The 144,179-nt window shown below is 46.7% G+C and overlaps 1 protein-coding gene across 9 annotated transcripts; it reads left to right on the top strand.

Moving 5' to 3' along the window:
- Positions 1-24,273: 24,273 nt before the first annotated feature.
- On the top strand, positions 24,274-142,312 carry rasgrp3 (RAS guanyl releasing protein 3 (calcium and DAG-regulated)). 9 transcript variants are annotated; one of them, XM_078229552.1, is made up of 17 exons: positions 24,277-24,444; positions 73,851-74,042; positions 92,168-92,270; positions 93,590-93,652; positions 95,537-95,668; positions 98,377-98,527; positions 100,676-100,849; positions 109,932-110,048; positions 112,568-112,843; positions 114,093-114,173; positions 116,614-116,727; positions 117,761-117,876; positions 120,674-120,821; positions 122,991-123,027; positions 126,025-126,177; positions 132,258-132,620; positions 139,656-142,312. In XM_078229552.1, exons 2-16 carry the CDS (start codon positions 73,973-73,975, stop codon positions 132,602-132,604), a joined length of 2,082 nt encoding a protein of 693 aa, XP_078085678.1. In that variant the 5' UTR covers positions 24,277-24,444; positions 73,851-73,972; the 3' UTR covers positions 132,605-132,620; positions 139,656-142,312. The 9 variants fall into 9 exon arrangements, with proteins under 9 accessions (XP_078085684.1, XP_078085678.1, XP_078085681.1 ...); XM_078229555.1 differs by lacking the exon at positions 24,277-24,444 and adding an exon at positions 46,781-46,872; XM_078229551.1 differs by lacking the exon at positions 24,277-24,444 and adding an exon at positions 64,903-65,155.
- Positions 142,313-144,179: the final 1,867 nt, after the last annotated feature.

Genomic DNA, 144,179 nt, shown 5'->3' with positions numbered 1-144,179 from the left:
TGTGTGGCTTGCTCAGCCATTTCAGTTGAATCAACCACATTGCTGTGGCTCTGGAGTTGCATGTAGGCCAGACCAGGTAAGGACGGCAGATTTCCTTCCCTAAAGGACATTAGTGAACCAGATGGGGTTTTTCCAACAATCGGCAATGGTTTAATGGTCATCGGTACATTATTTATTCCACAATCTGCTGCATTGGGATTCAAACCCAGGTCCCCAGAACATTAGCTGAGTTTCCAGATTAAAAGTCTAGTGATAATACCTCTAGGCCATTGCTGCCTCTCCTGGCATATTGTGATAGAGTTTCGCCTCTCTGGCCTGGGTCTTTCTCTGTATTATACCAGCACGGGGATACATGGGACTATTGAATGAGTAAGAGGCCTGTGGCCAGAGTTGAGGCTGAGACCACCCTGGTTCAAGTGGGGAATATATTCAGTTCTGATGCCGGGGTACAGAAAATGCACTAGAGAAGAAAAACAAGTGTGAAACAGATGAACTATGATGAAAGGTTATAAAAACTCAAGCAGTGTGGACAAAAGAAATCCTGCCCACAGACTCCAATCTCAAGAGAAATATCAGAATGAGCGATTGTATTAGAGCAAGGAGAGGATACAGTCTCAATCCAGATATGAGAACCTTCCTTCCATTATACATTTGGGGAGAGTCAAATGGACAATGCACCAGATGTTGCAGCTCTGATCAAAATCAACCAAGTCAAAAGCAAAGAGGACTGATCTCCCACACCTGACAGGGACATGATTGGGGAGAATCGTGAAACCTCCTGACTGTAATGGGGGGTGGGCAGGGAAGGGATATTATATCAATATAGCCAGCCACAGGAAGATGTGGAATTGGTGTTCAGGACTGAAAGGGTTAATGTGTGGGATTGGAGAAACAGTACCACCCACATGATGTAGGAGACACATGACTAGGCGTCAAGCAGAATGTTGTCCTGTAAATGGTTCGGTTCCTCCAGTAAACCAGGTACTGTTCAGACACATCTGTCTCTGCAATCGTTTCTCAGCCAATAACAACTAACCTATTGCACTTTCCACCACAACCAGACATCTGAAAACTCTTTGCAGCCAGTGAATTAAGTACGGTCACTGTTATAATGTAGGAAACAAGTGACTGATTTAAATGCACAGCTTGTCTTTCTTTAACATTTGGGAAAGTTATTCCAAAAATTTTCACATTAAGAACTTCCAAAGCATATCACATTTCTGTAAGGAATTTCGTAACGTAAGAAACACTGCCAATTCATCTCCACTGATTTTTCACAATCAAATGAGTAGAGAATCTTTTTTCAGGCTGTGTGTGTGTGTATATTGGCCTGGAGAGCAAAACAGCTGCTCTGCCGTGCTTCTTGAACGGTGCAACGGAATCTTTAAAGTCTACCTGAGGAGGAGGAGTAAGGCTGTGGTTTAATTCTCAGTTGAAAAGCAGCACTGTCCAACATTGTAGCACTCCCTCAGTATGGCACTGGAGCCTCCGCCCCAATTCAACTGCTCAAAACCCTGCCATGAGCCTTGAACCCACAGCTTTTACCTTAGCCGTACCACTCCCACACCTAAACGGACACATTTGGCAAATACAATCAAAGTTAATGGGGCTGACCATATGTCTCGAGCGTAATATTCGTGGAGTGATGCATATTGCCGGCAGCAATTTCACTTAGCAGCAGACCTCATTAAATATTGTCATGGAGTATCGCACGTAAGCTGAAATTCCTCTGTCACTGAATGAAAAGTGTCTCAACCGGGTTAAAGTCCAACAGGTTTATTTGGAATCATGAGCTTTTGGAGTACTGCTCCTTCATCAGATGAGTGGAGAGGTAGGTTCACAGAGTACGTTCTTTACATTGCAATCTGTAATTAGCTTGCAAATGTATCTTGGCATATATAGGCAGTGTTTGTGAACCTACCTCTCCACTCAACCTGATGAGCTTTCGGAGCGCTGCCCCTTCATGATTCCAAATAAACCTGTTGGACTTTAACCTGGTGTTGTGAGACTTCTTACTGTGCCCACCCCAGTCCAACGCCAGCATCTCCACATCACAGCATGAAAGACCATCATTTATATAACACCCATCATGATCTCCAGGCACCTTCCAACGCATCACAACCAACAAAGTTCCATTTTTACCACCAATTTGTGCAGAGTAAGCTCCCACAAACAATGTGATTAATCTGCCTTTAGTGAGGGGAGAATATTGACCAGGACAACGGGGCCCCCTTCAAAATAGTGCCATGGGACCTCTTGCACCATTCCGAGGAGGCAGACAAAGCCTTGGTTTAATGCCTCATTCAAAAGTAATAGAGCCGTGATGGATTCCTCCCCATCCCCAATTTCCCACAAAATCCCAAAAGGCAAATATGTGCTTGTATGCACGATTCCAATTTTGTCATCACTTGACAAAATCAGCTGATCTTGGGATCCATGTGTCATGGGAGACATGTGCTACATGTTATTTATCATGGGATGATCATAACACAGACCAATGGCATTCAGCCCATTGTGTTCTTGCTGGCTCTCTGCCGCTATTCCCATTCCATTACCCTGCAATTTATTTCTCTTCAACTACTTATCCAACTCTCTTTGAAATTTTTTTTAAAAAGGTCCTGATGGCATCTGCCGACACCATACTGCCAAGCAGAGCTTTCCAGATCCAAACCACTCATTCCATAAACATGCTTTTCCTCATGTCACCATTTGTCCTCTAATTCTTCACCCTTCAGCTAGTAAAATACCAAAACAATTTCTCCCCAGCAGAAACATAGTTTGATTGACACAGATTAAAACCTGAATTGTCAATCTCACTGTTTGTTGACATAAGTGGTTTCAAAGGGCCTGGATGATTGATCCTTTGTTTAGCTTGCCCAGAAGCATGGAAGGAAGGTATAATGGATTACAATTTTTCTTTTACATAAACCACTTTGCAGTGTGATGTTCATTGACTCATTGTACACTTTCTCTAACCAATGGGCACGGAAATTTGAGTGCAGGGGGCATGAAGGGCCTGAGGTGGAAGGTTCGAGATTGGTGAAGGGACATAGGGGCTGTGTTGGAGCACGGGGTGAAACATGTGAGGGGTGGAGGGTCTTTGTGTTTTGTTCTCACTGGGAGAGGGTCTAACGGCCATGTGGTGACTTTTTAAACAGCCCAGCTTGACACACTGATGCGCGATATAACACACGAGAGGCTAGATGTACTCGGGAAATAAAGGCTTTTATTGCCAACAATAACAGAGCTACCATATACAGTATACGATCCCAGACTAAAGGGTCACCAGGCAGAGCAGTGACCTTTATACCTCTCCCAGGAGGCGGAGCCAACTGGGGTGTACCATAGGACTATATTAACAGGTAGAACAGCCCAACCCTAACCCCAACAGTAACATATCTACAGACTCATAGTACTGGCCAGACCATGGCTCAGCACTACCTGGTGGGAACCAACAATGGTTCACCACACACACCAGCCATTGTGGCTGCCTCTGTATTTCTTCCCAGACCAGCTGGTCCAACTCCAGCCTGCATCTGGCCGACAGGAGTGAAGATCCTGCCTCCACCGGCACTTTCTCCCGAGGTAGACAGGCTGAGCCGGGAATTTTTCCATTTTTTTTTCCCCTACGCGCCTCAGATGAAAAATCCAGGCCTCAGTCTGGGTCAGGAGGAGGGAACCTTTGCGTTTTGGTCAATTCTCGTGTGGTCTCCCACTTTGAGTGGTCTTTCCGAGGAATGGTCTCCCACCCATGGGTGTTTACATTTTAATGACGTTCCAGAAACATGCTCCGAGATGAGGGCCAGGATTTCCCAGGCCTGTTTCTGATGGGTGGAGAATCCAACAGGAGTCCCAGACTGCTTCTACGCCGCTTTTCCTGCCTGACATCAGTCTTTGCTGATACCTGGGAAAATCTCTCCCCGTATCATGCAAGCTAGAAATATGATGTGTCTTTACTGGGAAGGGCACCACCCTTTTCCACCGATTTTTGAGGAGTTGCCTTTTTCGTCCTTTATCAACAGTCTGCAGGAGATCCTCAATCAGACAATTTACATAATCCAGGTGTGTGCCCTGGGCCGAAAATCTCCCGCCTGCCACGGGAAACATAGCGGGCGAGGCAGAAAATTCGATAGACCATCTAAAGGTCGGGTGTGAATTTCCAGTCTTGGGACATGCACAGCTGGAGAATCCTGCCCCTGGTGTTATGATGACAGAGAAAAATCCCACAAATTATACACAGAAATATTGAACTTTACAGGAGACCTGAATTTTATATTTTAAAATGGACCCTGAAGATGGCTGAGAATTTACAGCTGGCGCCCAACAGGAATGGCTGAAGGGTGTTTCACTAAGGAACACTGGAACCCCTCCCTGTTTCCAGATGAAGTGTTTGTAAAACCATCCAAAGAATGATTACCAACTCCAAGGACGGGGGACCATAACGACTATCTCATCTCAAAGACCCTGGGTATAATTGCCTAGACAATGGTTTGTATCCTGGGCCTCTAGCTGAAATGTACATAATGTGGAGATGCCAGCGTTGGACAGTGTGGGCACAGTAAGGAGTCTCACTACATCAAGTCCAACAAGCTTATTTGGAATCGTGAGCTTTCGAAACACTGCTCCATCAGGTGAGTCCTATACATAGGAAGAGATTAAAAGCCACTTGCTCATAGAATCATAGAAACCCTACAGTGCAGAAGGAGGCCATTCGGCCCATCGAGTCTGCACCGACCACAATCCCACCCAGGCCATACCCCCACATATTTACCCGCTAATCCCTCTAACCTACCCATCCCAGGACTCTAAGGGACAATTTTCTAACCTGGCCAATCAACCTAACCCGCACATCTTTGGACTGTGGGAGGAAACCGGAGCACCCGGAGGAAACCCACGCAGACACGAGGAGAATGTGCAAACTCCACACAGACAGTGACCCGAGCCGGGAATCGAACCCGGGACCCTGGAGCTGTGAAGCAGCAGTGCTAACCACTGTGCTACCGTGCCGCCCAGAGTGCTAACCACTGTGCTACTGTGCTACCGTGCCGTGCTACCAGAGTGTCTGTCCGCATGTGCTGTAAGCACAACAGCTGGATGTTTGCTTCACTGAAGGTGATGGGGTGTCTGAGGCAAGGCCCTTGCAAAAATAGCCAGCTTTTGCAGGAACGCCTAAAAGTCTGACCGTGAAAGTTGACGAGCCAGCAGCAAGGTTACAGCTGGGGGAGAAAAAACTGCAATCACTCTACCAAACTACCAGACACCTGAACCAGAATCAACTATTCGCCAGCAGAAGTCAACTACTGGAATCAACCTGTGTTGGCCACAATGCTCATCTGTTCCGGATAACTTTTTAAAATATTTACTTACTATTTGACTCAGTTCTTCCAATCCGTATGAATGTAAGTGATGGGCAGAATTTTTCAGCTGCACTCACCCTAAAACTGGAAAATCCTGCCCGAGGACCTTTGCGCCCCCTGCCTGCTATGGTTCCCATGGCGAATGGGACAAGACAATTCCGCCCCCCCCCCCCCCCTTACCATTTCTCCTGACACTTTTTTTTAGTAGTTAATAAACTTATCCTGTCTTAACTGGTGAAATTGGCTCCTTTTTTAATTAACACTATTGGGTCAGGAGACAAAGTATCCAAGGGAAAGGGAGCCCTGTTGGATTAACCCTTTGTTGCTACCAGCAGAAGGTGGGTTGAGTAAATACATGGGGCCAGTCATCCCTCTTCACCTGAGTTTGTACACTCAGGATATCCCAGTTAAATGGTGACAAATCTCGTTTGGATCAACAAGTTTTGGGAAACCTCACCTGGGGGCTGGTCATAACGCCTGGATATTCTAAATGGAAAGTGTAGGACTGACCAACCACTTGTGATCTAAGCTGATAAAGGTTGAAATTAACACCATTCCTCCCTCTCTTTAACTCCTGAAGAAGTCATACGGACTTAACATTAACGCTATTTTCTCTCTGCACATTTGCTGCGCGACCTGCTGAGTCTTTCCGGCATTTTCTGTTTCTATTACCATTTTAAGAGGACCAGTTCCACCAGGGGTGAAGCTTCTTCCCAGACCAGTTCAGACCACACACCCTTTGGCATGGGCCATACTTTCAATGTTACTTTGCACTGAGTGCTGGTGCCCAGTCAATATCCAATAAGTTCAAGCACATAAGCTTGGCCCGAGTAGGAATTTTGGTAGCTAATGTAACCTCCCCAGCCCTGGCTCCCTTTGATACGTCAGGATGTTGTAGTACTGCATTCCCAGCAGAAATGGCCAGGCCTTGGCTTTGGGATGGAATGGGTCCTGCCACATTTGGAGCCCTGCTTTCCCACTCCATCAATTGCCCTCCCTGCCCCCACCATTCATCCCAGGCCCCCAGTTGTGTTCCTATTTCACACAACTACAAACCTACAAAGTAAGGGTACAGTCTAGAGCACATAGAATGGGTACCAGAGCAACAAGGTAATAACTCCATTGGGAAGCCATGATGTGGAGATGCCTGCATTGGACACAGTAAGAAGTCTCTCAACACCAGGTTAAAGTCCAACAGGTTTATTTGGAGAGCTTTCGGAGCGCTGCTCCTTCGTCAGGTGAGTGGAGAGAGAGGTTTTTTGTGAAACTTACCTCTCCACTTGCCTGATAAAGGGGCAGCGCTCCGAAAGCTCGTGATTCCAAATAAACCTGTTGAACTTTAAGAAGTCTCACAACATCAGGTTACTGTGTCCGTTGGGAAGGATCAACGTTGATGAAAGCGAAGGTCAAGCAATTCAGAGGTCATTGGAAACTCGCATTACCAGGCATTCATTGGCTCTTAAGTAGATGGACGCGTCATTCAAAAGCTGGCATCTGATGAGAGATTGGACAAGTCGGGAGTTGCCTGAGAGGGGGAGAGAGTGCATACATTTGGTGGTTAGCACTGGAGACAGACGTGGACAAGAAAAGCATTTATTCAAACAAGTGACTTGAGGAATTTGGTCTTTCAAATGGTATTATAATTCTAGAGTAAAGCTTTCAGACAGAGGGTGAATGTCTGGCACAAGGTGCATCAGACAGTGTTTGCTGTGAATACACAGCCAGTTCCAGTAAGCTGAATATCAATGTAGTGACATGAGGAATTTCTCTACAAAGTTTGTTACAACATGTAGCACAGCCATTGTGATCAGCTCCAAAAGAAAGAAAAACATACTTCACTCTATATTAGCCGATGTCACTTGTTCTGGGAGGCATTGTCACTAGTCTAATTCAAAGGCTCCGCTAATGCTCTGAAGACATGGGTTCTGTTCCCACTGGGGCAGTTGATGGAAAGTTTTTTTAAAAAAGGTTTATTTAGTAGTCACAAGTAGGCTTACATTAACTCTGCAATGCAGTTATTGTGGAAAACCCCCTAGTCGTCACACTCTGGCACCTGTTCGGGTACGCGGAGGGAGAATTTAGCATAGCCAATGCACCTAACCAGCACGTCTTTCGGACTGTGGGAGGAAACCGGAACACCGGAAGAAACCCACACAGACACGGGGAGAATGTGCAAACTCTGCACAGACAGTGACCCAAGCTGGGAATCGAATCTGGGTCCCTGGTGCTGTGAGGCAGCAGTGCTAACCACTGTGCCATGACTGGAAGAGAGAGAGAACTGTGCTTCATTTCAACGCCTTCCCATTAAACAGAAGGGGTTTTTGAGGGAAGCAGAGTTTTTAGTGTGGAATCTAATAGAGATCAAACTCCTCTGCCTGTCTCCCCAACTCTGCATTCTACTCTTCAATTTCCACAAAGATAAAACCCAGAATCTGTTGTTTGTAGATAATGTAAAGGGATGCTTCCCCTGAGCACTCAAACCTGCAGGAAATCTTTATCTCCTTCCTGCCAGATTGGATACCATTGCAATGAAGGACAGGAGAAATAACAGCCTGCTGCAAAATATGCTGGACTGAGATGTTGACCCTACAGCAAGCTGATGGCCTGCGCTGCCTGACAGTGTTTGATTTGATTTATTGTCACATGTATTAGTATACAGTGAAAAGTATTGCTTCTTGCGCGCTATACAAAGTATACCATTCACAGTGAAGGTTCGGTGCACTGGCCGTGCTAAATTCTCCCTCCTGTGTACCCGAACTGGCGCCAGAGTGTGGCGACTCGGGGATTTTCACGAGCTTCATTGCAGGGTTAATGTAAGCGTACTTGTGACACTAATAAACTTAAAGGAAAGGAGAGAGTGCAGAATGTAGTTAGTTAGATAGTCAGAGCTAGGGTGTAGAGAAAGATCAACTTAGTGCGAGACAGGCCCAGTCAAATGTCTGATGACAGCAGGGAAGAAGCTGTTCTTGAGTCGGTCGGTATGTCTCCTCGGATTTGTATCTTTTCCCAACGGAAGAAGGCGGAAGAGAATATGTCCAAGGTGTATGGATGCTGGGTGCTTTTCCGAGACAACAGGAAGTGTAGACAGAATCAACGGATTGCAGGCCCACAAAGTTTCCCACAAGAAGCGACAGGTCTGGTGTGGTAACTAGATGTTCTATTTGACTCATTGTGTTAAAACCTATGGGATGTTGTTTTGGGAAGGTGTATTCTCAGTTTAGAAAAGTAGACGGGTTTGGAACATAAATAGATGCCTTTTTAATGCTGCTTAAATGATTTAAATTGGCTTGTGTTTATTTTTAATTTGGGTCTAATGCACTCTCTGGGAGTTTACAACCTATTTGAATTGTTGTGGGAAGATTGAGAAATCAGATGGAACATTTTTTTTTCTCTCCTAAGAGTTCTTCCACCTTCAGTTTTGGCTGCTGCTTAGTTAGAGGCTGTGAGAAATCTGGACTGACAAGTATGTTTCTGTCTCTCTTCCTGGTATGAGAAATTTAGCTCTTGGTGATTAGATGACTAGTAATGAGAGGCAAGGATTGCCTCTGTCTTTTGAAGTGGTTCGTTGGCTAAAGACCAGCAGTGGCTCTATCTCTACCTCAAGGTTGGCTGGAAGTTACAGGGCTGGGAAGTCAGAGTTTCAATTCTCTATCCAAAGGACTAATTTACAGAAGGTGTTGCAGAATTCAGAAATCCAGTACCACGTAAGCATCCTTGTTTTCTGTGCTAAACCTGGGATGGATGTATGTTTATAAGGAGGCTGGTTCAGTTGGAACAGTGCATTTAGCTGTAACGGTTTATACAATATCATGGTTGTTTTTCTTTGTAATTGGTAAAAGTTATTGCTTACTTTCTTTCCACATGTTAACTGTATTCTTAAATAAGTTTTTTTGATAAAAGCTCCCTAGTAGGTCATTTGAATCATACCTGAAGTGAAACATCTCATTCTTACTGTAGCCAAATTTCAAATTGCAAAACTTGTGATCCAGGCAAGTTTGGAGTTTCAGTCTGTTATCATCCAGGTCAATCTGGGCAATCTTTGTTGTAGATCATTGTAAATTGTTCTTTACTGTTGCCTTTCTTGAGTTTTAAAGTTTAATAAGCATTTTGTTATTTGAATAATTTATAACAAGACTGAAACCTTTCCTCACCGGATTTCATCTCTTTCCCATTTTTTCCAAAATCGCAAAATAGAAACTATTAAACGAGCATTTCAAGTTTCCCTCCTGGCATTGGGATGCCCTTGCATTGAACATCAGTGGGTTAGCACAGTGGTTAGCACCGCTGCCTCACAGCGCCAGGAACTCGGGTTCGATTCCCAGCTTGGGTCACTGTCCATGTGGAGTCTGCACGTTCTTCCCATGTCTGCGTTAGGTGCATTGACCATGCTAAATTCTCCCTCAGTGTACCTGAACAGGCGTCAGTGTGTGACTAGGGGATTTTCACAGTAACTTCATTGCAGTGTTAATGTAAGCCTACTTGTGACACTAATAAAATAAACTTTCTTTTCCTCCCTGCTACTAAGCTCCAACTGTTGGGGTCACCAAAGACCCCACAAGCTAGCAACTTGAAATCATAGAAACCCTACAGTACAGAAAGAGGCCATTCGGCCCATCGAGTCTGCACCGACCACAATCCTACCCAGGCCCTACCCCCATATCCCTACATATTTTACCCGCTAATCCCCGCATCCCAGGACATTAAGGGGCAATTTTAGCATGGCCAATCAACCTAACCCGCACATCTTTGAATCATAGAATCCTTGTAGTGCAGAAGGAGGCCATTTGGCCCATCGAATCTGCACTGACCAAAATCCAACCCGGACCCTGTCCCCATAGCCCCACATCTACCCTGCTAACCCCCCTGACACTAAGGGGAAATTTGCCATGGCCAATCAACCTAAACGGCACATCTTTGGAGTGTGAGCGGAAACCGGAGCACCCGGAGGAAACACACGGAGAGGACATACAAACTCCACACAGTCACCCAAGGCCAGAATTGAACCTGGGTCCCTGGCACGGAGGCAGCAGTTCTTGCCACAGTGCTGCCATTCACAGGTGATGGATTGCTGTGCCGACCCTACATTTGCTGCTGCTGATTTAATGCCATTTACGTCAAACTTGTTACTTGCACCAAAGCGACGGTTTCCTTTTGGCAATATCCAGACCCCATTCATCTCATGAGAGTTAACAGCTGACCTTACACGTTAAGTACTCTCGGAGAGCAGAGGGAGTCTGGTTGCTGCCTTGAGCTTCATTCAAAGTAGCAAGGCTAGGAATTTGGAAACATCAGTGACAGATGTACCCATGTCCCAGGGTGATTCCTATTCCTGGTTTAATCTGTGTATGTGCCAACTATCAGTGGCTGCTCTGCTCAGACTTTGCCCCAACTTGATGCTGCTCCACTTCTCTCACCAAATCTTCCTAATCTGTTTTAAGAAATGCGGAGCAGTGTCCATTGGAAAACGCTATTGGATCGTGACTGAGTCAGGGAAAGAGAGGGCACGTCCCCTTTTTACAGCACTAGCTGCAGTATGGTAAATTTTAAAGGTTGGGGTGGGTACAGTGGTAGGTGGATGAGGTGGCAGGTGGATGAAATGATAGGTAGGTAAGTCAAGGGGTGGCCAGTTAGGTAGTGGTAGTTAGGCTGCGGGTTGGTCAAGTCACGAGTTAGCATGGTCGGGGAGATAGTCGGGTTTTGGGTAGTCATCAGATATTGGGCTGTGTCGTGGGGAAGGGAATCGAATCGGGGGTTGTTGGGACCAGTCAAGTGGTCGGGGGTTGTTGGGAGGGGATCAGAGGGCATACTCATGGGGTCGATGGGGGAGGCTGGAGGGTCAGTGTGAGCAATTGGAGGGGAGTCAGTTCTGTTGTTACCCAGGAGTTAGACTAGATTATAATTTGAATAACATTTCCTGGGTAACTATCTTTTAATTTGATTTATTATTGTCACATGTATTCATAGAGTACATAGGAGAGAGGGAAAGGAGAGGGTGTAGATTGTTAGTCATAGCTAGGGTGTGGAGAAAGGTCAGCACTATGGAAATGTCTGAATTTTCCGACTCTAGCTCAGACTTGGAGACTATTCCGGAGGGTTCCAGGATAGAGGCATTGGCAGTTGGAATTCAAGCTTCCTGGGTGATTCCCATGGGTGTCAGCGTGTCAGGACTTACACAGGGTGCCAACGTGTCTTGGGTTGCATGTCGGGTCTCCCAACAAGACAGCCCGGAGAATCTGGGTCAATATGTGAAATTTGTGTCTAGGCTGTGGTTTGTTGACTTTGCCCGTTCACTTGCCTCTCGGTTGTTGATTTAAACACATCCATTTTCCCCGTCCCTGTCTGCCCGATAGGCTTTTTCAGTTGCCTTTTCCCTTTTAAACCTCTGGCCTGATTCCTCTCTTCCTTGTCATAGCTTCTGCAGCTGATCCTTCTCGGTCAGAATGACTGCGATTGGTGCTGAAGAAAAGTCACCTTGGCATCTTCACTCCAGTAGCCCTGACAACACTGGCAGGCTTCCAGAGTCACAGCCTCTGTATGGCCATTGGAGTGTGTAAGCCTGTCATCTTGCTGCACTGTAATCTCTGAATCAGCAACTGGAAGTCCAATCACCATTCCAGGACCTGAACACAAAACAGAAGTTGATGTTTAAGTGCAGAACTGATGACCTGCTGCAAAACAAGGTCTGAGAATAACTCTCTCTACTGACAGTAACTTCCTTGCTCTTCGGTGCAATGCCCCTTGCTTGAAGCCCTGCATCTCAGACTTGTTGGTTGCTTGTTGCAAGCTAGGTTTTAGTGGTATGTATATGGGTCTGGATTCCTCTGTTTATCTATCTCTTGTCCAATGCTCCCTTTATTATGACGGGAAGAATAATTTAATGAAATTGTATTGCTGAGAGTGACTCTGAGTTTTAGGGGATGCTCAAGTTTCTAGTGGGTGAGGATCTACACCAGAGAATTTTGGAAAATTACCTTATTTTTCTATTTGTCCACCTTGGCACAGTGGTTAGCACTGCTGCCTCACAGCACCAGGCACACTGGTTCGATCCCCGGCTTAGGTCACTGTGTGTGGAGTTTGCACATTCTCCCGTGTCTGCATGGTCCTTTGAGAAGCCCGCTTCTTTGCAGCTCCTGTCCTGTCCAATCTTTCTTCTGGCAGGGTTGAAAGATGTTCACTCCCTGATGTCTCCTTCAACTGCAAAATATCCAGCTAAAACTCAAACCAAAAAGCTTTTCTACCTTTATGGGGTCCCCAGTTGCTAAGCAACTGCTGCTAGTTTATTTACTCTTCTTGCCGTAACCCCCTCTAAGCACAATAGAATCACAGTTGGAACTTAACCAACCCCCACACATACAAACACTTTTGTCCGGCATGAATCTAACTGTAGATTCCAGGCATAGAACTCGCTTAAAACCATACCTGCTTTCTAATGTTTACCAATACAAACCCCTTAAAACTATCTTTTGTTTTTTTAACAAGTCACTGTTGTGATGTTGGAAACACAACAGCCAGTCTGTACAGCGGAAGCAGCAGTGTAATTGTGACTGAAGATTTTGTTTGTGTTGTCAATGGCGGATTGGTATCGACCAGGACACCAGGGATAACTCCCCTGCTGTTCTTCAAAAGTGCCACGGGATCTCTTGCATCCACTCGATCAACTAGATGGGGCCTTAGTTTAAGATCTCATTTGAAAGACATTGGGCAGGATGTTCCAGCCGCGCTTGCCCACAGAATGAAAAATCCTGCCCAAGGTTAATGGACCTTTGCATGGTCTGTCCCTTGCGTACCATGATTCCCGTGGCAGGCGGGATGGGAAAATTCCACCCATTATCTCTGAGCGGTGCTCCCTCAGTGCTGCCCTTAAGAATCAGTGTTGATTTTGGTCCTCAAATCTGGAAACAGGATTTGAACTTGGCACTCTACCAACTGAGCCGGTTGTGTATAGAAGGCTTAGCCACCCTGTCTTTCTTGTCCCGGTCTATGTTGACCCAGAATCGGTGCAGTATGGAAAACTTCTTGAACATGTCTGTGGAAGCTATAATCGTTTTTAAAGAATGTTTGTTTGAAAGGGACTTTTAAGAGTTTACATCAATTGTAAATTTCTTGGGAAATAAGAAATACAGGTCCATGTCCAGAAGAATACCAACAGGAAGAAAGTTGACGCAAGCCGTGTGAACAATGCGAAGGGGAGCCATAAGCAGGAGAGCTGGAGGCTGAAGGTGACTAACACATAGATGCAGATGGAAAGAGAAAGGAAAATAAAGAACAGAGAAGCCAGCAAAGCTCAACAGAAAGATCAGTTGTTTAGCAGTTAGAAGAAAAATAGAATGTTGGAAGCTCTTGGGGAAGTGATATGTGAGTGAGCTAAAAGGGACTGAATCCATGTTGGGCAGGTGGAAGAACTGAAAGGGTCTGTCAGAGGGCCAGGTCGTTCACAGGTTATTGTTCTGGAAAGTTCCACCATTAACATTGATGTGACTCAAGTGAGAGATGGTTGGAGGCCGTGTGTATTGTTCCTGCTAACCATAGCTGGGGAATTTGGATGGAATACAGCTAGAATCATAAATCCCACAGTGCAGAAGAAGGCCATTCGGCCCATTGAGGCAGCACCGACAACGATTCCACCCAGACCCTATCTCTGCAACTCCATGTGTTTTCCCTGCTAGTCCTCCTGATACTAAGGGTCAATTTAAGCATGGCCAATCCACCTAACCTGCACATCTTTGGAGTATGGGAGGAAACTGGAGCACCCGGAGGAAACGCACGCAGACAGCGGGAGAATGTGTGGAGTTTGCACAGACAGTGAGCCGAGGCCGGAATTGAACCCGGGTCCCTGGCGCAGTGAGGCAACGGTGCTAACCACTGTGCCACTATGCCACCTGTTTGTGCATGTGCCCCGAGGGCCAAATCAATGGATTTGGGAAGACTTTGAGATTGCGTGTGCTAGCAGAGCTTTGCAAGGACTGATGCAGGTGCTTGTTGGTTGTGTAAGAGGTATCTTTGTAAAGGCTACTTGAAATGAAATTTGCCTTTTTTATTTGTGTGTTAATTCACGTTTAATTCGCGTGATTCTGATTCACGTTAAAATTTACAAGAAGTCAAATCTTGTTGTAATTCATTTAGGATTGGGTGGTTGTGATTTATGCTATATATATTATGTTGGGGTGCGGGCTGCCCCTTTAAGAGTGCGGGTCAGGTGACTCCTGGGCAATTAGCTCCTCCCAGTATAGGACCCTGTTGACCTGACTGTGAATCAGTGCAGACCTTAAACAAAGGTCAGGTTACCAAGCCTACCTCATGATTCTTTCTGCACCCTTAGTCCGTAGAGGTATATTTAATAGTGGTCACTGTCATTCCCCACTGGGATCGTAACACTGTCACTATAAGACCGTTCCTTTTAGTCCCTCGCTACCATTTCCCAAGTAGTTTTAAACTTCAGATGTACCTCCTGTAGGTGCTCGATAATAAAACAGTGAGCTGTAGTCAGAGCAATTTTACCTCCCTGTTGTGGCAGGCGGTCTCTCAATCAGGCTGGGAGTCACATAGAGCATCTTGCGTCTGAGCTTCATGTCTCGAGCTGAGTCCATTGTTGGTTCCGTGAACAATTTTCAGCACAAAATCGGAAACACCCTGGGCTAGAATTCCACACTGTTTTCTCTGATCAGTTTGCCGTGAAGCAGGAATTCTGGGTAAACTCCATAAATCCCATTTTCAGCCCTTTACATTTGATTTATTATTGTCACATGTATTGGGATACAGTGAAAAGTATTGTTTCTTGCGCGCTATACAGACAAAGCATACCGTTCATAGGGGAGAAGGACAGGAGCGAGTGCAGAATGTAGTGTTACAGTCGTATCTAGGGTGTAGAGAAAGATCAACTTAATGCAAGGTAGGTCCATTCAAAAGTCTGATGTCAGCAGGGAAGAAGCTGTTCTTGAGTCGGTTGGTACGTGACCTCAGACTTCTGTATCCTTTTCCCGACGGAAGAAGGTGGAAGAGAGAATGTCCGGGGTGGGCGGGGTTCTTGATTATGCTGGCTGCTTTTCCGTGGCAGAGGTAAGACAGAGTCAACGGATGGGAGGCTGGTTTGCGTGATGGACTGGGCTACATTCATGACCCTTTGTAGTTCCTTGCGGTTTTGGTCAGAGCAGGAGCCATACCAAGCTGTGATACATCTGGAAAGGATGCTTTCTATGGTGCATCTGTAAAAATTGGTGAGAGTCTGTTACATGGCTGTTTTGCTATGGCTAGAATGCTGACATTAAACCACTGGTTGCATTCACACTGGAATCCGCTGATGTAGAGAGAGCTTATGCTGATAGTATGGCGGGGGGGGGATTGAATTCTGATATGCTGACATTTTGTCTGTGGAAGCTATATGACTTTGCCACGGATAGGAGGCTGATATTGAACAAAGTAACATCCGTCTCTTACGCCATGTCCCAACAAATAGAAACAGCTCAAAGTACATCACACAATAAATTACCCTCATAGAGCAGTCCACAACAATTAATGTCAGCAGGCAAATATATTGATTCAGAAAAAAACATGTTCTGCCTTCTGATCAGCCAGTGCTGTTAATAATATACATACCCATCAGGTTATTGCCTGCCACATTCATATATCTTCTGAAACTAAATCGCCACATTGCATTTGAAAGGAAGTGCAATTTATTTTGCTGTGTTCTGACTGTTCACTCCCTGAGGGAGGCTTAATAGAATGTGATTTCTCCTGCCTGATCGAGTCTTTATTCCAAGTGGGGCTACAGTGGAGCAGAAACCTCAGATCTCTGCTGTCTTAAAGGACAAGGCTGTCAGGTGCATGGGAACACCATTCCCATCAAGCCGTGTGTCCTTCCTGACTTGCATGTAGTCACAATCATAGGATCTCTCCTGTGTAGAAGGAGGTCATCCAGCCTGCAGGGACAACAATCCCGCCCCCCCCACCCGCCCCCGAGACCCTATCCCTGTAACCCCACGTATTTACCCTGCTTAATCCTCCTGTCACCTAATCTGCACATCTTTTGGAATGTGGGGGGAAACTGGAGCACCCCGGAGGAAACTCACGCAGTTTGGGGAGAACGTGCAGACAGTCACCCAAATTGAACCCGGGTCCCTGGCGCTGTGAGGCAGCAGTGACTGTGGTGACCGTGTCACTGTGCCACCCCCAACTTGGAAATATATCGCCCTTCCTTCATCTTCCCTAAGATCCAAAACCTGGGACTCCTGGCCTAACAGCACCATGGAACAATTTCATCACACTGGTTGCAGCATTTCAAAATGGCCTCTCATCACCGGCTTCTCTGGAGCAACTGGGGAATGGCCAATAAATCCCGGCTCACTGGTGATGCCCATTATTAAGAATGAGTGTATGTTTTAAGAAGCTCACAGGAAGGCCAGTTCATGCCGTGCTGGTGTTGCAACTCTTTACAATGGGTGTTGATTTGACCCTGCTACTTTAGCCAATGGTCGCATTTGACTCTAAAGCTGTCAACCTCTTTAGTCCTCAGTGTCAAGTTGTGGTATTAACCTTGGAGGGAGCCCCATCGATTTGCTATGCTCCGACTGGCTGAAATTACAGCTCACATTCACTAGGATGTTACCAGGGATGGAGAGAGTTGAGAAGTGTGAACTATCTTCATTGGAGCTTAAGACCATAAGACATAGGAGCAGAATTGGGCCACTCGGTCCATTGAGTCTGCTCTGTCATTCAATCACGGCTGATGTTTTTCCCATCCCCATTCTCCTGCCTTTCCCCCATAATCCCCTTATTAATCAAGAACCTATCTATCTCTGTCTTAAAGACACTCAATGACCTGGCCTCCACAGCCTTCTGCGGCAAAGAGTTCCACAGATTCACCACTCTCTCTGGCTGAAGAAATTCCTCCTCATCTCTGTTTTTAAAGGATCGTCCCTTTAGCCTGAGGTTGTGCCCTCTGGTTCTAGTTTTTCCAACTAGTGGAAACATTCTCTCCACATCCACTCTATCCAGGCCTTGCAGTATCCTGTAAGTTTCAATGAGATCCCCCCTCATCCTTCTAAACTCCAATGAGTACAGACCCAGAGTCCTCAACCTCTTCCAAGATCAGAAAGAATTTTGATTGTGGAAATGATGACAAACTCAATCAGATTTTCAATTTGTCATTTAGGCATAAAGCCTCTATTCACTCAACAATTTTTTCTATAAACATTTTAAAATTATTATAAACTTGAGTTTTGCTGAGAAAGGAAACATGGTGAATCTTTTTGTCCAGCACTCATCAGGAAATTTTGCAAGAATACCAATATTTTCATAAATGACCTGGATGAGGAAGTGGAGGGATGGGTTGGTAAGTTTGCTGACGACACCAAGGTAGGTGGTGTTGTGGATAGTTTGGAGGGATGTCAGAAGTTGCAGCGAGACATAGATAGAATGCAAGACTGGGCGGAGAAGTGGCAGATGGACTTCAACCCGGATAAGTGTGTAGTGATCCATTTTGGCAGATCCAATGGGATGAAGCAGCAGTATAATATGAAGGGTACCATTCTTAGCAGTGTAGAGGATCAGAAGGACCTTGGGGTCCGGGTCCATAGGACTCTTAAATCGGCCTCGCAGGTGGAGGATGCGGTCAAGAAGGCATACGGCGTACTAGCCTTCATTAATCGAGGGATTGAGTTTAGGAGTCGGGAGATAATGCTGCAGCTTTATAGGACCCTGGTTAGACCCCACTTGGAGTACTGCGCGCAGTTCTGGTCACCTCATTACAGGAAAGATGTTGAAGCCATTGAAAGGGTGCAGAGGAGATTTACAAGGATGTTGCCTGGATTGGGGGGCATGCCTTATGAGGATAGGTTGAGGGAGCTTGGTCTCTTCTCCCTGGAGAGACGAAGGATGAGAGATGACCTGATAGAGGTTTACAAGATGTTGAGAGGTCTGGATAGGGTAGACTCTCAGAGGCTATTTCCAAGGGCTGAAATGGTTGCTACGAGAGGACACAGGTTTAAGGTGCTGGGGGGTAGGTACAGAGGAGATGTCAGGGGTAAGTTTTTCACTCAGAGGGTGGTGGGTGAGTGGAATCGGCTGACGTCGGTGGTGGTGGAGGCAAACTCGTTGGGGTCTTTTAAGAGACTTCTGGATGAGTACATGGGATTTAATGGGCTATAGATAGGCCTAGAGGTAGGGATATGAGCAGCGCAACTTGTGGGCCGAAGGGCCTGTTTGTGCTGTGGCTTTCTATGTTCTATATAAAGGGTGAACAACAATTCATTTATGAGAAGAGAATGCTGATTCTTTGGCACATGGACTCCAATCGGTAGATGTCTTGACATGGAGAATGCACCAGTTGATGGTGACTGACAGTTAACTGCCAAATATTTTGAAATTTTAACCAGGTAGCTTGACCCTGATTGGCCAAGACAATGTCCTGAACCAGTGAATGGCTGTAACACTCAACTGGTGCATTCTCCATGGTAACACTGCCAATCAGAGCTCACTTCCCAACCAATCAGCATTCTCTTCTCATATATGATATAAATTGTTGTATTCCCTTTGTGTTGGTATTCTTATAAAGTGTCCTCATGAGTGCAAGATGAAAAGAATTGACTTCTTTTTTTCAGTGATATGCAGTGGGTATAGTTATCGAGTGGCCATAGAGTGGATTAGCAATGCAGAGATTTTGGGTTCTAATCTCACTGTGGAAAATTAGGAAATTAAGTCATTAAATCTGCTCATTTCTGAGCTGGTATCAGACAAAATATTTTGTAATCTGCAAGATTGTTCTTAAAACCTAACCGGTTTACCGATGACCTTCAGGGATATGGAACTGCCAATCCAATCCAGACTGATTTACATCTGAGGCCAAAAGGGCAGGAGCACAGGGTGCAATGTAGGAATGTGACCACAGGTGGCAGCAGTGGTTCGAGTCTGAGCAGGTTGTTGTGCAGAGTCTGGTTTCTAACAGAGGATGGAGCTGCTTGTACTGACTGAAGGAACAGAGAATGTGGGGGAACGCAAGCTAAGTTTCCACATAACCCTTAAGTATCACCTACGATGATGTGATGGTCGTAGAAATGAAGTTTATTTGTGTTACACCACACAGGCATACTCTCTTCCACCACCTTCTGTCGGGAAAAAGATACAAAGGTCTGAGGTCACGTACCAACCGACTCAAGAAGAGCTTCTTCCCTGCTGCCGTCAGACTTTTGAATGGACCTACCATATATTAAGCTGATCTTTCTCTCCACCCTAGCTATGAGTGTAACATTACATTCTGCACCCTCTCCTTCTCTATGAACGGTATGTTTTGTCTGTATAGCGCGCAAAAAAAACAATACTTTTCACTGTATCACGATGTGTTTTTTTTTAAAAATTGGTTCACGGGATGTGGGCGTCGCTGATTGGGCCTAGCATTTGTTGCCCATCCCTGAGGGCAGTTAAGAATGAACCACATTGCTGTGGGTCTGGAGTCACATATAGGCCAGTCCAGGTAAGGATGGCAGATTTCCTTCCCCAAAGGATGTTAGTGAACCAGATGGGGTTTTTTGACAATCGACAATGGTATTGTGGTCATTATTAGACTTTTAATTCCAGATTCCATGTGACAATAATAAATCAATTCAACAAAGCACTTTACAATAAAGGCAAAATACTGCAGATGCTGGAATCTGAAACTGAAGCAGAAAATACTGGAAAATTTCAGCAGGTCTGACAGCGTCTGTGGAGAGAGAATAAAGAACAAAGAAAATTACAGCACAGGACCAGGCCCTGCAGCTTCCAAGCCTGCACTGATCAAGTTGTCCGTCTGAACTAAACCCCCTACCCTTCCGGGGATCATATCTCTCTATTCCCGTGCTGTTCATGTGTTTGTCAAGATGCCCCTTAAAAGTCACTATCATATCTGCTTCCACGACCTCCCCCGGCAGCAAGCTTCAGGCACCCACCACCCTCAGTGTTAAAAAAAAAAGCTTGCCTCATACATCTCCTTTTAAACCTTGCCCCTCGCACCCTAAATGCCCTCTAGTAATTGACTCTTCCACCCTGGGAAAAAGCTTCTGACTATGCACTCTGTCCATGCCCCTCATAATCTTATAGGCTTCTATCAGGTCATCCCTCAACCTCCGTCATTCCAGTGAGAACAAACCAAGTTTCTCCTCATAGCTAATGCCCTCCATACCAGGCAATAGAGCCAATGTTTTGAGTCTCGATGTTGGTTCGATTCTCTCTCCACTTTAGTTCAGCAATTGCCAGAGCTCCCAAATATGATGATCCAGATGCATATTTCCACTTCAAAACATTTATGAGTTAAGAAGATCCTTGTCTGCTGGCATTTTGAGTTAGTGGATGATAAATGAAGTAAGAATAAAGTTATATCTGAGCCCGAGAGATAATGTCATGGACTTTGTGGGCTGAATAGCCTCACCCTGTGCTGTAATGATACTAGGAAGCTACCGTTTTGAAACACTTCCTAGGATTGCAATGACCACCCCCCCACCCCACCCCCAAGCTCTGCTCTTGAGGCAACTTTCAGTATAGGATACTCTGCGGTTGGTAATCTGACTAGCCAATCCCTCCTGCGCCTCTCAACTTTATTCGGAATCACTTGATTTGGGCCAGACCATTTCTTATGGACTTTAAGAGTGTACTGAGGCCAAAGTGGGAGTGGCTCCCTAAGATGATCGTTGCTAAGAGGACACCAAGTCAGGCCTCCACTGTCAATATGTCCACGGACTGAGTGACCTGCCTGGCTGCGATTTCCAAAAGGTGTTTCCGAAAGGAGAGGCTTTGCACTGGCTGAGGAATTTGTGGGATTTGGTGGGAGCAGCCACAGGGTTTTTGCTGGGCTTCTTGCTCCTTCAGGAGCACTCTGAGGAATTCCAAGTTCGTGCCATTATATTTTGGGAGTGGGGCTAGCGGGGCGCCAGGCCCAATTTGGCCTAGCTCACCGCCAATGGCGAATGTGCCTGAATGAACGTGCTGTACAATGGCAGTGAGTGAAATCCATCCATTGGCCTAGCCCAATGGCATGCAATCTCAGAAATCGATTGTTAGTGCAGTGGAAACACAGGGCGGCACGGTAGCACAGTGGTTAGCACTGCTGCTTCACAGCTCCAGGGTCCCAGGTTCGATTCCCGGCTCGGGTCACTGTCTGTGTGGAGTTTGCACATTCTCCTCATGTCTGCGTGGGTTTCCTCCGGGTGCTCCGGTTTCCTCCCACAGTCCAAAGATGTGCGGGTTAGGTTAATTGGCCAGGTTAAAAAAAAAATTGCTCCTCAGAGTCCTGGGATGCGTAGGTTAGAGGGATTAGTGGGTAAAATATGTGGAGGTAGGGCCTGGGTGGGATTGTGGTCGGTGCAGACTCGATGGGCCAAATGGCCTCCTTCTGCACTGTAGGGTTTCTATGATTCTATGATTTCTATAAAGAAGAAACCAGTGAGTTGGACTGCTCTGGCCTTCCATGACAAATGGAAGTCTGATGGAGTGGCAAGGAACCATCGGAAATTCTGGGGCCCTTGATAAATTTGTTTTGCCAATGGCTTGCTTAACCAATTTTCAAATTGTGCGGTATTTGGTGAAAGCAGCAGTTTCTGCTTGATCCATGCACCCCACACATTGTTAAGCAGTAATCCTGCCACTCAAAGCAGCATTCGAGTATGCCTTATGGAGGGTGCACACAGTGAGGTTCTATGTCTTGAGCATCATCTTCCATCTGGCCGGACTTGCTTATCTCACGCAGAGTCATTCAGAACATTTTAATTTGATTTAGTATTGTCACATGTATCAGTATACAGTGAAAAGTATTATTTCTTGCATGCTATACAGACAAAGCATACCGTTCATAGAGATGGAAAGGAGAGAGTGCAGAATGTAGTGTTACAGTCATAGCTAGGGTGTAGAGAAAGATCAACTTAGTGTGAGGTAGGTCCATTCAAAAGTCTGATGGCAGCAGGGAAGGAGCTGTTCTTGAGTTGGTCAGTACGTGATCTCAGACTTTTGTATCCTTTTCCTGATGGAAGAAGGTGGAAGAGATGTTTGGTGCGTAGGGTCTTTTGACTATGCTGGCTGCTTTTCTGAGGCAGCAGGAAGTGTAGATGGAGTCAATGGATGGGAGGCTGGTTTGTGTGATGGACTGGGCTTCGTTCACATTCCTTTGTAGTTTCTTGCGGTGTTGGCAGGCTTTCTTAATTACAATGTCAGCATGGAGGGACCAGGACAGGTTGTTGGTAATCTGGACACCTAAAAATTTGAAGTTCTCGACCATTTCCTCCTTCACCATTGCCTGTCCTCCACTACGCTTCCTGAAGTTGTATTGAGATAGCGCCTTTAACATAATAAAATGTCCCTGGAGCATTCAATAGTAGAGTTTGACATTGAGGCAATTGAGGAGATATTCGGGCAAGCAAACAAAAACTTGGTTAAAGTGATAGATTTTAAGGATGACAGGTTTGAGGTGAGTCTTCCAGAGCTTAGTATGAAGTCCGCTGACAGCATGGCTACCAATGGGTGGGCGCAAGGGGTGCTCAGAGGGATGGGGGGGGAGGAGAGGCGGTGACATAGTGGTATTGTCACTGGACTGGTAATCCAGAGACCCAGGGTAATGCTCTGGAGGCATGGGTTCAAATCACGCCATGGCAGATGGTGAAGTTTGAATTCAATAAAAAATCTGGAATTAGAAGTCTACTGATGGCCATGAAAACCCATCTGGTTCACTAATGTCCATCTGTCACTCCAGATAAATCTGTCACTCCAGATCATAGAATCCGACAATGCAGAAGGAGGCCATGCGGCCCATCGAGTCTGCACCGACTGCAATCCCACCCAGGCCCTATTCCCGTAACCCTACATAATTACCCTGCTAATCCCCCTGACAGCATGGCCAACCTAACCCGCACATCTTTGGACTGTGGGAGGAAACCCATGCAGATACAAGGAGAATGTGCAAACTCCACACAGACAGTGACCCGAGCCGGGAATCGAACCCGGGTCCCTGGTGCAGGGAGGAGGCAGCGGTGCTAACCACTGTGCTGTCCGTGGTTGACTCTTAACTGCCCTTTGAAATGGCCCTAGCAAGACACTCAATTGGAGGATAATTAGACATGGGCAATAACTGCTGGCCCAGCCAGTGACGCCCACATCCCAGGAAAGGATTTTTTAAAAAAGAGGCCAGAAATGGAGGAATGCCGATATCTCAGAAGGTGGTGGGCTAGGATGAGATTACAGATGTTGGGAGGGACGAGGCCCTGGAGAGATTTGAAAGCAAGGGTGAGAATTTCAAAATCAAGGCATTGCTTAACAGCAGTTGCCCCCTCGGGTGACATCTCTAGAGGCTTCCAATTGCCTTTGGATCTCTACTCATTACATCACGCTGAAGCTTAAATTGGACATCCTCTCAAACTAAAAACACAAGTTAAGCCCAGATTAACACTCCCCATCAGAGTAATAGCAGGGTTAAGATGACCAATGAAGCAAAATTGCACTGAGACTATAGTAAGAAACCACAGGGACGGGTAAATTTAGACCCAGCCTTTTAACAAGTACTCTAAGCATTTATAATAAGAAACACAGTGCAGGCAAATTTTCCATTCATATATTCCACATGGTGATGCTGGGCATGAACCAAAACTGGTTAACTTACTGAGGATTGAACTGAAGTTTTGACTCCTTGAAAATGATCAAACTTTAGTTCTGCTTTTTGTTTAATACATTTCCTGCCTGTGCATTTACCATTAGATCCAAGCAAAGGAAAATAAGAGAGAGAGAGAAATATTTTTTTTGTTGTGAGGCCGGTCCTATTTATAGTTAAGGAGAGGAAAAAGGCTGCAATGCCGGCAGGAAAAACTAAGTTAGGAAAGAATAGGAGGAAATGAGTGCCCACTAGGCTAAACAATCTGGAGCCGCCTGCAGCTCGCATCACAAGCCGCTGGAAACACTCCGGCACTGCGGTTCCCCTGCACAGATGTGGCAGAGGCAGCAGCACGCCGCTGACTGCTGAGGCTGGCCCCGGTAAGTCACAGCAAGGCTGGGCTTTGTACAGTGCGCTGTCTGCACAGGGCAATCGGATGACTGGACGCAAATTGCAGCAAGTGGATTTGAAATAAATAAAGCAGCGAGGGTAAGTCTCTGGTTTGATGTGTTATCTGCATGGGAATTTTATTCTGCGGGAGAAGGAGTCAACCTGGCCTCAATTTGTGTTTTGTTTTCGCTTTTAAAGGGTGTCCAATTAAAGCTTCAACGTGATGAGTAGAGGTCCAGGGGGCAATTGGAGGCAGGAGTGCTGATAAAAGGGGTAAAAATCTGTTACTGCATACAGGGGCAATCTGCTCCCACACTACCTAATGGTCTCACATTCTGCCTCCCCCCCCCCCCCCCAAAAAAAAGGGCAAAGCAATCCTATTGTAAAATCGAATTGATTTTTGAAATTGTCTTCAATGCTAATTTTTTAAAAACTCAACCTCCAGGTGGTGAGGAGGGACCTGTTACTGGGAGCTGCCTGCTGTATTTTGTTTTGTGGTTTGGGTCAATGGTTATCTTTACATCCCTGGGATGTGTTTGAAGGGTTTGAAATCAGCGAGGAGAGTGGGGTTTGAATTGCCTGCCGTGTTTACTGGCCCATGTCAGCAGGTGGAACTTTACTGGTGCAGAGAGGGAGGGGAGGAGAGGGGGCACCCTCTCCCCCTCCCCCTCCCTCTCCCTCTCCCCCTCCCCCTCCCTCTCCCTCTCCCTCTCCCTCTCCCCCTCCCTCTCCCTCTCCCTCTCCCGAATGGTATCTGTAACATTGGAGAACCAAAGAGGCACAGTTTGCCCATTTGGATGTGGACCATGTTGTTCGGCACAGTGGTTAGCATTGCTGCCTCACAGCGCCAGGGACCCTGGTTCGATTCCTGGCCTGGGTCACTGTCTGTGTGGAGTCTGTACATTCTCCCCATGTCTGCGTGGGTTTCCTCCGGGTGCTCCAGTTTCCTCCCACAGTCCAAAGATGTGCAGGTTAGGTGGATTGGCCGTGCTAACTTGGCCCTTCGTGTCAGGGGGACTAGCTAGGGTAAATGCATGGGGTTATGGGGATAGGGCCTGGGTGGGATTGTGGTCAGTGCAGACTCAATGGGCCGAATGGCCTGCACTGTAGGATTCTATGATTCTGACACAGGACTTTTAAAACACACACACATCTCCACTGCCTCTGTAGCGAAAAGCTACCAGGGTTATTCTCCTGAGATGTTTTTATTGGAAACAGCGTAGCTGTTAGTTTGCACTGCAGATCATGTCCATGTTGAAACCCAGGAACTGGCTGCTGTCTTTCCTCCAATCCAACAGTGACTACATTTCATTAGGGTTAGAGTTAGGCTCTAAAACAGTGTGGGACACCCTGAGAATGGAAAAAGCAATAAATGTGAGTTGCTTCTTGTCTTTAACTCTCGACAAAGCCTAAACCCCTTTTTTTTCAAGTTCCTCCATTTTCCAGCAGCATACCTATCCATGTGTTAATTAATCACAAACATATCATTTACAAATTCTACAGAATCCGAACAGGAACCTCTGCTGGTTTCAACTTGATAGGATATGTTCAGCCTGTGAGTGAGTCCGAGATAATTTCCCCCTGGGGTGAGAACCAGCCTCAACATGACGCCAATTCAGCCACTTCTGTTTACGAAGTTTCAGCTCATGGTTCATGTAAAATTGTATCGTGTCCTTCTGAACTCCAGTATGGTGACTTTGTCTATTTCCTCATTTCTGAAATGTCCTGGTGGCCTTTTGTCTGTGGCTACAGTGACAAAGATAGATGTTTCTATGATTCATATGGCTTAGTATGTGGGGAGGTGCCTGATCTCTGTTCAATCTGTGCTGGAAGGACCTGGGCCTGTTAGTCTGGTGCAGAGATGTGTTTGATAGGGAGAGGTTACTCCTGTTGAGCTGCTACTGGGGGAAAACTAATGCTTAAACCAGGAAACCAATACAGTAAAGTCAATCGAAAGGAGATAATTGGCCACCGTAGTGTTGTACTTACACAAAAAGGCATTGTGATCCACCATCTGGACATCGCTGCCTGCTTCTTCTGGGATTAACTGGCACCTCTGAACTCTGAAAACATTTGGGTCCGAACTGCAGCGTTTGATTAGGACTCTAAATATTCATCCAAAAGCTTTGGCTGATTAACGGTATGTAATTACTATTGTTAACTCATTTACACATACATAACCTCAGGGGGAACAGGTGGTGAGGTGGATTTGAGACCAGGGAGAGATCAGCCATGATCTAAATGGCAGAGCAGGCTCGAAGGGCTGAATTACCATACTTCTGCTCCTGATTCCTATGTTCCTAAATCTTGGTCAATGGCCTCATCAAGACCAGGAAAGCTCTGGAGTTGAAACTCATGGGATGAAGAGGAATAGACCCATGAACAGTGCAAACCGATTGGCACAGGAGCTGAGAATGAAGGGGGAAAGAATATTAGGGACAGTCGACAAAAAGGTGGTTAGGAATGCCTCAGGTTCTTTATACCCTCAACATTTAGGAGAATTATTAATCAGAAGGAGTATAAAAAGTGCAAGAAGCTACTTAAGAGGGAAATCAGGAGGGCTAAAAGAAGACATGAGGTTGCTTTGGCAGACAGAGTGAAGGAAAATCCAAAGAGCTTCTATAGGTATGTTAGGAGCAAAAGGATGGTGAGGGATAAAATTGGTCCTCTTGAAGACCAGAGTGGTAGACTGTGTATGGAACCAAAAGAGATGGGGGAGATACTAAATGGTTTTTTTGCATCCGTATTTACTGAGGAAACAGGCATGGAGTCTATGGAAATAAGGCAAACAAGTAGGGAGGTCATGGAACCTATACAGATTAAAGGGGAGGAGGTGCTTGCTGTTTTGAGGCAAAGAGTGGATAAATCCCCAGGACCGGACAGGGTATTCCCACGGACCTTGAGGGAAGCTAGTGTTGAACTTGCAGGGGCCCTGGCAGACATATTTAAAATGTCAGTATTCACGGGGGAGGTGCCGGATGATTGGAGGATGGCTCATGTTGTTCCGTTGTTTAAAAAAGGTTCCAAAAGAAATCCGGGAAATTATAGGCCAGTACATTTGACGTTGGTGGTGGGCAAGTTATTGGAAGGTGTGATAAGGGACAGGATCTACAAATATTTGGATAGACAGGGACTTATTAGGGAGAGTCAACATGGCTTTGTGCGTGGTAGGTCATGTTTGACCAATCTATTAGGGTTTTTCGAGGAGGTTACCAGGAAAGTGGATGAAGGGAAGGCGGTGGATGTTGTCTACCTGGATTTCAGCAAGGCCTTTGACAAGGTCCCTCATGGGAGGTTAGTTAGGAAGGTTCAGTCGCTGGGTATACATGGGGAGGTAGTAAATTGGATTAGACACTGGCTCAATGGAAGAAGCCAGAGAGTGGTTGTGGAGGATTGCTTCTCTGAGTGGAGGCCTGTGACTAGTGGTGTGCCGCAGGGATCGGTGTTGGGTTCATTGTTGTTTGCCATCTATATCAATGATCTGGATGATAATGTGGTAAATTGGATCAGCAAATTTGCTGATGATACAAAGGTAGGAGGTGTAGTGGACAGTGAGGAAGGTTTTCAAAGCTTGCAGAGGGATTTAGACCAACTAGAAAAATGGGCTGAAAAATGGCAAATGGAATTTAACGCAGACAAGTGTGAGATATTGCACTTTGGAAGGACTAACCAAAGTAGAACGTACAGGGTAAATGGTAGGACTCTGAAGAGTGCAGTTGAACAGAGGGATCTGGGAATACAAGTACAGAATTCCCTAAAAGTGATGTCACAGGTGGATAGGGTCGTAAAGAGTGCCTTTGGCACATTGGCCTTTATAAATCGGAGTATCGTGTATAAAAGTTGGAGTGTTATGGTAAGGTTATATAAGGTATTGGTGAGGCCGAATTTAGAGTATTGTGTACAGTTTTGGTCACCTAGTTACAGGAAGGATGTAAATAAGGTTGAAAGAGTGCAGAGAAGGTTCACAAGGATGTTGCCGGAATTTGAGAAGCTGAGTTACAGAGAGAGATTGAATAGGTTGGGACTTTATCCCCTGGAGCGTAGAAGAATGAGGGGAGATTTGATAGAGGTGTATAAGATTTTGATGGGTATAGATAGAGTGAATGCAAACAGGCTTTTTCCACTGAGGCTAGGGGAGAAAAAACCCAGAGGGCATGGGTTAAGGGTGAAAGGAGACAAGTTTTTAAAGGGAATATTAGGGGGGACTTCTTCACGCAGAGAGTGGTGGGAGTGTGGAATGAGCTGCCGGATAAAGTGGTAAATGCGGGGTCACTTTTAACATTTAAGAAAAACTTGGACAGGTTCATGGATGAGAGGGATGTGGAGGGATATGGTCCAGGTGCAGGTCAGTGGGCGAGGCAAAAAATGGTTCGGCACAGACAAGAAGGGCCAAAAGGCCTGTTTCTGAGCTGTAATTTTCTATGGTTCTAAGGCTCACTAGTGAAGTCTACACGCTTCTTTCCATTGGAGCTGTCTAACTGTGTAATGAAGGATGTCTTAAATTTAGACAGCCCAATCAGACAGCTGTTATTTTGGGTCCACTGATTGGATTATGGAGTATGAGATCATCAATCTGATTCCCAGATGTTGGCTGAGTTCTGAGCTAGCTGGTGGTGGAGGACACCCATGAAGATAGAATCTGTCGTTTCATATATAAACAGGATGTGTTCAGAACACAATGGGAAATGAATCACAGAGATCGAATATTGCTTCTGATGTACTGGGTGATTGGCTTTCCAGCAACATGTTCATAGCCTGCTTCTTGGCTGACTTTTCACACAGTGAACAGCAAAAATGCCAACTTTCATTTTATACATAGAATTGTGCCTGGCTTTGAACCTGGACATCTAACATGAGAAGCGGAACTCATATTTAATACTGGGTATTGAGTATTGGGGGTTGTGTGTGTGTTGGGGATGTTTAATACTGGGTATCGAGTATTAGCTTTTGTGTCACTTGTTGTTGTTTCTCTACCCATCCCTGGTGTTGCAAAATGCAACCTTTCATTTGTCCCTGTAGTGGGGTTTCTCCTGAACAGGTCTCCAGTGACTTATGGTTTGTGGGGCAGCACTCCACATCAATCATGGCTGATCAGGGATCTCTGTTGCTCTTACCGCCTGCCGTTGGTGTGTTGTATGAATGTGCAGTTTGATAGTCAACCTGTTTTGGCTGTGTTGTGAACTCCCCTTCCTTGGCCATCAAGTCCTGGGTGGGATTCTGGCTAAGAGGCAGGGACGCCATCCACTGCGCCAAAAGACTCACTTCTGTATAGGGTATTTCTTTTGATACTAATTATCGCTTGTTGAAATTTCTACACTGGCTATTGAAGGCTGGGGAAAAGAAATGTCAAATTAGACAAGAATGAAAGGATTGGCCACACACCCCCATTCTTGCTGAGTTTTACTGAATCCCGACATTAACAGATTGAATTTAAAATACTCACCCACTCCATGGTCTTATTCTACCCTATTTCTTCAATGTCTCAAGCTCCAGACCCTCTCCACCACTTTCCAAATACAATTTTGGCCATTTATGCATGTCATCATGCCATCATCTCTCTTATGATAGAGATCAAACAGTCAACCCCACTCTCTGCAACATTATCCTTATCTCCTGCCCCTCTCTGTTTAAAAAGCTTCTGAAAAGTCATCTTCTGACCATATCCACAGTCTTTTTTATAACTCAGGATCTATCTGTGCGCAGGCAATTTTAACATTGCTTATTACAGTCATAGAGGTTTACAGCATGGAAACAGCCCGTTTGGCCCAACTTGTCCATGCCACCCAGTTTTTAGCACCAAGCTATTTCTAATTGCCCCCTGTTTGGCCCATATCCCTCTATACCCATCTTACCCATTTAACTGTCTAAATGCTTTTTAAAAGACAAAATTGTACCTGCCTCTACTACTACCTCTGGCAGCTCGTTCCAGACACTCACCACCCTGTGTGAAAAAATTGCCCTTCTGGACTCTTTTGTAATCTCTCCCCTCATAGAAACCCTACAATGCAGAAGGTGGCCATTCGGCCCATCGAGTCTGCACCGACCACAATCCCACCCAGGCCCTACCCCCACATATTTACCCGCTAATCCACGCATCCCAGGACTCTAAGGGGCAATTTTTTTTTTTTAACCTGGCCAATCAACCTAACCCGCACATCTTTGGACTGTGGGAGGAAACCGGAGCACCCGGAGGAAACCCACGCAGACACGAGGAGAATGTGCAAACTCCACACAGACAGTGACCCGAGCCAGGAATCGAACCCGGGACCCTGGAGCTAAGCAGCAGTGCTAACCACTGTGCTACCGTGCCGCCCTCTTACCTTAAACTTATGCCCTCTAGTTTTAGACTCCCCTACCTTCAGGAAAATATGTTGACTCTCTACCTTATCTATGCCCCTTATTTTCTAGACCTCAATAAGATCATCCCTAAGCTTTCTACTCTCCAGGGAAAAAAGTCCCAGTCTATCCAGCCTCTCCTTATAACTCAAACCATCGGGTCCACCCTAGTACCCTAGTAAATCCTTTCTGCACTCTTTCTAGTTTAATAAACTTTCTATAATAAGGTGACCAGAATTATACACAGTATTCCAACTTCAAGATGCTCCAACTCCTGTATTCAATGTTCTGACGAATGAAACCAAGCATGCCGAATGCCGCCTTCACCATCTGTCCACCTGTAACTCCACTTTCAAGGAGCTATGAACCTGTACCCCTAGATCTCTTTGTTCTGTAACTCTTTCCAATGCCCTACCATTAACTGAGTAAGTCCTGCCCTAGTTCGATCTATCAAAATGCATTACCTTGCTTTTATCTAAACGAAACTCCATCTGTCACTGGCCCAATTGATCAAGATCCCATTGCAATCCTAGATAACCTCACTGTCCACTATGCCACCAATCTTGGTGTCATCTGCAAAATTACTAACCGTGCCTCCTAAATTCTCATCCAAATCATTAATATAAATGACAAATAACAGTGGGCCCAGCACTGATCCCTGAGGCACATCGCTGGTCACAGGCCTCCAGTTTGAAAAACAACCCTCTACAACCATCCTCTTTCTTCTGTCGTCGAGCTAATTTTGTATCCAATTGGCTACCTCACCCTGGATCCCGTGAGATTTAACCTTGTGTAACAACCTACCATGCGGTACCTTGTCAAAGGCCTTGCGAAAGTCCATGTAGACAACATCAACTGCAATGCCCTCACTTACCTTCTTGGTTACCCCTTCAAAAAACTCAATCAAATTCGTGAGACACAATTTTCCACTCACAAAGCCATGCTGACTGTCCCTAATCAGTCCTTGCCTCTCTAAATGCTTGTAAATCCTGTCTCTCAAAATACCTTCTAACAACTTACCCACTACTGACTTTAGGCTCACCGGTCTGTAGTTCCCACGCTTTTCCCTGCAGCCCTTCTTAAACAAAGGCACATTTACCGCCCTCCAATCTTCAGGCACCTCACCTGTAGCTATCGATGATTCAAATATCTCTGTTAGGGGACCCGCAATTTCCTCCACAATGTCCTGGGATACTCTTCAGGTCCCGGGGATTTATCTACCTATTGGGTCTACCTGTTGTGAGGAGCAGGTTGGGTATTTGCCAATGAATTATTACTGTTGGTGGGTGTTTGATATCTTGTCCTGGCTGCTGGTATCTGCTGTTTTGTACAATTATACCACTGTTGCTCATTTGGTTTTTGATTTTAGAAACTGGATAGAGTTATAGAGGTTTACAGCATGTAAACAGGCCCTTCAGCCCAACTTGTCTATGCCGCCCTTTTTTTTAAACCCCTAAACTAATCCCATTTGACCCATATCCCTCTATACCCATTATACCCATCTTACCCATGTAACTGTCTAAACGCCCTTTAAAAGACAAAATTGTACCTGCCTCTACTACTACCTCTGGCAGCTTGTTCCAGACACTCACCACCCTGTATGTGAAAACATTGTCCCTCTGGACCCTTTTGTATCTCTCTCCTCTCACCTTAAACCTATGCCCTCTAGTTTTAGACTCCCCTACCTTTGGGAAAAGCTATTGACTATCTACCTTGTCTATGCTCCACATTATTTTATAGACCTCTATAAGATCACCTCTCAGCCTCCTATGCTCCAGAGAAAAAGTCCCAATCTATCCAGCCTCTCCTTATAAATCAAACCAGCAAGTCCTGGTAGCATCCTAGTAAATCTTTTCTGCGCTCTTTCTCGTTTAATAATATCCTTTCTATAATAGGGTGACCAGGACTGTACACAGTATTCCACGTGTGGCCTTACCAATGTCTTGTATAATTTCAACAAGACGTTCCAACTCCTGTATTCAATGTTCTGACCAATGAAACCAAGCATGCCTAATGCCTTCTTCACCACTTTGTCCACCTGTGACTCCACTTTCAAGGAGCTATGAACCTGTACCCCTAGATCTCTTTGTTCTGTAACTCTCCCCAACAACCTACCATTAACTGAGTAAGCCCTGCCCTGGCTCAATCTACCAAAATGCATCACCTCTTTATAATACATTTTTTTATCGTACTTATTTGGGAGTTGACTGCGGCTTTTGACTTTATTTCCCTCGATTTATTCATCAGATGTGGGTGTCGCTGGCTGTGCCAGCAATTATTGCCCTTGAACTGAAATGCCATCTCAGAGGGCATTTAAGAGTCATATATAGGGCAGACCAGACAGGTATTTACAACAATGGTTTCATGGTCATCATTAGACTTTTAATGCCAAATTTTTATTGAATTCTACTGTTTGATGGATATTAATTAGATTTACGATGCTGTTGGCGAGGTGTTAGGTGTTTGATTCTGGATATTTGTGATTAAACACCAACACTGGAATTTTACAGCTCCATAGGGCTGGATTGCAGGTGAGTGGGGCTGGGTGTGTCTGTAAAATTGGGTGCCATGGTGCTTTCCAGGTGGTTCACCAGTAGCAATTTGCCTGCTCTGCTGCCACGTCCTGGGGTATTCTCTGTATCTTTAAGAACTGGTTGGCTGTAGAGATTTGCATTCTAATCAGTATTCTGTAACTTGATTTTGTGTCTCTGTGCCCTGTTTGAGAGCAAATTTCCACTCCATCTGACGAAGGAGCAGTGCTCCGAAAGCTAATGGTATTTGCTACCAAATAAACCTGTTGGACTTTAACCTGGTGTTGTTAAAACTGTTACTGTGTTTACCCCAGTCCAACGCCGGCATCTCCAGATACCATCAGAGACTTTGATTTGCACTGTTCATGGTCTTGGCTCCTTGATGCTAGGAATCATTAGTCTCCGATTACCAGTCCTGATCCTTACTACTGCTCCGCTCTCCAGTTCACGCTCTCCCTCTCTGAGGCCTCTGGCTTCCACTCCTTCCTCAACCTGCACTTGGGGCCTCAGACTCCACTCCCAGCCTGTCAAGGGATTCACTTCTCATCCTGAGGGGGGGATCCATGGGGCTGACCGAGTCCTCTACCCGGCATCCTCCCTAGCTGATGACCTCTGTTGGTAGGGAGTCAGGCTCCTGCAGGGAATTCCCTGCAGTAGGTAGGGCCAGAACCTAACCCCATGCCAACATCAGACATTGGGGAACTGAAGCTCCAATTGTATCCTCTGATACACTCTGATTGCCCTGTGAGAGGGAACACTGTCGCTCAGTAACACAGAATATCACTGCATCCTTCATTGTGATCTTGGACATCATTTGGGCTTGTGCCCACTGGCACACAGAGACTTCAGTCAAATGGCTCCTGATCTGCCCAAGACTGCAAGAAACTACAAAAAGATATGAACGAAGCCCAGTCCATCACATAGACCAGCCTCCCATCCATTGACTCTGTCTACACTTCCCACTGCCTTGGAAAAGCAGCCAGCATAATCAAGGACCCCACGCACCCCGGACATTCTCTCTTCCACCTTCTTCCATTGGGGAAAAAGACACAACAATCTGAGGTCACGTACAAACCGACTCAAAAACAGCTTCTTCCCTGCTGCCATCAGACCTTTGAATGGACCTACTATATATTAAGCTGATCTTTCTCTGCACCCTAGCTGTGACTGTAATACTATATTTTGCACCCTCTCTTTTCTTTCTCCCCTATGTACTCTATGAACAGTATGCTTTGTCTGTGCAAGAAACAATCCTTTTCACTATCGCAATACGTGTGACAACAACAAATCAAATAAACTAACATCTGTGTTGAAAAGTAGTGGGGTGCTTTGCACACCTTTGGTATTTGTGGCCATTGCTCTTGCTGGGCACTGTTGGAGCAACATAGCTGCTGGTCCTCCAATTTGCTGGCACCTCTCTGAAGCAGGATATCCTCCTTGATTAGAGGGTGAGTGTCCCACCTCAAGCCAATCAAAGGGCTGGTGGCCATTTAAAGGCCTTCGGGTTTGCCAGCCAATCCAGAGAAGGCTCGTCGGTGATGTTTACTTTGGGGGATGGTGAAACCTGCCCCCAGTGGAAAATTGACCCCTCTCCAAGTGGGAACGTTTCAATTACCTGGCACCACCTCAAGTGACACAACACAGAATGTGCTGATTTCCCAATGGGAGGCAATGCCAACTGGATCACTACCTGTACAGAATTCCTCCACGATATCAGTGAGGAAACTTGCACAGACTGCTTTGTTCCCAATGAATTGATGCACGTCTGCACAATGTTGGATCAAAGCAAAATATTGATTCTTCCTGTTTTCTCAGAGGCATTACAAAATTTACATCCAGCACAGTATATTATGAGTGTTATTTAGTACTAAAATTTAGATGAGGAGGGGGTCAGGTGAATTCATTTGAAAAGAACTCCATCAACCAAGAAAGTTTGAGAGCCACTGGACTAGAATGTAGAAGAGCAAATTGAAAAGCCTCCTGGCTTGGTTCTTTCCCCAGGGTTCTGTTATTACTCTGCCATGGCAGCGCTGACATGGAAGAGATGGTTGGACCAGTTTGGATGAATTATGTCAGAATTTTGCAATATCTTCCATTGACCAAGACCACAAGAAACTACAAAGGGTCTTGAATGAAGTCCAGCCCATCACACAAACCAGCCTCCTATCCATTGACTCTATCAACAATTCCCGCTGCCTCGGAAAAGTAGCCAGCATAATCAAGGACCCCACGCATCCCAGACATTCTCTCTTCCACCTTCTTCCATCGGGAAAAAGATACAAAATTCAGAGATCACTTACCAGCTGACTCAAGAACAGCTTTTTCCCTGCTACCATTAGACTTTTGAATGGTCCTACCTCGTATTAAGCTAATCTTTCTCTGCACCCTAGCCCTGACTGTAACACTATATTCTGAACCCTCTCCTTGCCTTCGCCCCTATGTACTCTATGAATGGTATGTTTTGTCTGTATAGCACGCAAGAGACAATACCTTTCACTGTATCCCAATACGTGGGTCAAAATCCTGGAATTCCCTCCCTAATGGCATTGTGGGTCAACCCACAGAACATTGGACTGCAGTGATTCAAGGCGGCAGCTCACTACCACCTTCTCGAGGGAAACTAGGGATGGCAATAAGTGCTGGCATAGCCAGCGACGCCCATTTCCCACAAATGAATAAAAAAAGTGACAAATCAAATCACCAGGCAGAACTCTCAACCCTACTGGATTGTCATTGCCTAATAGCTAAATCTTGTTCAGTTACACCGAGGTAGTTAGAATGCGGCCTAACAGCCACTTGCATCCCACTCCCCTCAATCCTGTGACCCTTGATTACAACCTGCGTATCCTCTGACCTCCATTCCCAGGAATGTTGGTTGTGGATAATTACTGGAGCGGAAATTTGACTCTTTGCTATCACCCAGAGAGAGGAAATAAAAAGAAAACGTTTGCTAAGGTAGGGTCATTCCAACAGAAAAGGCATTGTCCCTCACAATACTGTAAATGACCTACTTACCTTGTGAGATGCACTGGGTAAATCACACTCCATTGCAGCATATTGCTGCATCCTTCACTCTGGTCTTGAACATTTCCTTGGGTTTGTAACCCAGAAGGAAATGGCAGTAATACACTAATGTGCGTGCATTGAAGGACAGTAGTGTTTTCCATTCCCTTGCACCCCAACAGCTGCTTGTCAATCTGGTTTAAAGTTGAAACCTTTCATTAAAACTTATTTATTAATGTCACAAGTAGGTTTACATTAACACTGCAATGAAGTTACTGTGAAAATCCCCTAGTCGCCACACTCCGGCGCCTGTTTGGGTACACCTGAGGGAGAATTTAGCACGGCCAATACACCAGTCCGCAAATCTTTCAGGCTGTGGGAGCACCCGGAGGAAACACACAGGGAGAACGTACAGACTCTGCACAGACAGTGGCCCAAGCTGGTAATCGAACCCGGGTCCCTGGCGCTGTGTGGCAACAGTGCTAACCACTGTGCCAACATTAAGAGAATGAGGAAAGAGATTAAGGGAAATGCACTATCCATTCGGGTTAATCATTGGAGCAGTGAATCTTTACTCACCTCATTTATTCTACATTAACCCCTTATAATTTTGAGTTATAGCTGGGACCAGCAGTCTTGACACTTTCCTGGCTTTTATCAGGCCATTGCTTGCTGTGTTTTTCACCATTTTGTGGGATGTGTGTGTCACTTGCTAAGCATTTATTGCCCATCCCTAACTGCCCCTTGAGAGAGTAGTGGTGAGCCGCCACCTTGAACCACTGCAGTCCATGTGGTGTAGGTACACCCACAGTGCAGTTAGGGAGGGGGGTTCCTGGATTTTGACTCGGACAGCGTAGGAATGGAGATACAGTTCCACGTCATGATGGTGTGTGGCTTGGAGGGAAACTTGCAGGTTCTGATGTGTCTGCTGCCCTGGTTCTTATGGAGGGGAGAGGTGGCTGTTTTGGAAGGTGCTGTTGAAGGAATATTGGTGAGCTGCTGCAGTGCATCTTGCAGGTGGCGCACACTGCTGCCACTGTGTGCTGGTGGTGGAGGAAGTGAATGTTTAAGGTGATGGATAAGGTGTCAATGCAGCACACTGCTTTGTCCTGGATGGTGTTAAGCTTCTTGTGTTGTTGGAGCTGCTCTCATCCAGGTAAAGGAAGGGTATTCCATCACACTCCTGAATTGTGCTTTTAGATGGTGGACAGGCTTTGGAGGGTCAGGAGGTGAGTTGCTCAACGCAGAGTTCCCAGCCTCTGACAAAGATGGACAGGTTAGCAGGATTGGCCATGCTAAATTTTCCCTTAAGTGACCCAAGATGATTAGGTTAGGGAGATTAGCAGGGTTACTGGGATAGAGTAGAGGGGGTGGGATTGGGTAAAATGCTCTGGCAGAAAGCTGGTGCAGACTCCTTTTGCACTGTAGGGATTCTATGGGGTGGAATTTTCCCGTCCTGCCGGCCACTGGAATCATAGCGGACGAGGGGGTTGGGCAGACCATGCAAAGGTCTGTTGACATCGGGAGGGGCTTTGGGGGCAAGTGCAGCTGAAAAATCCCACCCCATGATTCTATGACCTGCCCTTGTAGCCACATTATTTATCTGGCTGGTGAAGTTCAGTTTCTGGTCCGTGATCATCCAGGGGTCAATGGTGGTGGATGAAGCAATGGTAATGCTGTTGAATGTCAAGGGGACATGCTTAGGTTCTGTCAGAGAGCAGAGGCCTGAGACATGTGTGGGACAGAGGTAGAATAGAAGAACGAGGAACAAGGGGAATTAGGGAGGAAGGTTCATCTCAGGCAGAGTGGAGGCAAGTGGCTGGCCATGACCAAAGCTCATTTGAGTGCGGGGGATGGAGTGATAGGGTTAGTGGCACAGAGAGGAGCAAGAACATGGGAAGTCCATGAGATATCAAAAGACCTGGGAAGTGAGTGGTCAAAGCTGCTATGAACACAGACGATTTATTGCCCTTTCTCCAGTCTCCAATCCTCCAATCATTAGAGGTGTTGAGGTTGCCAAGGTAACATTGTTTGATGTTGAGTTCTCCACACGACGTGGCTGGAGGAGCAATGGTTGTTTTTGGTTTGAAGGTTTAGTGTTATCTGAGGTAAGGGATAAACAAGGAACTGTTTGCGAAAAATGGCTTGGAATGGATATTATCTCATTGACTGAAAAATAACACCCGTTGCAAAAACAACAATGATAATGAATGAATCCTGTGATTACGAATGCTTGATTCTGCCACATGTCCTCTCTTTTGTCATGTTTTGAGGTCAAAGGAATGCTGGGTGAACCGGCACAGGAGATGTCATTCCCGACACTCAAACTACTGCAGTTTTACCATTGTCTGCTCCAGTGTTTATCACAATAGCTCCAAGAATCCTCTTCATCAGAACAATTTCGGAGGAATAATCCAAGGAGACCAATAGTGTGCTACATTTATCTCTGGATCAAACTGAACCACTTCTATGATCCTACAGTGGAAGAGTGGGACTAACTAAATTGCTCTTCCAGAGCACCAGCTTGTTGGGCTGAATGGCCTCCTTTGGTGCTGTAACCATTCTACCGTTCTATTCTTCACATGGTGAAATAACCTCTGAATAACTGTGAATGATGTTGTTGGATGGATACAAACAGCCATCAATCTACAACATGGGATGTGGGCTTCGCTAACTAGGCCAGCATTTGTTGCCCTTCTCTAATTGCCCCCAAAGTGTTGATGAGCTGCTGCCTTGAAGCACTCCATAACCTATGGTGTAGGTACGCCCACAGTGCTGTTAAGGAGGCAATTCCAGGATTTTGACCCAGCGACAGTGAAGGAACGGCGATATATTTCCAAGTCAGGATGGTGTGTCGCTAGGAGGGGAACTTGCAGGTGTTGGTGGTGGTCCCATGTATCTACCGTCCTTGTCCTTAATGTTAGTGGTTGTGGGTTTGGAAGATGCTGTCTAAGAGGCTTGGTGAGTTGATGCAGTGCATTGTGTAGGTGCTACTGAGCGTCGGTGATTAGAGGGAGTGGATGTTTGTGGATGGTGGGCCAATTAAGTGGGCTCCTTTGTCCTGGATGTTAAGTTTCTTGTGTGTTATTGGAGCTGCACCTATCCAGGCAAGTGGAGGGTATTTCATCACACTCCTGACTTGTGATTTATAGATGGTGGGCAGGCTTTGGGGAGTCAGGAGATGAGTTACGCACGCCTAGCCTCTGAGCTGCTCTTGTAGCCACAGAACCTATAAGGCTAATCCCAGTTCTCATAGAATCATAGAAACCCTACAGTACAGAAAGAGGCCATTCGGCCCATCGAGTCTGCAACGCCCACAATCCCACCCAGGCCCTACCCCCATATCCCTACATATTTTACCCGCTAATCCCTCTAATCTACGCATCCCAGGACACCTAAGGGGCAATTTTAGCACGGCCAATCAACCTAACCCGCACATCTTTGGACTGTGGGAAGAAACCGGAGCACCCGGAGGAAACCCACACAGACACGAGGAGAATGTGCAAACTCCACACAGATAGTGACCCAAGCCGGGAATGGAACCCAGGTCCCTGGAGCTGTGAAGCAGCAGTGCTAACCACTGTGCTACCGTGCCGTTTCTGATCGATGGTAACTCCTTGGCTGTCAAGGGAAGATAGTTGGATTCTCTCTTGTTGGAGATGGTCGTTGCCTGGTACTTGTGTGGCATGAATATTATTGAGGGTAGAACATAGAACATAGAACAGTACAGCACAGAACAGGCCCTTCGGCCCACGATGTTGTGCCGACCTTCATCTGAAACCAAGATCAAGCTATCCCACTCCCTACCATCCTGGTGTGCTCCATGTGCCTATCCAATAACCGCTTAAATGTTCCTAAAGTGTCTGACTCCACTATCACTGCAGGCAGTCCATTCCACACCCCAACCACTCTCTGCGTGAAGAACCTACCTCTGATATCCTTCCTATATCTCCCACCATGAACCCTATAGTTATGCCCCCTTGTAATAGCTCCATCCACCCGAGGAAATAGTCTTTGAACGTTCACTCGATCTATCCCCTTCATCATTTTATAAACCTCTATTAAGTCTCCCCTCAATCTCCTCCGCTCCAGAGAGAACAGCCCCAGCTCCCTCAACCTTTCCTCATAAGACCGACACTCCAAACCAGGCAGCATCCTGGTAAATCTCCTCTGCACTCTTTCCAGCGCTTCCACATCCTTCTTATAGTGAGGTGACCAGAACTGCACGCAATATTCCAAATGCGGTCTCACCAAGGTCCTGTACAGTTGCAGCATAACCCCACGGCTCTTAAACTCCAACCCCCTGTTAATAAAAGCTAACACACTATATGCCTTCTTCACAGCTCTATCCACTTGAGTGGCAACCTTTAGAGATCTGTGGATATGGACCCCAAGATCTCTCTGTTCCTCCACAGTCTTCAGAACCCTACCTTTGACCCTGTAATCCACATTTAAATTTGTCCTACCAAAATGAATCACCTCACATTTATCAGGGTTAAACTCCATTTGCCATTTTTCAGCCCAGCTTTGCATCCTATCTATGTCTCTTTGCAGCCTACAACAGCCCTCCACCTCATCCACTACTCCACCAATCTTGGTGTCATCAGCAAATTTACTGATCCACCCTTCAGCCCCCTCCTCTAAGTCATTAATAAAAATCACAAAGAGCAGAGGACCAAGCACCGATCCCTGCGGCACTCCGCTAGCAACCTGCCTCCAGTCCGAAAATTTTCCATCCACCACCACCCTCTGTCTTCGATCAGATAGCCAGTTACCTATCCAATCGGCCAACTTTCCCTCTATCCCACACCTCCTTACTTTCATCATAAGCCGACCATGGGGGACCTTATCAAAGGCCTTACTAAAATCCATGTATATGACATCAACCGCCCTACCTTCGTCAACACACCTAGTTACCTCCTCAAAAAATTCTATCAAATTTGTGAGGCACGATTTGCCCTTCACAAATCCGTGCTGACTATCCCGGATTAATCCGCATCTTTCTAAATGGTCGTAAATCCCATCCCTAAGGACCTTTTCCATCAATTTACCAACCACCGAAGTCAGACTAACCGGTCTATAATTACCAGGGTCATTTCTATTCCCTTTCTTAAACAGAGGAACAACATTTGCCACTCTCCAGTCCTCTGGCACCATCCCCGTGGACAGCGAGGACCCAAAGATCAAAGCCAAAGGCTCTGCAATCTCATCCCTCGCCTCCCAAAGAATCCTAGGATACATTTCATCAGGCCCAGGGTAGGATACATTTCATCAGGCCCAGGGTACATTGACCAGGACATTTTGGAGTGGCGAAGGTGATGTGGTAATGCAGGTGTTTAGGCTAATGCTGTGGGAGAATGGATTCAAATTCCACCAGGGCAGCAAGTTCAATTAGTTGAAATATATCTGGCATAAAAAGCTCGATTGGGTCATTGTGGCCACGACATTGCTGGATTCGTGTTAACAACTCCATCTGGTTCATTAATGCCCTTTATGGAAGGAAATTGTCTGTCCTGTAGGTGATTCTGGGCACACACCATTGTGGTTAACCTGACTCTGAAATGACCCAGCAAGTCACTCCCTTGTATTCCAGCCGCTGACTCGCCAACATCATCTCGAGATGCTGATGATGTCACTAATGTTTACATCTGAATAAAAACAGTTCCTATTTTAACGGAATCTTCAGGAATGAGTGGGCTGCCTGTTTCCTGATGGGACAGAGTGGGCAAATCATCTATCATATTAAAAATGAGGCCCAGAAGTTACAATGACTTCACACTGATAGTGTCCAATTTCTGTTTTATTTATTCATAGAATCCCTACAGAGCAGAAGGAGGCCATTCGGCCCATCGAGTCTCCACCGACCCTCCCTGTAGCTCCACATATTTACCCTGCTAAGTCACCGAACCTGCACATCTTTGGATTGTGGGAGGAAACCGGACCACCTGGAGGAAACCCACACGGACATGAGGAGAACGTGCAGGCTCCACACAGTGACCCAAGCCGGGAATTGGTCCCTGGTACTATGAGGCAACAGTACTAACCACTGTGGCGCTCCAATGGGATGTGGGCATTGCTGGCTAGGCCAGCATTTATTGCCCATCCCTAATTGCCCTTGAGAAGGTGGTGGTGAGCTGCCACCTTGAACCGCTGCAGCCCACAATGCTGTGAGGGAGGCAATTCCAGGATTTTTGGTGTTTGGAGATAGCATCACTGGATCTTTACCAGGCAAAATGTTGAGTCATAAATAAATGGGGTGGGGCTTCCACAACTTTGCATGTGATGTGATGGAGTTGGAGCTTTCTGGTCTGTCAGTGTCACTAAATAAAAAGAAACTTACATTTATATAGCGCCTTTCACAATCACTGGATATCTCAATCACTTTACAGTCAATGAAGTACTCGTGAAGCATAGTCACTGTTGCAACTTGGGATGTGTGCGCAGGCAGCTTACACAAGGGAGGCAGTGGCAGAGTGATATTGTCACTGGGCTAGTGATCCAGACACCCGGATATTGTCACTGGGCGAGTCATCCAGACACCTGGGTATTATCATTGGGCTAGTGATCCAGACACCCGAGTTCGAATCCCGTCACGGCAGATGGTGAAATTTGAATTCAGTAACAATCTGGAATCGGGGGGGGGGGGGGAACGGGATTTTATAGCCTCATTCGTCCCGAACTGTAAAATTCCGCCCAAGGTCAACGGACCTTCCCGTTGCCCGCTCCGATTCCTGTGCTGGGCGGGGCAGTAAGATTCCGGCCTAAAGGTCTAATGATGACAATGAAACCATTGTCACCCATCTGCTTCACTTAGGGAAAGAAATCTGTCGTCCTTACCTGTCAGGGAGATTAGCAGGGTAAATACATGGAGTTACAGGGGTAGGACCTGGGTGGGATTTTTGTTACTGCAAGTTCGATGGGCCGAATGGCCTCCTTCTGCACTGCAGGATTCTATGAGTTATTATGCATGTACTTCCACAGAGTAACATTCCTGTGAAGTGCCTTGGGGCATTTTGCCTCATTAAAGGTAAAGCTCAGTGCAGCTTGAGGTCGATAGTTCACACCAAAGCTTTTGTGTGTTTGTGTGTGTGAGAGAGTGAGTTTCATGAACACCCTGGGGCCAGAAATTGTGATGCTCTGGACAGAAGGTGGGAAGTCGGCAAGTTAATGAATACATTTTCCATTTCCGTCCAGTGATACACATTTTACTGTTCGGAACTCCTGTTCTAAATTTAGCTTTCTTATCTTCTGCTAGTTTTTGGACTTTTGCATAAGTTGATTGGGCAAAATGTAGCAAGGAGCGGAGCAAACACTGCGAGCAATGCTTCAGTCATTCCCAGTTCCCAATTCCAACTTTCTCCTGTCCATTGTTCCTCAGGTGTAAGTCATTTTCTGCGCTATTCTGTTTAATAGTCACAGGACCCTGGCGTGTTGGGAGTTCTAATGTTCACATCATCATGGGACGTTGCTGAGCGCTCATCTTCATATGAATCCAAAGGATTCTGTGCGCGATCTTACCAGCCGTTCACGCCGCGCTCCAGCTGCGGCGAGGTTGGAGAATTTGGTGTCCAGTCAAATCTCCGTTCGTTACATCGGGATGGGAAAATCCTGCCGATTGGGGATGTGAACGGCCGTAACGTTCCCGTGTCAGTCCCTCACAGCAGCTGCGTGGACCACAAAGCACAGCCACAATGAGCTACTCATGGTGGCTTCCCAATGGCGGCCGTTCTCCCCGTGTCTGCGTGGGTTTCCTTCGGGTTCTCCCGGTTTCCTCCCACAGTCCAAAGATGTGCAGGTGAGGTGGATCGGCCATGCTAAATTCTCCCTTAGTAGCCAAAGATGGGCCAGTTAGGTGGATTGGCCATGATAAATTGCCCCTTAGTGACCCAAGATGTGTAGGTTAGATGAATTAACCATGGTAAACGTGTGGCATCTGCACCAACTCTCTGACAGTGTCTTATCCAGGCCCTGTCCCCAGGGAGAGGGCCTGGGTAAGGCATTCTGTCAGAGTTGGTGCAGACTCAATGGGCCAAATGGCCTCCTTCTGCACTGTAGGGATTCTTTTTTATATTTGTTCTTGGGAGATGGGCGTCACTGGCTGGGCCAGCATTTACTGCCCCTCTCTAATTGCCCTGAAACTGAGTGGCTTGCTTGGCCATTTCAGAGGGCTGTTGAGAGTCAACCACATTGCTGTGGCTCTGGAGTAGGGATATGGGGGTAGGGCCTGGGAGGGATTGTGGTCGGTGCAGACTCGATGGGCCAAATGGCCTCTTTCTGTACTGTAGGGCTTCTATGATATGATTTCTATGATAGGCTGAATGACCTCCTACTGTACTATAGGGATTCTATGAAGCCTTTCTTTCTTTTTTTATTGGAGTCTTTTTTTGCCTGCTGGATGAGGAGATCCTCATCCTTATCTTCATTACCTTTTAGACTTGACGATTCCAATGCACCCCGGGTTAGGCTCCCTCATTCTACTATCCGTAAACTTGGGCTCATCCAAAGCTCCACTGTCCCTGTCCTTCCTCTCACCCTAGGTTATAGAACAGTACAGCACAGAACAGGCCCTTCGGCCCACGATGTTGTGCCGAGCTTTATCTGAAACCAAGATCAAGCTTTCCCACTCCCTATCATCCTGGTGTGTTCCATGTGCCTATCCAATAACCGCTTAAATGTTCCTAAAGTGTCTGACTCCACTATCACTGCAGGCAGTCCATTCCACACCCCAACCACTCTCTGCGTAAAGAACCTACCTCTGATATCCTTCCTGTATCTCCCACCACAAACCCTATAGTTATGCCCCCTTGTAATAGCTCCATCCACCCGAGGAAATAGTCTTTGAACGTTCACTCTATCTATCCCCTTCATCATTTTATAAACCTCTATTTCGTCTCCCCTCAGCCTCCTCCGCTCCAGAGAGAACAGCCCTAGCTCCCTCAACCTTTCCTCATAAGACCTACCCTCCAAACCAGGCAGCATCCTGGTAAATCTCCTCTGCACTCTTTCCAGCGCTTCCACATCCTTCTTATAGTGAGGTGACCAGATCTGCACACAATATTCCAAATGTGGTCTCACCAAGGTCTTGTACAGTTGCAGCATAACCCCACAGCTCTTAAACTCCAAACCCCTGTTAATAAAAGCTAACACACTACAGGCCTTCTTCACAGCTCTATCCACTTGACTGGCAACCTTTAGAGATCTTTGGATATGGACCCCAAGATCTCTCTGTTCCTCCACAGACTTCAGAACCCTACCTTTGACCCTGTAATCCACATTTAAATTAGTCCTACCAAAATGAATCACCTCACATTTATCAGGGTTAAACTCCATTTGCCATTTTTCAGCCCAGCTTTGCATCCTATCTATGTCTCTTTGCAGCCTACAACAGCCCTCCACCTCATCCACTACTCCACCAATCTTGGAGGAGCAAATTTACTGATCCACCCTTCAGCCCCCTCCTCTAAGTCATTAATAAAAATCACAAAGAGCAGAGGACCAAGCACCGATCCCTGTGGCACTCTGCTAGCAACCTGCCTCCAGTCCGAAAAAGGTTCTGTTCAGCTATCACTCAGCTATCACTCCTCTGCACGCTGGTCTACACTGGCTCCCAGGCAAGCGACGTCTTAGTTTTAAAATTTTCATCCCTGTTTTCACATCCCTTTTTATCGTGGCTAATCCCCCGAACCTACACATATTTGTTCACCTAAAGGGCAATTTAGCATGGCCAATCCACCTAACCAGCATGTCTTTGGACTGTGGGAGGAAACCCACGCAGACACACGGAGAACTTGCAGACTGCGCACAGACAGTGACCCAAGTCGGGAATTGAACCCGGATCCCTGGCGCTGTGAGGCAGCAGTGCTAACCACTGTGCCACCTTGACTTTAAAGTTTATTTATTAGTGTCACAAGAAGGCTTACATTAACACTGCATTGAAGTTACTGAGAAAATCCCTCTTGTCGCCACACTCCGGCGCCTGTTCGGGTACACTGAGGGAGATTTTAACATGGCCAATGCACCTAACCAGCACGTCTTTCAGACTGTGGGAGGAAACCGGAGCACCCGGAGGAAACCCACGCAGACATGAGGAGAATGTGCAAACTCCATGCAGACAGTGACCCGAGATGGGAATCAAACCCGCGTCCCTGGCGCTGTGAGGCAGCAGTGCTAACCACTGTGCCACCGTGCCTTGCCTGCACACTGCCCTCTTCTTACCCTGACTGATGGGGTGAATATTTTGCCCGCTTGTCTGCTGGATGTGCTGTTCTTACAAATGGCAGAGAAAAGTGGGATAGCAGGAATGCCAGCTGCGTGAAAATGATCCTTCGCTTGGAGACAGCGCGTCTCTGTTGCCAGTGCAACCTGAATAAACCATTAATGTTCTCGATTCTGACACACCGTCGCTGTTCTTCACTGCCTAACTGAAACATCAGAGCACTTTAAAGGGGCAGGTATTTCTCACAATTGCAACCCTGAATGAGATCCTGAGCAAACCCGCACAGATGGGCATTGTCTCTTTAAGACCATGCAGAGTTTTCGGAAACAGCTGTTGTTTGATTGTTGCTGTGCCTAAGCAGCCGGGTGAAGACTGGTGATGTGTGCAGCGAATTCTTCAGCGAAGCTAACTAGATTAGTGCTGCACTTCCTCTTACTGAGGGTAAGTAAGAATTAATATCTGCCAGACACAAACAAACTCTGACTTTATAAACAGGAGTGATGAGTAATAGTACAAAGGGAAGAATATTCACCGGGCATCGGGAAAAGTAACTGTCGAACATGATCATGAAGACAAAAACAGCTTGCATTTTTTATGGCGCCTGTCACCAGGACACTGAGGGGGCACTTCGCTTCTTTTTGAAGGGTAGCCAGTAATTTAATATTGGAAGCGCAGCAGCAGGTTTGCACATGGTAAGCTCTCTCAAACGGCAATGACGCAATACCACAGCAACGAGGCCAATAGGTCGCATTTATTTAAGGGTTTGTCTGCGGGGAAGGAAGAAATGTTGACAAAAGTGAGAGGGTGTAATGTGCAAGGAGGCTTCCGAGCACCGCAAACTCCAGTATAGGCTGGTTGGGCCAAATGGCCTGCTTGCGTTCCTGTGTAATGAGCAGATGATCTGTTTTAGTGATCTGGTTGAGGGACGAATATTGGCCAGGGCATTGGGGGAAATTCACTTCTCTGCGATTTGGGGTGTTTGACATTAACCTCGAAGGGTAGATGGACCTTGGTTTAAAGGTGGAGCTGGCAGCACAGTAATGTTAATGGACCAGTCATCCAGAGTCCTAGACTAGTCCTGCAGGCATGAATTCAAACTCCAATACAGCAGCTGCGGGTATTTGAATTCAATCAATAAATTTTTCATAAAAATCTACTCTCTTTAATAAGCGGTGACCAAATTGCCGCAAACACTCATCTGCTTCACTAATGTTGCTAAGGGAGGGAAATCTGCTGCCCTTACCTGATCTGGCTTACACGTGTTCCAGACCCACAACAATGTGGTTGACTCTTAACGACCCTCTGAAATGGCCCAACAAACCACTCAGTTGTATCAGACTGCTACAGAAAGTTTAAAGTTTATTTAAGAGTGTCACAAGTAGGGCTTACATTAACAATGATGTGGAGATGCCGGCATTGGACTGGGATGGGCACAGTAAGAAGTCTCACAACACCAGGTTAAAGTCCAGCAGGCTTATTTGGAATCACAAGGTTTCGGAGCACTGCCCCTTCATCAGGTGACTCACCGAGCCACCCAAAGAGCGCTGGCGGTGTATCTACACCACGTAGACTGGTTATTGAAGGTGATCAAGGGCAATTAGGGATGGTGTCCATATTCCAAATAAAAGACAGCGGCTGGAATTCTTCGGCCGTTCGTGCTGGCGGGATTCTCCGGTCCTGCCGGCAGCTCGCTACGGCCCGTGGATTTCCCACCGTCATGGGGTGACGTCAATGGGAATTCCCATTGACAGTGGTGGTACCAAGGAATCCTGCCGCTACCAAACAATGCGCCACCTCCCACTGGCGGGAAACACATATCTGGGAGGCCGGAAAACCTCACCCAGCATCTCTGACAGAGCAGCACTCCTTCAGTACGGCACTAAAGTACCATCAGCCTGGAATTTGGGATCAGATGTACCAATGTTGGGTAATTAGTTGCAAACCTATCCGTTGGCCACTAGGACATTTGGCTTGATTCGCTAACAAGATGATGTGACAACGATAGTGAATCACATTTAAAACAAAATATAAAAAATGGCTTTGTGTGCAAACAAGCTGGGCAATGAGGTAAAGTAGACTGTCTTAATCCAGAGCATGAATTTATATTAATTCAGTGCATTAAAACATGGCATAACATGTCAGGGCCCTTCAAAAGAAGGGGGAAACAGTTTGGGAGATGGTTTAGGAACGGAGACCAAAAGTAAAGTTGAACGTATCTTTCACGGTGGCACAGTGGGTTAGCACTGCTGCCTCACAGCGCCAGAGACCTGAGTTTGATTCCTGGCTTGGGTCGGTATCTGTGCAGTCTCTGCACGTTCTCCCCGTGTCTGCGTGGGTTTCCTCCAGGTGCTCCGGTTTCCTTCCACAGTCCGAAAGACGTGCTGGTTAGGTGGATTGGCCACGGTAAATTGCCCCTTAGTGCCCAAAGATGTGTTGGTCAGGGGGATTAACGGGGTAAGTAAGCGGCGTTACGGGGATAGGGGCTGGGAAGGATGCACTGTCAGAGAGTTGGTGCAGATGTAATAGGCCGCATTGGCCTCCTTCTGCACTGTATGGATTCTATGATTCGCTGATCTATTGAAAGAGGCTGAAAATGAAGCAAGGTGGAAGAATGTATAAGAAGAGTCTCTTCAGTGTCACCTTTCAGATGAGACATTAAACCAAGGCCCTGAATGGTCTCCCCGCTAGATGCTGATGTATTTGAAGAGGAGAGACATTCTCCCTGGCGACCTGACCAATATTTATCCTTTAACCAACAGATCATCTGGCCCATTATATAACTGCTTTTTCGGGGATTTTGCTGAGACTGTTCTATTTCCTACATGACAATCGTGACTTTCAAAAACCCAGTTCTTTGGCTGTAGGATGCTCTGGAACATCCTGTGATCATGAGACGTATCAATGCCTGTCCTCCTTGCTGGAAAAATAAAATGTGGGTTTATGTATGAAGAACAGCCTCTTTCTCAAAGGCCCGAGAGACCTCGTGTAAAATCACAGATGGCATATTGTACACTGACTGGGGTCAATTAGGATCCATGTGACTGCCCCACTGCACATACCTGTACCTTCAGACGAGAAGGAGGGTAATGACTGCTCTCTGTGGCATTGGTGGTAAAGGTGATCATGGCCTCCTAAATGGACAGCAAGGGTTTTTTTTATTCATAAGGAATTTTTAAAAATTGAATTCAAATTCCACCATCTGCTCTGGCGGGATTCGAACCTGGGCCCCCAGAACATTGGCTTAGCTTCTGGATTAATAGTCTAGTGACAATACCACTGGGCCATCGCCTCCCACCTCACTGCAACAAGGTTCTAAGTTCATATCCCAATTCAGCACTCGAGTACTAAAATCAGAACCGACAATCCGATGCAGTACTAGAGCAGTGCTGTATTGCTGGAGGTGCTGTCTTTCGGGTGACATTGAGCCGAAGCCCCATCATCCTGCCCTGTTGGGTACAAAAGATCCAATGCACAATTTTGAGGAAGAGTGGAGGAATTATCCCCAGTGTCCTGGTCAATATTTATCCTTCAATTAACCTCACAAAAAACAGACTATCTGGTCATTATTCCGTTGCTGTTTGTGGGAGTTTGTTGTGTGCATATTGGCTGCTGTGCTTATTTTTTTTGATGGTCAAGGGTCCCGGGAGGTCAGTCAGCAAAGTGGAGTTGAGACACAACCAGGTTGGTCATTAAATGGCGAAACAGTATTGAAGGGCTGAATGGCCTGCTCCTGCTACTAAGCTCCCGTGTTCCTATTACCTGGTTCCCTGGCACTGTGAAGCAGCAATGTTAACCACTGTGCCACACATCCATAATGTGTCCCAAATTGTCTTACGGTTATTAAGATATTTTGGAAGTATTGTCACTGTTGTATTGTGGTAAATGCAGCAACACTGCCAGTTCCTACAGACAGCAATGTGAGAATGGCCAAAATATCTGATTTTTGTGAAGTTGATTTTGAAGGGTTAATATTGATCAGACCATGGGGTATAGGGGGGAATAACTAACCTTTTTTTTTCAAAATAGGATTTGAGAATTGATGGGATGATGGTTTAATATCTCATTGAATTACAACACCTCCGATTGTGCAGCACCCCCTCATACTGACCCAAATTTTTAAATTCCTCTCTGGCCACCGGGGAGGTGCCAGAGGACTGGAGAACAGCTAATGTGGTCCCACTATTTAAGAAAGGTTGGAGAGACAAGCCAGAAAACTACAGAACAGTGAGTCTCATGTCTATCTCCATTTGGAGAGACAAGATTTGATCAGGGATGGTCAGCATGGTTTTGTCAGAGGGAGGTCATGCCTAACAAATTTGATTGAATATTTTTGAGCGTGTAACCAAGTGTGTGTGGATGAGGGTATTGCGGTTGATGTAGTTTACATGGATTTCAGCAAAGCCTTTGACAAAGTTCCACATGGGAGACTTATTAAGGAGACTAATGCACATGGGATACAGGGTGATCTAACAAGGTGGATTCATAATTGGCTTAGCGGCAGGAGACAAAGGTGGTGACAGAATCATAGAAACCCTACAGTGCAGAAGGAGGCCATTCGGCCCATCGAGTCTGCACCGACCACAATCCCACCCAGGCCCTACCCCCATACCCCTACATATTTTACCCACTAATCCCTCTAATCTACGCATCCCAGGACACTAAGGGGCAATTTTAGCATGGCCAATCAACCTAACCCGCACATCTTTGGACTGTGGGAGGAAACCGGAGCACCCAGAGGAAACCCACGCAGACACGAGGAGAATGTGCAAACTCCACACAGACAGTGACCCAAGCCGGGAATGGAACCCAGGTCCCTGGAGCTGTGAAGCAGCAGTGCTAACCACTGTGCTACCATGCCGCCCCATTCCCATTTCTCATCCCCATTCTCCTGCCTTTTCTCCATAAGCCCTGATTCTTTTATCAATCAAGAAGTTATCTATCTCTGTCTTAAGGACACTCAATGACCTGGACTCCACAGCCTTCTGCGGCAAAGAGTTCCACAGATTCACCACTCTCTGGCTGAAGAAATTCCTCCTCATCTCTGTTTTAAAGGATCGTCCCTTTAGCCTGAGGTTGTGCCCTCTGGTTCTAGTTTTTCCTACTAGTGGAAACATCCTCTCCACACCCACTCTATCCAGGCCTCGCAGTATCCTGGTTTGGCTATTAATCCAGAAACTCAGCTAATGTTCTGGGGACCCGGGTTCCAGTCCCGCCACGGCAGATGGTAGAATTTGCATTTGATTTAAAAAAACATACCTGGAATTAAGAATCTACTGATGCCCGTGAAACCATTGTCAGAAAACCCATCTGGTTCAGTAATGTTCTTTAGGGAAGGAAATCTGCCGTCCTTACCTGGTCTGGCCTACATGTGACTCCAGAGCCACAACAATGTGGCTGACTCTTAAATGCCCTCTGAAATGGACCAGCAAGCCACTCCGTTGTATCAATCACTCCGTCCCTAACGGCATTGTGGGTCAGCACTTGGACTGCAGCGTCTCTCACCTTCTCAAGGGCAACTAGGGATGGGCAATAAATGCTGGCCGAGCGAGTGATGCCCATATCCCACGAATGAATTTTTAAAAAATCCCTGGCCCTAATGCTCCCTTCAAGCAGGGATCTCCATTAGGAGTGTGTGATTGGTGAATTTATTTTTGCTTCAAGAAGAAATTAGATATCACTCTTGGGGCTAAAGGGACAAGGGATATGGGGGGGAAGGGGGGGATCAGGATATTGAATTCGATGATCAAGATGAATGCCGCAGCAGGCTCGAAGGGCCAAATGGCCTATTCCTGCTTCTAAGTTTAAGTTTTTTAAAAGTTTATTTATTAGTGTCACAAGTAGGCTTACATTAACACTGCAATGAAGTTACTGTGAAAATCCCCCAGTTACCACACTCTGGCGCCTGTTCGGGTTACACTGAGGGAGAATTTAGCACGGCCAATGCACCCTAACCAGCACGTCTTTCAGACTGTGGGAGGAAACCGGAGCACCCGGAGGAAACCCACGCAGACACGTGAAGAACTCCATACAGATAGCGACCCAAGCCAGGAATTGAATCCGGGTCCCTGGCGCTGTGAGGCAACGGTGCTGACCACTGTGCCATCCCGTTCTAGTTTCTATATTTTTATATTTTGGGGAGTCAGAAAAGCTATGGACTATCTGAAACCTGCAATTCACTTCTTATGAACCACTATTTGTTGCCTTTAGATAGTGTAAGTTGTATAAATAAATTCAGTTTCGACCAGCCGTTCTGATTTTCCATTATTATTCAAGGACAGAGCTTAATGCGAGAAGAATGTTACCCAAGTGTGGAGCATATGTGCAAAACGTCATAAGTAGCTCCCTCGTGGTTCCCAACCATAAATCACCGCTGGTAAAATCATATGTGCATTCATGATTGTGGAAGACCGCAAGCTTGTGATTTACACAGAGTGGCTTTTGTTAGTTTAGTGTTCTTCTGCTCAATCAAATCTTATTAAGTTCTTATTAAATTGTTGCAAGGTCCAGGACCTGGAACCAATGGATTCCTCCTCCCCGTGTAGGTAAGATTATACCAAAAGCTGAAAAATACTTTGAAGAGCACAAGGGTGCATTGTTTCTGTTCAGGCGGGCGGTATTTCTTTCTGACTGAGAGCACTGGCAAGGGGAAGTGAAAGATATCTCGACTCGTAACCCAGAAGAGGAAAATCACAGCAGCTACTCGGTGCTTACTGTGATGTTTAACCGAAGCTGTCTCTTGAACGGTTAGAATGGCTGATCCAGTGCCAGCGAGGTATAAAGAAGCCACATCGGCCAAGACATCTCCAGCTTGGATTCAGGATCCCTGTAACTGAGGTAGATAATCTCAACCAGTGTGGAAATACAAGTAATATCACCACTGGTGGCACGGTGGCCCAGTGGATAACACAGCGCCAGGCAACCGAGTTCGATTCCCAGCTTGGGTCACTGTCGGTGCGGAGTCTGCACATTCTCCCCATGTCTGCGTGGGTTTCCTCCGAGTTCTCCATTTTCTTCCATAGTCCAAAAGACGTGCTGGTTAGGTGCGTCAACCATGCTAAATTCTCCCTCAGTGTACCCGAACAGGTGCCGGAGTGTGGCAACTAGGGGATTTTCACAGTAACTTCATTGCAGTGTTAATGTAAGCCTACTTGTGACACTAATAAATAAACGTTAAAAACCTAGTGTTCAAAGAGGTGAATCTCGGTGGGATTCCTATTCCTGATAAAAGCAGGATCAGGCTATTGAGTTGGATGATCAGCCATGATCGTAATGAATGGCGGAGCAGGCTCGAAGGGCCAAATGGCCTCCTTCTGCTCCTATCTTCTATGTTTCTAGGATCACCTGGTTTCTGTTAGAAAGTAGCAAACAATGAGAGTTTGTTGCACTCCCATTGGTGGAATGCGACAAGTGGTGTGTCGATAAAAGTGGCAAAGGGACACAGGCTAAATGAGTGAATGGGCAAACTTGTGGCAGATACAGTTCAATATAGGGAAGTGTGACGTCTCCCACTTTAGGTCTAAGAAAGAGAAATTGGAATGTTCCCTTAATGAGAGACTCGAAACTGTGGAGGAGCATGGAAATTTGAGTGTTTGCGTACACAGATCACGGAAAGCTGGCGAACTGGCACATAATTTTTACCCAAGGCTAAAGGAATGTTGGCCTTTATCTTTAAGATGCTTCAGTTGTACAAAAAGTCACGATCCAAGTCATTTAGCATATTGGGTTCAGTTTTGGACCTAGACTTCAGGAAGAATATTCGGCCCTGGAGGAAGTACAGAGCGGATTCACTGGAATATATCAGGGTTTACATGTTTCAATGATGGAAACAGTACCACAAATGTGGCTTGTGTTTCTTGAGTTTAGATATATTGGAAAAGGAAAAGCACACACCTCACACTGACACACATACACACCTCACTCATACATACGCACACACATTCAGACACTGTCACACACTCTCACACTCACGTAGACGCACATGCGCGCACACACAAAAACACAGGGTGTGCTATCGGAATCAATGGGCACAGTAAGAAGTCTCGCAACACCAGGTTAAAGACCAACTGGTAGCTAAGTTCTGCACACATTAGGACGGCCTCAATCGGGATCTTGGGTTCATGTCACACTAAATGTAATCCCCACCATTTGGCCTGGGCTTGCAAAATCTTACAAACTGTCCGGGCTTGAAACAATTCACACCTCTTTAACCTGTGATCATCCCTCTCTCCTCTCATACTATCTGTACCTGCAAAGACTTGGTTACCTGTAAAGACTCGCTTTCCAACTATTCCTCACATTCCAAACTCTAATTATCTTGCAGTTGTGTCTTTGCCTATATATGCCGTGTTTGTGAACCTACCTCTACTCGCCTGATGAAGGAACTGATGCGCGTCAATAAGCACATGGAACCAAGGCTTCGGTATTGAAGGCTTTAATAAAGTAACAATGGAACTACTAACACGAATACACCAGTTCAGACTGAAGGGGTCCTGCCGGAGCAGGGGGTCTTATACCTCGCCACCGGAGGCGGGACCCCACTGGAATGTGCCATGATAACTCTTATAACAGGTAAACACCCTAACCCAACAACATAGTACAACCCCCACAGTAACAACACCCTAGCCCAACAGTAACATAGTAACAAACCCCAGTGGTGAACCAACGATGGTTCACCACATTCACCCCTCCTTTAAGAACAAAAGGTGGCGGGGTGGACGAAAAACAGGCCATATAAACAGACAATAACAGAAAAATCACAGGATTCACAAGTCCAGACGGTCTGGAGGACCGCACCGACGCTGCGATCTCCTCAACACCGGTTGCGAAACCGGAGCAGGTGCCGATCTCCTCAACACCGGTTGCGAAACCGGAGCAGGTGCTTGTGGTGGCGCTCTTTCCAAAGCAACGTCTGGCTGTCCCCTCAAGGACTCCCGGGCTGGCCGGCCCTGGTGAGGCGATGGTGCAGGGGATCCTGGAACGTTTGGTGGTAGTGGTGGTGGTGATGATGATGGTGGCGCCGATCTCCGAGTCTCAGGCAAGCTGTACATGGGAGTAAAAGTGTTATGCACTGGTCCCGGTGCTGACCGCGCCACGTCTGGGGAAGTAATGAGGAGTAGTGTTATGTAATGAGCCAGACGTGATAAAAGATCTTAAAGTAAGGGAACACTTAGGAAGCAGTGATCATAATATGGTAGAATTCAGTCTGCAATTTGAAAGAAGGAAGGCAGAATCAGATGTGAAGGTTCTACAGTTAAATAAAGGTAATTACAGGCGCATGAGGGAGGAACTGACAAAAATCGACTGGAAGCAGAGCCTAATGGGAAAGACAGTAGAACAGCAATGGCAGGAGTTTCTGGGAGTAATTGAGGACACAGTGCAGAGGTTCATCCCAAACAAAAGAAAGGTTATCAGAGGGGGGATTAGGCAGCCATGGCTGACAAAGGAAGTCAGGGAATGCATCAAGGCAAAAGAGAGAGCCTATAATGTGGCAAAGAGTAGTGGGAAGTCAGAAGATTGGGAAGGCTATAAAAACAAACAGAGGATAACAAAGAGAGAAATAAGGAAGGAGAGGATCAAATATGAAGGTAGGCTAGCCAGTAACATTAGGAATGATAGTAAAAGTTTCTTTAAATACATTAAAAACAAACGGGAGGCAAAAGTAGACATTGGGCCGCTCCAAAATGACGCTGGTAATCTAGTGATGGGAGACAAGGAAATAGCTGAGGAACTTAATAAGTACTTTGCGTCAGTCTTCACAGTAGAAGACATGAGTAATATCCCAACAATTCAGGAAAGTCAGGGGGCAGAGTTGAATATGGTTGCCATCACAAAGGAGAAAGTGCTAGAGAAACTAAAAGGTCTGAAAATTGATAAATCTCCGGGCCCAGATGGGCTACATCCTAGAGTTCTAAAGGAGATAGCTGAAGAAATAGTGGAGGCGTTAGTTATGATCTTTCAAAAGTCACTGGAGTCAGGGAAAGTCCCAGAGGATTGGAAAATCGCTGTTGTAACCCCACTGTTCAAGAAGGGAACAAGAAAAAAGATGGAAAATTATAGGCCAATTAGCCTAACCTCAGTTGTTGGCAAAATTCTAGAATCCATCGTTAAGGATGAGATTTCTAAATTCTTGGAAGTGCAGGGTCGGATTAAGACAAGTCAGCATGGATTTAGTAAGGGGAGGTCGTGCCTGACAAACCTGTTAGAGTTCTTTGAAGAGATAACAAATAGGTTAGACCAAGGAGAGCCAATGGATGTTATCTATCTTGACTTCCAAAAGGCCTTTGACAAGGTGCCTCACGGGAGACTGCTGAGTAAAATAAGGGCCCATGGTATTCGAGGCAAGGTACTAACATGGATTGACGATTGGCTGTCAGACAGAAGGCAGAGAGTTGGGATAAAAGGTTCTTTCTCAGAATGGCAACCGGTGACAAGTGGTGTCCCGCAGGGTTCAGTGTTGGGGCCACAGCTGTTCTCTTTATATATTAACGATCTAGATGACGGGACTGGGAGCATTCTGGCCAAGTTTGCCGATGATACAAAGATAGGTGGAGGGGCAGGTAGTATTGAGGAGGTGGGGAGGCTGCAGAAAGATTTAGACAGTTTAGGAGAGTGGTCCAAGAAGTGGCTGATGAAATTCAACGTGGGCAAGTGCGAGGTCGTACACTTTGGAAAAAAGAATAGAGGCATGGACTATTTTCTAAACGGTGACAAAATTCATAATGCTAAAGTGCAAAGGGACTTGGGAGTCCTAGTCCAGGATTCTCTAAAGGTAAACTTGCAGGTTGAGTCCGTAATTAAGAAAGCAAATGTAATGTTGTCATTTATCTCAAGAGGCTTGGAATACAAAAGCAGGGATGTACTTCTGAGGCTTTATAAAGCACTGGTTAGGCCCCATTTGGAGTACTGTGAGCAATTTTGGGCCCCACACCTCAGGAAGGACATACTGGCACTGGAGCGGGTCCAGCGGAGATTCACACGGATGATCCCAGGAATGGTAGGCCTGACATACGATGAACGTCTGAGGATCGTGGGATTATATTCATTGGAGTTTAGGAGGTTGAGGGGAGATCTGATAGAAACTTACAAGATAATGAACGGCTTAGATAGGATGGACGTAGGGAAGTTGTTTCCATTAACAGGGGAGACTAGGACGCGGGGGCACAGCCTTAGAATAAAAGGGAGTCACTTTAGAACAGAGATGAGGAGAAATTTCTTCAGCCAGAGAGTGGTGGGTCTGTGGAATTCATTGCCACAGAGGGCTGTGGAGGCCGAGACGTTGAGCGTCTTCAAGACAGAAATTGATAAATTCTTGATTTCTCGAGGAATTAAGGGCTATGGGGAGAGAGCGGGTAAATGGAGTTGAAATCAACCATGATTGAATGGTGGAGTGGACTCGATGGGCCGAATGGCCTTACTTCCGCTCCTATGTCTTATGGTCTTATGGTCTTATAGTAGTGGATTCGTGACTGGGGGAATAGGAGCGACAGGAGTTGCTACGTCCCCTGCGGGCGCCAGGTCTCTAATGGAGACAGTGTCCTCTCGCCCGTCAGGATATGCCACATAGGCATACTGAGGGTTGGCGTGGAGGAGTTGGACCGGTTCGACCAAGGGGTCGGACTTGCGAGCCCTCACATGGCGCCGCAGCAGGATGGGTCCTGGGTACGTCAACCAGGCTGGCAATGAGGTCCCCGAGGACGACCTCCGAGGGAATGAGAACATCCTCTCGTGGGGAGTAGCATTGGTTGCCGTACACAGGAGGGAGCGGATAGAATGGAGCGCATTTGGAAGGACCTCCTGCCAACGGGAGACTGGAAGGCCCCTGGATTTCAGTGCCAGTAGGACAGCCTTCCAGACTGTAGCATTCTCCCTTTCCACCTGTCCGTTACCCCTAGGGTTGTAGCTCGTGGTTCTACTAGAGGCAATCCCGAATGAGAGCAGGAATTGCCTCAAGTCGTTGCTCATGAACGACGAGCCCCTGTCGCTATGAATGTAGCAGGGGTACCCGAACAGGGTAAAAAGTTCACTGAAAACCTTAATGACGGTGGCAGTTGACGTGTCCGCACAGGGGAAAACAAACGGAAACCGGGAATACTCGTCTATTATGTTGAGAAAATAGACATTCCGGTCCGTTGAGGGAAGGGGGCCCTTAAAATCCACACTCAGCCTCTCAAAAGGGCGAGTGGCCTTGACCAATTGTGCCCGGTCTGGTCGATAAAAGTGTGGTTTGCATTCTGCGCAAATCCGACAGCTTCTAGTCACTGACCTGACATCCTCCACCGAGTAAGGCAGGTTGCGGGCTTTGATGAAGTGGTAGAGTCTGGTGACTCCAGGATGACACAGATCATTGTGGAGAGCCTTCAAGCGGTCCTCCTGCATGATGGCGCATGTTCCGCGCGAGAGGGCATCCGAGGGCTCATTGAGCTTCCCTGGACGATACATAATATCGTAATTATAGGTGGAGAGCTCAATTCTCCACCGCAAGATCTTATCGTTCTTGATCTTGCCCCTCTGCGTGTTACTGAACATAAACGCCACGGATCGTTGATCCGTGATCAGGGTGAACCGCTTACCTGTCAGGTAATGGCGCCAGTGTCTGACTGCCTCCACAATGGCCTGAGCCTCCTTTTCCACCGCTGAATGCCGAATTTCTGGGCCTTGAAGGGTGCGGGAAAAGAACGCGACGGGCCTGCCTGCCTGGTTTAGTGTGGCGGCTAGGGCGAAGTCAGATGCATCACTCTCCACCTGGAAAGGGATGGATTCATCCACCGCATGCATCGTGGCTTTCGAGATGTCGCTCTTCAAAACCTTGAAGGCCAATTGGGCCTCCGGCTTAAGTGGAAAGGTCGTGGACTTAATGAGCGGACGAGCTTTGTCCGCGTAGTTGGGGACCCACTGTGCATAATATGAAAAAAACCCGAGGCATCTCCTCAGTGCTTTCGTGCTAGCGGGCAAGGGAAGTTCAGTGAGTGGGCGCATACGGTCTGGATCAGGGCCAATGACCCCGTTTTCCACCACGTATCTGAGGATGGCTAACCTACGCGTACGGAATACGCACTTCTCCCTGTTATAGGTCAGATTCAGGCAAGATGCAGTGCGCAGAAAGTGTTGGAGATTCGTGTCGTGGTCCTGCTGGTCATGGCCGCAGATGGTGACGTTATCCAGGTACGGGAAGGTAGCCCGCAACCCGTTCTGGTCCACCATTCGATCCATAGCACGCTGGAAGACCGAGACCCCATTGGTGACACCAAATGGAACCCTGAGGAATTGGTATAGACGACCATCCGCCTCAAAAGCCGTATATTGTTGGTCCTCTGGGCGGATGGGGAGTTGATGGTAGGCGGACTTAAGGTCTATGGTAGAAAACACTCGGTACTGCGCAATCTGATTGACCATATCAGAAATGCGCGGGAGAGGATACGCATCCAGCTGCGTGTATCTATTAATGGTCTGACTATAGTCGATGACCATCCGAGGTTTGTTCCCGCTTTTGACTACCACGACCTGCGCTCTCCACGGACTAGCACTGGCCTGTATGATCCCTTCCTTGAGGAGCCGCTGAACCTCAGATCTAATAAAGATCCGGTCCTCAGCGCTGTAACGCCTACTTTTAGTAGCGATGGGCTTGCAGCCAGGTACCAGATTTTTAAAAAGGGATGGTGTCGTGATCTTCAGGGTGGATAAATTGCACGCGGGGCGCTTTGGGCAATTTGGAGGCTGCGGCTGATTCCCTACTGCCAGTGAAGGGAGTGGCCCACCGTACTGTAGGATCACACTCTTCATGTGGACCATAAAGTTTAGTCCGAGGAGAATTGGCGCGCAAAGGTGAGGTAGCACAAGGAGCCTGTATTGCTCGTAAATTGTGCCCTGTACCTCAAGAGTTACCATACATCGTCCTTGGATCGGTACAGACCGGGACCGTGATGCCATGGAAATTGTCTGTTTGGCAGGGAGAATCCGGAGTCCACACCTTTTAGCAGTTTCAGGGTGTATGAAACTTTCGGTGCTTCCACTGTCAAACAGACAATTCACAGTTCTGCCACTAACCTTTACCTCCATCATAGAATGTTCCAGTCTGTAATGCCTCGTCTGATCCAGGGAGATCGACGCCACCGTTGGCCCCTGGGCGTCACTGCATGCTGCCGATGTGGATGCTGAGGACCCCTGCTGGTCGCTCCTAGTCGTCGTGGACCATGATGGCCGCCCCCATGAATCGCACGTGGGCGAGGGCGCCAAGCGCAGCGACTCCTGGTGGTCTTCCTCCTCCTCTGTCTGCCACGATGGCGCCGTCCTGAGATCGCACGTGGTCGGACCTCGTGGGTACTGCGACGCCGAAAGAGATGGTCTCCGTTCTGGAGGGTTACAAGCTGCACTGCCGTTTTTAGGTTTGGACCTGCAGACTTTGCCGTAGTGGCCTTTTTTACCGCACTGGCTGCAGATTGCCGTTCTTGCCGGACACTGTTGCCGTGGATGCTTGGCCCCTCCACAAAAATAGCATCGCTGGCCACCTGGAGCTGCCGCCGTCGTCGAATCGATCTGGGAGCGCGCGTTCGCGGGGCGAGGAGGGAGCTGAGCTTGCTCCAACCACGTTGACTGCACGTGGTCCTCGGGGTACAGCGCCAAGCTCTTCGACGCCGCCTCCAACCTCACGGCCATCTCCATTGCCTGGGTCAAGTTGAGTTTCCCCTTTTCTAGCAATTTAAGCCTGATGTACGAGGACCCTACCCCTGCTACGAACGCGTCTCGGGCGAGGTCGTACATATACTGATCGGCGGAGACGTCCTTACAGTCGCAACCCCTGGCAAGCTGCAGGAGCTCATTGGCATAATCCTCCATGGTTTCGCCTGACTGCCGACGTCGTGTAGCGAGGAGGTAACGAGCGTGTATCTCGTTGGGTGGCATAGTGTATCTTTTCTTTAGGAGCTCGACGGCACCCTGGTAAGTGGGAGCTGCGCGAATGGCTAGGGTAAATCGTGTCGCTTACCCTTGCGTGGAGGACCTGGAGTCTATCACTGTCCGTAGTGATAGCTACCGAGGCTGCCAGGTAGTCCTCAAAGCACTTCCACCAATGGTCGAATGTGTTAGCTGCACCGACCGCACGTGGGTCCAGTGTCAGACGATCCGGTTTTAGAATCTGTTCCATACTCTCTGTTTTTTTCTTCTTGTTGCACAGTTGTGAGTTTTCTGTTTACTTTATTAAATTGATGCGCGTCAATAAGCACATGGAACCAAGGCTTCGGTATTGAAGGCTTTAATAAAGTAACAATGGAACTACTAACACGAATACACCAGTTCAGACTGAAGGGGTCCTGCCGGAGCAGGGGGTCTTATACCTCGCCACCGAAGGCGGGACCCCACTGGAATGTGCCATGATAACTCTTATAACAGGTAAACACCCTAACCCAACAACATAGTACAACCCCCACAGTAACAACACCCTAGCCCAACAGTAACATAATAACAACCCCCAGTGGTGAACCAACGATGGTTCACCACAGGAACAGTGCTCCGAAAGCTCGTGATTCTAAGTAAACCTGTTGGGCTTTAACCTGGTGTTGTGAGACTTTTTACTGAGCCCACCCCAGTCCAAGGCCAACATCTCCACATCAAAGTCAATGGGGGCTTGATTCAATAGCCCTCACAGGAGCACTGGGATTATGATCCATGTTTAACCCATACCTGTTCATTGATGTTCATGCAGCACGCCAACATGTGCTGTCTGCTTAGCATGAGCTTTGCATGCATCCGGGACTTACTACACTGGTGATTGTCTGCTTGCCCAGTAAGAGCGGGTTCAAAATTGTAATTCCTGTTACCAATTAAAGTTACCCTGCACCTCTCACTTTCTCCTTCTCGTCTCACACCAATCTTACCCCTGTGACGGGTACAATCTGGCCGGGCAAATTGAGAAATGACGAGAAGAGGGTGAGAATGACTCAATTTCACACTCGCAGCCACTGGCTGAGGTACTTACTCTCTGCATATCATTGAGGATAGATTGGAGGTGGGATCATGGTGTGGCATTTGCTCCTGTGTATATTTTATATATCTCAGAGCAAAACAGAGATAACACCGAATTTCTAGGTTTATTTTACAAGAGTTTTGAAATATCTCCAGCACCGCAAAGTGTCTGCACTTCTGCTTATAGCTCAGCGCCCAATCTGTTTGCTTTGCTCTGAATAAACGCCCAGACTTAACCAATCAAGCACAGTGAGCGTAGATCAGTTATCACACACACAACAATTGAACACTACAATACAAGTGCTCTGCAGCCAGAGTGGGGATGGGACAGGTAGCCAGCAAAAGCACACGGATGTCTGGACATTAGACCTGACGCACAAATCCTGAAATTTCCCTGTGCCCCATACCTCTGAAGCACTCGGTGTCTGATCAAGGGACTGGGCATCAGGAAGGTGGCCGTAAAACGTAGGAGCAGAAGTAGGCCATTCGGCCCATCGAGTCTGCTCCGCCATTCGATGAGATCATGACCAATCTGATAGAATAATCCACTTTCTGACCTCTTTCACATAACCCTTGATTCCTTTACTGATTAACAATCTGTTTATCTCATCATACTTAGTGTCCTGGCCTCTCAGAGCTCTCTGCAGTAAAGAATTCCACAGATTCACTACCCTCTGTGAGAAGAAATTCCTCCTCATCTCTGTCCTAAATTGGCGACCCTTTACTCTGCGATTATTCCCTCTGATCCTAGACTCTCTCACATGGGGAAACAACTTCTTAGCAACTACCCTGTCAAGCCCCCTCAGTATCCTATATGTCACAGCAGGAAATTCACGCATCAGAAATGACTCCAACCCTCTAGCTATGGTATATCCAGCTTTCCCTTGCTAAGCAGCTGCTAAAATCTGTTCCCGAATTTTCTTTACATTTGTTCGTGGGTCAGCATTTATTGTCCACATCCCTGGGGGATTTAAGACTCAACCACACGACTGCTATGTATGTGGGGTCACATGTAGACCAGACCCAAGGACGTCAGCTAAAAGACAGAATAACACTGGTTACATGGTAATCAGTAGTCTTTTCATAGAATCTCTACCAAGCCATTCGGCCCATCAACTCTGCGCCGACCGCAATCCCTCCCAGATCATATCCCCACATATTTACCCTGCTAGTCCCGCTCACACTAAGGGTCAATTTAGCACGGCCAGTCAACCTAACCCGCACATCTTTTGGACTGTGAGAAGAGACCGGAGCACCCGGAGGAAACCCACGCAGATACGGGGAGAACGTGCAAACTCCACACAGAGTGACCCAAGCCGGGAATCGAACCCGGGTCCCTGGCGCTGTGAGGCAGCAGAGCTACGGTGCCTTCCATATTTTTATTGAATTACAATTTTACCATCTGCTGTGGTGGGATTCGAACTCAGGTTCCCAGGGCATAACCCTGGGTCTCTGGATTACTAGTCCAGTGACAATACCACTACGCCACCGCCTCCCATTATGTGTGTGGGTAGAGGTGCCAGGACTGACTGAGCAGAAACTGGCATCAAATCTGGAAGATGTACAAAGTGCCTCACTCTTGAGAGACAAAGCACCAGACAAAAGAAAATGGTTTATTTTAGGTGACTGAGCAGAAATATTTTATTTTATTTATTATTGTCACATGTATTAACATACAGTGAAAAGTATTGTTTCTTGCACGCTATACAGACAAAGCATACTGTTCATAGAGAAGGAAACGAGAGAGTGCAGAATGTAGTGTTACAGTCATATCTAGGGTATAGAAAAAGATCACCTTAATGCAAGGTAGATCCATTCAAAAGTCTGATGGCAGCAGGGAAGAAGCTGTTCTTGAGTTGGTTGGTATGTGACCTCAGACTTCTGTCTCTTTTTCCCCGACGGAAGAAGGTGGAAGAGAGAATGTCTGGTGTGCGTGGGGTCTTTAATTATGCTGGCTGCTTTGCCGAGGCAGCGGGAAGTGTAGACAGAGTCAATGGATGGGGGGGGGTCTGGCTTGCGTGATGGACTGGGCTACATTCACGACCTTTTGTAGTTCCTTGCGGTCTTGGGCAGAGCAGGAGCCACACCAAGCTGTGATACAACCAGAAAGAATGCTTTCCACGGTGCAAATATGAGGCACCTGACTGAGTGCAGGACAATTTAAATCGTTTGTTTATCTTGAATCTCTGATTTCCAGTCATAATAAACAGAACGGCTGTTGGACAAGATGTTTTGAGTGTGTGTGTGTGCGTGTGAGAGAGGGGAGGTGCTAGTAAGGAAACCTAAAGGTATTTAGTCTTGTGATCTGTATAAACAAGCCTGAATGCCTGTGAGAGGGATCCACTATTTGTAGTGCATTGCTTATGGGCTGGGAGAATGTGGAGCGAGGCAGATACAAGTGTTGAATATATAATTCGCGTGACAAGCTCCTCCCCCCTCCCCCCCCCCCCCTCCAACCCCTTTCTATAAGAGGAGCACTGCAAACTGGCCTTTGTATCGTACACCTCCAAAAGAACCAGTTGTCCTCTGTGCTTTAGGGAGAGACTTTCAGAGAGAGAAGAGACTGTCACATTCACCAGCTGTGTGTGTGCTGGGATTGAGGGGGGTAGGATATAATGCAGTTACCCTAACCAGAGGCATGGTTGATTCCCCCCCCCCCCCCCCCCTGTCATATCCACCAGCTGTGTGTGTGTATACTGGGGTTGAGGAGAGAGGATGTAATGTTGTTGTGCTGACCACAAGCATGGTTGATTTCCCCCCGCACCGTGTAAGTATATAAATAACTTTGGTGCCTAACTCTTAAATTGCATGCAAGAGAGAGAAAGATTAATCATTGACAGTTCTTTTGAGAAGTACTTTGTTCTTTGGGTAACTGATTGAGAGGAGCGCAGGACTGCTGTGCATTAGAGTGTCAGTTTCATTCTGCAGAAACACACTGTTCACTCTCCCTCCCTCCAGTGCTGTGCATCTCTTTATCTGTCTCACTCACGGGGTGTCAGTATGTGTGTGTGTGTGTGTGTGCCTTTCTCCCTCTCCCTCCAACTATTTCGAGCACAAACGGGAGTTCTCTATCGCTCGCTTAGCTTACATAATTTACATGCCTAGATCATGACATCACATGATGCATCAGCTTAGCAACCACCGTTAAGGAGTTTAAGGTTTATGGGCTTCTGCGTATTAATATAACTCAGGGGGGTAAGTGGGCGGGGGTGGGGGGCATGTTTTTGCGTTGGGCAGTGCACCGGTGGATATAAGAGTGAAGACCCGGTAAGTGTATCTTGTTTTTGAACTGTGGAAATGCAGGAGGGACAAATCGAAGATGTAGAAATGCTTTTGGGAGTTTCGGGGCTGTTGAAGATTTTGTAAATCAATTTTACAGGAATAGGGCTGGTGTTTTCTCTTTCGAAGTTCAGCCTTTTATGTCTCCGGTATAAATTAGAACTGAAACTCTCTGTGCACGTGGGCCTGGGAATAGAGACTGCAGGAATCATTGTCAATCTCCCTCAAGCTGCCAAGTGAAGACAAACCTTTTTTTTCAAACACGCCAACAACTGTGGTGGTGAGAAGTAGGGGGGGGGCCTTGTTCTTGTCACCCACCTTTTTGAGGAACCATTTTTGAACCTCTAACCCTAACTGTGCTTAAAGACCTGCAGAAATGAGTGGTCTGAACAGAGAGCTTCTGCAGTCCCTTTCCAAGTGTAAGGTCAGGTCATTCCCTTATGCTCACCTGAAACATGACCACAGGTCAGATTGAGGATTTCTTTCTACTTCGTAAGGTAACATGCCACTGATAAACTGGTCCAGATTATACCCACGTTAAGCCTTTGAAAACTGTATCATCGGGACATGCCTTGTCCGTCTTGGTGACCCAAGACTGTTTGTCCCTCCACCCACCCCCCCAACACCAATCAGACCCTTTGTAGCTGAACCCTCGCTCTGCATTTAACCCTGGGTTTTCGTGATCATACAATGGTTTACAATACAGACAGAGGCCATTCAGCCCATCCTATCCAGGCCAGCTCGCTGCAAGAGCAACACCACTAGTTCCACTCCCCCATCCCGTCTTTCCCCGTAGTTCCGTAAAGCTTTTTTATCCGGGGAGGCAGTTATGCAATTCTCTTTTGAAACCCACTATTGAATTTGCATTGTAAAGGAAAAATTTTCACTAAGATTGAGCCCAAGATCAGGTGCAAAGCCTCATCTTGTCAGCTTGGATCTCGTTTGTTTCTCTTGTGGGGGCCATGAATTGGATTCAATTTGAATTTGAATTGATTTTGGAGCAAGCAAGGAGATGGATTAAGTCACTCTGAGCACTGACTTTGGAACTTTAAGAATGGAGTAATTTTTTAAAAAAAATTCCCGTGTCATCTTTGGATCCTTCGCTATTCATCTTAAATTGTAAGAAGTCTCACAACACCATGTTACAGTCCTACAGGTTTATTTGGAATCACGAGCTTTGAGTGCTGCTCCTTCATCAGGTGAGTCTCACCTGATGAAGGAGCAGTGCTCCGAAAGCTCGTGATTCCAAATAAACCTGTTGGACTTTAACCTGGTGTTGTGAGACTTCTTACTGTGCCCACCCCAGTCCAACGCCAACATCTCCACATCATCTTAAATTGGTGTGCCCTGCTCCTCAATCTTCAGCCAATGTGAACAGTTTCTCCCTGTCTGTCCAGACCCCTCATAATTTTGAACAACTCTTCTCCAATCTTCTCTTTTCCAAAGAGAACAGTTCCAGCTACTCCAACCTCTCTCAGTAGCTGAAGTCCCTGGAAACAGTCTTGTGAATCTTTTCTTTACTTTCTCGAAAGCTTTCACATCCTTCTTAATATGCGGAGCCCACAATTGGACACAATCATCCAGTTGAGGCTGAACCAGTGTTAAAAGTTCACCAGAGCTTCCTTGCTTTTGTATTCTATCCCCATATTTATAAATTCTGCATGTCTTATTAACCACTCTCTCAAATTGCCCTGCCACCTTTGGGTGCCTATACCCCCCCAGGTGGCTCTGCTCCTACACCCCCATTAAAACCGTACCTTTTATTGCCTCTCTTAGCTCTCACGTCACAATTCTCTACATTAAATCTCTTTGTAAAAGGTGTCTGCCCATTTCACCAGCCTGTCAATCTCCTTGTAAAGTCATATCAGTTATCTGCCTTAGATTTCATAGTACCTGTACTTCCAAATTTTGTGTCATCTTCAAGTTTTGAAACTGTGCCCTGAACACCCAAGCCAAAAAGTCATTAATAAGATCAAGAAAAGCAGTGGCCTTAACACTGACTCCAGGGAGACCCTGCTACAGTGTATACATTCCTGTAGTCTGATAAACAACCGTTTGCCACTCCCACTGCTTCCTTTCCTTCAGCCAACTTCATATCCATGCGACCACTGTTCCTCTTATTCCATGGGCTTTGACTTTGTTGACCAGCCTGTTATATGACTCTCTATCAAAAGTCTTTCTGAAGTCCGTGTACATTACATCGACCATGTTACCCCCATCTTCCCTCTGAGATTTTTGATGAAGTAACAATCAAAACACAATTTGTCAAACAGAGTTTGCCTCACAAACCCATGCTTGTTTACCTTAACTGACCCCCATTTGTCCAAGCCACTGCTAAAGTTGACCCAAATTATTGTTTCTAAAAGCTTTTTCAATGCTGAAGTTAAACTGTCGGCTATCCTGCACGTTTGGCTGTGTCAGGTTCCTGGAGTTCCCACATGGAACAGGATATGCATTGAATGCGAATGAGGAGTCCTGTCATGACTTTATTTATTAGTCCATTTTATTTATTAGACCATTAATTGGTTCAACAGACATAAACTAAAGACTTAAATAAGCACTCACCTGCTTCCCAATCAGTTGCTGCTCTTCTTATGATGTCATTTTATAAGGAGGCAATTTAAATAAAATGTAAGACTTGGGCTGAAGAAGACTTAAGTGTGTAGGTTAGGTGGATTGGCCATGTTAAGTTGCCCCTTAATGTCTATAGAGGCGTAAGTTATGTGGATTGGCCATGTTGAATTGCCCCTTAATGCCTAAAGTTGTGTAGGTTAGGTGCATTGGCCATGTTAAATCTTTAACATAAGATCCTATTAGGCAATTAATGAAATTTCTGAGTTTAACCCACTTGCCTCACTCAGAAAAATGAAGACACTTATCAACCAATCACCTAACCTGCATATCCTGCAATGCTTTGAATATTTTTTGCTCTATTATCTTTTGCAAAATTAAGGTGGGGGGGGCGGGCGGCAGGCGTTGTTAGAGCAGGTGAGAGTGGTGTAATGGGGTCAGGTGGTGAAGTGTGGGGTTAAGTTGCAGGCTGACTAGGCACAAGTTTTTGCAAAATTAATGTTTGCTAAGTGAATGGACATTTAAAACATGCTGAAGGTGGTTTATTTTCATTGCAAACTCGTAACCTCACACAAGGTGCTGGTGGTGTGTAGAAGAGTTGGGATTGGGGAAGGGAGAGTGGTGATTGGTGGGAATGAAATTCCTTCATTGCTGCCCAACCTTTAGTGTCAGTGTTCTAATTTTGTCGAATGAATGTACTGGAACACAAGGTCATGTATGTTACACCGGTTTATGTGATTCTATGTTGAATCAGAACATTCTCGCAAATATTCTGTCAGATGTGACCTAAAGTTAAGAGAAGCTGTAAGGTCCACTGTTATTTGTCATTTATATTAATGATTTGGATGAGAATATAGGAGGCATGGTTAGTAAGTTTGCAGATGACACCAAGATTGGTGGCATAGTGGACAATGAAGAAGGTTATCTCTAATTGCAACGGGATCTTGATCAATTGGGCCAGTGACCTGACGAATGGCAGATGGAGTTTAATTTGGATAAATGTGAGGTGATGCATTTTGGTAGATTGAACCAGGGCAGGACTTACTCAGTTAATGGTAGGGCATTGGGGAGAGTTACAGAGCAAAGAGATCGAGGGGTACATGTTCATAGCTCTTTGAAAGTGGAGTCACAGGTGGACAGAGTGGTGAAAAAGGCATTAGGCATGCTTGGTTTCATTGGTGAGAAAATTGAATACAGGAATTGGGACGTTTTGTTGAAGTTGTACAAGACGTTGGTAAGGCCACACTTGGAATACTGTGTACAATTCTGGTCACCCTATTATAGAAAGGATATTATTAAACTAGAAAGAGTGCAGAAGAGATTTACTAGGATACTACTGGGACTTGATGGTTTGAGTTTTAAGGAGAGGCTGGATAGACTGAGACTTTTTTTTCTGGAGCGTAGAAGGCTGAGGAATGATCTTATAGAGGTCTATCAAATAATGATGGGCATAGATCAGCTAGATAATCAACATCTTTTCCCAAAGGTAGGGGAGTCTAAAACTAGAGGGCATAGGTTTAAGGTGAGAGGGGAGAGATACAAAAGTGTCCAGAGGGGCAATTTTTTCACACACAGGTGGCAAGTGTCTGGAACAAGATGCCAGAGGTGGTAGTAGAGGCGGGTATAATTTTGTCTTTTAAAAAGCATTTAGACAGTTACATGGGTATGATGGGTATAGAGGGATATGGGCCAAATGCGGGCAATTGGGACTAGCTTAGAGGTTTCAAAAAAAAAGGGCGGCATGGACAAGTTGAGCCAAAGGGCCTGTTTCCATGCTGTAAACCTCTATGACTCTATGAAGCAAAAAAGCATAGAATCCCGACAGTGCAGAAGGAGGCCACCCATCCCAACAAGTCTGTTTCGACCCACCTCGGAAGAGCAGCCCACCCCCCTGCCTCATCCATGCATCCACCATGGCCAATCCACCCAACCCATACATCTTTGGACACTAAGGGGCAATTTAGCATGGCCAATCCACCCAACCCACACATCTTTGCACATTCTTGTCATTGAACCGCATCCTGCCAACACCCTCAACAGTTTGTTTCTTCTCCTCTTCCTTCAAATAAAGACATGCCAATCCTTTAAAAAACAGTTTAATATCTCTTGGGACTTCTCATTGGGTAAGAGACTACAGACAAACTTCAGGGGGTTATCACTGGGAGATGATGGTCTAGTGGTATTATCGCTAGACTATTAATCCAGAAACTCAGCTAATGCTCTGGTGACCCGGGCTCGAATCCCACCATGGCAGAAGGTGGAATTTGACTTTAATAATAAAATCTGGAATTAAGAATGTACTGATGACCACAAAACTATTGTCGATTGTTGGAAAAATCCATCTGGTTCACAAATGCTCTTTAGGGAAGGAAATCGGCCACCCTTACCTGGTCTGGCCTATATGTGACTCCAGAGCCACAGCAATGTGGTTGACTCTCAACTGCCCTCTGAAATGGCTGAGCAAGCCACTCAGTTCAAGGGCAACGAGGGATGGGGCAATAAAGGCTGGCCAGCCAGCTACGTCCACGAATGAATTAAAACAATCTTGGACTGGAAGAGGCTTGGCTGGATTGCAACAGCATTTTTGCCTTGATTTGTACAGCCTTCCATATGTTTGCGTCAGTATGCGCTTTTTGTCTATTTGTGTTTTCATGTCTTTGAGCCGATTCTATTCCCATTCTGAATTCCTCTGTCCACATCTGTAATACAAATGGCCAATGTAAATATGTCACACTGCACTTACACCCTCCCACCAATGATGGTGCTCTACCTAACTCCTCCACCAAAACTGCAGAGAAGCTCCAAACAACTCTACTTCTCTGTCCCCCACCCCCTGCAAATTACTGCTTAACAAAACCTAAAACCTACATGATCTCTAAATATAAGGACAGAGTGGATGATTTTTAAATAGGGACTGAACTTCATCTGTGCACTACTGTCTTAATTCCCATTTGATTTTGATCATGTGCAGTGCCCTGGGCAACTGACTGACTGTCGGCTGAAAAACATTCAACAGATTCAGTCATAAAAGACCAAAGATCGGCATTTATTGAAAAGCTGGTTTTAATCCCTCCTCCTCCATCAGAAATAGTGTGGGTTGATGAGTGTTAAAATCGTTTCTCTGGCTGTAGAAGGGGTGTGTGCGTTTGCATTGAGCAAGAGGGGTGTCTTAATGAGCCCTTGGATGTTGAAGAATGTGACGGAGGAGAGGTTAAAATTGAGGCTGGTGGTGTAGTGAGTGAGGCGATGTTGGGAGAAGTGAATCAGAGTGCTGACCCTTGCTCATGTTGTGTGTTAACTGAGTTTTCTTGCTATCCTGAAGGATCTGGTAATGCTGTCGGCACTGACCCTCTCTGTCTAGGCTTGCTTGAAATTGCCCTTTGGATGCCCCGATGGGTGCTGGGGAACAGTACTTCCCTTCAGGATGGCATGGTGGCACAGTGGTTAGCACTGCTGCCTCACAGCGCACAAGGACCGGGATCGATTCTGGCCTTGATTCACTGCCTGTGTAGGGTTTGCATGTTCTCCCTGTGTCTGCGTGGGTTTTCTCTGGCTTCCTCCCACAGTCCAAAGATGTGCAGGTTAGGTTGGTTGGCCATGTTAAATGAGCAGATGGGATGGAGGGATGGATGGGACTGGGTAAGATACTCTTTTGGAGAGTTGGTGCAGACTCAATGGGCCAAATGGCCTCCTGCACTGGGGGATTCTATACTTCCAGCCTTCACTTCCTCTGCTAGGATCTCTGCGGATGGATGAGAAAGTGTGATACACCCCTTTGCGTTGTTGAATGTACAGGGATGGTACTTTGTGTTAAAAGATTCAAAACCTCTCTCGGACGAGTTGATAAAGGCAGAAGAAATTGTGGACGAGATGCCTGATTCTGGAGGCAGCTGGACTTCAAATGTTGAGATCCAGGTGCTAAAATAAACTGGACTTCACGTCAGCACATGATCAAGAAGCAGGCGGAGGCCATTCCGTCCCTTGAGCCTGCTCTGCCATTAATAAGATCGTGGCTGATCTGATTGTAACTGATTTAAAACGAGTTCCAGACTCTGTTGTCCAGGCTCACTCACCTTAACCACCTAACCAGTCGAGGTTCATCCTTGAACTATCTTATCTTCTCAAGATTTTTTTAGTCCCCTTGCTGCTGTGGTTTTGCTCCTCCAAACTGTTAATCAGGCTATCGTGGGATGCTGCATACTTCTTCCTCACCATAGAATCCCTACAGTGCAGAAGGAGGCCATTTGGTCCATCAAGTCTGTACTGACACTTTGGAAGAGCACCTAACCCAGCCTCCCTCCACCTCGCATCCGATATCCGTAACCCCACGCATTTAACAAGGCCAATCCACCTGACCTACACATCCCTGGACATTAAGGGGCAATTTACCATGGCCAAACCACCAAACCTGCACATCCCTGGACACTAAGGGGCAATTTACCATGGCAAATTCACCTAACCTGTGCGACCCCACCACTCTTTCTTTCTTTTGGTCATTGTTCAGTGACATCTCTCATCAAGCAGGTGGCCCTGGCCTGTTCCCATTGATGGTGACACTTGGGTAGCATATCTTGACCAGGGAAGGTGGGAAGAGCATCAACAGCAACAACTTATAGTTAACATAAAGAAACGTCACATGGCGCCTCACAGGAGAAGCGTCTTAAAGGAGGAATGCGAGGTAGCGAATCGGAGAGATGTAGGGAGGAGATTCCAGAGTTTGGACTGAGGTGACTGAAGTTATGGCCAATGTCACAGCAATAATACACAAGTGGCCATAGAATTTGAGGAACACAGGTCTCTCAGAGAGTTGTGGGGCTGCAGGAGATTACAGAGATGGGGAGGGACAAGGCCGAGGAAGAGAATTGTTAAAATCAAGATGTTTATGCAGCTATCTCCTCTCAGGCTGTCCATGGTTTTTTTATTCGTTCATAGGATGTGGACTTCGCTGGCTGGGCCAGCATTTATTGCCCAGCCCTGCGGGGCATTTACACGTAAACCATATTGCGTTAAAAGCAAAATACTGCGGATGCTGGAATCTGAAACAAAAGCAGAAAATGCTGGAAACTCTCAGCAGGTCTGACAGCATCTGTGGAGAGAGAATAAAGCCAATGTGTCAAGTCTGGATGACCCTTCGTCAGAGCCACAGATGACTTTGAAACGTTGGCTCTATTCTCTCTCTACAGATGCTGTCAGACCTGCTGAGATTTTCCAGCATTTTCTGTTTTTGTGTCAACCACAGTGCTGTGGCTCTGGAGTCACATGTAGGCCAGACCGGGTAAGGACGGCAGGTTTCCTTCCCTCAAGGACATTAGTGGACCAGTTGGGTTTTTCCGACAATGGTTTCATGATCATCATTTGGACTTTTCATTCCAGATTTTTATTGAATTCAAATTTCACCATCTGCCCTGGTGGGATTCGAACCTGGGTCCTCAGGACATTCCCTTCGGTCTCTGGATTGCTAGGCCAGTGACAATACCACTACGCCATTACCTCTCTGTGCTGCTTTAAAATGTAAAGCACAAAGCTTTCAAAGATTAGAACTTAAACGAACACATTTCAGTCTCGTAATAGCAAAACAAATGTTTCACATTTTGCATTGTTTCTTTTCCCAGCTGATTACTAAGTGGTTCTGAGACACGGCCTCTCCTGTGTGCCAATGAGACCTGCTGGCAAGTTGAGATGTTGTTCTGGAAAGCGCAAATGACCCACGCCCTCTGATAAGCCCAGAAGGACCATGGGATCGATCAACATAGGAAGATCTGCCACATTGAATGAACTGTTACACGCCAGCATTGATACTATTGGTGAGTGCACTCAGAGGGCAGAATAAAGGCTGCTCTGTGTCTACATCTAACACACTTCTGATCCTTAGTTGCTGAGTGAAGATCTACATCAAGAAAGGCATAACTTTGCTGAATCTCAACTTATTCCTGACACTGTAATGCTGTGATATTGTGTGTTAAATCTGGTTGTTGCACTATGCATTATAGACAAGGATAGAATCATAGAATTGTAGAATCCTTACAGTGCAGAAGGAGGCCATTCAGCCCATCAGGTCTGCACTGACTCTCCGAGACAGTATCTTACCCAGGCCAACCCCCTGACCTCTCCCCATAACCCCACACATTTACTTTGCTAATCTACACATCTTTGGAACACCAAGGGGAATTTCAGCATGGCCAATCCACCGAACCTGCACATCTTTGGACTGTGGGAGAAAACCGGGATACCCGAAGCAAACGGGGAGAACGTGCAAACTCTACACAGTCACCAAAGGCTGTAATCGAACCCAGGTCCCTGGTGCTGTGAGGCAGCAGTGCTCACCACTCTGCCACCCTGCCTTCCCATAGCGGGCACATGGGAGCACCACCACCAGCAGGTTGCCTTCCAAGTCAGTCAGCATCCTGACTTGGAACTACATCACTGTTCCTTCACTGTCGCTGAGCCAAGATTCTGGAATTCCCTTCACCACACGAGCTGCTGTGGCAGCTCACCACACCACCTTCACAAGGGCAATTCAGGATGGGCAATAAATACTGGCCTCGCCAGCGACACGCACATGCCAAGAACAGCAAGGTGGCACAGTGGCCAGCACTGCTGCCTCACAGCGCCAAAGACCTGGGTTCGATTCCCAGCTTGGGTCACTGTCTGTGCGGAGTCTGCACGTTCTCCCTGTGTCTGCGTGGGTTTCCTCCCACAGTCCAAAAGATGTGCTGGTTAAGTGCATTGGCGGTGCTAAATTCTCCCTCAATGTGCCCGAACAGGCGCCGGAGTGTGGCGGCTAGGGGATTTTTGCAGTAGCTCCACTGCAGTGTTAATATAAGCCAACTTGTGATACTAATAAACCTACATGAACAAATCCCAGATTGGCAAGCTGCGTTGGCAGGCCTGATTGGCTTGTAGAGATGAGGCCCAAAGTTAGGTTAAGGGTTGGGCCTGTACAGACATTCCTAACTGATTGTTGATGTAGTGTCGGGTCCACACGAAAGAAAAAACAACACCTCCTCCTTTTATCTTGGTGCCCAGTTCTGCTTTGATCAGAATAGGTATTTAACATTCCTTCCCATTCACGACAAAACATCTGGGAACAGAGGCATTTACACCGATTGAAGAAAGATTTTGGGAATTGTTTTCCCCAGGAATGTGAAAGATCTGTGCTCCAGATGCCAGCAAGGTAAACATGCGAGGAAAAAATTGGCTGCAACTCTTAAGATCATGAAGGAAATGTTAGGTCTTTGTTGATGCCAATATGGTCGAATCCTAGATGTATCATTAACAGCACTAAGGACTTTTGTCCTTGTGGCTGGCTGCTTGTGATGTTATCAGCTCCGAAATAACTTCAACTGAGTTCAGAATTGCCAGACAGAATATAGGTGTGGATGATCACATTGAACCTTTGTGTGTGGTTTCAGTGGTGACACTTTACAAGTTTATTTATTGTCACAAGTAGGCTTACATTAACACTGCAATGATGTTACTGTGAAAATTCCCTAGCCGCCACACTCCGGCTCCTGTTCGGGGACACTGAGGGAGAATTTAGCATGGCCAATTCACCTAACCAGCATGTCTTTCGGACTGTGGGAGGAAACCGGAGCACCCGGAGGAAACCCTCGCAGACACGGGGAGAACGTGCGGACTCTGCACAGACAGTGACCCAAGCCGGGAATCGAATCCGGGTCCCTGGAGCAGTGAGGCAGCAGCGCTAACCTTGTGAACTGCGCCACCGTGCCGCCCACACAAAAATTAAAAACTGTCACTAAATTCCCATCCAATATGGCTACGCGTTTTACCTTTATCTTTTTGACAAGAGGAACTTGGAGCAGGTGTAAGCCATATGGCCCTTTGATCCAGGTATACTTTACCACAAAATGCCAGCTGGTCCTCGACCCCAGCCCATTTTCCCACCCGATCCCTGAATTCTGACTGTTTTTCCCTTCATAAAATGTACCTCAGGCCTCATCCACAAGAAGTGCTTTGAATGCCGATGTGTGAGACGATGAGTAATGGAATGAAATGCCTGGCGGAACGTTCTGATCAGCCACTGGCTGAGTCTTGTGATGAACATGACTCCATTCTTTGACTGGCCAGTGTCAAGCGCTGACTGCTCGGTGCTGAGTAATGAGCTGTGAAATGTGCTTGTGGCCACAATTGAGGGAAGTCATCCTCTGAAAAGAGATCGTTACCGTCATGGGGGAGGAGCTGACTTGGAGTTAAGGCAGGATATAAAAAGAAGTTTGCCAAAGTGGCGTGGATGACCGAGATACCTCATTCTGGACAAAACGTAAACTGTTTTGTTGTGGGCTCTCGCTTAATGCATTCATTGCCGGGAAGAAAATGTCTGAGGTTTTTTATTTCTCCTCTGCTGCCCCCGTTTCTCAAATGGTAAATAAGATTGAAAATAACTTTTTGACCTGCATTTTTCAACTTTTTGACCTGACTTCCTGCTCTGCTTGTTGTTAATTCCTTGATAAGATCTTTCCGTGGGTGTCGGGCTCATTGAATACATGTTTGAGAAGGCTAAAGCCTATTTTCAGAGTCTGCTCCCCCTCACCCACCCCCTCTCCCCCCCCAACAAATTTAGCAGCAGAACAAACACATCTAATTCAGGTTGTCCTATGAACAACTTAGTACACCGCCCCCCCCACCCCCCTCCAATCCAATCATGTTAGATCTTTTTTAAAAATTCATTCATGGGACATGGCCATCTCTGGCTGGCCAGCATTTATTGCCCATCCCTTGTTATCCTTGGAGTCTTGTTAAAGTTGTACAAGACATTGGTGAGGCCGCACTTGGAATACTGTGTGCAATTTTGGTCACCCTATTATAGAAAGGATATTATTAAACTAGAAAGAGAAGATTTACTAGGATGCTACCGGGACTTGATGGTTTGAGTTATAAGGAGAGGCTGAATAGGCTGGGACTTTTTTCTCTGGAGCGTAGGAGGCTGGGGGGTGACCTTTATAGAGGTCTATAAAATAATGAGGGGCATAGACAAGGTAGATAGTCAATATCTTTTCCCAAAGGTAGGGGAGTCTAAAACTAGAGGGCATGGGTTTAAGGTGAGAGGGGAGCGATGCAAAAGTGTCTAGAGGGGCAATTTTTTCACACAGAGGGTGGTGAGTGAGTGGAACAAGCTGCCAGAGGTAGTAGTAGAGGCGGGTACAATTTTATCTTTTAAAAAGCATTTAGATAGTTACATGGGTACGATGGGTATAGAGGGATATGGGCCAAATGCGGGCAATTGGGATTAGCTTAAGGGTTTTTTTAAAAAAAGGGCGGCATGGACAAGTTGGGCTGAAGGGCCTGTTTCCATGCTGTAAACCTCTATGACTCTGGCAGTTGAGAGTCAACCACATTGCTTGTGGAGTCACATGTAGGCCAGACCAGGTAAGGATGGCAGATTTCCTTCCCTAAAGGACATTAGTGAACCCAATGGTTTTTTTCTGACAATCGACAATGGTTTCATGGTCATCAGGTGATTCTGAATTCCAGATTTAAAAAAAAAATTGAATTCAAATTTCACCAGCTACCACAGTGGGATTTGAACCGGGTCCTCAGAACCTTAGCTGAGTTTCTGGATTAATCGTGTCGCGATGAATACTGCTAGGCCATCACCTCCCCTCTACCCCAAATGGCCTTTTAAACAGTGACGGGGGGCAGTGACACTAGATAATTAATTGATGGTGTATGGTGAGTTGCAGGAATCTGGGAATGGCTTATCCTTGCCCAGATTGCAAGCTAATGATGGTAGAAGTGTTAGGCCTAGGCTTCTGTTCTTTTTCCTTGCACCTGTCATTGCTGCTTCCTGAGACCAATATGTGGAAGGTGGTGGTAGGCCCAATGGAGGGTAAAGGTCATGCAAGGCAAAGGTCATGAAGTGGCCTCTTCATTCTTACCTGTTTTGCCCTCACTTAACATCACAGGTTGGTGCAAAAGGATGGATCTCATGGGATAAAGGGGGAGGTGGCTAGATGGGTGGAGAACTGGCTTGGTCACAGAAGACAGAGGATGGTAGTGGAAGGGTCTTTTTCCGGCTGGATGCCTGTGACTAGTGGTGTTCCGCAGGGCTCTGTATTGGGACCTCTGCTGTTTGTGATTTATATAAACGATCTGGAAGAAGGTGTAACTGGGGTGATCAGTAAGTTTGCGGCCGACATGAAAATGGCTGGACTTGCAGATAGTGAGGAACATTGTCAGAGGCTACAGAAGGATATAGATAGGCTGGAAATTTAGGCAAAGAAATGGCAGATGGAGTTCAATCCAGATAAATGCGAAGTGATGCATTTTGGTAGAACTAACGTAGGGGGGAGCTATACGATAAATGGCAGAACCATAAAGGGTGTAGATATGCAGAGGGACCTGGGTGTGCAAGTCCACAGATCCTTGAAGGTGACGTCACAGGTGGAGAAGGTAGTGAATAAGGCATATGGCATGCTTGCCTTTATAGGACGGGGCATAGAGTATAAAAGTTGGGGTCTGATGTTGCAGTTGTATAGAACGCTTGTTCGGCTGCATTTGGAATACTGCGTCCAGTTCTGGTCGCCACACTACCAGAAGGACGTGGAGGCTTTAGAGAGTGTGCAGAGGAGGTTTACCAGGATGTTGCCTGGTATGGAGGGGCTTAGTTATGAGGAGAGATTGGGTAAACTGGGGTTATTCTCACTGGAAAGACGGAGGATGAGGGGTGACCTAATAGAGGTGAATAAAATTATGAAAGGCATAGATAGGGTGAACGGTGGGAAGCTTTTTCCCAGGTCGGTGGTTAAGTTCACGAGGGGTCATAGGTTCAAGGTGAAGGGGGGGAGGTTTAACACGGATATCAGAAGGACGTATTTTACACAGAGGGTGGTGGGGGCCTGGAATGCGCTGCCGGGCAAGGTGGTGGAGGCGGTGACACTGGGAACGTTGAAGACTTATCTAGTGGGAATGGAGGGATACAAAAGAATGGTCTAGTTTGGACCAGGGAGCGGCGCGGGCTAGGAGGGCCGAAGGGCCTGTTCCTGTGCTGTATTGTTCTTTGTTTGTTCACACATAGCTGCGGCTTGCCGGGCTGCCCTCCAGTGTGACGGTGTCTGGTTAACCGCCTGCCTGCCTCCTCTGGTTCCCCAGTGGTAGGGCCGTGAAGCATTGGCAGGATTACGCAGCCAGACCCTGGTGGCCTTCCTCTCGCTGGTAGTAACCCAGTCAGGAGCCTGGCATATGGGTTGATCAGGGGGGCCAGGCAGAAGTCCAGGACCCACTGGAAATCTGCCTGGAGGAGGGGAATTTAGTTCCATTATTTGTACATGGTTTGATGTTTGGAAGGACATTTTTGTATGAAGGGAAAAGGTTGATTTTGACAATGACAGAAATGGGCGGATGCCAATCTGCCTTTAAACACCTTGACTGATTCCCCTTTCCTGGAACCTTAATATGGTCGCCGACTGATCTTCTACCACCCACTGGTGCCTTTTATTAAATTCATTCGTGGGACATGAGTGTCGCTGGCTGACCATTTATTGCCCATCCCTAGTTGCCCGAGGGCAGTTGAGCATCAACCACATTGCTGTGGCTTGAGAGTCACCTGTAGGCCAGACCAGGTAAGGACGGCAGATTTCCCTCCCTAGAGGACATTAGTGAACCAGATAGGTTTTCCCGACAATGGTTTCATGGTCATCAGTAGGTTTTTAATTCCAGATATTTTTTATTGAATTCAAATTCCACCACCTGCTAAGGCAAGATTCGAACCCAAGTCCCCATAGCATTAACTGTGTTTCTGGATTAATGGTCTAGCGATAATACCACTAGGCCATCGCCTCCTCAAGTTTAAATCAGCCCTTTTGCTGGTGTTAGGCATGGCTCAGTGGTAGCACTCGCTAGGAGTCAGAAGATCACAGGTTCAAGCCTCACTCTTGGGATGTGTGTGTGTAATTTGGGGAGCAGTGAGGTAATGCTGCACTGTCAGAGGAACCACTTTCCTGTCAGTCAGATGAATGTCAAAGATGCCAGGGTGCCATTTTGAAGAAGGAAAAATGAACTCTCTCTGGTGTCCTGGCCTGTACAATTTTCTTTTGCGTGATGTTGATTGAGGGATAAATATTAGTCAGAGCTCCTCTTCAAAATGGTGCCGTGGGGTCTTTCACATCCACCAAAGAGGGGAGGTGGGGGTCTCCATTTAACATGGCATCCTAAAGACAGCATTGATAACAGTGCAGCACTCCCTCAGTACCACATTGGAATGCCAGCCTGGATTTATTTGCTCAGGGTGAGGAGCGAGACTTGAATCTAAAGCCTCGGAGGCAAGGGCACTGCTGACTAACCCATAGCTGACACCTATAAAGATGTTGTATAAATGCATGCCTTCCTCACTATACACTCCTACATGCTTGTATCTCCGACCGCAGAGAGGTTGCTCAGGCCACTTTTAGTGGGATGTCTTGAAGACAAACTTGTTGTCAAGGCCAGAACAATTGGTGGCTTGTTTCCCGCTTCCCAGCTGGACCCGATGGAGGCTGTGCTGCAGCTCAGCTGGTGTTTCGAGGTTTGTGTGCCAGTGTTTCCACAATAACAACAACATGTGTGCAATGATGTTGGTGCAGTAATTGAAACCATCAACATCTTTTAGGCATGAACTCCGAGAGCAGCAGTGCAGCCCTGCAACTCAGATTTCAAATCCCTCCATGGCCTCAGCTATATCCCTGTAACCTCCTCCAGCCCTGCGACCCTCCCGGGATATCTGTGCTGCTCTACTCCTGGACTCCTGAGCATCCCCAATTGGAATTGCTCCACCATTGGTGGCTGTACCTAGGCTGGAAGCTCTGGAACCACCACCTTCCCTCTCCCCCAAACCTTCCCCCTTCTCCCGCTGTCCTGCTTTAAGATGTTCCTTAAACCCGGGCCCAAGCTCCTGATCAACATTACTGCTCATGAGGCTCAGTGTCCTCTGGGGTAAACTGGGGTTGTTCTCCCTGGAAAGACGGAGAATGAGGGGAGATCTAATAGAGGTGTACAAGATTATGAAGGGGATAGATAGGGTGAACGGTGGGAAGCTTTTTCCCAGATCAGAAGTGACGTTCACGAGGGGTCACGGGCTCAAGGTGAGAGGGGCGAAGTATGACTCAGATATTAGAGGGATGTTTTTTACACAGAGGGTGGTGGGGGCCTGGAATGCGCTGCCAAGTAGGGTGGTGGAGGCAGGCACGCTGACATCGTTTAAGACTTACCTGGATAGTCACATGAGCAGCCTGGGAATGGAAGGATACAAACGATCTAGTTGGACCAAGGAGCGGCACAGGCTTGGAGGGCCGAAGGGCCTGTTTCCTGTGCTGTACTGTTCTTTGTTCTTTGTTGTTTTATTATGTTTCTGTCAAGCACATTGGGCGGGATTTTCCTCTCCCTCTCCATGGTGTGTTTTGTGGCAGCGGGAAGCGGTGCGTCGCGCGCTGGCGGTGGGATCTTATCGTCCCGCTGTTGTCAACGGGGTTTCCTGTCGAACGCACCCCTTGTCGCCGGGAAACCTGCAGCAGGGATGTGCCGTCGGCAGGACCCATAAAATCCCTCCAGTGTGAACGACAGTAAGACCGGGGAGGCGATGGCCTCATGGTATTATCGCTAGACGCTTAATCCAGAAACTCGGCTCATGTTCAGAGGACCCGGGTTCGAATCCCACCATGGCAGATGGTGGATTTTGGATTAAATAAAGAACATCTGGAATTAAGAATCTATGATCATGAAATCATTGTTAATTGTCGGAAAAATCCATCTGGTTCACTGATGTCCTTCAGGGAAGGAAATCTGCCGTCCTCACTTGGTCTGGCCTACATGTAACTCCAGAGCCACAGCAATGTGATTGACTCTCAGCTGCCCTTGGAACAAGGGATGGGCAATAAATGCTGGCCAACCAACCATGTCCCACGAATGAATTTAAAAAAAAAGATTTTGGTTATTGCTTTAGATTTTCTTTACAAGTGAAGTATTAGTCACAAGTAAGTCTTACATTAACACTGCAAAGAAGTTACTGTGAAATTCCCCTAGTCGCCACACTCCGGCGCCTGTTCGGGTCAATGCCCCTAACCAGCACGTCTTTCAGACTGTGGGAGGAAACCGGAGCACCCGGAGGAAACCCACGCAGACACGGGGAGAACGTGCAAACTCCGCACAGACAGTGACCCAAGCCGGGAATCGAACCCAGGTCGCTGGCGCTGCGAGGCAGCAGTGCCAACCACTGTGCCACCATGCCACATGGGTGTCACTGGCTGACCAGTATTTATTGCCCATTCCTAGTTGCCCTTGAACTGAATGGCTTACTCAGCCACTTTGAGGGCAGTTGTGAGTCAACTACATTGTTGAGGCTCTGGAGTCACATGTGGGCCAGACCAGGTAAGGACGGCAGATTTCCTTCTCTAAAGGACATTAGTGAACCAGATGGGTTTTTCCAACAATCAACAATGATTTCATGGTCATCAGTAGATTCTGAATTCCAGATATTTTTTATTGAATTCAAATTCCACCAGCTGCTGTGGCGGGATTCGAACCCGGGTCCCCAGAACATTAGCTGAGTTTCTGGATTAATAATCTGACGATAATACCACTAGGCCATCGCCTCCCCTTGATGCTATGTAAAAACAAGTTACTTGTTGAGCCAGATAACAGGTGAATAAAATATTTATCATATCCCAGTGCTGACTGAGACAATAGTGCATTTATTCCATACCTTAAATTCCGGCACCAGGATTCCTGGACTCCATGGGTTTGGATTCCTTATGGTGAACTCCGATTCAGGTCTCCACCTTTGCAACAACTCTAGCTTGTTTTCATGGGTCAGGGATCACTGAAGATGCATATTGGGGCTCCAGCCACAGAGAGGGAGCTCGGCATTGGCTGGCTTCCAAATCCGCCAGTGCCAAGGGAGGTGATTGGTCATTGAGAAGGGCAGAGCTACCTCAGAGATGAGGGTGAACAAGGCCAATGCAAGAGATTGGGGTAATGTTGGAGCGAGCTGGAGCCACAACAGGGTCTCCCCTGGGAGATGGCATGGCTATTATTATGTACATCTCAGCCTACCACCACCTTCTGCATGGTGGACCCAGGAAGTGGTAATAACTGGGGAGGACAAATGCTGGATGTTATTTTCATGCAACGTAGGAGGAGGAGTGGTCAGGTCGAGGGGAAGAAAACTCAGGATGGGGTGAGCGGCAGGTATCAACAAAAAATAAAATACATTCACGTGCCTGACCGGGGTTTCTGACAAAGCTACGGAGGCTGATGATTAGAACAGCTGAGCAATGGTAAGTGCAAGAAGACCAGTTGACCATTTAGCTACAAACAGCTTCTGTAATAGAGGAATGTGAGTTGATTTTTTTTTGGTGGGAGCGTATGGGCCCCAACTCAGTTTTTTTAAATTCATTCATGGGACATGGGCATCGCTGGCTGGCCAGCATTTATTGCCCATCCCTAGTCGCCCTTGGAGTGCAGTTGAGAATCAACCACATTGCTGTGGCTCTGGAGTCACATGTGGGCCAGACCAGGTAAGGGTGGCAGATTTCCTTCCCTAAAGGACATTAGTGAACCAGATGGGTTGTTCTGACAATTGACAATGGTTTCAGGGTCATCAGTAGATTCTTAATTCCAGATTTTTAAAAATTAAATTCAAATTCCACCATCTGCCGTGGAACCCGGGATCCCAGAAGTTTCTGGATTAATGATCCTGTATTCAAGCTGGGACTACTTGTATCATGCAACCCAGCGACAGTGAATTTTCAAACTGAAGGATAAATCCACTTCCCCTTAATATGAAAGAAACAAGATGTCAACCACTTACAGCAAATTTTAATCCAATGTCATGCCAATTCTTGTAACAGCGGTGCCAATCTAAACCAGAATGTCAGCGTAGCATAACAGAGCGGGATATAGAAGGATTTTTAAAAAATTTATTCGTGGGACATGGGTGTCGCTGGCTGGCCAGCATTTATTGGTATATAAAGACACAAACTCAATTTACAAAATAATGGTTGGAATGCGAGTCTTTACAGGTAATCAAGTCTTAAAGGAACAGACAATATGAGTGGAGAGAGGGTTAAGCACAGGTTAAAGAGATGTGTATTGTTTCCAGCCAGGACAGTTAGTGAGATTTTGCAAAATCAGAACTCCCACTTACTTGATGAAGGAGCAGTGCTCCGAAAGCTTGTGGATTGTGCTACCAAATAAACCTGTTGGACTTTAACCTGGTGTTGTGAGACTTCTTACTGTGCTTACCCCAGTCCAACGCTGGCATCTCCACATCACAGCATTTATTGCGCATCCCTAGTTGCCCTTGTTCAGAGGGCAGTTGAGAGTCAACCACATTGCTGTGGCTCTGGAGTCACATGTAGGCCAGACTGGGTAAGGATGGCAGATTTCCTTCCCGAAAGGACATGAGTGAACCATATGGGTTTTTCCCACAATCAACAATGGTTTAGTGGTCATCAGTAGATTCTTAATTCCAATTTTTTTTTAATGGAATCCAAAGTCCACCGCCTGCCATGGTGGGATTCGAACCCGGGACCCAGAACATTAGATGAGTTTCTGGATTAATAGTCTAGTGATAATACCACGAGGCCATCATCTGCCCATTTGAAGAAAAGTACACTAAGACATGCACATTTTAGCAAGCTTGCACCAAGTTTTAGTCATCCATCATCCTGGTATTCATTGACCTTCATCGGTTGACATTTCTACAAAACTTCAATTTTAAACTTCTCTTTCTTGTGTCCAAATGCCTCATGATGTTGTCCCTTCCGGCCTTACGAGATCTTTGCGTTCTTGTACGTTTTCTATTTTAATGGTTATGCCATTGTCGGCTGTGCCTGGGCCCTAAGCTATGGTATTCTCTCCCTAACCACACAACCCCCCCCCCCCTCCCCACCACCAATCTCTGGCGCCAGGGACCCGGGTTCGATTCCCAGATTGGATCACTGTCTGTGTGCAGTTTGCACGTTCTCCCCATGTCTGCGTGGGTTTCCCCCAGGTGCTCCGGTTTCCTCCCACAGTCCAAAAGATGTGCTGGTTAGATGCATTGACCATGCTAAATTCTGCCTCAGTGTATCCGAACAGGTGTTGGAGTGTGGCGACTAGGGGATTTTCACAGTAACTTCATTGCAGTGTTAATGTAAGCCTACTTGTGACACTAATAAATAAGCTTTAACTTTAAGATGTTCCTTAAATATTACCTCTTTGATCAAGCTTTTAGTCACCTGCCTGAATATCCCCTCATGTGACTCAGTGTCCGCTGTAGTGTTTGATGATGCTGCTGTGAAGTGCCTTGGGGATTTACACTACATTATAGACACTGTCTGAAGGTTACGTTGTTGATGCTTCACTTTTTATCTTCCTCCGGCTACTCATCAGCTGCTCAGTAACCACGTCAGAGTTTCACACAGAATCATCACCTTGTGATTTTTAACTCTTTGGATTTTTTTTCGCCCGGTGCTTCTGTTGATGAAGCTTGTCTTTCAACAGCTGGGTGCCAGGTCTCACAGGGTTAAAGGCCTGAGTCCTGGGAAAGCACATAGCAGCTGCTGGGTTAGGGGATGACCAATCTGCAGCTGTTCCCCACTTGGAGAGATGCGAATGTCTCATCTGGCGGTTTCAGGGGGAGTCTGGGACTCTCGCAAACACACATGTAAAACTGGCAGAGTTAGGTCTTTGCCAGACGAGTCCCATCATTGCTGTTGGTTTACTAACCTGGTATGAAGAACAAACAGTTTACTTAGTGTTCTCATTCTGTCTGTTTCTTTTCCCCTTCTGGTGACTCAAAGTCCCGTGAGCTCTGGTAATTAATCGGACTGGTTGTGCTTCATGTAGAGACCCCACATGCGCAGCAGGGTGGAAACCAATGTCCAGTGTCCCTCTTAGTTGACGTTTCTGCATTGAATCAGGAAGGAATCGTATTCAGGCCTTTCCAATCAGTATTCAGGCCAAAGATGTGTGGGTTAGGTTGTGTGGTAAACCACTGTTAGCTTATTACCTGTATATGTGACATGCCTGGACACATCCCTGCCGGCCCTACCCGAGCCTCCTCCCCCCCCCCTCCCCCCGGGCCAGGTATAAAGGCGACTGCTCCCCACCCCCCTGCCTCAGTCTGGAGCAGTTCATCGGCATGGGTGTGCTCCAAGTCTTTTGCTAATAAAAGCCTATTTGTTCTTGCATACAAACTAGTCTTTGCTCGATTGATGGTGCATCAGGTTGATTGGCCATGCTAAATTAATCCTAGTTCAGGAGGATTAGCAGTGCAAATATGTGGGGCTATGGGAATAGAGCCTGGATGGGATTATGGTCGGTGCAGACTCGATGGGCCGAATGGCCTCCTTCTGCACTGTAGGGATTCTATGATTTATGATTCTATGAAATATCTTTGTGTGGCAGCGCAGAAGGAGGCCTTTCGGCCCATTGAGCCTGCATGGCAAATACCAGTGTTCAGTGTCCCCCCTCAGTTGACGTTTCTACATCTAACTAGTCCATCGAGTCTGCACCGACTTTCCAACAGAGCATTTTGCCCTATCCCCATAACCCCACATATTCACTCACCAATTCCCCGAACCTAGCCATCTTGGGACACTAGGGCTAATTTAACATGGCCAATTGACTTAACCTACACATCTTTGGACTGTGGGAGAAAACTGGAGCACCCGGAGGAAACCCACACAGACATGGGGAGAACGTGCAAACTCCACACAGATAGTCACCCCAGGCTGAAATCGAACCTGGGTCCCTGGCGCTGCGAACTAGCAGTGCCAACCACTGTGCCACCATGCCACCCCAAAGTTTTTGTTGAATTCTGATTTCACCATCTGCCATAGTGGGATTCGAACCTGGGTCTCTGGATTACTAGTTCAGTGATAATGCCATTGCATCACCACCTCCCCATGTTTCCTGAATGAATTTTTTGAAAAATGATTTTGATTTTTTTGATTTGATTTATTATTGTCACATATATTAACACAGTGAAAAGTATTGCTTCTTGCACGCTATACAGACAAAACATACCATTCATAGAGAAGGAAACGAGAGAGTGCAGAATGTAGTGTTACTGTCATAGCTAGGGTGAGGAGAAAGATCAACTTAATGCAAGGTAAGTCCATTCAAAAGTCTGACAGCAGCAGGGAAGAAGCTATTCTTCGTGACCTCAGACTTTTGTATCTTTTCCCGAAGGAAGAAGGTGGAAGAGAGAATGTCCGGGGTGCATGGGGTCCTTAATTATGCTGGCTGCTTTGCCGAGGCAGTGGGAAGTGTAGACGAGAACTGGTTTGGGGACATTCTGGCAAACTGGTACAGCCCTCTCCAAAGCCAATGTTCTGGCTTTCCTATCTCAGGCCCTGGTTCCAATGTAATTTAAAAGTCTCCCATGGCCCACTATCACATCTAGAGATGCAGAGTGAGAGGGACCACTTTTAAGTCATTTACTTTCCTTGAATACAAACACACGTAGACATGTTTGCAAACATTCAACTTTCAGCCGCAATATGATCGGACGCATCCTTGAGATAGTCGCTCATTCCATGCCTGTTGAAACCACCAGCACCAATACAAAGATTGGGCAGGATTCAGAACCATTCCTGTTCCCTTTCACAGGGCAAAGCTCAACACTGCTTTGTTGTAGTTCCTTTCACAATATGTGGAATTGAACAGAGGCTTTCCACTTGTCAGAACACTGAGGTAAAGTCTAACCCTGGGAGGTTGTTATTGGCCTTTTGGAAATGAGGGAGTGACAGGCATCAATGAGTTTATCGATGTACTCACGGCAAATATCAGTGTTCAGTGTCCCTCTCTGCATCTAATCAGGAAGGAAGCATTTGCAAGCCTCGAGTCTTTCCAATCAGCATTCAGAAGTAATTGTGCATGAAAGGCAGTTTTTGCACATAACTGCGCTCAATTCTTCATGAGGTCACTTCCAAGGACATCCAAGTGCTGCTCCCTGTATTAGGCAGCAGAAAAGACTGTCGCAATCACCTCGCAATGCTTCATGAATCTTTACCTCCTTTTGATGAACTTGCCCCTCAGCTGGAGACTGGGAAGGCTTTCTGAGCAATGACTGATGAGGATTTGGTGTTGGGGTGAGGAAGCAAAGGTTGGCAAAGGAACAACATTTGTCTAACATCTGTCCAAGACTGCAAGAAACTACAAAGGATTGTGAACATAGCTCAGTCCATCACGCAAACCAGCCTGCCTTCCAGTGACTCTGTCTACACTTCCCGCTGCCTTGGGAAAGCAGCCAGAATAATCAAGGACCCCATGCACCCTGGACATTCTCTCTTCCACCTTTTTCTGTCGGGGAACAAGTTACAAAACTCTCAGGTCATGTACCAACTGACTCGAGAACAGCTTCTTCTCTGCTGCTATTAGACTTTTGAATGGACCTACTTCATATTAAGTTGATCTTTCTCTACACCCTATCTGTAACTGTAACACATTTTGCACCCTCTCATTTCCTTCTCCTCTATGTACTCTATGAATGGTGTGCTTTGCCTGTATAGCGCGCAAGGAACAAGAAGGTGGCTGAAGAAAGTGGAAGAGAGTATGTTCGTGGTGTGCGGGGTCCTTGATTATGCTGGCTGCTTTTCCGAGGCAGCGGGAAGTGTAGCCAGAGTCAATGGATGGGAGGCTGGTTTGAATGATGGACTGGGCTTCGTTGACGACACTTTGTAGTTTCTTGTGGTCTTGGACAGAGCGGAAGCCATGCCAAGCTGTGATACAATCGGAAAGAATGCTTTCTATGGTGTAAAAGGCTTTCTTGAATTTAAAAAAAAGGGTTTGTTTTTTTTGAGTTTGGAATCGACCTAGATAACGATAGCATATATTTGAAAAGGTAATCCCGCACATGTCAACCTTTTGCTACATTAACACAGTGAGAAGTCTCACAACACCAGGTTAAAGTCCAACAGGTTTATTTGGAATCACGAGCTTTTGGAGCGCTGACTCACCTGATGAAGGAGCAGCGCTCCGAAAGCTCGTGATTCCAAATAAACCTGTTGGACTTTAACCTGGTGCTGTGAGACTTCTTACTGTGCCTACCCCAGTCCAACACTGGCATCTCCACATCATGCCTCTCACTAACACACACACAAGCATGCATACGTTTACAAGTTGTACTCTAGGTAGTTACTTTCTTAGCCAAATTAAAGTTCAGTGTTGGAAGGCAATGACAGTTCATGATTTATGATTCCTTTGCTGGTCACATTAGCCGAATTCTTCCCAGAATTGCTGTGGATTCTGGGAGTTGGGTTGAAGCCCATGGAACTGCAACTGCTGAAGCCAACTTCCTTTGAAAAACTTAATCCCTCTCTCCTAGAGGTCGATGATTTTTCCACCCGAGGTTCCTTTTGATGGAAATTCACTATCTCTGTGCTGGATTTTTAAAAAACACTAAGAGTTTAACACCAGGGTGGCACAGTGGCTAACATTGCTGCCTCACAGCACCTGGGTTCAATCTTGGCCTCGGGTCACTGTCTGTGTGGAGTTTGCACATTCTCCCCATGTCCATATTCAAGAGATGGCGAGATGTGGCACTTGGGGTGAATGGGATCAAAGGTTATGGGGAGAAAGCAGGCAACTGAGTTGGACGATCAGTCATGAGCAGACTCAAAGGGCCAAATGGCCTCCTCCTGCTCCTATCTTCTATGTTTCCTCCGACAGTCCAAAGATGTGCGGGTTAAGTTGATTGGCCATGCTAAATTGCCCTTGGTGTCAGGGGGACTAACAGGGTAAATATATGGGGTCACGGGGATAGTGCCTGGGTGGGATTGTTGTCAGTACAGACTCGATGGGCTGAATGGCTTCTTTCTGCACTGTAGGGATTCTCTTTTATTCTATGAGAGGAGAGAAGGGAGCTCTCTGCTGCTTAATTGGCAGCTCCTCTGGACTATTCACTTCAGCTGCTTGTGTTGAAGAGATTTCAAAATGGTTACTTCAGTCACGCGACTAATTATTTCAGAGGGGTTAGTTTATCTGATATCTGAACCGACAGTTAATTTTGTTTCGTGGCCAAGGTGATTCGATTCTATAATATCCATCCATTAACCCCCCAGAGGAGTTATTATCTACCTCTATTAGATAGGAACACATCTTTTCTATAAGTATTATTGGGGCAGACTCTCTGCCTCCGCTGGAGAGATAGTCCAATAGAAACGTAAATATTAGGTCCGGTATGTTTTTCAGTGAATGAACTAGTTCTTGACATCCTTTGCGGTGAAATTCCATGATGTATGTGCATATCTGAGTTCTACTACACATTAGAACTTTCCAGAAGCGCCAGGGACTGGTTTCGATTCCAGCCTCGAATCACTGTCTGTGTGGAGTTTGCACATTCTCCCTGTGTCTGCGTGGGTTTCCTCCGGGTGCTCCGGTTTCCTCCCAAAGATGTGCTGGTTAGGTGCATTGGCCGTGTTAAATTGCCCCTTAGTGTTGGGGGACTAACTAGGGTAAATTCATGGGGTTATGGGGATAGGGCCTGGGTGGGATTGTGGTCAGTGCAGACTCAATGGGCCAAATGGCCTCCTTCTGCACTGTAGGGATTCTAAGATTCTATGATTTAACTTGCAATGTCTGGTATCAGGTGACTTGTGGCAGCCATCTGAAGTTCGTGTCTTTTTCTCATTTTATGATGTCCTTTTTAAGCAGGTCAAGATATTTTCGGTCAGCTGGTAGAATTACAGATTAATATCTTTCATGCACAAGTCACATCATCATGATGCTTTGCATATTCAGATCGGCCTCCAATAATGCCATGAGGGTCTGGTTATATCAAGCAGGAGATTAAAGCAAAGGTGGCTTTTCTGTTGGGCCCAAGCAGTTGGGAAGTTGATCAGGAGCCAAATAATGCGACAAAAGATACCATTTTTAAAAAAGTACTAAGTATCCCTGTGGATCAGAGGCATTTGGCGTGCTCCTCTGTGCCCCTCGAGGTGACAATTGGCCTCGAACTTCCCACTCCCTCATCCATGATCCCAGCTGCAGCTGCCTTGGGTCAGAGAGCATTGCCCTTAGTCCCCATTAGGCTGTGTTTTACAGCTGGGTGGCTGCTTCCCTTCTGGTCAGGAAATTGACTGGCAAATGCTCATGAAACCTTGATCCTTCTCATTGTCCAGGCCTCATTGCTGCAACTCTCGGGGCAGCCTGCCCTTCCCCAGGCCACAATTTCACCCGGGACTTGACCAGGATCGCTCTGGAATCTGAATGCGTTGCACGTGACTCACACAAGGAAGATTATCTCCTCTCTATTGGCCAAGTGTTAAGATAAGTTTGGCTGTAACTTCAGCTTCTGCGCGCATTCAATGCGTCACAAGCACTGGAATTGAGGAAAACACGAGTCAAGCATTCCGAGTGCTCCAGGGGAGGCGATGGCCTAGTGGTATTATCGCTGGACTATTAATCCAGAAACTCAGCTCATGTTCTGGGGACCCGGGTTCGAATCCCACCACGGCAGATGTTGAATTTGAATTCAATAAAAAGTATCTGGAATTAAGAATCTACTGATGACCATGAAATCATTGTCGGAAAAACCCATCTGGTTCACTAAGTCCTTTAGGGAAGGAAATCTGCCGTCCTTACCCGGTCTGGCCTACATGTGACTCCAGAGTCACAGCAATGTGGTTGACTCTCAACTGCCCTCTGAAATGGCCTAGCAAGCCACTCAGTTCAAGGGGCAACTAGGGATGGGCAATAAATGCTGGCCAGCCAGCGATGCCCATGTCCCATGAACGAATAATAATAAAAAAATGTGGCTCTGAATCAGTTTGAGTGTTGGTGCTTGGGGACACTATGGAAGAATTAAAAGGGGAGATAGATATCGATGTTTACGGGGCTGGTATAGTCACTAAAATGATGCAGAATTGAATGACTCCTGGTATTCTAAGTGTATTTTCTTTGTGCTGACTTGCTTGTGTAGCGTGTTTAACCTGTCTGACTTCTCTTTCAGATAATGAAGGAGAGATGGTCAACAGCCAGGTGCCAAGGACGGTTCTCTTAATGCATCGATGGTACCTGCCATCCACTGAACTGGCAGGAAAGCTTCTGTTGATATATCCTTTCCACCTTTATTCAGATCTACCAGAATTATAATTGTTTAGACAAGCCAATACTTGGCCAAAGCTCTGACGAAGGGTCATCCAGACTCGAAACGTCAGCTCTAGTCTTTGTCCACAGATTTGACTTGATTTATTATTGTCACATGTATTGGTATACAGTGAAAAATATTGTTTCTTGCGCACTATACAGACAAAGCATACTCTTCATAGAGTATATAGGGGAGAAGGAGAGGGCGGCATAGTGCCACAGTTGGTAGCACTACGCCTTACAGCACCAGGGACCTGGGTTCCATTCCGGCCTCGGGTCACTATCTGTGTGGAGTTTGCACGTTCTCCCCGTGTCTGGTGGGTCTCCTCCGGGTGCTCCGGCTTCTTCCCACAGTCCAAAGATGTGTGGGTTAGGTTGATTGGCCATGCTAAGTTGCCCCTTAGTGTCAGGGGGATTAGCGGGGTAAATATGTGGGGTTATGGGGATAGGGCCTGGGTGGGATTGAGGTTGGTGCAGACTCGATGGACCAAATGGCCTCCTTCTGCACTGTAGGGATTCTATGAGACAATGCAGAATATAGTGTTACAATCACAGCTAGGGTGTAGAGAAACTTCAGCTTAATATATGGTAGGTCCATTCAAATGTCTGATGGCAGCAGGGAAGAAGCTGTTCTTGAGTCGGCTGGTCCATGATCTCAGACGTTTGTATCTTTTTCCCAAAGGAAGAAGGTGGAAGAGAGAATGTCCGGGTTGCGTGGGGTCCTTAATTATGCTGGCTGCTTTGCCGAGGCAGCAGCAAGTGTAGATAGAGTCAATGGATGGGAGGCTGGTTTGCCCCTCGATCCTGCTCCGCTATTCAAGATGAAGGGGGGGGGGGGGGGGGAATGTCCCAAATTTCCCACCACCATGCCGTGTTTTCTGGTGGCAGAAGTGGCTCACCATTGGCCAGTGGGGGGTCTTCCAGTCCTGCTGATGTCTATAGCGTTCTGTATGGTTTGCCAGAGAGTTGCCTTGCCCGGGGAGGGGGAGGTTGGGGGGGGGGGGGGGACCGGAAGATCCTGCCAGTGGGAAAGAGCTGAAATTTCAGCCCCATGGCTAGTCTGATTGTAACCTCTTGCCTACACCCGGGGGTATGATAAAGTGTTAAACAGCATATGTGACACACGGGCCCTGATTTTACCGGCACGCCCACCCTGAAATCGGGGCAGGCGAGGCTCACACAATGGCATTCTCCATTGGCCTCGGGCGCGATCTTACGAGCCTCGGGCGGGCGTGCTGGTAATATTCCGGCCACGGTATCTTTCTGGTTTCCTTGACCTTCAAACGTATCAGGAAGCCTGCGGTGAAGACTGCAATGAGTTTCGACTCAAAATCTGCCACCTAATGAGGTAAGGAGCTGAGAAGCAGTGTGTGTGTGATTATTGGCTAAGCGTTATTGCAGCGCGCACTAAAGCTCTTTCCACGAGTCTTGGGATCAATGGCATCTGTGTTCAGCTTCACAGGGAAAGAGAGTAAGGCCTGCAGTTTTCTCAGTATTGCTGGACGCCAGCAAGGGATGCTCCTCAGAGGGACAATAGCTCACCAGATAGCCATTATTCACACGCCAAGGTAGTAAATATTGGCGGAATCTTTGACAAAGGATTCACACCAGATGGTGAAGTCAAAACAAAGAGTGCTTCCTGCTGGGAGTCTTTGTCCAGTGTCAACACTCTTCATGTATTCAAGAGGCGGCTGGATATAGCACTTGGGGCAAATTGGATCAAAGGTTATGGGGAGGAAGCAGGATTAGGCTATTGAGTTGGATGTTCACCCATGATTGTGATGAATGGCGGAGCAGGCTCGAAGAGCCAAATGGCCTCCTCCTGCTCCTATCTTATGTTTCTATGTCTCTACACATGTCCCGTCTTTCATCGATCCACAACTTATAGTTTTTGCAATGATTTGATTTGATTTATTATTGTCACATGTATTGGGATACAGTGAAAAGTATTGTTTCTTGTGTGCTATACAGACAAAGCATACCATTCATAGAGTACATAAGGGAGACAGAAAGGAGAGGGTGCAGAATGTAGCAGATAGGGTGTAGAAAAAGATCAACTTAGTGCGAGGTAGGTCCTTTCAAATGTCTGGTGGCAGCAGGGAAGAAGCTGTTCTTGAGTCGGTCGGTACGTGACCTCAGATGTTTGTATCTTTTTCCCGACGGAGGAAGGTGGAAGAGAGAGTGTCCGAGGTGCGTGGGGTCCTTAATTATACTGGCTGCTTTTCCGTGGCAGTGGGAAGTGTAGACCGAGTCAATGGATGGGAGCCTGGTTTGTGTGATGGACTGGGCTACTTTCATGACCCTTTGTAGTTTCTTGCGGTCTTGGTCAGAGCAGGAGCCATACCAAGCTGTGATACATCTGGAAAGGATGCTTTCTATGGTGCATCTGTAAAAATTGGTGAGAGTCATAGCGGACATGCCGAATTTCCTTGGTTGATATGTTCAGCATGAGTTCAAATGGGGAACAGTGTGAGCATCAGGAGGCCTCTGCAGCCCTTGCCCCTGTTGAAGTCCTGCTTCAGCTAAAACAAGGCCCTGCTGAGACCAGATCAGGAGTAACGAGAGCACCTCTGGGCACCGGAAAGATGAAACAAAAGAAGGCGGCATTCCCTGAAATTAAGAGGTTAAGGGAGTTGATCGACATTTTCAGGATATGAAGGGGAACTGGAATGGGGAGGTTGGAGAAAACAATGGGGCGACGGGGGATTCTCTGACCTCCGGGGTGAAAGACAGCTGTCCATGGGATTTCTCTTGGGGGACTGCATCCCATGTTGCTGGGAAACCCATCACGGGGGTGCGCTGTCGGCGGGAGCAGAAGGCCCCGCCAGCGTGAACAGCTGGAAAATGCCGGCCAACATCTGCTTGTGAAGGAAGTTTGGCCGGAGGGGGGCTAAAGGATTGAGGAATGAAATTCGGGAAAACATTTTCACACAAAGTTGGAACTATCTTCCTTAAACTGTAAACGGGATCAACTGCTAATTTTAAACAGCAATTGATAGATTTTTTTGAGCCCAATGGATAGGGGTCAGAGGCAGGTGCGCAGAGTCAGCTCACAGCTTAGCCACAGTCTCACTGCATGGCTGGACAGGTTCTAGGGGTTAAATGGCAATCAGTTCAGGACATTATATGGACTGAGTGTGGTTAGCGAAGACACTTGCCTTCCCTCTGAGGCAATCACTTGTCAAACCAAAGCTTGTAAACTGACCTGTCTCTCTGAATGTTGGATGCACAGGTACTGGATTTCGGAATTCCCTGCCGAGTTTAACTTGGATCTAGGTTTGATCCGTCTGACGGAGGAATTTCGGGAATTAGCCAGCCAGCTGGGATGTGAAGAACACAGTAAACTCATCGACATCTCCAGCATGTAAGAAAGCCTCTTTACTTCCTCAGTTTAAATACCTGGCAGTCAGCACGCACAGTGGACACTGATCAATTAAATTATGTCTTGTATGTTAAGAGTGACAGATGTTTAGTTGAAATTATCGTTTTGCATGTTCAGAGCATGTCTCTATAATATGACAATGTCCACATGTGTGGTGATTGTCCCTTTATGGGCAACACAGCAGAGTAAGGGTCACATGACCTGGGTGACCAATCAGGACCACCTCAGGGGGTGGGCGCTCTTAGGCAGGAGACATGGAGAAAGCAAACTGCAAGCACGAGGCAATTCCGAACAATTCTTAATTCATAAATACCTTTGTGTTCATGCATTAAGTCTGTGAAAATGCAGTTGAGGGTGGTGAGTGTCTGAGACAAGCTGCCAGAGGTGATAGTAGAGGCGGGTACAATTTTGTCTTTTAAAAAGCATTTAGACAGTTACATGGATAAGATGGGTAAAGAGGGAAATGGGCCAAATGCAAGCAAATGGGACTGGCTTAGTGGTTTTAAAAAAAAAAAGGGCAGCATGGACAAGTTGGGCCGAGGGGCCTGTTTCCATGCTGTAAACCTCTATGACGCTAAGTCAGGTGAACATTACTCTGCTGTGTTGCTCTAAAGGGTCAATCACCACACCGTGCTTCAAACAAAATTACCTCATTGGCTCTGAGGTTCTTTGTGGCATCCTGAGGTGGTGAAAGGTGCTATATAAATTCAAGTCCATCTTCTGGAGTGACATACAAATGCCATAATTCTCTTCACTGCCTAAACACTTCTACCTTCTGCGATCTGAGTGCATTAATATGGGAGGTAGATGGTGAGTCCATGGGAGCTATTGGCCATATTGCCTAGAAAACTGTCCGACGGTACTTGTGGCTGTCACATTTCATAACGGTATCCGGCACAGTGCACGTGTTTGTTGTGGGATTTTACTGACAGGTTTAAGGTGTCCTGTGGTGTTGAAGATCTGTATGTTAGAGTTCGGGGTGCAACATGCAACAGGGGCGGCACGGTAGCACAGTGGTTAGCACTGCTGCTTCACAGCTCCAGGGACTTGGGTTCGATTCCCGGCTTGGGTCACTGTCTGTGTGGAGTTTGCACATTCTCCTCGTGTCTGCGTGGGTTTCCTCCGGGTGCTCCGGTTTCCTGCCACAGTCCAAAGATGTGCGGGTTAGGTTAATTGGCCATGCTAAAAATTGCCCCTTAGTGTCCTGAGATGCGTAGGTTAGAGAGACTAGTGGGTAAATATGTGGGGGTAGGGCCTGGGTGGGATTGTGGTCGGTGCAGACGCGATGGGCTGAATGGCCTCTTTCTGTACTGTAGGGATTCTACGATGTTACTAAGTTCTAATGGGCCAAAAAGCAGAATGCCAGAGAACTCGATGGGCCGAATGGCCTCTTTCTACACTGCAGGGATTCTATGGCAAGATCCTATGTCAGGAACTGTTTACAGTGAGGACAATAATTCCGAGTGCCCTGGAGATTTTGCCAAGTGAAAAGAAGATAAAAATAAAGGCTGGGACTTTCCGGTTCCCGTTGTGTGGATGCGGCGAGGCAGCCAAAGGTCCATTGACATCGGCGGGACAGGAAGATCCTGCCGGCAGGCAGGGCTGGAAGATCCCGCCAAAGATTTGCATTTATATAGTGCCTTCCGTGATCTCAGAATGTCCTTAAGTGCTTTGCAGTCAATGTAATATTTCTGAAGTGTAGCCATTGTCGTAAGAAAATGTACAGCAAGCTCCCACCAGCTGCGAAATAAGTGACCAGATCACATGCTTCAGGTGTTAGTTCAGCGCAGCGCTTGAATAGCAGCTTAATTACGTGTTGGAGCATCTGTAGTGGACCCTGAACCCATCACTTTCCGACTCCGATCAGAGTGGAACCCACGAAACCGAGGCTGTGACATTGCCAAATGTGGCCTTTTCCAGCCACGCAACCATTTGACCTCCCCAGAGTACTGACAAAACCCCTGAGAAACATTCTTATTGTGCAGAAGAGTTCATCCACCAAATAAAATGGTTGCTTTCACACACAGTGCACGAAAATACAAAACCCTAATTTATAGAGTCACGAGCTTTCGCAGCACTGCTCCTTCATCAGATAAAGCAGCTGCGCTCCGAAAGCTCGTGATTCCAAATAAACCTGTTGGATTTTAACCTGGTGTTGTGAGACTTCTTTCTGTGCCCACCCCAGTCCAACGCCGGCATCTCCACATCATGGCTAATTTATAGATGCCTCCTATTTCTCATATGTCTATTATAATTAACAAGTTTTATTATTTTAAAAATGTTCTTGGGTCTCACCTGTTTGTCATTTTGAATGGGGGAGTGTTGATGCTCCTTTGGTTCACAAGAGTGCTGCTGACAATGCTGCATTCTCCTACTGGACACATTCACTACACGCACACATGCAATTTTACCATGGCCAATCCATGTGCACATTTTGAAAGCCCCGTCATGTCCACTGGTCCTGAAAAGTGCTTCATAACTGCAAATCTTTCTTAATTTAAACGTGATAATGTGAAGCTACGCAACGTTTAAGAGGGCTACAGAGATGGGGCTGGAGAACGGGACTAGCTGGGTAGCTCTTTCGGGAGACAGTATCTACACGATGGACTGAATGGCCTCATTCTGTGCTGTACAATTCTATGATTCTGATCTTAACCAATCCGCTAACACTAATTTGACTTTTCAAACAGTCCGTCCTACGACTGGATGAGACGTGTGACTCAGCGTAAGAAGATCTCGAAGAAGAAGGGGAAAGCTTCTCTGCTATTCGATCACTTGGAGCCTCTCGAGTTGGCCGAACACCTTTCCTTCCTGGAGTACAAATCCTTTCGGCGGATCTCGGTCAGTCAGCCTCCGTCTCAGAGAATTTGTCGTTTGTTGATTTTAATTGTCAAATGTCACCGCTCCCCCAAATGAGAACACTTGCATGCTGAGTATCACGCTGACATAGTTAGGAAGAGATGGGCGCGGTTTGTGACCCCAATGTAACACATTCCTGAACATCATCAAAGGGTTGGGGCTGCGGGAACACTCACCTCACCTCACCAACTGAGGACAGAGCAAACCAGGCAGGGCCAATCCTACACAGCTTTGTCTCCCAGGCGAAGGTACATGCCCGGGAGACAGTCACCTAGCAACATTACTGAGTGGAGGCAGCTTCTCCAATACTGCTTGGTTTTATAGACAAAACGATCGATCACCAAACACATTCGGCACTGTGGCACAGTGGTTAGCACTGCTGCCTCACAGCGCCAGGGTTCGATTCCTGGCTTGGGTCGTTGTCGTGTGGAGTTTGCACATTCTCCCCATGTCTGCATGGATTTCCTCCAGGTGCTCTGGTTTCCTCCCAAAGCCCAAATATGGATTGACCTTACTAAATTGCCCCTTAGTGTCAGGGGATTAGAAGGGCAAATATGTGGGGTTACGGGGATAGTGCCTGGGTGGGATTATGATCAGTGCAGACTTGATGGGCTGAATGGCCTCCTTCTGCACTGTAGGGATTCTATGATTCTGGGAGTGGCACTTAGAAGTGTTAGGGACCAGTTCAGAAACTCCAAGGTATGTCCTGAAGTTAACCTAGATTCCAACTATTTTTGATTTTGGCATTGGGGCAGCATGGTGTCACAGTGGTTAGCACTGCTGCCTCTCAGCACCAGGGACCCTGACTCGGGTCACTGTCTGTGCAGAGTCTGCACGTTCTCTCCATGTCTGCGTGGGTTTCTTCCGGGTGCTCCGGTTTCCTGCCACAGTCCAAAGATGTGCGGGTGAGGTGGATTGGCCATGCTAAATTGCCCCTTAGTGTCGGGAGGGGCAAGCTAGGGTAAATGCATGGGGTTATGGGGATAAGGCCTAGGTGGGATTATTGTCAGTGCAGACTTGATGGGCCGAGTGGCTTCCTTCTGCGCTGTAGGGATTCTATGATTCTATTCTATGATTAGTGTGAGAATAAGGTGTCTCACTCCAGGTGAGATTCTATTGACCCACTAAGAAACTTTCATTAAAACAAACTTTATTCAACAGCACAGTGATGATATAACAAAAAGAATTAGCATAACTTTTACCAATTGAAATACTTAAACATGACAAGGTACAATTTTTAACTGCTAGCCTATCTCTACTAGTTCCAATTTAAACAATATTTCCCATAGACGTAAACTCCTCTTCAGAATCAGTTAGCAAGACACACGGACTTACGTGAATTCCCAGTCCTCCAGCCTTTTAACCCCTCTGGACAGGGATACAGAGAAACACCAGTCTTCAGACTCTCAAACAGCAGCCTCCAGAGGAAAACCTGTCTTCACGCAGCAGAAATACAGTGAGCGAGAGAAATTTGGAGAGCGGCCTAAAGACGGCTGATACCAGCCAATGGTGGGACTGGAAAATCCCATCTTGGATTTCAATTCCAGATTTTATTAATTTAATTCAAAATCCACCAGCCGCAGTGGGATTTGAACCTGCTTTCCCTGAGCTTTTTCCAGTGACTTCTCCACAATGCCATTCCCTCCCGCAACACCAAAGTGCTTTAGTTTTTCCCCTGAGACGGTAAGTGCGGTTTAAATTAATCCTGGATCCAGGCTGCAAATTGGCCCGTTGTGGCCTGTTTTACAAAAAGACCTGAATGCCAGTGACTTGACTCGAAACTGGCTGGTTTTACCCAGTTTAATGAGCCGAGACTGATCTTACTGCTGTGTCCATGAGCAGAGGGAGCTGTCATCAGCCTTGTAACTGGTAGTGAATCAATATAATAAGGGTAATTTGTTATGCAATTCTGTGAAAAATGAATCATTTCTGCCAATTTGAGATGTTACCCTCCAATCCAGTCCTGAAACCAGACTGCAGGAACATTCATTATTACATTGGGAAGGACAGAGAACTGTACTTAGTGCAGGGCATCAACTATCTATCAAAAAAAAGCTTTGGCAAATTGGTAAGACAAATTGAGAAGTCTCCTGACCTTTGATTAACTCTGGAAATGGTGATCTCTTGTAGTTTACAGATTATCAGAGTTACGTCACACATCGCTGCTTAATGGATAATCCAACCCTTGAGAGATCAATCGCACTGTTTAATGGCATTTCCCAGTGGCTGCAGCTGATGGTTCTGAGCAAGCAGACACCTGTGCAAAGGGCTGAAGTCATCACTAAGTTCATTAATGTGGCCCAGGTGAGTAACAGGTAGCAACAAGGCTTGTGGTTATATTGGTTTCACAATCTCCACAGTGTGCGCCTCATTCAGCACCTATCGGGAAGTATTGGAGTGGGGCACAGAAGCAAGGCTGGGACTACTGCATTCCTGAAGGAAAAACTGATAAACATTTAGGATGCAGTAGGGCGAGCTAGGCACGGCAGGGACCTGGGTTCGAATCCCGGCTTGCGTCACTATATGTGCGGAGTCTGCGTGTTCTCCCCGTGTCTGCGTGGGTTTCCTCCTGGCGCTCCGGTTTCTTCCCACAGTCTGAAAGACGTGCTGGTTCGGTGCATTGGTCATGCTAAATTCTCCCTCAGTGTACCTGAACAGGTGCCGGAGTGTGGCGACTAGGGGATTTCCATAGTAACTTCATTGCAGTGTTAATCATAGAAATCATAGAAACCCTACAGTGCAGAAGGAGGCCATTCGGCCCATTGAGTCTGCACCGACCACAATCCCACCCAGGCCCTACCCCCACATATTTTACCCGCTAATCCCTCTAACCTACGCATCCCAGGACTCTAAGGGGCAATTTTTTTAACCTGGCCAATCAACCTAACCCGCACATCTTTGGAAGCTTACTTGTGACACTAACAAATAAACTTTAACTTTAAACTTTATAGATATCTCCAGGAGAGAGTTGGCACAGGCCTCATGGACTGAATGGCCTCCTTTGTGTGGTTGTAGTAGAGGTTTTCCTACCCAAGAAGAAGTAGCTAATCTCTATCTCAATCCACGGGTACATTGTTTGAAAATTTATCACCTATGGGGAAGCAGTGCGGGCCTCAAAAATTGTTCTGCAAACTAGTTGCCATCTTGACGATTTTTCCATAGTCCAGAACCGTTCTGCAGTTGATATGGAAAGCCTGCGAGGATCCAACAGTTTCAGCAAATGTCGCAGCAAAACTCACACGGAGCGTCACAAAACAGACAATGTTAGACACTGTGCGCGAGCTTAGAGGACTCAGAGGAACTGATTGAAGATGTGGTTGAAGAAATCAGTTTTGAGGAGATTTCTGAAGTTGGAGAGCATTGGCAGTGGGAGTTTGAGGAGGGGACAAAACGGAGGAAACCTCTGCCAGCCATGCTGGGGAGGAGAATCTAGACTGAAGAGGAAGTACGCTCTGACAGGGCTTGATGGGATAGCTAAGATACGCTAATCTTTGGAGGGATTTCTAAGTGAGGATGAAGGTTTTGAATTCAGTGCATTTGGGAACCAGGGGAGGTCAAGCAAGCAGTTGGTGATAGATGAGTATGATTTACAGATAGGTCACAAGTGGCAGTACGATTTGGTGTTTTCTGAGCTCCAGAAGTCCGAGAGGAAATGTTGTTGCTGGAGGTGGTAAGCTGTGTCTCCACAGAGGCCAGGCTGACTTGGGATGGAGGTGGAAATGGGCTGCCTTACTGAAGTAATCAACAGGGGTCTTGTCTGCTGGCTTGTGCCCCGCGGCGCCTCTTTCCGAGAGGGCCTGCCAAAGGAGGCTCTAAAATCCTAGGCCCAGAGAGCAGTGGTGAACAGAGCTGTGGCAATTTGTACATTCACGGAATCTGCCCAACTCACCCTGCCTCCTGAAATGAACTTTATGGGTGGGATTTTATGGCCTTGTTCGTCTCGAAACCGTAAAATCCCGCCCGAGGTCAACGGACCTTTCCATTGTCCGCCCCCTCGCCTGATCCGATTCCCACGGTGGGCGGGACGGTAAAATTCCGGCCTATATATTTTCTCTCGGGGATTATTCAGTAAAAATGCAGAGTGAACCTATTCAACATCACATTGCTTACGTTCAGTGACTTTCCTTGGCTGTGCAAGAACCATTCTGTTCCCTGGGGATTATTTAACTTTCCATCTCCTACGTAACAAAGTACTTCTCCATCTGTTTGGAGAATCTTGACTTCACATGTCAATGAATATTTTATCAAAAGGGAAAGGTCAAATCCTGGACTAAAACGTGCATTACCTCAGCAAGTGGTTGCTGAAATGCTGGGGCTAAAGTTACCCCAAATAAATAGGGCAGGAGATAGCTGGAGGTTCTGTGGGCCAAGACTTTCTTTCCCAGATATTGCCCCTTTCCCAAATTCCACAGAAAGAGTCTGTTCAATACTCCAGCTAGGCAGCCCGCACCTCTGAAGGCCCAAGGCTGCTCTGACAAAGTGGCAATTTGCCCTTCAGAGGGACGCTACCAAGGCCCTTATCCGGTAAAGACGTAGCTCATGGAACATGTCCTTTATACTGGCCAGTAATGTCCTCCAGAATTGATCTTAATTTTGTAATGTTTCCAGAATTTCCTGCTTCATAGAATCCCTACAGTGCAGAAGGAGGCCATTTGACCCATTGAGTCTGCACCGACAACAATCCCATCCAGGCCCTATCTTTGTAACCCCAGACCTGTTCCCCATAACCCCAAGTATTTACCGTGCTAATCCCCCTAACCTACACATCTTGGAACACTAAGGGGCAATTTAGCATGGCCAATCCATCTAACCCGCACATCTTCGGAGTGCGGGAGGAAACCGAAGCACCCGCGGAAACCCACGCAGACACAGGGAGAATGTGCAAACTCCACACAGACAGTCACCCCAAGGCTGGAATTGAACCCGGGTCTCTGGTGCTGTGAGGCAGCAGTGCTTGCCACTGTGTCGCCCAGGTCAACAGACCTGCCCACTGTCCGCTCCTTGCCTGCTCCAATTCCCGTGGTGGGCGGGGTGGTAAAATTCCAGCCTATGTCTTTATTTGTCACAAAATATTGACTGACTGATATCTGTTGAGCCTGAGGATTGAGGATTAAGAAGCAACTCATCAAGGCTCCTTTGACAGCACCTCCCAACCCCCTGACCTCTGCCAACCACAAGGACAAGGGCAGCAGACGCAGGGGAATGCCACCATCTGCAACTTCCCCTCTGAGCCACACACCATCCTGACTTGGAATTCTATTCCTGATCCCTCACTCTCGTTGGGATGAAATCCTGGAAACCCCTTCCCAATGGCACTGTAGGTGAATTCACAGCAGTTTGAGAAGGCAGTTCACCACCACCTTCTCAAGGGCAATTAGGAATGGACAACAAGTGTTGACATTGCTCGCGATGCCCACAAGTCATGAATGAATAAAGGAAAAGTATTATATAAGCATCGAGGGTTCATAGATATTAATTGGCATGAGGGATGTTAAACTATGATGAAGGTTAAGCAGATATCAAGCTGTTCAGTTTGCTTTTTTTTTTCAGGGAAGATAAGGGAACTTTTGTATTCCATAAAATCAGAAATCCACATGTACTTGGCCAGAGGAACAGAACCCATAACGGAATAATCTGTTCTTAGATCAGAGGGTTTGATTTGGTTTGATTTATTATTGTCACATGTATTAGTATACAGTGAAAAGTATTGTTTCTTGCGCACTACACAGACAAAACACACCGTTCATAGAGAAGAAAAGGAGAGGGTGCAGAATGTAGTATTACATTCATAGCTAGGGTGTAGAGAAAGATCAACTTAATGCAAGGTAGGTTCATTCAAAAGTCTGACAGCAGCAGAGAAGAAGCTGTTCTTGAGTCTGTTGGTACGTGACCTCAGACTTTTATATCTTTTTCCCAATGGAAGAAGGTGGGAAGAGAGAATGTCCGGGGTGCGTGGGGTCCTTGATTATGCTGGCTGCTTTTCCGAGGCAATGGGAAATGTAGACCGAATCAATGGATGGGAGGCTGGTTTGCATGATGGATTGGGCTACATTCACACCCTTTTGTAGTTTCTTGCGGTCTTGGGCAGAGCAGGAGCCATACCAAATTGTGGTACAACCAGAAACGATGCTTTCTATGGTGCATCTGTGCTGCTGATTCTGTCGAGATGCTTGAACTTATGGAGGAATGTGGACAGTTTTACAGATTTTAAGTGGGTTTAAACAGAGGTAGTCATGATGTGGAGATGACGGCGTTGGACTGGGGTAAACGCAGTAAGAAGTCTCTCAACACCAGGTTAAAGTCCAATAGGTTTATTTGGTAGCAAAAGCCACTAGCTTTCGGAGTGCTTGCTGCTCCTTCGTCAGGTGAGTGGGAGTTCTATTCACAAACAGGGCATATAAAGACACAAACTCAATTTACAAAATGATGGTTGGAATGCGAATCTTTATAGGTAATCAAGTCTTTAAGATACAGACAATGTGAGTGGAGAGAGCGTTCATCACAGGTTAAAGAGATGTGTATTGTCTCCAGACAGGACAGTTAGTGAGATTTTGCACGCCCAGGCAAGTCGTGGGGGGTCACAGATAATGTGACATGAACCCAAGATCCCGGTTGAGGCCTTCCTCATGTGTGCGGAACTTGGCTATCAGTCTCTGCTCTGCGACTGTGCGTCTCACTAACTGTCCTGTCTGGAGACAGTACACATCTCTTTAACCTGTGATTAATGCTCTCTCCACTCACATTGTCTGTACCTTTAAGACTAAAGACTCGCATTCCAACCATTATTTTGTAAATTGAGTTTGTGTCTTTATATGCCCTGTTTGTGACCAGAACTCCCACTTACCTGACGAAGGAGCAGTGCTCCGAAAGCGAATGGCATTTGCTACCAAATAAACCTGTTGGACTTTAACCTGGTGTTGTTAAAACTCTTACTGAGTTTAAACAGAGGTAGTCATGATGTGGAGATGCCGGCGTTGGACTGGGGTAAACACAGTAAGAAGTTTAACAACACCAGGTTAAAGTCCAACAGGTTTATTTGGGAGCAAAAGCCACACAAGCTTTCGGAGCTCCAAGCCCCTTCTCACCTGAAGAAGGGGCTTGCAGCTCCGAAAGCTTGTGTGGCTTTTGCTACCAAATAAACCTGTTGGACTTTAACCTGGTGCTGTTAAACTTCTTACTGTTTAAACAGAGGGTCAGGGATACACGACTGAATGAAACTTTGGACAGCGAGGAGGAGAATGCTTTGAAAGAGTGAGTTGTGGAGATGTGGAATGCACTCACGGAGCTGGCAATTGAAACAATGACCATCTCAATTTTTAAGAATAGATTCTATTAATAGCTGAAGGAAAGGCAGTTAAAAGGTGACGGGAACAGGGTAGGTCATGCGGTTAGAGCTGCGGCATGCGTGGAAGTTAAACATTAAACTGGATCTTGTTTGCGTGGAGTAATCTCTATCTAGTATATGAACTCCAGGTGAAGCAGCCTTGGTGGATGGAATAGTATTTTCTGACTTTCTATGTACTTTTTCTGGGATTTGAATATAACAAAGTATTAATTATATATTGTGGCTGTTCATGTATAGCCAATAAAGCACGCACAAAAGTAAATAAACCTCTGTAGTCATTAGGTCTTCTGTTGGAAAAATATAATGTGGGATTTTCCGGTCTTGTTCGTCCCAAAATTGGAGAATCCTGCCTGAGGTCAATGAACCCTTGTGTTGTCTGTCCCTGCACCCCCCGCCCCCCCACTACGATCCCCGTGGTGGGCGGGATGAGAGAATTCCCCCCATAATGTTACAACTGCAATAAAATGCACCCTAATTAATAAGTAGGACGTTTATCTGGTTACATTTGTTGATGGAACAACACACTGGATTATGTGGCAGCCGTGTTGTGAGATAAGATTGGGTGAGGAAAGTTGTGGTTTCTTATCTGACCTTTGGCTGAACAGTTAGTGGAGTATTCCTTTATTTGTTTGTTCTCGGGCGTTTCCTGTCTTTTCTCCTCTGCTTTGTGTTACGTAGCAGGAAACGGGCCCGGGATAAGGAAATGGGAAGAAGTGACACAGATAGGGATGAGTAATACATGTTGGAGTGGTTTGAATTGAAAGTCCTCAAGCAAAGCTTTCCTGGTAGAGGGTGTGTTAGACGCAGGAGTTTGGGCAGGCTCTCTGAACCCCTGGCCAGATGAATGGGAGGGAGAATTCTCCGGCTTCCCAGCTGCGGATTTCTCGGCGGCGGGAGATAGCATGCTGTTCGCTGGAGGTGGGATTTTCTGTTCGCGATGCTGTCAGTGGGATTTCCCACCCCACAGTGCGGAGAAACCCGCGGGAGGGATGCGCTGCCGGCGAGACTGGAGAATCCCACTGGCATGAACGTCCGGAGAATTCCTCCCGAATGCCTGGCCTGAGAAGAAAGCTTGTCAGAACACAAGGCAAATGAATATCTTGGCCGGGTTACCCTTCCTCTCCTATCGGGCAACTTAATATCTACATGAAGAGTGTAAATAATTCATGAATTAATACACCCTGTGGAAGGGCAGCTGCTTTAGACCTCCAAGGAAGTTAGTGCTCAGAACTCTTTGCTATCACTCTAGCACAGGTGGCCCTGGGTTCAAATCCCACTTCAGCAGGAAACAGCCATCGAAGAAATGTTCGAGTCCTGGCCTGTCTGTCACGTTGTTAATCAGTCTACAAATCTCTCCACTATTTCACACTGCCCTTTAAGGGAAACTGTGCCCAGTTAAACAAATGGTCCCAATCCTTCAGACATATGACTGTGCCACATCACCAAAGTATCGACACTGACCGGGGTGCCTGATTCAAAGCTTCATTGACATCCCAAGTTGGAAATTTGGGCTGCAGTTTTCCGGCCATTCCCGGCGGTGGGATCTTCCAGTCCCGCTGACGGTGACCCCCGTCACGGGTTTCCTGGTGGGAGGGGGGGTGGGGTGCGGAGAGGGGGGAGGGATACAATGGGAAACCCACCAGCCAATGGCAGGCTGCCTCTGCGGCGGTGAAGCCAGCCACAGGGGGTGGGAGGGGGTGGGGAATCCTGCCGTTTAGGTTTACATATGTGAATGCCATGAGGCTCCAAAAGAGTGAACCTAAAAAGGCAGTTATTATATTTGAGGTCTGATATTGAGATTAATAATAGGCCACAATGTCAGTGGTAGTAAACTAACTGGAACAGTTTATTAACATGTCTTTATCCTAGCACAGTCATAGAATCCCTACAGTGCAGAAGGAGGTCATTCGGCCCATCAAGTCCGTACTGACCACAATCCCACCCAGGCCCTTTTTACCACAACCCTATGCATTTACCCTGCTAATCCCCCTGACACTAGGGTCAATTTAGCACGGCCAATCAACCTAACCCACATATCTTTGGACTGTGGGAGGAAACCGGAGCACCCGGAGGAAACCCACACAGACATGGGGAGAATGTGTAAACTCCAAACAGACAGTGACCCGAGGCCAGAATTGAACCTGGGACCCTGGTGCTGTGAGGCAGCAGTGCTAACCACTGTGCCGCCCAGTCAGCACAAGAGTGACTCCACCCAGGGTGGAGCTTGAGTTCCAGGTCACCTGAGCCAATTCTCTTAAAGGTACATGCCCCAACAAGTAGCAATACATAGAAATAGATAGAATCCTACAGTGCAGAAGGAGGCCATTCAGCCCATCGAATATGCACTGACCCCAATCCCACCCAGGCACTATCCCCATAACCCCATACCCTAGCTAGCCTCCCTGACACTAACGGGCAATTTAGCATGGCCAATCCACCCAGCCCGCGCATCTTTGGGCTGTGGGGAGAAATCAGAGCACCCGGAGGAAACCCGCGCAGGCACGAGGAGAATGTGCAAACTCCACACAGACAGTGACCCAAGCCGGGAATCAAACCTGGGTCCCTGGCGCTGTGAAGCAGCAGTGCTTGCCACTGTGCCGCCCCTATAGTAGGAATTCCCTGACTTTCCTAAATTTTCAGTTGAGACATTGAAACACAAGGGACGGGATTACCCAGCTTCGTTCGAGGGAGACCGGAAAATCCCACCTGAGTCAATGGACATTTCCATTGTCCGCCCCTCCCCGCTCCGATTCTGTGGCCGGGGGGGGGGGGGCAGTAGAATTCCGCAGAGGAGTTGTCATGGTAACAGAGGCAGTGTGGAGTAGCTCGCAGTGTTTACTGTCAGTTAGCTGGCTATGTACAGGCCGTCCCAGGAAAATATCAAACTGTAGCCAGCGGCTGAAAACAAAATGGCCCAGCAAAAGCTGTGGGGTCAAAATATGTGTTTAATGACCCGTGAAGATAAGGGGCTGGGTTTTCCTGCAGGCTTCGGGGCTCTGACATCAGAACCAAACGGGGGTTCCTGAGCCTGCCTTACCATCAGCGAGATTGGCTGCTCAGCCTCCTGATTGGCCACTTCCATGTTTGGCATCTTATTAATGATGGGGTGTTGATGTCAAGAACTACTTCCTTTCTGGAGCGGAGTGGCCTATGTTCCTGCTGCTCTGTTGCTGCATTCCCATGTTCCTGTTTTAAATTCGGAATCATAGAATCCTACAGTGCAGAAGGAGGCCATTCGGCCCATCGAGTCAGCACTGACCACAAACCCACCCAGGCCCTAACCCCATGCATTTACCCTAGCTAGTCCCCCTGACACTAAGGCACGGTAGCACAGTGGTTAGCACTGCTGCTTCACAGCTCCAGGGACCTGGGTTCGATTCCCGGGTTAGGTTGATTGGGCCATGCTAAAATTGCCCCTTAGTGCCCTGAGATGTGTAGGTTAGAGGGATTAGCAGGTAAATGTGTAGGGATATGGGGGTAGGGCCTGGGTGGGATTGTGGTCGGTGCAGACTCGATGGGCCGAATGGCCTCCTTCTGCACTGTAGGGTTTCTATGATTCTAAGGGGCAATTTAGCGTGGCCAATCCACCTAATCTGCACATCTTTGGAGTGTGGGAGGAAACCGGAGCACCCGGAGGAAACCCATGCAGACATGGGGAGAATGTGCAAACTCCACACAGACAGTGACCCAAGCCAGGAATCAAACCCAGGTCCTTGTCGCTGTGAGGCAGCAGTGCTAAGCACTGTGCCACCGTGCCGCCTATGGAATCCATGAACCCTATTTCTCAGCATGGTCTGTGCGGCACATGATCCAGTTCTGCTCAGGGAAATGGGGTCTGGCAGTACCAAGATTCTGTCGTGCTAGGAGCTTCTGGTCTGATACTTGTCCTCTGAATACGCGGCGGATATTAAACTGTGATGGGGGGATGGGGGTACTATACAATTATTGGCCTGTCGCTGTATTTTTTGATGTGATGCGGAGGTGTGGATGCACTGTTACATCTTTCACAAACAGCCTTGTATTTTGCCACATCTATTTCAGAATTTACTCCAACTCCAGAATTTCAATACCTTAATGGCTGTTGTGGGAGGCTTAAGCCACAGTGCCATTTCCCGCCTAAAGGAAACTTGCTCACATCTTGCTCCTGAAGTTACAAAGGTAAAGTAACAAGTCTCATAAAAATACAAGAAAGAATGGGGAAGAGGTAACCGCGTGGCCCATCCCTTCTGTCGGAGTCGGGTCTGGTACATGTAGAGTTAACGTCAGACTGAGCACCATACGTGAGAAGGCACATGAGCCAGGGTCAGCCTTGAGATGGATAGACTTGGGCTCGAGTCAGCTCCATACTTTCTACTGTAACAATGTATGTAAGTAGGGCGGCACAGTAGTTAGCACTGCTGCCTCACAGTGCCAGGGACTTGGGTTCGATTCCCGGCTTGGGTCACTGTGTGGAGTCTGCATGTTCTCCCCGTGTCTGCGAGGGTTTCCTTCAGGTGCTCCAGTTTCCTCCCACAGTCCGAAAGATGTGCTGGTTAGGTGCATTGGGCCATGCTAAATTCTCCCTCAGTGTACCCGAACAGGCCCCGGAGTGTGGCAATGAGGGGATTTTCACAGTAACTTCATTGCAGAGTTAATGTAAGCCTATTTGTGACTCTAATAAACTTAAACTTAGATGGTTATGATTTGTTAGTGTAGACTTGCTGTTAACATACTTTGGGCTACAAAGCCTTCTCATGGGGGCGAATTGAACCATCCCGCTCGCTATGGGAATGGGAGCGGAAAAGGGGAGGACCATGGAAAGGTCTGTTGACCTCGGGCGGGATTTTCTGGTTTCGGGGCGAGTGAGGCTGGAAAACCTGCCCATGTAGTTTGAAGCAGAATTCTTCACCCTCGATGGCCCGCCATCTGTCCTCGAATGGTTTGTGCCAACCCCAATTAACCTCCCGACTGTTATTTGGTACAAATTCTTCCTTGGATACTCTCTTAAGTTTTGAAGTTTGCTCACACTGGTAACTAGGTATCTGGTTACATGGTCACTGGGGGTGTGACTATAGGGTTTTGTTATATTTACTGGGTATCTTGATTTTACCTCACATTTCCATGTGTCCTTCCCCAATCTCCCCCAAGGAAGACTGGCATGGTGGCACGGTGATTAGCGGTGCTCTGGTTTCCTCCCACAGCCCAAAGATGTGCGGGTTAGGTGCCTTGGCCATGTTAAATTGCCCCTTAGTGTCAGGGGGACTAGCTAGGGTAAATACATAGGGTTACAGGGATAGGGCCTGGGTGGGATTGATGTCAGTGCAGGCTCAATGGGCCGAAAGGCCTCCTTCTGCACTGTAGGGATTCTATGGGTGCGATTTTTATGGCCATGCTCACCCCAAAACCGGAAAATCCCACTCCGATTTCCATGGCGGGCGGAATGAGAAAATTCACCCCCTTATCACAAACTGAGGCCAGACTTAATCCACAAATTGGTTGAATTACAATTGTAAGCTGAAAGAATGGGTAAAGATTTGAAGTAGCTCTTGTCACAATACAAGAAGACCTCTTTCGTAACAAATATGAGAGCAAATTATGGCCATTTATCAGGTTAAAAAAAATGCTTTTCTTGGACAGTGTTTCTCTGGAAGCTGGGCCACTGTCTAAGCCCAGAAAGGCTTTGATCTTAAAGTACATTTGCCTCCTGTCTGTCTCACTTAGCAGTCTTTGTTGGAATTGATCTGAACACGTTTCCCTTTTTGTTTATTGCTCCTGAGCACAGGCAGTTAAGGGAAACCAACTTCATTTCTTCTTTATACAGGAGTTTGCCACCTGACATATCAGTTAAAGTGGTTCCTGTCCAATGGTGAGGAAGCCAGCTCGGATCACTTTGGTGTGTGGCACGGTGGCACAGTGATCAGCACTGCTGCCTCACAGCGCCAGGGACCTGGATTTGATTCCCGGCTTGGGAATCACTGTCTGTGTGGAGTCTGCACATTCTCCCCGTGTCTGTGTGGGTTTCCTCCGGGTGCTCCGGTTTCCTCCCACAGTCCGAAAGATGTGCGGGTTAGGTGCGTTGGCCGTGCTAAATTCTCCCTCAGTGCGCCGGAGTGTGGCGACAAGGGGATTTTCACTTCATTACAGTAAGCCTACCTGTGACACTAATAAATAAACTTTAAATTTATGTTGTTTATACATGAACTTGTTCACTCATTTATTATTCAAAGTGTTTAAAATATTTAATCGGCTCCTTTCCACTGCTTTCAGGAGGAGTTGGACGGATTTTTAATTGGTAATGTGTTGAAGGGTTATGGAGGGAAGGCAGGAAAATGGGGATGAGGAGCATATCAGCCATGGCAGAGCAGACTCGATGGGCCGAATGGCTAATTCTGCTCCTATATCTTTTGAACCTGTATTTGTATACCTAATGGAAGCAGCCGAAATGAGATAACGGTTTCTCAATTGTCCAGAATGTACCCGAATATAATACCCTGCTCTGTTCATGTTGACATACAAAAATCTTGTTGTATCCACATTTACGGAAACGCTGGAAATGTTTCAATAAAGTATCAATATGTTTCAGTTTGTGTCCAGCAAACGGTCAAGCTATTTAAAATGGAAAAGTTCCGTCTTGATTTAATGTGGCTTCTGAATTTGGAGATTTTTCTTCCCATTATTGCCTCTGTTTTCTTCACTAGGTCTGGAATGAAATGACTGAACTGGTATCTTCCAATGGAAACTACTGCAACTACCGAAAGGCCTTTGCCGAGTGTGAGGGCTTCAAGATTCCCATTCTGGGAGTTCACTTGAAAGACCTGATTGCTGTCCATGTAGCTTTCCCAGACTGGATAGATGATAATAAAGTGAACATTGTTAAAATGCAGCAATTGTATGTGACATTTAATGAACTGGTATCACTTCAGGATGCAAATCCTCATTTAGAACCAAATATGGATTTAATACACCTCTTGACGGTAAGTTTGCATCAGTTAAGATTGTCTCTCTGTATGTATGTGTGTATGAGTGGGTGGTTGGTTTAACTCAGGTGTCTGGACGGCTGGTTAGTGATGCAGAGCGACGTCGACAGCGCGGGTTCGTTTCCCCAAGGGGCTGAGGTTATCCATGAAGGCCCCGCCTTCTCAACCTTTCCCTCTGCCTGAGGTGTGGTGATCCTCAGGTTAAATCGCCACCTGTCAGCTCTCCCCCCTCAAAGGGGAGAGCAGCCTATGATCATCAACTTTACCTTTATGCACGTGTGTGTGTGTGGATAGAGGTGTATATATTTGTGTGTACATGTGTATACATATGTGTATTTGTGAGTATATGTGTGTGTATGTATACATATCTTTGTGTGTGTATATGTATATGTGTGTATGTATGCGTATGGATATGTACAGTAAGAAGTTTAACAACACCAGGTTAAAGTCCAACAGGTTTATTTGGTAGCAAAAGCCACACAAGCTTTCGGAGCTGCAAGCCCCTTCTTCAGGTGAGTGGGAACTCACCTGAAGAAGGGGCTTGCAGCTCCGAAAGCTTGTGTGGCTTTTGCTACCAAATAAACCTGTTGGACTTTAACCTGGTGTTGTTAAACTTCTTACTGTGTTTACCCCAGTCCAACGCCGGCATCTCCACATTATGTATATGTATACATGTGTGTGTGTGTGTGTGTGTGTGTGTGTACACCTATCTTTGTGTATATGCATATGTACATGTGTGTATATATGTATGTATACATGTGTATCTTTGTGTATGTGTGTATCTTTGTGTATATATGTATGTATACATGTGTATCTTTGTGTATATATGTATGTATACATGTGTATGTGTGTATCTTTGTGTATATATATATGTATACATGTGTATGTGTGTATCTGTGTGTATGTGTGTATCTGTGTGTATATGTATGTGTGCATGTATTCATATCTGTGTACGTTGTGTATGTGTATCTGTACAATTGTAAATATGGGACTAGTATATTTGGCTGTAGGTTTAAGACTATTCTGGATACATTGGGGTTGATTTTCACTATCCCCCACCCTACCGCACTCGCTCCTGAGCAGAATTAGGACGGGAACACTCCATAGGTTGTGGCACTGAACTCACCCCCTCCTGCTCCAGATGTGCCCATCGGGTGGGTACAGGGCGGGTCCAAACCGGAGATTAGGATGATAATACTGTGGGAAGTTTCAGTGATCATCAGAGATCCTTGTGTGTTTTGCACAGCTTTCTCTGGATCTATATTATACAGAGGATGAAATCTATGAATTGTCATTACTCCGAGAACCCAGGAATCCAAAATCGATGGTGAGTAGAGTTTTCATTTTCACGAGCAGCCAAATGGCTCGAAGCACTGCACGGTTAATGAAGTATTGAGCTGTTGTAGTGTCGGAAACGCGGCAGCTAATTTTACTGACTCGCCACTCCCATAAATGGCAACGTGATAATGATCAGATAGTCTGCTTTTATTGTGAATGTTGATTGAGGAATCAATATTGGCCAGGACACTCGGGATAACTGCCCTGCTCTTCATCGTGTCATGGGTTAGCTACATCCAGCTAAGCAGCCAAATGAGGCCCTGGTTTAGGCCTCATAGAATCATAGAATCTCTACAATGCGGAAGGAGGCCATTCGGCCCATTGGGTCTGCACCGACCACAATCCCACCCAGCCCCTATTGCCATAACCCCATGCATTTACCCCGCTAATCTCCCTGACACTAAGGGCAATTTAGCGCGGCCAATCAACCTAACCCTCCACATCTTTGGACTGTGGGAGGAAATTGGAGCACCCGGAGGAAACCCACGCAGACACGGGGAGAACGTGCAGACTCTGTACAGACAGTGACCCAAGCTGGGAATCGAACCCAGGTCCCTGGCGCTGTGAGGCAGCAGTGCTAACCACTGTGCCAGCATGTGTTCTTGAGTCGGTTGGTATGAGGTCTCAGACTTTTGTATCTTTTTCCAAAAGGAAGGAGGCAAAAGAGAGAAGGTCCGGGGTGCATGGGGTCTTTGATTATGCTGGCTGTTTTTCCGAGGCAGCGGGAAATGTCCAGGAACAAGCCAACCCTGGGGCAGGCTAACAGGAACTTCAGATTAGGGATCTATCTGTCCCCTCCACCCACTTACAATTCCTGGTAATAGCGGTGTAGTAACTTCAAAGGCAACTTGTTATGGCTTCAGTTTATAAAGGGATTACTGCCAACAATATTCATATACACACACAAACACGGATCAGACAGAACTGTAAAACACGTTGACACTCCTCTGTTCCTTGGCTCCAACTGAAATTCCTCCCCGACCCAGGATGCGTGCCCTTGTACCCGATTGACTCGTCTTCCAGCACTGCCTCTCCACAGGGTACGGATCGATCACATGGCCCCTGGGATCACCCCCTTAACGGGGCCATGCCGCCACAAGTGGAAATCTTGTGCAGCTGCCTTGCAGTCATTTCCTGGAGCTATGCTAATCCCACATTGTGGGCGGCACGGTGGCACAGTGGTTAGCACTGCTGCTTCACAGTGTCAGGGACCCGGGTTCAATTCCCGGCTTGGGTCACTGTCTGTGCGGAGTTTGCAGGTGCTCCATGTGTCTGCGTGGGTTTTCTCCCGGGTGCTCCGGTTTCCTCCCACAGTCCGAAAGATGTGCGGGTTAGGTGGGTTGGCCATGCTAAATTGCCCTTTAATGTCAAGGGGACTAGCTAGGGTTGCGGGGATTGGGCCTGGATGGGATTGTGGTCAGTGCAGACTCGGTGGGCTGAATGGCCTCCTTCTGCACTGTAGGGATTCTATGATTCACTCACAGGGATCTCGTTAAGGTTGATGAATGGTTCGAACAAAATTTGTTTTTTAATTAAAAAGCTGACTGTCTTGCTCACTCTTAGCGTAGGTAGAGCAGAGTGTCTCACGCATCCGGAATAAAAACTACAACATGCAGGAAATACTCAGCAGCTCTGGCAGCGTCTGTGGAGAGGGGAACAGAGAGTTTCGGGTCAATAGCGTGTTTTACTGCACTGAAAGCTTTCTGTTGTGTCGGCACCATTGACAGAGTTGAATGATATAAGAGTGAGCACAGTTAGAAGGGGAAGGGAGTTAGGTGTACGAGGGAGAAAGGAATAAAGGGATATGTCATGTCAGCTGAGGGTGAGATGCAGCAAGGAGGGAGGAGAGTTGCGTGGAGCAAAATACTATTGTGGAACACCCTGACTCTGTGCTGGAGCACTGCTGCCTCAGGGACCTGGGTTCAATTCCGGCCTCGGGTCACTGTCTGTGTGGAGTTTGCACATTCTCGCCGTGTCTGCGTGGGTTTCCTCCGGGTGCTGCGGTTTCCTCCCACACTCCAAAGATGTGAGGGTTGGGGGATTGGCCATGCTAAATTGTCCCTTAGTGTCAGGGAGAATAGCAGGGTAAATATGTGGGGTTACGGGATAGGGTGGGATTGTGGTCGGTGCAGACTCGATGGGCCAAATGGCCTCCTTCTGCACTGTAGGGATTCTATGAAACACTATATAACACACTTATTGCGTAATGCATTGGGATGAATTTGGGATATGCCAGAGAAAGTGGTGGAGTAAGGTACAATGGCAACATTTAATAAGTATTTGGATACTTATGGGGGGGGAAAGGATTAGAGGGATTTGGGCCAAATGTGGGCAATTGGGGCTGGCTGGGAGGCATGGACTGATTGGGCCGAAGGGCCTGTTTTCGTGCTGTATTGCTCTATGACTATGAATGTATATTGCGTTTGCAGCCAAGCACCCCAACCACCCCAAACAAACACGTGGCACTTGCGGATTGGGCACCTGGACTGACCCCGAAGCCAGATCCCACCGTCATCAATAAACACATTCGCAAGATGGTCGATGTAAGTGTAATTAAAAGAAAACCGTTTCAGGAAAACTCTCGTACCTTGTGTCGGTTTAAGTGTATGTTTATGTCTAAAATCTCACAGTGTTGGTTTGGATGTGGGATGTATTAACCTGCAGCCGAATAGAATGCAGACGCACAATTTCTTTCTGCGGGTCCGAAGCAGATGCATGGGCGGCACAGTGGTTAGCACTGCTGCCTCGCAGCTCCAGGGACCCGGATTCAATTCCCGGCTTGGGTCACTGTCTGTGCGGAGTCTGTACGTTCTTCCCGTGTCTGCGTGGGTCTCCTCCGGGTGCTCCGGTTTCCTCCCAGTCTAAAGATGTGCGGGTTAGGGGGATTGGCTGTGCTAAATTACGAGGTGGTCATGATGTGGAAATGCGAGATTTCCACTCCGTCTGACGAAGGAGCAGCGCTCCGAAAGCTAGTGGTGTTTGCTACCAAATAAACCTGTTGGACTTTAACCTGGTGTTGTTAGACTCCTTACAGTAAATTACAAGTGTCAGGGGGACTAGCAGGGTAAATATGTGGGGTTATGGGAATAGGGTCTGGGTGGGATTGTGGTCAGTGCAGACTCGATGGGTCGAATGGCCTTCTGCACTGTAGGGATCCTATGATTCTCTGATCTTTGGACTGTGGGAGGAAACCGGAGCACCCGGAGGAAACCCATGCAGATATGGGGGGAGTGTGCAAACAGACAGTTACAGGTTGGAATTGAACCCGGGTCCCTGGAGCTGTGAGGCAGCAGTGCTTACCACTGTGCCACCCTGATGGCCCTAGATGTGGATCTTGTGTTTCCAATCTGAGCTGCCACGACCACAGAAACATTGCACTTTGATGCAGTTTAAGGACAGTATCGAACTTCTCCAATGTACGTCTTTGAGACTTTCTCTCAGACTAACCCCATAAAATTCACTTGCCCTCACTGTTTTCATCAGCCAATTTATTAAGGAGCTGGTGCATTTTTACTAGTGTTGTTTTGCTTGATTTGTTTGCTCTTGTTTCTGCTGAAAGCTTATTAGAGTTTTTAGTCTGTATTTAGGAACTATGACCACGATCACGATGGTTACATATCCCAAGAGAACTTTGAAAGCATCACCGCAAACTTCCCATTCTTGGACTCCTTCTGCGTCTTGGATAAAGATCAGTAAGTGCAAGAACTTGGTGGGCAAATTGCCAAAATTATAGATCTTTTTTGCTTTAACTGCTCATGGTCTACGATGTGCTAATCCTTTTGACTTTGTGTGCTCACAGTCCACAGTGATAAGGCTGTTCATAACTATTGATCTTCTCCTATATGACTCTCAACTCCCCTGCCCTGAACCAATATCCTCTGCAAGAGGGTTCTCACTCTCTGTCCTGGCAATACAGCCACTTCTCGACACAAAAGAAAGACACGTTAATTTGATTTGATTTGTTATTGTCACACGTATTGGGATACAATGAAAAGTATTATTTTTTGCGCACTATATAGACAAAGCATTGAGTACATAGAGGGGAAGGAAAGGAGAGGGTGCAGAATACAGTGTTACAGTCACAGCTAGGGTGTAGAGAAAGATCAGCTTAATACGTGATAGGTCCATTCAAAAGTCTTGTGTTAAGCATCCCCTAGAGTTGTCCAGTAGCTGGACTCTGTCATGGTAGTCTCTGCCCTAATTGCCACAGATAAAGACATTGAGCTGAGAAGGCACGCGATTTGGCTGGTCTCTGTTTTACTCAAGCCAGCCAGGCTTTCGATTTCACCTCATCTTTTCCATCCTTCGCTTCCCAAGGTCAGAGTCAGTGACAGTCTCCCAATTGGCAGCGCCAATGCCCGCCATCTTGATATCCTTGTCGCTGAAGCATGGACATCCAGTTGATCGTGACCCAGTAGGCCTGCTTACCATACAGAATGTCTTTGAGCCATTGGCCGTCATCCCTGTCATGTGATACTGCATGATACAATCAGGAAGGACTTAAGTTTTGGACAGACCTTTAGACTTCCTGTAACTTGGATTTGAATCAAACTAAAACCATGCTCCAGCTGTTGGTTGCAAGGTTCCCAAATGGAAAGGTCTGGTAGTAGTGATCTTTTAGAAAATTTATTCGTGGGATATGGTTGTCGCTGGCTGGGCAGCATTTATTGCCCATCCCTCGTTGTCCTTGAGAAGGTGGTGGTGAGCTGCCTTCTTGGATCACTGCAATCCACATGCTGTGGATTGACCCGCAATGCTGTTAGGGAGGGAATTCCAGGATTTTGACCCAGCCACTGCGAAGGAATGGCGATATATTTCCAAGTCAGGATGGTGAGTGGCTGGGAGGGGAACTTGCAGGTGTTCCCATGTCTCTGTCGCCCTTGTCCTTCTAGATGGAAGTGGTCGTGGGTTTGGAAGGTGCTGTCTAAGGATAACCTGCAGCATAACTTGCTGCTAACTTCTCACCGATTGAGACTAAATTGGTGTTCTTGTTCCAAGTGGCCATGTGATGCTGTGAAATGGAAATACTCACTCTGGAGTTTGTTTAAAGTTAGTTTGAAGAGGGAGTCGATGAGGACAATGCTGTTGATGTGATGTACATGGTCTTCCGAAAAGTATTCACAACAGACTTATTAGCAAAGTTATGGAATAAAGGGGACAGTCGCAACTTGGATATGAAATTGGATGAGTAATAGGAAGCAGAGTGATGGTTAATGGATGTTTCTCAGACAGGGGGAGGAATTTTCCTGATGTGTATTAATTAGCTGAAGAAGCAATGGAGACACACGGAGAAATGTTTTAACACGTGGGTGGTTAAAATCGGGAATGCGCTGCCTGAGAGTGTGTTGGAGGCAGGATCAATCGAGGCATTCAAGAAGGAATTGGATTATGATCTGAAAAGCCAGAATGTGCAAGCTTACAGGGAGAAGGTTACATTGAGAGAGCTAGCGCAGATACATTGGGCTAAATGGCCTCTTTCTGTGTTGTAACCATTCTGGGAGTTAGGGTGGCACAGTGGTTTGCACTGCTGCCTCACAGCGCCAGGGACCCGGGTTCGCTTCCGGCCTCGGGTCACTGTCTGTGCGGAGTTTGCACATTCTCCCCGTGTCTGTGTGGGTTTCCTCCGGGTGCTCCAGTTTCCTCCCACAGTCCAAAGATGTGCAGGTTAGGTTGATTGGCCGTGCTAAATTGGCCCTAATGTCATGGGGATTTACAGGGTAAATATATGGGGTTACGGGAATGGGCCTGGGTGGGATTGTGGTCGGTGCAGACTTGATGGGCTGAATGGCCTCCTTCTGCACTGTAGGGATTCTATGAGTTTTTTTCCTGAAATTTGTGAAAGTTATATTTACAAATTGACAGCATTCTTTTCTTTCTTTTCTTCAGTTTATTTAAGTCATAATTCTTCCTTTTGACATTGGTAAGGCCATATTAGGATAACTGTGAACAATTCTGGTTGCCCTGCTATAGGAAGGATGTAATTAAACTGGAAAGGGTGCAAAACATATTTACAAGGATGTTAGCGGGACTGAAAGGTTTGACTTATAAGGAGAGGCTGGAGTTAAAAGGGACCTGAGGGGCAACTTTTTCACACAGGGGGTGCTGCCAGAGGAGGTGGTAGAGGCGGGTACAATTACATTTAAAATATATTTGGACAGGTACATGGATAGGAAAGGTTTAAAGGGATACGGGCCAAACGCAGGCAAATGGGACTAGTTTAGTTTAGGAAACCAGGTCGGCATGGACGAGTTGGGCCGAAGGGTCTGTTTCCGTGCTGTATATCTCTGACTCTTATGGGTGGGATTTTACGGCTCATCCCAAAACTGTAAAATCCCTCCTGAGGTCAATGGACCTGTCCATGGTCCGTCCCTCGCCTGCTCCGATTCCCGTGGCGGGCGGGACAGTAAAATCCCGGCCTTTGACTCTAATTAGTGTTTGGTTATCCAGGATTTGTATGATGATTAAAGACAAACTTCTTCCCCTTCACAGGGATGGCCGTATCAGTAAGGATGAAATGATGGCCTATTTCCTCAGGGCCAATTCTCAGCTGCAATGCAAAATGGGACAGGGTTTTATTCACAACTTCCAAGAGATGACATACCTCAAGCCCACCTTCTGTGAACACTGTGCAGGATTTGTAAGTATCCCCAGTGAGAATGCCCAAAGTACTGTCTGACCAGTAGGAACAACCTCCTGGTTTCTTCTCCAATCTGGGTATTTTCCTTCAGCTGTTTCATTTCCGGAATGCAATTTGTGATCTGAATCGGCTTTCTCAAGTCTGCACTGGGAACTGTGGAGAAATCTAGGCCCAAACTCAGACCTGCCACATCTGGAAAGCTTTGACAAAGGGTCGTCTGGACTCGAAACGTCAGCTCTTTTCTCTCCTTACAGATGCTGCCTGACCTGCTGAGATTTTCCAGCATTTTCTCTTTTGGGTGCTGGTTAGGTGCATTGGCTGTGCTAAATCTTCCCTCGGTGTACCCGAACAGGCGGTTGAGTGTGACGGCCAGGGGATTTTCACTGTAACTTCGTTGTGGTGTTAATGTAAGCCGACTTGTGACACGAATAAATAAATTGTAAACTCTTGACCTCAGGAACTAGTGTGGCACACCATGAAAATGAGGAAATGCTTGCAAGGCAGTTTGTCGTCTCATCTGAGTGAATGGGCAAAAGGAGTGTAAATTGGGAATTCTATGAATCTCATCTATTATACATTTTTATTCATTTGTGGGAAATGGGCGTCGCTGGCTGGGCCAGCATTTATTGCCCATCCCTAGTTGCCGAGGGCAGTTGAGAGTCAACCACGGATACAATTCTGTCCTCAAAATTACCCCACCCCACCCCCACACAACCCGCATCAGCGTGACTAACATTAGGAACTCTGGAATGTAGCTATCATTAAGCAAAGGCGAATTTCCTGCACTGTCCCCTGCAGATTAGACCGCGCTCTTGGTCATCGATCATTCGTCAAATGTCCCAGAAGCAGGATGTATTAGATGAGTGTGTGAGCCAAGCAGACAGGAGCTGATGTAGACATGGAGGAGGAGGCTGGAATTCAAACCCCTCCTTGCTGCTTTCAAGGGATGCTGCCCCTGTCGAAAGTTGTTTACCATTTTCCCCGTTTGTTGGAGGATGTGCTGGCAGAGTCCGTATCGCCACACGTTACAAAGCCATCGCACTTGACCAAGTTGACTAGTTTAGTTTATTTATTATTGTCACAAGTAGGCTTACATTAACACTGCAATGAAGTTACTGTGAAAATCCCCCTAGTCACCACACTCCAGCACCTGTTCGGGTACACTGAGGGAGAATTTAGCATGGCCATTGTCTGTGCGGAGTCTGCACATTCTCCTGTGTCTATGTGGGTTTCCTCCGGGTGCTCCGTTTTCCTCCCACTGTCCAAAGATGTGCGGGTCAGGTCGATTGAACAAAGAAAATTACAGCACAGGGACAGGCCCTTTGGCCCTCCAAGCCTGCACCGACTGGCCATGCTAAATTGCCCCTTAGTGTCAGGGAGACGAGCTAGGGTAAATGCATGGGGTTGTGGCCTGGGTGGGATTGTGGTCGGTGCAGACTCAATGGGCCGATTGGCCTCCTTCTGCACTGTAGGAGTCTATGATGATGATTCAATGCAACCAACCAGCACGTCTTTCGGACTGTGGGAGGAAATGGGAGCACCCGGAGGAAACCCACGCAGACACGGGGAGAACGTGCAGACTCCGCACAGACAGTGATCTAAGTCGGGAATCGAACCCAGGTCCCTGGCGCTGTGAGGCAGCAGCGCTAACCACTGTGCCACCATGCCGTGTTGGTGCGGGGCTCTGACTCATTGCCGGTCATCTTTAGTCTCATATGCAGAATATAACCCTCCGTCAGGGAGCAAAGCAAAACAATAGTCGAGCTGTTTTCACTGTGCATCGGAATGGAAGCAGCTGCACTCTGGTACGAGGCAGGGAGGAAACTTGGATGTGTAAAAGGTGGCCCAGTCATGTTCCCCTGCCTCGCCCAGCCCAACGTGGATACTTCACCGAGATTAGTTTATCAGCTTTTTTTTTGAGTTTTTATTGAATGCGTTGACCCTTTCTGACTTCACCCAGCTGAGAAAGTGAATTTGGAGATCAGCGGGGCACTCGGTGACTGACACAGGTTTGAAACAGTGATTCCCTCCTCTATCTGGCAGGAAGGGTGTTGAGAACAGCTACATCCTGTTTGTGTTGCAACTGGCCCCCGTGCCTTCCTCTTTCATTACTTCACCTTCCTCTGATTTCCTTCCCAAATCACTGACGTTCTTTTGTTCTCTTTACAGCTCTGGGGTCTAATCAAACAGGGATACAAATGTAAAGGTAAATAAGAACTTTGCTCTTTTGTTTCAGGCACCTATTGTGTTCAAGTAGGCAAAGGAAGTTTTGGGGTTGTGGAGCTCAGGGATCTGGGTTCCTCCAACTCAGGCCTTGGTAACCAAGCTACTAAAACTGAACGAGGAAGACAGAATCGCCAGAGCTCCCACTGTCAATATCTTAGCTCCCTTACAATTTCTACAAAAGGTAACGGGGACATGGTCATAGGATTTTTTCATGGGATGTGGGCATTGTTGGCAAGGCCAGCATTTGTTGTCCATCTCGCTGCCCTTGAGAAGGTGGCGAGCTGCCTTCTTGGAATTGCCACAGTCCGTCTGGTGTCGGTCCACCCTACAATGTTGTTAAGACAGTTCCAGGACTTTTATTTAAAGTTTTTAAAAAAAAGTTTATTTATTAGTCACAAGTTGACTTACATTAACACTCCAATGAAGTTACTGTGAAAATCCCCCACTCGCCACACTCCGGCACCTGTTCGGGAACACTGAGGGAGAATTTAGCATGGCCAATGCACCCTAACCAGCACGTCTTTCGGACTGTGAGAGGAAACCGGAGCACCCGGAGGGAAACCCACGCAGACACGGGGATGATGTGCAAACTCCGCATAGACAGTGACCCAAGCCGGGAATTGAGCCCAGGTACCTGCACCGCGAGGCAGCAGTGCTAACCTCTGTGCCACCCCAAGGACAGAGAAGGAATGTTATAGAATCCTGACTGTGCAAAAAGAGTCATTCAGCCCATCGAGTCCTCTCTCCCCCCAGCCCTCTCCCCCACTCTAACCCCACACACACACTTACCATGGCTAATCCATCTAATGTACACATCTTTGGGCACTAAGGAGCAATTTAGCATGGATGATCCACCTAACCAGCATGTCTTTTGGACTGTGGGAGGAAACGGGAGCACCCGGAGGAAACCCACGCAGACACTGGGGGAATATGCAAACTCCACACAGGCAGTCAGCCGAGGGCAGAATTGAACCCGGGTCCCTGGCGCTGTGAGGCAGAAGTGCTAAACACTGTGTCACCGTGTTGATCAAATTCCAAGTCAGGGCAGTCTATGTTTTGGATTGGAACTTGAAGGTGGTGACGTTCTTTTGCGTCAGCTGCTCTTGTCCTTCTGGGCAGGTTTAGAAAGTGCCATCAAAGGATGCTTAGCAAATTGTTGCAGCGCATTTTATGGCTGGTACGGTGGCATGATGCGATTTACCAGATTAATAAAACAGCAAAGAGCATATCTGCATCACTCTCCGGTTTCTCCCCATGTGAAAATCCCAATTTGAAAATCAGTCCTTTGACTGCAAACGCTCATGCAGTAGATACCCACCTTGGATCAGGCTGTACCTTCACCAGCTCAGCCTTAGAACAGGCCGTGTTGGTGAGAATTGAAGGAGAAGGAAAGGTTCCGTTAACATCAGTACTCACCCTCCCCAGGAAAGGAAGCTGTGTCATTTGTAAGATTATCCCAGTCATGTTGCTAAGATGAGCTTGCTGTCATCAAGTATCATGTAAGGCCCTGATATTTCCAGGGAAGGTGTGAGGGAGGCTGGAAATGGCTAAAGGGCCCCTTTGTATGGCAGAATTCTTCAATTTCGAGGCCTCATTACCAACTTTTAGCTGCATTTCCCACCGCTTGCGATGGGGTGAGATGGATAAGGGGGATTTAATATTGAGACTGTTGACAGCAAAAATGCTTCCTCTTTTCTCATTACTCAACGACAGAAGAGGGAGAGGCCGGAATATTCCAGTCTCTCAGGTCCCTCCTCCACTGCCAGTGAGAACGGAGAATTTGGCGCTCAGCCAAATCCCCATTCGCAGCCACGGACGAGGTCGGGGAATCCCAGCCAATATTCAGTTTGTTCGGAGCTTTTTTAAAATTTGGGATGTGGGCATTGCTGGCTGGGCCAGCATTTATTACCCATCCCCGAGGGCATTTCAAGAACCAATCACATTGCTGTGGCTCTGAGGTCACATGTAGGCCAGACCAGGTAAGGACAGCAGATTTCCTTCCCTAAAGGACATTCGTGAATCAAGTGGGTTTTTACAACAATTGACAATGGTTTTCATGGTCATCAATAGATTCTTAATTCCACATTTCTTTATTGAATTCAGATTTCACCATCTACCATGGTGGGATTCAAACTCGGGTTCCCAGAGCATTATCCTGGGTCTCTGGATTGCTAGTCCAGCGACAATACCACAATGCCACCATTTCGCCGTAATTTTGATAAGTAGTAAATATCAATGCCTCTCTGAAAGGGGAGTATTGCCCCTTCCTGTACAGCTTGGAAAAGCTGTTCCTTGCAGCAGAGATATGGGGCGGAATTCCGGAAATTCCCGCCCGATTGTCAGTGGAGTTTCACATTGTCCGCAACCCACCGGCTAAAATTCCAGTGGCGGGCGAGATGGGGGAATCCCGGCCCTGGTTTCCCAATCAGTTCTTCTGCAATACTCAAAGAAAGTTACTTGGGAACTGCCACTCAGTGGTGAATTGCAGCAGGCTGCGCTTTCAATGGAAGTGTGATGTTACCCTGTGGTCGCAGGATGTAAAGCAGGCTGGCTTCCCCATTGCAATGACTTGTCTTTGCCGGAGTCTCAGTGCAGACTAGATGGGCCGAATGGCCTCCTTCTGCACTGTTGGGATTCTAGTCTATGAGTGCTCAGACCCACTGATGGAAAGGAATTGGCAGGCACCATGGTGCCCACCCATTGCCTAAAGAAACACCTCCAAAACTGAAATAAACTGTTTTATTGAAGCAATGTGATGTTGCGATGGTTCAAGGGTTCATGTCATGAATAATTGGCCTCCGGTTGGGGAAAGGGCAAATGAGTTCAGTGCACTCATGGTTCATTCTTGTTATTTAACAACGGGGGGAACACTGTGTAATGCAGTGGTGAAGAGCTGGGCCCAGTCGCATTGGGCTCCTGTGAGCACCGCCTCAGCCACTCTGTGTAACTCTTACCTTTCCCCCCCCCCCTCCTGCAGACTGCGGTGTGAATTGCCATAAGCAATGCAGAGACCTGTTAGTGTTCGCTTGCCGGAAGCTTCGCAAAAGCACCTCCTTGGAGAGCACTTCGCCACCTCCGCACGCCCATGGGTCGCTGCCCAGCAGCCCTGCCACCCTCTCCTGCGGAAACGGTAGGAATGGATTCTTGGAATGTTCGACCGGGAGTACTTGGAAAGGTGCAATACTTGTGATTCATTCCCCTTTCTCCATCCCCTCTTCAGTGGAAGTCATGATGTGGAGTTGCCGGCGTTGGACTGGGGTGGGCACGGTAAGAAGTCTCACAACACCAGGTTAAAGTCCAACAGGTTTATTTGGTATCACGAGCTTTCGGAGCGCTGCTATTTTGTCAGTGACTCACCTGATGAAGGAGCAGCGCTCCGAAAGCTCGTGATTCCAAATAAACTTGTTGGACTTTAACCTGGTGTTGTGAGACTTCTCACTGTGCTCTTCAATGGACTATACCGTGTTATTCTGCTAAATGACGCAGCTATCATTGACTAGCTCCATGTACAAAGGTGCAAATTACTATAGATTCACAGACATTTACAGTATGGAAGGAGGCCATTTGGCCCATCATGTCCATGCAGGTCAACGAAGATCTGACTACACTAATCCCATTTTCCAGCTCTTGGCCTATAGCCCTGGCGATTACAGCTGCGGCAAGCGATTATCTAAATACTTTTTAAATGTTACTAGAGTTTCCTGACTCAACCATCCTTTCAGGCAGTGAGTTCCTGACCCTCACTGCTCTCTGAATGGAAAAGTTTTTTCTCAACTCCCCTCTTAATCTTCTACCTCTTACCTTAAATCTCTGCCCCCTGGTGACTGAACCCTCTACTAATGCCTTCCTGTCCACCCTGTCTCTGCCTCTCACAATCACCTCTATCAGGCCCCCTCTCAACCTTCACTGCTCCTAGCCTATCCAAACTTTCCTCATCGCTCAGACCCTCCATCCCAGGCAGCATCCTGGTGAATCTCCTCTGCAACCTCTCCAGTGCAATCACATCCTTCCTATAATGCGGTGAACTGAACCGCACACAGTGCCGCAGTCGTGGTCTAATCAGCGCTTTACAGTTCCAGCGTAACCTCCCTGCTCTTATATTCTACGCCTCAGCTAGTAAAGACAAAGATTCCATCTGCCCCCTCTTAACCACCTTACCTATCTGTGCTGCCACATTCAGGAATCTGTAGATATACACCACAAGGTCCCTCTGATCTCCAGTACTGGAGAGATTAGCAGACAAATTAAAACTACAACTCTGCTGTTCCAGTACAGACATTAACCTGTCCATTTTAGACATATTAAGAGGACTGCTAACACAGTAGATGTTAACATGTCTTCATCCACCAGTATCAACAACTGTAATGTCCACTCTGCAGTGTCTGTCACCGTTTAATGAACCCAGTTACTTTTGCTCTTGCAGAGAGCTGGAATGGATGTGATAGGCCAAATGGCCTCCTCCTGTGCTGTAACCATTCTGTGATTCTATTCTAGCAGATGCAGCATATCTGTACCCCTCTCCCCCGCCCCCCAGTAAGTCAGCCAGGAACACCATAAAATGTGGCCCACCTGACGGGCCTCCTGCAATGTCGTTGTGAAACAACGTCAGGTTACACGACTGTGGCCTGGGAGCGGCTCACTTTCACTCTTTCATCCCCACCTTCCCATCTCCATCCCATTAGGAATCACCTCTCCACAATACGGTGGTACAGTGGTTAGCACTGTTGCCTCACAATGCCAGGGGACCCGGGTTCGATTCCCAGCTTGGGTTACCGTCTGTGTGAAGCTTGTACATTCTGCCTGTGTCTGCATTGGTTTCTTCCAGCGTAGTCTGCTCCATCTGACGAAGGAGCAGCGCTCCGAAAGCTTATGGTATTTACTACCAAATAAACCTGTTGGACTTTAACCTGGTGTTGTTAAAACTCTTACTTGGTTTCTTCCCACAGTCCGAAAGACATGCTGGTCAGGTGCTTTGGCCATGCTAAATTATCCCTCAGTGTAACCCGAACAGGTGTCGGAGTGTGGCGACTCGAGTCCCTGTGACACCAATAAGCAAACCTTAAACTTACTGAGCAGATAGAGTTCGTCCCGAATTACAAACTTGTCAAGAATTTTTTTTTGCCATTTGTTTCTTGAACTATTTGTCATTGCTGTTGACAGAAAATGTTGAAAACCTGTGAATTCCTTCACATGCTGTTATTAGGGTGGCACGGTAGCACAGTGGTTCGCACTGCTGCCTCACAGCGCCAGGGACCCGGGTTCGATTCCCGACTTGGGTCACTGTCTGTGCGGAGTCTGCACGTTCTCCCCGTGTCTGCATGGGTTTCCCCCCACAGTCTGAAAGACGTGCTGGTTAGGTGCATTGGCCATGCTAAATTCTCCCTCAGTGTACCCGAACAGGTGCCGGAGTGTGGCGACTCAGGGATTTTCACAGTAACTTCACTGCAGTGTTAATGTAAGCCTACTTATGACACTAATAAATAAACTTTATGTTTTTATGTACCTTCTAAAAAGCTGTTTTTTTAAAATACTGCCACCATTCAAGGAAAGTGACTCTTGATTATTTCGACTGGTGTTCCCCCACTGAATGGACCCTACCTCCAATTGTGCGTTCAGCTCTCTGGAAGGAATTAATGCATTCAGGAATAAGCTTAACTTTAATCACCAATGTGGCCTTGTTGAGGAAAAGCCTACAACGGACATTCCTTTCCTACACAGTCATCGAACTGGATAACAGCTTGATTGGACAGTTTCCAATATACAACCCAGGAAGCTATCTGAAAATTCAAGGAAATTAGATCATTCCATTATGTTTTTGGATGATATTAGGGCAAAATGGTTGGTTCATTCCCGAGTAGATTAATTGTGAGTGTGATATTGGAGATTTAGCAAGGCTATCACACATCCTCCACATGCTCGGCTTCCAGCAAACAGTTCCTGCCCCACAATCCACTCTCCATGTGAATCATATCACTTTCCCCACGTTCATTGACTTGCTGGTACCGTTATCTTAACTGAGCCGCCCTATAGTAAAATACAACGTGTTGTTCTCTCAGTGATAGCCGTTTATTCAAAATGGCTCGCACTGGGGCACAGTGGTTAGCACTGCTGCCTCACAGGGACCCGGGCTCGATTCCCGGTTTGTTGTCTGCATGTTCTCCCCGTGTCTGCGTGGGTTTCCTCCGGGTGCTCCGGTTTCCTCCTACAGTCCGAAAGACGTTCTGGTTAGGTGCATTGGCCATGCTAAATTCTTCCTCAGTGTAATCTGGACAGGTGCCGGAGTGTGTCGACTAGGAGCTTTTCACAGTAACTTCATTGCAGTGTTAATGTAAGCCTACTTGTGACATTAATAAATAAGGTTTGGTGAATTCTACTGCACTCTTTCTAGTGACCGCTTTTGATCAGAAAGAATTTGCATTTTTACATTGCTACAGGTCATAGTCTCAATGGGTCACCGTCACAATGTAGGAAATATTTTGCGCACAGCAAGTTCCCACAATATGGTGTTGTGATAATGACCTGATCATTTGTATAGCCATGTTGAATGAAGGCGAAATGTGAGTCTGGGTACCAGGGATAGCTCACTTGCTCTGCTGGGAAATAGTGCAGTAAGAGTTTTAACAACACCAGGTTAAAGTCCACCAGGTTTATTTGCCAGCAAATGCCATTAGCTTTCGGAGCGCTGCTCCTTCGTCAGATGGAGTGGAAATCTTGCCACTCCATCTGACGAAGGAGCAACGCTCCAAAAGCTAATGGCATTTGCTGGCAAATAAACCTGTTGGACTTTAACCTGGTGTTGTTAAAACTCTTACTGTGGTTACCCCAGTCCAACGCCGGCATCTCCACATCGGGAAATAGTGCCACAGGATCTTTAATGCCAAGCTCAGAGGGCAGGTAAGGCCACAGTTGAACATCTAACTTGAAAGGCAGCAGCTCTGGCAGTGTAGCACTCCCTCAGTGCTCCAGATTTTTAATGTTGAAGCCCTGGAGCGGGACTCGAACCCACAACATTCTCACTGGGAGGCACGAGTGCGGCCAAGTGGACACTGCACTCCATGTGACTTCCCAAAGATTGAAATTACTCTCATCCCTCATCCAAAAACAAATTCCGTTTGTTGTCAGGATATAACGGGTAAAGGGAGATTCTCCCAAACTCCCAGTTTAACTGTGGTGGGAGAGTCAGAGTGTCTAAGCAGCTAAATCCAAGAGTTCTAATGCTGTCCAACCAAAGTTACAGCTTGAGATTGAGACAAATTGGGGTCAATGTATTTTGACGTCCCTGTCAATGGTGCTTCTCCAGTTTTGGCCTCTTGCGCAGCCCTCATTCCCTTCACTTCTCCCTCCTTCCCTCGCCATTAGTGGCCAATCCTCCAGCTACCCAGGTCCTAAAGTCTGGATTTCCTTCCCTTAACCTCTCTGCATCCCAATCCCTCTCTCTCTCCTCCTTGAAAGCACTCCTTAAATCATAGAATCCCTACAGTACAGAAGGAGGCCATTTGGCCCATCGAGTCTGCACCAACCACAATCCCACCCAGGCCCTATTCCCGCAACCCTCATTTACCCTGCTAATCCCTCTGACACTAGGGGCAATTTAGCATGGCCAATCAACCTAACCAGCACATCTTTGGACTGTGGGAGGAAACGGGAGGAAACCCACGCAGACACGGGGAGAATGTGCAAACTCCACACAGTCAGTGACCCGAGGCTGGAACTGAACCTGAGTCCCTGGCGCTGTGAGGCAGCAGTGCTAACCACTGTGCCGCCCATAATCCTGCCTCTTTGGCTAAGCTTTTGGTCACTCGTCCCAACGTTGCCTTGTGGTCGGTCGCTCAGTGTCAAATCCTGTTTGATAATGAAGCACCATGGGAGATTAAAGGCGCCATATAAATGCAAGTTGTTGGCGTCGCGTTGCAGATGCTGTTTTGAGATTTTGATCCACTTTAAGGTCAGCAACATTGATAGATCCCAGCTACACTGCTGGCACCAGATTCTATGAGATCAAAGCAGATCTCTACCCGCACATGGCAGCCACAGAACAGAATGACAGGACAGTCAACCTGTTGTTAACATTAAAAACTACAGTATAATTGTGCCAACATTATTGACAGCGACTGAGTTATTTGGAGAACCAAATCTTTGAGGAGATGGTTGTAGGATTCTGAGGCAGTAAAACATTTCCATTATCTCAGTATCATTGTGCAGTATATTCAGGATGAATCATCCTGTCACTTTGACGGATGAGTGTTCAGCAAGTTTTATAAAAAAAAAGACCAGTTCACAGTCTAGGCTGACGTCTGATGTGAGACATTAGATCAAGTCCTGATTTGCATAACCCATTGCAAATGCTTCTGATGAAGTCAGTGTTGGGAGGGATGGAGCGAGGCATTGGCTTTGTGCCACATTCCTTTATCCCCAGGCATTTTTCCTCAAATGTCAGGTGTTAGATCATCATTTATCCGGAGTTGCTAATGTCACCATCGACCCTGTTATTAGTCAGATACGCAGTTGGTTATTTTGTGACGGTGATAATTGAGACGTGAGCAGTGGCCATTGCTGAGAATTAGGGTGGGATTTTACGGCTTTGCTCACCCGAAACTGTAAAATCCTGCCTGAGGTCAATGGATATTTCCATTGTCCGCTGGCTTGGGATTATGGTGGCGAGTGGGACAGGAGAATTCCGGCCTTAGATTCATGTTTCGACGAGTGCGTGTGTGTGTGTGTAAGATTCTCCTATTCTTTCTTCATTTCCGAGTCGTTACAGTACAGAAGGAGGCCATTCAGCCCATTGAGTCCATACCAGCTCTCTGAAGAACATTCCAACAGTCTTATTCCCCTGCTCTGCCCCTGTATCCCTGCAAGCTTCTTTCTTTCAGTGGCCATCCAATTTCATTTCTAAATCATCCTTACTTCCACCACTCTTACAGGCAACACTTTTCAGGCCAATATCATTGACTATGTATAAACGTTCTTCCTCACGTTCTTCCTGCATCTATCACCCAGAACCTTAAACCTATGTACCCTAGTTATTGTGTCCTTTTGGTTTTGAGCTCACAGTTTAGCATGAATAAGTTTCTCTCGCTGTATTTCATGCTCCTTGATGTTTCACCCATGGATTATGTCCCTCCTCGATCTTCATTACCCCAGGTGGATGGACTTTGGTGAGTCCCTCTTGGTGATTATCAATCTGCATCTTCTTTTCTTCGTTCGCAGTTCAAGACGGAGCCGTGTTTAATTTCCCGCACAGCACCAGGAGCCAGGCCATTGACGGCAGGTCCATCACACTAATGACGGGCTCAGCCCAGAAGATCTCGGTGCGCTTACAGAGAGCCACGGCCAGCCAGGCCACACAGACAGAGCCCCTGTGGCAGGAGAGCGGGTGGGCCGCTGGCGACTCGGGTTCGCACACCTTCCCCAAAATGAAGTCGAAATTACAGGGAAAGGGGGGAAAGGACAGGGGCTTTGCCAAGTGGGAAAATGAGAAAGTCAGCACGTGTGTCAAAACGGAGGAGGGGCAGGAGCCATTGCAGAACGGGACGGATACGGATGAAGATCAATGAGCGTGCTCAACTTGAGGTAAACACCGAGCTAACTCAATACCGCCCCCAAGTGGGTTCAGAATGAATAACTGACCAGAGCTACTAAAGTTTGTGAAGTCCAGGTTATTGTAGATGGTTTATTTAATCATTGATGTGTAACTGCTTTGTGTATTTGTCTATTTGTCATTTTTCATAAAGTACATTTCTCAAACCTCATTAAAGTGATAAAGCATTTGTATAAAATGCCATTCCTATTGTTCCAGCATTTGTTTTCTCTCTCAAAATCTTCCAGGCTTGACATGCCTCTGCCCATCAAACCTCTGCCCTGTCCCCCTGAAATGTAATGCAAACATCATACTGCTCAAATTTTACATTCCATAGCCACAGAACAGCAAATGGCACGGTAGCACAGTGGTTAGCATTTCTGCCTCACAGCGCTAGGGACCTGGGTTCAATTCCGGCCTCGGGTCACTCTCTGTTTGTGTGGAGTCTGCACGTTCTCCTCATGTCTGCATGGGTTTCCTCCGGGTGCTCAGGTTTCCTCCCACAGTCCAAAGGTGTGCGGGTTAGGTGGATTTGCCATGTTAAATTGCCCTTTAGTGTCAGGGGGTAGCAGGGTTAATACATGGAGGGGCAGGGCCTGGGTGGGATTGTTGTCAGTGTGGGCTCAATGGGCTGAGTGACCTCCTGCACAATAAGAATTCTATAATCACAATTCAACACGCAGGCAAAGCACCATACAAAGGTGCATACATAAATGTCAATGAGAATCTCATGGGCAACCCAGCAAATGCTAGCAATAAAAAGCAAGGTCAACCAGGAAACTCCCCAAATTGGGAAATCATTGTGGCTGACATTTTTATTTTCTATTTGGGGTTTTCAGCCTTGTGGCTGGCTGCCATCTTTGTATGGGTTTTGGTCCTTGTAGCTGCCATCTTTGATTGGGGTTTCATCCTTGTGGCTGCCATCTTTGATTTTCTATTTAGCTTTTCCATTGAAAGTAACTGGAATTTATCATTTTTTAAAATTTGAAGCACATGCATTATCTCTGCATCTTTTTCTGAGGTAATCTTTCTGGGGGGTAAAAACCCCCTGCAGATTATGATATTCCAGGGGATGCTTACAGCATTTTGTGACAAATAAAACTTTAAACAATATCACGTTTAAAGTGAAATTGTTATATTTTTAGGCACATTCTAAATAGTTACAGTAAACTATTCTCAACCTCCAGACTGTCAGAGGTATCAGTCAAACACTTGTGCATGGATTATTCTGGACACTGAGGCAATGGGGCAAAAAGCTCCTTTACAGTTCTGAGGGATTTGTTGATAAGGGGCGTTGCAATTCTTTGTGATTCTCTGTAGTCTAAGGTTTTATTGATGGTGTCCCTAGTGGTAACCTGGGTCGGTGTGCATTTTCTGTGACATTTCCATTCCGTTAATGTTCAGGCAGTCAGCACCAGGCAATGTAACATCACTCAGGTCAGTGTGCTCAGGAGAGAAATGAGGTATAGTTCCTGCCTCGGACCTATACAATGATATTCCTGGAGCCACCCAATGTAGCCCAATCCATCACACAAACCAGCCTCCCATCCATTGACTCTGTATACACTTCCCGCTGCCTCGGCAAAGCAGCCACCATAATTAAGGACCCCGCGCACCCCGGACATTCTCTCTTCCACTACCTTCTGTCAGGAAAAAGATACAAAAGTCTGAGGTCACGTACCAACTGACTCAAGAACAACTTCTGCCCTGCTGCCATCAGACTTTTGAATGGACCTACCTCGCATTAAGTTGATCTTTCTCCGTACCCTGGCTGTGACCGTAACACTACATTCTGCACTCTCTGGCTTCCTTCTCTTTGAACAGTACGCCTAGTCTGTATAGCGTGCAAGAAACAATACTTTTCACTGTATGCTAACACGTGACAATAAATCAAATCAAAAACACAATTTGACACTATCCGGGAAGCCAATCTATTCATAGAATCGTAGAAACCCTACAGTGCAGAAAGAGGCCATTTGGCCCATCGCGTCTGCATTGACAACAATCCCACCCAGGCCCTATCTCCACTGAGTTACCCTGTTAATCTCTAACCTATCATATCCTGGGGACACTAAGGATTAATTTAGCATATCCAATCAACCTAACTCGCACGTCTTTGGATTGTGGGAGGAAACTGGAGCACTTGGAGGAAATCCACACAGATATGGGGAGAATGTGCAAACTCCACACAGACAGTGATCCAAGTCAGGAATTGAACCCAGGTCCCTGGAGCTGTGAGGCAGCAGTGCTAACCACTGTGTCGCCCCCATTCTTGAGCTGTTGTTTTATTTAGCACCAACTGGGAGAATCTCCCTGGATTAAGTTGAACTAAAAAGGTACTGGGCAGAATTTGCTCTCTGCTGCAAGGCTGAGATAGACAGATGTTTAATCAGTAAGGGAATCAAGGGTTATGGGGACAAGGTGGGGAAGTGGGGTTGAGGATTTTTCTATCAGATCAGTCATGATCTCATTGAGTAGCTGAGCAGACTCGATGGGCTAAATGGTCTACTTCTGCTCCTATGTCTTATGGTGTGAGCACAGTGCCTGCTCCATGTCTACAGCTGAGCCAGACTGACATTGCTCCCCCAGGTTAGGGGTCTTCAGGTGATTTAGATGGAATTCAATCAGCCTTTCTGCTGTCACACATGACCTTTGGGGAGAGAGGAGTGGGATTGATGCAGTACCTGTTGCAACACTGCAGAGAAAAAATGTACAGGAACATTTTTAGGAACGTAACAATGGATTTGCCTGCTTTGCTTGGTGCATCGATGGCCAGCTACAGCAAGGTGAGATAGCACTTTAAGATTGGACGTGAGTGTACAGTGTTCCTTGCTCTCACTGCTATCAAAGTGATGTATTTTCCAACTTCTGTACACATTGCATTCTTGTTATTTACAGAGAGTTACAATATTCTTGCCCATTATTTGAGATCTCGTGTGGAGTGGAAAATGTCCCTGCCTCTGAAGCTCCCAGGTTGAGTCTTGGCTCAGGATGTGATGGGGAAAATTGTAGGAATGGTGTCTGCCAGGGGTGGGTGGGGCAGAGGGGAGGGAGGCTCAGTACGAGGGCTTTTCCTTTCTTATGAGGAGAGACTGAGTGGACTGGGACTATACTCATTGGAATGAGGGGGGATTTTTATAGAAACATATAAAATTATGAAGGGAATAGATAAGGTAGAAGCAGGGAGCTTGTTTCCATTGGCGAGTGAAACCAGAACTAAGGGGCATAATCTCAAAATAAGGGGGAGCAGATTTAGGACTGAGTTGAGAAGGAACTTATTCACTCAAGCCTTGTGAATCTGTGGAATTCCCTGCCCAGTTAAACAGTTGAGGCTGCCTCCTTGAATGTTTTTAAGGCAAAGATAGATTTTTGAACAGTAAAGGAATTAAGGGTTATGGTGGAGCTGAGTCCATGAAAAGATCAGCCGTGATCTTATTGAATGGTGGAGCAGGCTCGAGGGGCCAAATGGCCTCCTCCTGCTCCTAGTTCTTATATTTCCTACCCCAACCAGGTTACACTGGCTAACGAGAGAGGGGTTCGCAGGAGCACAAGATATAGAAGCAGGAGTAGGCCACGAGGACCTTCAAGCCTGCCTCGCCAGCGCCAGGTTGCTTGAAGAGAATGGCCACCTTGAGCTGGGAGATTGGCCTTGGCTGCAGCACGCCAGAAAGCAACCCAGTTCCAAACAGGCACACGGGCGAGAACTTTCCAGCTGTCCACACTGGCAGGATCTTCCGGTCCCGCCAATGGCACGCCCTTGCCGCATGTTTCCCGATGACAAGGGGGGCAATCAACGGGAAAGAACTGCAGGAACAAAAGATCCAGCTGCCAGCTAATGTCAGGACCGCCTCCCGCCCCTGTGAAACACGCGGCCGGTTGCTCAGTAACCGACTGAGGAAAGTAGCCCAAGCATCAGTAATAAGAAACACAGCAGTGGGAAATTCATCAACCTCCTTACCTACTCAGCAGAACTCTGGAATGGACAGCCCCAGGTCAAGTGACACTCATCATACTTTAGTGGCTAGGTTATAAAGCTGATCCTTCTTGCTGTAAGTGATGTCTTATCTCTCTTCACTCACAGAGCTTTGGGATCTTTCATGTGTTTTTATAAACATCTTCATGCTTATGAGGTGAGGAGTGTTTGTGCTGGGAAAAGCCAGATTCTTTCCCAGTGCAGGTAACCAGTATTAAGCATTCCAACATCAAAATGCACGGGGAAAAAAAAGTTCCCTGTACTCAGTCCCCAACAATCATAGCCCTAACTCTCCTAAATTAGAAGGGGGCAGCACAGTGGTTAGCACTGCTGCCTCACAGTGCCAGGGACCTGGGTTTGATTCCCGGCTTGGGTCATTGTCTGTGCAGAGTTTGCACGTTCTCCTTGTGTCTGCGTGGGTTTCTTCCTGATGCTCCGGTTTTCTCTCTGTCTGAAAGACATGCTGGTTCGGTGCATTGACCCAAAACGGCTGTCGGAATGTGGCGACTAGGGGAATTTCACAGTAACTTCATTGCAGTGTTAATGTAAGCCTTACTTGTGACTAAGAAATAAAAACTTTTTTTAAAATTGAATTTAAATTTCACCATCTACTGTGGCGGGATTTGAACCCAGTCCCTAGAACATGAGCTGAGGTTCTGAATGAATAGTCTGGCGATAATACCACTAGGCCATCACTTCCCCTTTTCTGCCACTGAACTGTGTAATGTCTGTAAGCTGCCACATTGTCAGTGACAACTCACTAATCGGGACACTAGTGTTATCGAACCAGAAAGAGAAAACAAGTCAGCATACTTCTGGAGTGAAGATAGAACCGAGGATTTCACATGTCCTGTTGACAGGGCACATGGTACTGGAATATTTTGGCGATTTGTTCAAAATCTGGAACTGTACCTGCCCAGTCTCCTCCCACTGATACCACAGCAAAACACAAGCCTGCCATCAATTTGCAATAATTCCACTGTAAGATGTTCAAGCTGCCCTATTTCCAGCCTGCCAGCGATCCTCCACATTTGATTTTCCCTGGTCATTGTACAAGATGATCTATGGGGAAGGAGATGACCTAGTGGTATTATCCCTAGACTATTAATCCAGAAACTCAGCGAATGTTCTGGGGACTTATCATGGTTCTCAACCCCATTCTTCCACCTTTTCCCCATAACCTTTGATGCCCTTACCAATCAAGACCTGTCTATCTCTGTCTTAGATACACTCAATGACCTGGCCTCCACAGCCTTCTATGGCAATGAATTCCATAGATTCACCACTCATTATAAGTCAGGAAGAAAATACAGTGGTTGGATAAATGGTTAAGTAGCATTAACAGTTGGTGGATTGTAACCAACCTCATCTTCTATTGTGACAGCAACCTTTTTCTCGTGCTGGGTGACAAATGCTTTGTGCATCTAATTCAAGTGAAAGTTAATATGTTAAATACATGAGATAAAACAGGGTGGCGCAGTGGTTAGCACTGCTTCCTCACAGCACCAGAGAGCAGAGTTAGATTTCTAGCTTGGGTCACTGTGTGTGTGTGTGTGGAGTCTGCACATTCTCCCCATGTCTGCATGGATTTCCTCCGGGTGCTCCAGTTTCCTCCCATTGTCCGAAAGACATGCTGGTAGGTGGAATTGGCTATGCTGAATTCTGCCTCAGTGTACCCGAACAAGCATTGGAGTGTGGCAACTAGGGGATTTTCACAGCAACTGCATTGCAGTGTTAATGTAAAACTGCTTGTAGAGTCTGTTCCACCAAAGTCTTCCAACAGTTGCATTCTTCAAAGTTATAATTGCTTCCCAATAAGTGTGTAGTTTTCAAGGTAAAGCGCAGGTTTAATATAGATCACTTTCAAAGTAGATGTTGGGAAAATACATCTCATTTTTTCTTCAAATCATCCCACGGTCTTTAACATACAATTGATCTATAGAAAGGGGTCTTACCTCTTTAAGCATCACTCCTTGCGTCCAGCACGGGAGTATCAGCCTGTATTATGTATCCATGCCAAGACATTTCTGCTGTATTATGTGGGATGATGTGGAGATGCCAGTGTTGGACTGGGGTGGACAAGATCATCATAGAAAATCATCATGATAGAATCCCTACAGTGCATAAGGAGGCCTTTCGGCCCATCGAGACTGCACCAACCACAATCTTAGCCAGGTCCTATTGCCATTTACTCTGCTAATCCCCCTGACACTAGGGTCAATTTAACATGACCAATCAACCTAACCTGCACCTTGTTGGACTGTGGGAGGAAACCAGAGCACCCGGAGGAAACCCACGCAGACACGGGGAGAATGTGCAAACTCCACCCAGACAGTGACCTGAGCCTAGAATTGAACCAAGGTCCCTAGTGCTGTGAGGCAGCAGTGTTAACCACTGGGCCACCTGGAGTGACTTCACCTGACGAAGGAGTAGCACTCTGAAAGCTTGTGATTTCCAATAACTTGGTGTTGTGTGACCTCTCATAATGTGGGATGGGGGAATCAAATAAAAGCAAGCTTGGCGAAAGCAAAGCATTGGTTCGCACCCTGTGAAGTAAAAAACGTACTCAATGCTGACAAAATAGGATCAGAAACGGAAATGCTGGAAAATCTCAGCAGGTCTGACAACACCTGTGGAGGGAGAGTTAACACTTCGAGTCCAAAGATGTGCGGGTTCAGATCTCTGAAGAAGTCATACGGACTCGAAACGATAGTTCGTTTTCTCTCTCTCTCTCTCCACAAATGCTGCTAGACCTGCTGAGATTTTCCAGCATTTCTGTTTTTGTTTCAGATTTTCCCGCATCGGCAGTATCTTGCTTTTATTTTGGAGAAATAGGGTCCACTGACAGTCAAAAACAGCTCACACTCAAACTAACACAGCGGAGTTGAATTTAGTTTGTGGAGAGGATGATGCCACAGACTAGATACAACTGCTCTAGCTTTGCAGGTTCCTGGTTCAAACACAACACAGGTAAATGGTGCTTCACCTCTCTATAATTTGAACAATTTATTTTTAAACAAACACACTTACTCATTGTTGTTTTTTTCTCTATCAGACAGACAGACTACCTTTGAACTATCCACAACACTGAATACAAAAGCTTCCAGGCACCCAACAGGAGAGAATCTTTCCATTGTTGCCCCTATATGTGCGCAAGACAGTTTTTACCTGCTGCCTGATGTAAATTATTCCCCATGAAGAAAGGATTTGTGAAAATAAGGTAGCTTATATAATTTTTGACAGTCTCAGAAATCCAGGGAACTTTCCACACCTGCTACCTTGAGCAAAGGAAGATCCAAATGCAGAAGCTATTGGAATTATTATTTATTCATCCGGGAAGGAGGACTGGTCTGCGAGTTTAAACAAAAAACCAGAAACCGCAAGCAGAGATGGACAGCATTCAATCTAACCCAATTAGCGTGGTTGCCAACAAAGAAAATGCACCAAATCTGTGGGAGTTAATTTTACAAGCTGCATACTTCTTTAGCAATTCACGTCACGAGAGCGGGCTCAATACTAACTCGGGGTAAAATGGGGTTTCAGAGGCAGATTAAAGCCATGCCCGACAGTTCTGGTTGTGGTCCTTTTGATACTTCGAGTAGATGCAAAGGGGGAACTGGTCTGCAGAGGAAACAAGCCATTCCTCGCAGTTTAAAATTGCAACGCTGGACTGGTACAAATCAAGAATGGATAAGACTTGGGTCGAGTTAACCGTGGAAATGGGAATATCTGCACCACTATGGGAAATTCCAGAAAAACCCAACATATACTGGACCAATTGTGCTCAAACATCAGCCATTCTGAGGATGCGTTAAAAAAAATCCCAGTGCATTAAATGCAGATCAATAACTTTACATCTTGCACAGTAGCCCGGCTTTATGCCAGAATCAACACTGTGCACAATCTCAGTAATGGAAGCAAAGGCTGTGTCAAAGAGCGGTTCTCCCACAATCTCAACACACCCAACCTAGTCACTTGGAAGCGGGACTAGCATTTCTATTTTTAAACTGCCACTACAGTACTCGAATACTGCCAAATAAAATAGAGGTTACCGAAACTTTTCAGCTTGCACTTAGCAGGACACACACAAATGCCAAATTTCAAACACTCAATTTATACCACAGGAGAAAAAGGTGCTGCCGATTGGTTGGGAACTCAATTCTTATGGGGGTGCGGGAGTAGAGGGACCTTGGGTGTATATGTGCATGGATTATCAAAGGTGGTAGGACAGATGGAAACAGCTGTTAATAAAGCATATAGTATTCTGGGCTTTATTAATAGGGGCAAAGAGTACAAGAGCAAGGTTATGCTGAACTTGTACAAGACACCAGTTAGACCTCAGCTGGAATATTGTGTACATTTCTGGACACCATATTATAAGGATGTGAATACTTTGGAGAGAGTGCAGAAGAGGTTTATAAGAATGGTTGCAGGGATGAGAAACTTCAGTTATGAGGATAGATCGGAGCGGTTGGGACTGTTCTCTTTGGAGAGAAAGAGGCTAAGAGGAGATTTGATAGAGATATTCAAAATAATGAGGGGGCTGGACAGAGTAGAAAGAGAGAAACTATTGCGAATGAGAGGTTTACAAAAGAAGCAAACGCGATGTGACAAAAACCCTTTTTCACACAGCGAGTGGTTTGGGTCTGGAATGCACTGCCTGGAAGTGTGGTGGAGGCAGGTTCAATCGAAGCATTCAAGAGGGCATTAGATGACTACTTGAATAGAAACAATGTGCAGGGGTACGGGAGAAAAGGCAGGGGAAATGGCACTAAATCACGAGATTCATCTGGAGAGCTGGTGCAGATACGGTGGGCCAAATGGCCTTCTTCGGCACCGTAACAATTTTGTGATTGGTGCAATGGTGAAAGCAACTATAGGTTCCATAGGTTTCCAGATAATTCAAGATAATTCAGCCAAGTTTTTTTTCAATGCAAGTCTACAGTGAGACAGGGCAGAAATCAGGTCCATTTATATCAAACCACTGGAGCATCCCTTTAATCAACAAACATTGCATTTCTGTAAAATTCCACAGAGCCAAAGTGATTTCTTTCTTACTCACTATGCCTTACAAATTCTTAAGTTACTCAAGTTGATTATGAATTTTAGCAGTTCAACAACCTGAAACTTACTGGTTTAGACTTCTGCATTGAAACACTCCATCCTTAGTCTGTGATCAGCTACGGCTGAGTGTGCCCCAAGTGGAACTTCTTTGTCTAAGCTTTTACAAGAAGCCCATTCAGTATTTGTAATGCAATAAAACCTATTGGTGAATTATGTGCAAGTTGATGAAAGGTTAGTTCATCTGATATGCACTCACTAGATTTATATGGCTCGGTCTCACGGGCAGTGAGGGTCCTTGAACCTGAAGATACAACCAGCATATGAATCATTGCACTTACACCTCAGCACAATTGATATCAGATCCCACCAAGGTTTGCTTTGACAGAGTGTTTAACCCAGAGTCCTGTTTGCAAGCTGTTAAAACTCATTGTGCAGGCACACCCAATTGTGAAGCGGGCAGCTTTTTAAGAAGTTACTTTAAAAAACTCAAGGTCACCTCCCAGTGAGACTGGGTGCAGTGGATCAGCAGATTGGTCTTTCAACTCACGAGCACCTGGAATTAAAATCAAGTCCAGATGACGGGAGAACAATTTTGGTTCTTTGCCAGGTTCAAGGGTGCTTTGTGAAATAAAAGTTTGGATCATCTTCTGATGGCTCCTTGTAGGCTCTTCACTTCTGATTTATGTTATGCAAGTGCTCGACATGGGTGGTAAAAATACTCCATGGCCCAGCACACGCATTCAACCATCAAGCACTAGAATTAAATCACAATATTTAAGATTCCTTTGCAATATGCGCTCGTGCTACTGTGTATATACATTCCCAGAAGAATTTGGACACACAACACAAATGCAGTCAGTTCAACTCGAATGACTTACCCATCACTGAATTCTAAGTTTAAGTTTAAAGTTCATTTATTAGTGTCACAAGTAGGCTAACATTAACACTGTAATGAAGTTACTGTGAAAATCCCCTAGTCGCAACACTCTGACACCTGTTCGGGCACGCTGAGGGAGAATTTAGCATGGCCAATGCACCTAACCAGCATGTCTTGCTGTGACAAGTGGCGTTCCTCAGGGATCAGTGCTGGGACCTTTGCTGTTTGTAATATATAAATGATTTGGAGGAAAATGTAACTGGTTTGATTAGTAAGCGAGCGGAACCTGTCTCGGGGGCAGGGAATTCATATGGTGTTCGTGGAAGTGGAAATGACTAGGGTTGGGAAGCATTTTCCGATCAGGGCCATTGTGATCTCCTGGACTCGTTTCGATCGCCTCAGGGGGTCGGAGAGGAATTTCCCAGATTCTTTTTCCCCATATTGGCCCTGGGGTTTTCACTCTGGGTTTTCGCCTCTCCCTGGAGATCACATGGTCTGGAATGGGGGGGTGGGGGTGAGTTAATAGGTTGTGATGAACAAAGCATCGTAGCTCTGAGGGACAGCTCGGTGGATAGGATATTGGTATGTAGATAGGCTGGAAAATTGGGCGGGGATCCTGGATTCAATCCTGGACCGGGGAGCGGCGCGGGCTTGGAGGGCCGAAGGGCCTGTTCCTGTGCTGTATTGTTCTTTGTTCTTTGACGACACAAAGGTTGGTGGATTTGCGGATAGCGATGAGGACCATCAGAGGATATAGATCAGTTGGAGACTTGGGCAGTGAGATGGCAGATGGAGATTAATCCGGACAAATGTGAAGTAATGCATTCTGGAAGATCTAATACAGATAGGAAATATGCAGTAAATGGCAGAACCCTTAGGAGTATTGATAGGCAAAGGGATCTGGTGTACAGGTACACAGGTCACTGAAAGTGGCAATGCAGGTGGAGAAGGTAGTCAAGAAGGCATATGGCATGCTTGCCTTCATCGGCCGGGGTATTGAGATTAAAAATTGGCAAGTCATGTTGCAGCTTTATAGAACCTTAGTTAGGCCGCACTTGGAATAGTGTTCAATTCTGGTCGCCACACTACCAGAAAGATGGGGAGGCTTTGGAGAGGGTACAGAAAAGATTAACTAGGATATTGCCCGGTATGGAGGGCATTAGCTATGAGGAGAGGTTGGAAAAACTTGGTTTGTTTTCACTGGAATGACGGAGGTTGAGGGGAGACCTGATAGGAATCTACAAGATTATGAGAGGCATGGATAGAGTGGATAGTCAGAAGCTTTTTCCCAGGGTGTAAGAGTTAATTACTAGGGGGGCACAGCTTTAAGGTGCGAGGGGCAAGGTTTAAAGGAGATGTACGAGGCAGATATTTTTTTACACAGAGAGTAGTGGGTGCCTGGAACTCGTTACCGGGGGAGGTAGTGGAAGCGGATACGGTAGTGACTTTTAAGGGGCATCTTGACAAATACATGACTAGGATGGGGATAGAGGGATATGGTCCCCGGAAGGGTAGGGGGTTTTAGTTAAGTCGGGCAGCATGGTCGGTGCAGGCCGGGAGGGCTGAAGGGCCTGTTCCTGTGCTGTAATTTTCTTTGTTCTTTGTCTTTCGGACTGTGGGAGGAAACCAGAGCACTCA

The sequence above is a fragment of the Mustelus asterias genome, chromosome 15 (assembly GCF_964213995.1).
Source record: "Mustelus asterias chromosome 15, sMusAst1.hap1.1, whole genome shotgun sequence".
Lineage (NCBI taxonomy): Eukaryota > Metazoa > Chordata > Chondrichthyes > Carcharhiniformes > Triakidae > Mustelus > Mustelus asterias.
The sequence above is the reverse complement of the archived record's forward strand: the minus strand, read 5'-3'. Positions and strand labels throughout refer to the sequence as shown.

Coding starts and splice junctions, on each gene's coding strand:
- rasgrp3 (XM_078229552.1), top strand. CDS start 73,973: ATGGGATCGATCAACATAGGAAGATCTGCCACATTGAATGAACTGTTA. Junction 93,653..95,536: donor AAAATCTGCCACCTAATGAG/GTAAGGAGCTGA, acceptor TTGGATGCACAG/GTACTGGATTTCGGAATTCC. Junction 114,174..116,613: donor CCAGGAATCCAAAATCGATG/GTGAGTAGAGTT, acceptor TTGCGTTTGCAG/CCAAGCACCCCAACCACCCC.